Source organism: Callorhinus ursinus, unplaced genomic scaffold, assembly GCF_003265705.2.
Source record: "Callorhinus ursinus isolate GAN/ISIS: 27379988/994484 unplaced genomic scaffold, GSC_fseal_2.0 scaffold101, whole genome shotgun sequence".
Lineage (NCBI taxonomy): Eukaryota > Metazoa > Chordata > Mammalia > Carnivora > Otariidae > Callorhinus > Callorhinus ursinus.
In genome coordinates, this window is record NW_027397163.1 from 276,538 (window position 1) to 394,037 (window position 117,500).

A 117,500-nucleotide genomic window follows, 5' to 3' on the forward strand; every position below is an offset into this window, starting at 1 on the left:
CCGCCGCCGCCGCCGCCGCCGCCGCCACCGCCGGCCCCCGCCAGCCCCGCGGCCACGCTGCCCTTAGACGGGTCGCGGCTGAGCGTGTACATGGAGATGTCCGTGGAGGCGAAGCCCGGGCCCCCGGCGCCGCCGGGAGACGCGTCCCGCGACGGCGACGGCTCGCTGGAGCGGGAGCTAGAGCGGGAGCGGCGGCGGTAGCGGAAGCGGTAACTGGGCAGACGGAGGATGGCCGAGGGGCCGCTCCCGCCACTGCCGCCCGCGCCCCCGCCGGCCTTGAGCAGGTCCGAGCGAGACTGGCAGTGCGCCTCGCGGCTGCGCTCGATGTAGATGTTGACGGCCAGCACGCCGATCACCTCGGCCAGGATGAACGACAGCCCGCCGAAGTAGAAGGACCAGCCATACGAGTAGTGGTTCTTCTTCTCCTCGTCCCGCTTCGGGCCCGGCTCGCCCGCGTTGGCCGAGATGTACACGATCACGCCGATGATGTTGCTCAGGCCTGGGCGGGGGACGGTCAGACGGGAGCCTGGAGGCCACCCCCGGCCCCGCCCCCGCCCCACCCCGCTGTCCCGCCGGGACCGTCAGAGCCCAGTCCCAGATGCTCTAGCTCCTCCGGAGCGGGGGCCCAGGCCCCGCCCCGCGCTGGTCTAAGCTCCATCCCCGGATGGCCTAGGCCCCGCCCCAAACGATCTCTGTCCCATCCCAGGTGTTTAAGCTCCTCCCGAACCGACCTAGGCCACGCCCCACACTGGTCTAAGCTCCACCCCGGGTGGCCTAGGCCCCGCCCCAAAGCTCTAAACTCCTCGAGCTGGCCTAGGCCCCGCCCCGCGCTGGTCTAAGCTCCACCCCCGGGTGGTCTAGGCACCGTCCCAAACGATCCTGTCCGGTTCCAGGTGGTCCAAACTTCCGAGCTGGCCCAGGCCCCGCCCCACGCCGGTCTAATCTCCACTCCTAAGTGGTATAAGCCCCGCCCCAAATGATCCCTGTCCCCTCTCAGGTCCTCTAAACTCCTCCCCAGCTGGCCCAGGCCCCGCACCGCCCTGGTCTAGGCTCCACCCCTGGGTGGTCTAGGCCCTGCCCCAAATGCTCCATGTCCCGGCCTGGATGGTCCCTGTCCCACCTCAAGCGGTCTAAACGCCTTCCGAGCTGGCCCAGGCCCCACCCCTTGCTGGTCTAAGCTCCACCCACGGGTGGAGGGCCCTAGGCCCCGCCCCCAAGTGCTCCGTGAACCGCCCCGAGTGGTCCTTGTCCCGTCCCAGGTGGGGCCCTGCCCCCAAGAAAGCCTAGTCTGGATCACGCTCCAGTGGTCCAGGCCCTGGCTGGCCCAGACCTAGTCACAGACGGTCTAAATTCCTTCCCAGTTGATCTAGGCCCCACCCCTAGAGGGTCGAAGCCCCACTCCCAGCGAGCTCCGGCCCCACCTCCACTAGTCTGGTCTAAACCTGGCCTCAGTTGGTCCAGGCCCTGTTTGGTCTGGTCTAAACCCTGCCCGTGATGACGTAATCCCGGCCTGGGTTTCCGGGCCCTACCCTGACTAGTCTAACTCAATCCTTAACGTTATAAACCTGGGTTTTCTCCTGAGTCCTACACTCGTTTAAACTGTTAATATGGTAATTCCGCTCTGATTCTCTAGGCTCGGTCCCTTGTAGATCTAAACTCTTCCTTTCAGGATATCAATCCAGACTGGTTATCTAGTCTAGGCCCTCCCCCCGCTGGTCTAAAATTCGCTCTTACTGGATCAAGTCACCCTTCTACCCCAAGCCCCGCTTCCAACCCATCAAACCCTGCCCCCTGCGGGTCTAGACGCGGCTTCTCCACCTGTCACCCCCTCTTTCAGTCCTCTGGCTTAAAAGCAGATCTTGACCCATCCCCAAAGCACCCCCTGCTCTTTATGCTAAATCCTCCCCCTTCCCTGGATTCTGCCCCCTGGAATTTCCCAGCACTACTCATTTCACGTAGAAAAGCAGGGAAGCACCTGAGGGGGGGAGCGGAGAGTGGGGGAAACCTCACTCGAAGTTGGTGTAGATGGTTTCCCAGGACCAGCCTCTTCCTGGATCTACCGGGGTTCACGAGGCCCCGCCCCTTAAAACACGTTCCTCCCCTCCATCTGCCGCTCAGCCATCGGGAAGCCAGCCCCACCCCTCTAGTTTCAAGACCCCGATTGTCTCAAGGCCCCACCCCTCCCCCAAGCCCCGCCCCTTCCGCCTGCAGAACTGCGGGCTTTGGAACGTAAGCTCCCCGCATCCCTGATTACGCGCCAGACACCTGTCAGGGCTGGGCTTGTTCCCCCCAAAGACGGCGCGAAGGCGACACCTACCTTGCCCAGCGGGTGGCGATGGAGCTTAGAAAGAGCCTAGGAAGGCTCCAGGGCCCAGCAGGCGCGTGGGGCAGGGTGGCTTTGCAAACGCGCAGGCACATACACACACACGCCCACTCCCATACACACACATAACACACACAAGCGCCCGCGCAGGTGGCCGCCCCAGCCGGCCGCCCCCTCCCTCTGCCTCTCACCTGCTGCCACGAACAGGATCCCTGCGCCCAGAATGATGTTCCTCTTGGACTTATAGACCCGGGAGGCCGCCACGCACACGCCCCCGAGCAGCAGTAGGATGGCGCTGAGGATGGGGAAGATGCTGGAGGCCCGGACGACTCCTGCGAGGGAGAGGAGAGGAGGGGAGAAGGGGTGGGAGCCTGGGCGTCAGGTGCGGCCCTTTGCGCCCCTCGCGCGCTGCGCTTCCTGCCCGCTTTCGTCTCCGCTCCTCTCGCTAGAAACCTCCAAGTCTCCCTCTCTGCCTGTGTTCTGGTCATTTCATTTTTTCTTTCATTCCCTCTCCTCTTTAAAATGTCTCTATTTTTCGGTCTGATCTCCTCTCCCGCCTTTTTTCTTCCTCCTTTTCGTTCTCCCTCGGCCTATTTTTCTTTCTCCTGGCACATTTTTTTTTTCCTTTTTACTTCTCAAAATCACTCTCCCTCTCTGTTTTTCTCCGAACTTCTCTGTGGACCCTCCCTCTTTTTCCTTCTCCTTTGCACATTTCTTCCCTTTCTCTAGATCTGTCAAATCTCTTAATATCTTACCCACCCCCTTTCTGCCTGACTTCATCTATCTCTCTGGGTTCCCCGCCCTTCCTCCCTCTGTGCCCCACCCCCTATCCTTCTGCCTGGCTCCGTCTATTGCTCTGGGCTTCGCTTGTGTGTGTGTGTGTGTCTGTCTGTCTGTCTATCCTTCTCCAGCTGCAGTCCTTTCCACCCACCCTCCAGGCCCCAGCAAACGGATTTCGCGATTTCTGAGCCCCGCTGAGGCCGCAGCCAATCACAATTCAGGATTTGCCGCGTTCTCGGAGTAGCTACAGATCGCAGCACCGGCTTCCTCAGCCAGCTCGCGAGAGTGGCCCGTGCGCGCTGCAGGTCGCCGCAGTGGCCAATCCCAGCCCAGAAACCGACAACCAGTCACGGAGCAGTGTCGCCGCGAGCCCGGGCGGCAAGGCGGCCAATCACTTCCCGGGATCCCCCCCCCACCCCCTCAGCCCGCCCCAAGGTGAGAGGAGGGGGCGGGAGAGGGATCACTAAACCAATTGGGATCCAGAGGATCTCGACATCTGGATTTGGATTGGCCGGCAAGTTCATCCCAGCGTGTCGATCTAAGTGCCGCTCCCCAGCGCCCCCCTCCGCGCTCCGGCCCCCCGGCCCAGGCCCGGCAGTCCCTCCCACTCTGACTCAGACCCCCACGTACGGAGCAGATACTCCGCGCTGTCATGATCGTAGTCCGTGTCCTCCGGGAAATGGTTGATCTTCACGCAGACTCCTCTTTTCAACCCTGGAGGGGGATGGGGGGGTGATGGTGGGGGGGTGGAGCTTTAAGAGTTGGGAGAACCCCCGGTGAGAGAAGACCCCCCCCCTCCTTCCCCAAACCCCTCCTCTCTCTGGGCCTATTGGGAGACAGGAAATCCTGGCTCCTGAGCCTATCAGCATCTGGGACAAACTCTAAACTTCGGCCTCGGTTTTCCCAGCAGTTAAAGAAAGAAAGAAAAAAGGAAAGGGGGGGTGGGGGGGGACACCCATGCAACACTCACTAAAAGGCCGCAAAGACCTTTGCCCTGTAACCCGGGCTAGGACACTCAACCCCTCCGGCCTTCCGCTTTCCCCCCCGCTATGAGAAAGAAGGCACTGGCTTCGGCAACGTCAAGGCGCTCGGCAACTCTGCACTTGTCGCCGGGTCTGAAAATGCGTGGGAAAACGAAGGCGCGGGCAGAAGGCGAGGACTACATTTCCCATGAGGCCCTATGAAGTCTTGAGTCCAGCGGTGAGTGCGCAGCCCCACTGGACCATGGGAGTTGTAGTCTCTTCAGTTCTGCCTATAGGGCGAGGGCTTCCCAGTCTCTTACCTGGAATCCTCTGGAGGGAGATGGAGTGGCTGGAGCAAGTAGAGGCATGTGAGGAAGTATGCCTCTAGGCGTCATGCAGTCTCACCCCCTTCTTCCATCCCAGAATCCTCATCCTCACACCCTTTGTGGACCCATCTTCTCAACTTTGGGGACAGTTCCTATTCTACTACCTCTATCACCTAACTGGAGATTGATATGTAAATAAATATAAATACAGATACATTTAGTTTCCTCGATTCTCCAGGCTCCTTCCAACCTGCAGGCCTTTGCCCATGCTGTGGATTCCGTTCACATTCTTCACTGATGAAAAACTTAGCCTGCAAGGGGCAGCTCACAGGGTACCTGCTTGAGGAAGCTTGCCCTGTGTACGCGCGCGCGGGCACGCACACGCACACGCCTCCCACCAAAGTTGGGTCAGTTTCCCCCTCTAGGGTGGAATAGTTCCCTGCGGTACACCCCCCCCCCTTTTTTTTTTAGGCATGCATAGGGTTGCTTTATGAGCTTCTTCTTCCTCAGTAAGCTGGGAGTTCCTGCAGGGGGAAGACAGGGAGTCTGATTCTTCTGTGTGTCCCTAGCATCGCCTGGCACAAAGGAGGCCTCAACACATGGGTGTTGAATGAATGAATGAGATTATGAATGAATATAGGCATAGCAGAAGGGGAGATTGGAGGCAGAAGATGACAGGGAAAATAATGGGGATAAAGGAAAGGACTGGGAAGAAGGAATATGAGGCAGTGAGTAATTCCACTAACAGCTAACATTCGCTAAGTGCTTCCTAGGTGGATGAACTCATCTGGAGGTCCCAAGAGCCCCATGAAATAGATAATGTTATTGGTGTTGCGCAGTGGCCAGACGTTGGGAATTGGACTCACACTGCTCGATAATGAAACCCAACTCCATCATGCCCTGATTCCGGGACCTTGTTGGTGTTACTTAGGCCCATTTGCTTCAGTCCTTTCACCTATAAAAGGGGATAACAGGACCTACGTCGGGGGATTGTTGTGAGGATTGAATCCAGGTAAAGAGATTTAGCACTTTGCCTAGAACATAATTAAGTGCTCAGTTGATATCAGTCCATCTACCCATTGTCCAGATGAGGAAGCAGAGCCACAGAAAGGATTAATCAATTCACAGCTGATAGGTGGTGGAAGCAGAATTAAAACACAGCAGTTTGCCCTACTGGCATATAAGGTTACGGGCTGTTCAGTTCACCACTAATCTTCCAAGCATCTAGAACAATGCCTAGCACCTAGTGCTTAATAAATATTTTTTTAAAGATTTTATTTATTTATTTATTTGAGAGAGAGAAGAGGGTCAGAGGGAGAAGCAGACCCCCCGCCGAGCAGGGAGCCCGATGCGGGACTCGATCCCGGGACTCCAGGATCATGACCTGAGCCGAAGGCAGTCGCTCAACCAACTGAGCCACCCAGGCGCCCCCTTAATAAATATTTTTATGAGAGTACGATTGAATGGGCCAAGGACATGAAAAGGTGCTCGACATCACTAATCATTAGGGAAATGCAAATCAAAACCACAATGAGATACCACCTCATACCCACCAGGATGGCTACTATTTTAAAAAAGCAAAACAGGGACACCTGGGTGGCTCAGTCAGTTAAGCGTCTGCCTTTGGCTCAGGTCATGATCCCAGGGTCCTGGGATCGAGTCCCGAATCGGGTTCCCAGCTGAGCGGGGAGTCTGCTTCTCCCTCTCCCTCTGCCTGCCACTCTGCCTACTTGTGCTCTGTCAGATAAATAAATAAAATCTTAAAAAAAAAAAAAAAAGCAAAACAGAAAATAACAAACACTGATGAGGATGTGGAGAAATTGGAACCCTTGTGCACTGTTGGTGGGGATGGAAAATGGTGCCAGCTGCTACCATTTTAAAAATTAACTAATTAAAAAAATTTTAATTAAAAACAGCGTTACTATATGCCCCGCAATTCCACTTCTGGGTATATACTCAAGAGAATTCAAAGCAGGGTCTCTAAGAAACATGTGTACACTCATTTTCATAGCAACATTATTCACAACATCCAAAAACAACCCAAGTGTCCACTGGTGAATGAACGGATAACAGAATGTGGTCTATACATACAATGGAGTATTATTCAGCCTTAAAAAGTAAGGGAATTCTGACCATGTGCTGCAACACGGATGAACTTTGAAGACATCATGCTTGAGTGAAGTAAGCCAGTCACAAAAATACAAATATTATATGATTCCACTTATATGGGGTGTCTAGAGGAGTCAAATTCATAGACAGAGGGTAGAATGGTGCATGCCAGGGGCTGGCGGAAGGGCATGGGGAGTTTTTGTTTAATGGGGACAGTTTCATTTTGCAAGATGAGAAGAGTTCTGGAGAACGGCAGAATTGCGAGTGTACTTAACACTACCATATTGTACCCCTAAAAATGGTTAAGATGATAAATTTAATGTTATGTTTTGTTATATTTTACCACAATTTTTTTTAAAATGAATGAATGATTAATTATACACCTCTCAAGTGCAAACTCTTATCCATCAGCACATCCATCATGGTGTGGTCGGTAAGACTGTGGGTTCAAGTTTTCTCCTTTCTTGAATGGGGTCACAGTACGTCTCTCAAAACAGTTATCATAATTAAACGAGGTTGAGCATGTAAAGCGCACGGCACACAGACCCCCTCAACAGATTAGCGATGACAGCAGTAATGATAACCAGTATGTACTGAGGGCTAACCACACACTGAGCACCTCTCCGAGCATTTGTCCGGTATTAATGCACTCAGTAATTATGACAAACCCTAGGGATACTGGACAATAATGACGTCCCTGCTTTATAGATGAGAAAGCTGAGCATAGACTGAAAGAAGCTGCTTAGTCCCATGTAGATGTTAATTTGGAGGGGGGGGCGCGGAGGAGATTAACCACAGCTGGGCTTCAGAGAGTGAGTATATTTAAGAGAGTGGAGCATGTTCTCTGGACTCACGTGCCAGGATGGCCACTTCCCACCTGTGTGGCTTTTGGGACTTGAATGCTCTTGAGTCTCAGCTTCCTCATTTGGGAAATGAGGACAATGACATGACCTCATAGGGTTTGATAAGAGTTCAGTGAAACACAGAGTCAAGGGCAGAATACAGGGGCTATGCAACAGGCTTCTGCATATGATCTGACCTGACTGGGCTGAGCCAGGAGCTTTTTATGTGCAGGGATGGCAGTAATGTGTCCCTGGGTCTCCCCCGAGCTTGCCCAGCACAGACCGGGGTAGGCAGGAGTGAGGGGGTGGGGGTACTGCAGTGAGGGTGAATGGGGAAGTGGGTTCCAGCCCGCTCTGCCCCTCACATGTTGGGTGACCGTGTGGCTGACTCACTTCCCTTGCTGGCCATCAGCTTCCTCCTCGTACCACTGCCCCTGACACAATTGGGAGGATTTGGTGAGATAATAAGACATGCAAAGTGCTGAGCACAGGGGCTTTAGATAACCAGCTTGAATAAATGGAGCTGTGGGTCCAGGGTCTTGATTCCTGAGGAGGGGGCTACACCCACATGGATGCCACCAGCCCCAGGTGGCTCTTGGGCACTTGAAACGTGGCAATTGAGATGAGGTGTGAGCATAAAATACGCACCAAGTTTCAGTCTTAGTATGAAAAAAATGCATAATATTCCATCAATAATTTTTATATTACATATTAAAATGATAATATTTGGCTATGCTTGGTTAAATAAAAGATATTATTAGCCTTTATATTGATTTATTATAGTGTATAAATTCTATTTATTAAATTATATTCATTGAAACTTCTCCTTTTTCCTTATTTGAATGTAGCTACTGGAAAAATTTAAATCCTATATGCAGCTTGTGTGATGTTTCTATTGAGCAGTGCTGGGTAAGAGGCTGGGATTTCTGGGCTATCAAGGAAGATGGGGCTCAGGGCCGTCACCTGAATTCTGAATAATTAGAAGAACAGCAACAACAAAATATGAACGACATAATCTAGCCCTTACTCTGTGCCTGCTAGCCTTTGAAATGCCTTACAATTGCAGCTCATCGAACCCCTCCACAATCCCTGTGGGTCAGGGGCTATTGCAATTCCCACTCCTCGGAGGATGGAAATGAGGCACACAGAGTCTCAATGTGTGGTCCGAGGTCACCCTGCTGTGCTCGGCAGAGAGGAGGTAAACCCAGTCCCAGTCTTGTCCCAAAGTCTGTGTCTCAGCCACTCCATCTACTGCATCTGCCGGGGAGACTCACAGGGACATGGGGACGGAACCTGAAAATCCACAGGGATCCAGTGCCTTCAGGAGGCAATGGTCCAGGGGGCTCAGTGTCTACATTCCTGGGTCCCACATGGGCTGGAAGCTGGTGGATGCATTGCTTTGTTCTCCTAGGAAATAAAACAGACCTGGATTCAAATCCAGACTCGACTACCTCTTAGTCATGTGACCTTGGGAGAGTCGCTTCACTTTCTCTGAGCCTTCGCTTCTATTTCTAGAAGGTGGAGATAACAGGGGTCCCTATCGCACAGGGCTATTGTGAGCATCCTGTGGCACAAACACACCTTCATTTACACTCTCCTTGCAACATTTCCTTTGGCTTCTGGGATACCCACTTACCTCATTTTCCCTAAATCTCCGTGGCTCCTGCTTTCTGAGCTCCTTTTGCTGGCTTCTCTCATCTCTTTTTTCATAGTGGACTAGCTCAGGCTGCAGCCCTTCATCTAATTGTTTGGTATGTTTCTCTCTTCGCATTCTCTAGGTGACCTCATCCAACCATATGCAATGACCCCCCCCCATTTATATCTCCAGCCCAGACTGTCCCCTGAACTCTGGCCTCATACATCATATCGCTCACAGCTTAGATCGGGGGGTCAGCAAACTACAACCCGTGGGCCAAACCCAGCCTGCCAAATCCAGCGAAGAATGGATTTTACATTTCCTAAGTGACTGAAAAAAAAAAAAATCAAAGGAGAGTGTTTTGTGGCACGTGAGAAAGATACGAAATTCAGATGTCGGTGTCCACATAGGAGTGTAACTGGAACACGGCCACGTTCCTTCACTCACGTGTTGTCTTTGGTTGTTTTCAGGAGTGGCTGTGACAGGGACAGGTCCACAGAGCCTAAAATATTGACTGTATGGCATTTTGCCATGCCCCCCCCCCTTGTCCTAGGTGGTATCCCTAATAGGCATCCCAAATGTAACAAGTCCAAAATGGAGCTCCTGATATCTCTGCTCACAATAAATTAGATCAGAGACAATAAAATAAATGAAATGAAACGCCCGCTGTACCATCCTCCAGGGGCCCCCTGCCTGCACCCCCCCCCCCACCCCCTCCATGCTCAGGCGCTCAGGCCACAGCCCTGGGAGCAGTGACTCTCACCGGGGGCGAATTTATTCCCAGACCAGAGACAGTTGACAGTTTTGGTTGTCACGACGTGGGGACTGCTCCTGGCACGGAGGAGAGAAGGTGGACGCCAGGATGCTGTCGAGCCCCCCTGCAATGCGCAGGACGGCCCCCACAGCTCAGAACCATCCAGGCCAAAGTGTCAACAGTGCTGAGGTTGAGAGATGCTGTTTTAGAGACACCCCGACCTCTCTCTCTCTCTGTCTCTCTCTCTCTCTCTCTCTCACCTCCCACAGCCACCCGGCCGGCAATGCCACAACCCCCACCGCCACTCTAGCTTTGGGACACGCTCTGAATTCAGATCACGTCTCCAACTCCACCCGCCCCCAGCCCAGACAAGCCTCGCCAGCCCTCCCTCCTGCCCGCCCCTTCAGTCTCTCCCCAGCGGGCCAGAGCGCTCCTGCTCCGGTCTGCAATGTAAGCCAGCTCAGGAACTCTGGACGGGAAAGGCGAGTCATATTCCAGCACCTAGAACATGTGAAATCGGGGCCTGTTCTCTCTTGGATGGCATCTCCCACCACGTCCCCTCACTCACTCTGCCGGGGTCCAGGCACACAGGCTCCCACCTCAGGGCCTTCGCTGTGGCTCTCTCCCCCAGAGAGCCGTGTGGCTCCATCTCTCACTTCCTTCAGACCTCCACTCCGAGGTCACCTGCTCAGCGAAGCCCATCCTTGTCTCCTCGCCTGCAACTTCACACGTGTGTCCTAACACATTCCCTCCTCTCCTCCGCGCTCCTCAGCACTTAGTGCCAGCGAACACCGTAAAGGTTTTGTTTACTTATCTTTCTTATTATTTGTCTCTCCCTCTTGAATAGAACACATACAAAAACAGGGATCTTCTGTTTTTCGCTGCCATAGCCCCGCGATCAAGAACAGTGCCTGGCGCATAGTATAAACCCAATAAATATTGGTCGGATGGATGGGCGGATGGATGGGTGGATGGATGGATGGATGGAGGGAGGGATGGAGGGAGGGAGGGAGGGAGGGAGGGAGGGAGGGAGGGATGGAGGGAGGGATGGCATTCTTATTATATGCTGTACTCTGTCCTAGGGGTTCAGGAGGCAAGACCCCACACGCGGCTGGTACCTGGTTCTTGGTCAGGCCAGTGAAAGGACATGGACTCGAATGTCCACGGGAGGAAGGAAGTACCATAATGAGAGAGTGGACAGGTGTGAGGCGATAGGGAGCAGAGGCGACTGTGGGGACCCACAGGCCGCATGCCTGATCTGAAGGAGCAGCTGCTGCTTGGATGGGCCGATCGTGGCCACTGCAGAATGAGGCCCTGCGTTGTCAGATCTTCCACTAGTTCAAAAGAAGCCGGAAATCAGATTTTCAATGTGAAGTCTCCCTATTTTTAAATGTTGGCAACTGATTCGGATTTGGGTTTCAGTTTTAAACACTTGGCACACCAGACAAAGCATATCTGCACATCCCATCCTTCAGACCTGAGTTCTCTTGGCTCTGCCCCAATCACAGCTGGGCGACCTTGGGCAAGTGGCTTAACCTCTCTGAGCCCTGACAGGAGGGTGCACCTGCCTCACAGGATTAAATGAGACCATTGCACTCCTTGCTCACCATGAGTGCTCAGCAAAAGAGAGGAGGAAAGCATGGGAAAAGAGAGCGATAGGAAGTGGAGGGATCTTGGTCTTTTTGACGCTGGAGGCGAGGTTTGGGACTGTGCAGTGGCAGATGAGAGCTGTGAGGCTCAGGGAGGTGGAGAGAGAGCATTCACACGGGGACAGGCGCGTGTGGTGGTGGGCCTGGGACCCAGGCGTCCTGCCTCCCGCCCCGGCGGCGGCCCAGGGCTGTGCAAAGACACAGCAAAGCTGAGTGGGAGGGAGGAAGAGCTGGGGAGGGAGAGAGCGGCAGTGGGCTGGTGAGTGGAGGTTGAGGTGGAGGGCCCCGGCTAGGAGAAGGGCTGCAAGAGGGAGAGCAAGACCCAAGGACAGAGCAGAGACAGAGACTGGAAGAGCCGGTGGCCTTAGAGCCCAGAAGTGAGGTATTCAAGGAGGAGGAAGAGGTGAAGGAGATGTGAGTGGAGGGGAAATGAAGCAGAGGAGGCCTAGGGCCGGGATGGGAGGCTGAAGGCGATCCTAACGGGGAGAGCCAAGCATGACTGGAGTCTACAGGAGGGAAGAGAGGAGAGGGTCGTGAGCTCTGCCCAGAGGGGGGCCATGACCATGACGTCTGAGGGAGAAACAGCAGGAGAGGAGGAAGAAGGGGCAGGGGGAACGGTGGGGCCTGGGGTAGGGTGTCTGTGCAGAGAAGCTGAGCGGGGGCCTGGAGGAGCACAGACAGCCCCGGAGAGGAAGGGAGGGTCCAGGGGCAAAGGCGAGAGGGAAGAAGACTGAAGGCGGAGGGCGCCGTGGAGGGAGGAGGCAGAGGGGCCGATGGCAGCGGGCAGGAGGCGCCCAGGAGGCAGGACCAGGCGCCAGGGCCAGAGGGGAGGGGAGGGTGTGCGGGGCGGGGGGAGGGGGGATGCGGGAGGGGGCCGGCGTCCCAGGAGAGGTGACGCGGCGGGGGAGGGCGGGCAGCAGTGGGAAGCGGCCGGCGGAGAGGGGCCTGGAGTCTGGAGGGGAGGAGGGGCGCGAGGCAGGGGCCCCCCGCACCCTACCTTCCAGGCAGCAGATCCTCCAGAGCCCCGAGTGGGTGAGGCCGCCGGGGTCCTTCTTCTCAGAGGAGCCGCTGCCCCCGCGGTGGGGCGGCGCGTCGTCGCTGGCCGTGAGGTTGGTGGTGTTGCAGATGAAGGCGCGCGTGTACAGCCAGTAGTCGGTGCTGATGGCGATGGTCATGAGGCCGAAGGCAGCGAAGGCGCCCACCGTGGTCAGCAGCACCTGCACCCCCTTCTCGCACCAAAGGCCCCTCTCTTCGTTCCAGCGCTTCAGCGACTCCAGTTTGACCACGGGCAGCCGGGGGGCCGTGGGCCACCACCGGGGCAGCGGGGGCGGGGCCGTGCCGGCGGCTGGGGGGGCGCACAGCGCAGGCAGAATCGGGGGCCCGGGGCCGGCCGGGCTGGGCGGGGGCGGCGAGGAGGAGGCGCGGCCCCGGAGGGGGTCAGAGGGCGGCCATGGTCGCCGGCTGGTGGGGGGGGCGGGGAGCACAAAACGGATTAGGCCAGAAGGACAGAGCCGCCCCCACCCCACAAAGAACCCCCACTACTTCCTAGGTTGAAGAAACTCCTTCCACTCGGGTTCTCCCTGCCTCCCTTTCTCTGAAAAAGTCTCCCTCGGCCCAGGGCGGTCTTCCCACTAAATCCCACTGGGAAAAATCCCCCCCCCCCGGTCCCTGCCACAGTAGACACTCCTCCTGCGCCTTCCCGCTCCGCCCCCCGGTCCTCCAGTCTCCCCCACCGCGAAAGCCACCCCCCCACTCTGGCCCCAGGGCTTCCTCCTCCCAAGGAACCTACAAGATCCCCATCACCATTCTTATCTCTCAGTTCTGTGCCTCCCCCGCGTCCCCTGCAAGTTTCACCTCCTCACCTACTATGTCCTGTACTCAAGAAACATAAATTTCTCAATCTCTCCTCAGCTAACAAAAATCTTCCCAAGGAATCCTGACTGTTTGCACAACTAAGAAGAACCACATGGTCACCACCACCACCACCCCCATCCCCCTACAGTCCCTTCTGGGTAGGAACCCCCTTCCCCACTCAGACCCCTATGTCTCTGGACCAAGGTCCTGAACCTCAAACGCACTGTGAAATCACCAAAGGACCTTAGAGATCAGGATACCTGGTCTTTAGGATACCCACCTGAGCCCCACCTGAGCCCCACCTGAGCCCCACCTGAGCCCCATCAGAGAAATCCTGATTTCATTGATCTGGGCTGTAGCCCCAGAGCATCTAGGTTTTTGGAAGTTCCCCGGGGGATTCTAATGGGCAACCAACACGTCGGACCCTCTGGTTTAGAAGAATGCCCCCATCTCCCTCATGCTCACTCTACAGCACCCACTGTCTCCCTTGGACCAACCCCAATCCCCTACTACATCTTGGACTCAAGCAAAATCCCCCACCCTCTGCTTTGCTTAAAAAAGTCTTCCAAATCTGGCCCCCACTGTCTCTACAACTTAGGCAAACTCATCATAGCCATCACTTTCTCCTCCTCCATTAAGAAAAATTTCCTCCATGAGCTCCACGGAGGAGCTACTCACAGGAATCCCTTCCCCCAGACCCACATTTCCTCTCCATTCAGAAATCTCCCGATGTTTGATCCAAACTCCCACTGCAGTCCAGGGAGAACCCCCCACTCTGCCCAGCATCTCTCCCACCCCGTTCCTCTGCCCTTCCATCATCTCCCACTGCCTCCAAATCCCCTGACGGGAGCCCTGGTTCCCTGTTATCTTCATCACACTGATGAACCCCCCAACTCCAGATCTCCCCAGCTCACTTGGACCTCCCACTCTCTTCAACTTACAAGAACCCCCCCTCCCCCATAACCTGACTTCTCTTACACCACCAAGAACCCCCTTCCTCCACCAACATCTCCTCTACTCAGGAAAACTCCCTTCAGGAGCCCCCACCAACTTCCTTTCTTGGGAACCCCCCAGCTCCCCTTACTCTTTCACCTGTGCAGGAACATGCTCTGCAGCCCTTCTTACTTCTAAATGTAAATGGAGCCCCCCCCATGGACAGTGCCCCTCAGAAAAATTTCATCCACGAGGCTACAAACTCTCTTTTAGTTGGGAATAATTTCCCACTCAGCAACCCCCTGCCCCCGCCCCCAGTCTGCTCATTTCCCTCTTCCTCAGCATGCCCACCACCACACCCCCAGCCCTTCCTTCTCCACCCCAACCCTCCTTCCAGGCACAGGACCCCTACCTGCTTCCACCACTCACTGTTTCCTAGACTTCTTTCCCAAACCCCCTGTTAAGGTTCAGAGCCTGGAAGCCAACAGGATACCCACCCCCCCCCCCCCCCCCCCCCCACCCCCGTCCTGGTACCAGGGTGACCTTGGCCTTTTCCACCCCCATCAGCTGGCCCTGCCTGGGTCTGCTCCTAGGAGGGGCTGCTGAGAAAGGTTGTCTATGGGGGGTGTCTCCATGGCAACTGGGCCTAGTGCCCCACACATGTGTTCCCTCCCCCACCTCCACTAGCCTGCCCACACGCAGCCCCTACCCATCCCCATTCATCAGCCCACTGGACACTGATATCCCCCAGCCCCTGTCCTCAGTTCTGGCCCCTTCCTCTTTCCTCTCCAGACAAACGCCGAGTTTCCTCATCTCCTGGCTTCTTCTCCCCCATCTGTACCCCTCACCACCAGCACCACCACCTCCACTGTCCTAGCAAATCTCTGCTTCCACCCCGGGGTGAGCCCATGACCCCGAGGTGTACCCCTCCCCCTGCTGGGCCCCCACAACCAAAAATAAGCAGGGGATGGAAACGGGGTAAGTGAGGGAAATTCTCCATCAAAAAAAGATTTGAAGATCTTTTCATTTTGTCAATTTGAGGGGCAATCTGTTTGGTTTTAGGGACTCTTTCCTTTAGTCCATCTGTCAGCGGCAGCAAAAGAGGAGGGAGCAGGGGACCCCCAATCCTAAAGCTTCCGGATACGAGAGGGGTCACCAGCCCTTCTCCCTCTGAAGGGGCTGGCTTCTTCCTCCAGGATTAGGGGGGTCACAGAACCTTCCTTCTACACCCACCCACCTCCGATTAATAAAAAGATCTGTCTCACCTCTGTTAACGATAGGTCAACTCTCCGATGCACTGGGGAGGGGACGATGAGCCCCCCTGTCTGCACCCCCCCAGAAAAACCCTTGTGGCTCCCAGTTCTCACTGCTCCCCCTCCCCCAGCAGCGAGGGACCCAGGCGTCCGACCTGGTTGGGGGGTGGAGATGAGGAGGCGTATGGGGAATGAGGGTGTTGAGGTGGGAGGGGAGGCTGAGGGGCAGCTCTGAGCCCGGGCCCCAAGGGAGTGGGGGTCGGAGTGAAAAAAAAAAAAAGGTGAGGAGACAATTTGGTTCTCGTGTCGCTGGGTAAAGTGCGGAGCTGGAGGACGAGAGAGAGAGGGAGGAGGGAGGGAGGGGGAGGGGAGCCGCTGAGGATGGGGGAGCCACGGAGAGGAGGTGGGGGAGGGAAAGGATTGGGGGGCAGGGTCTGGGTGGCAGAAGGAGGCTGAGGAAAAAGAGAGAGAGAGGGACCCAGAGAGGGAGGGAGAGAGACAGAGAGAGACAAGGAGAAGCGGAAAAAGAGGAACCCAGAGACTGTGAAACAGAAATGGGGGAGGGAGAAATTTGGGGGAGGCAGCGGCTGGTAGCAGAAGGAAGTTGGAGAGACACACACACAGAGAAATACCCAGAGAGAGAAGGGGACGGAGACAGAGACACAAAGAGAGAAACCAAGAGACTGGGGGACAGACGGGGGATGGGGTAAAAGGGAGAGGATGGGGGGTCAGAATGGGATAACAGAAGGGAAGAAGAGACAGGGACAGAGTCATCCAGAGAGGGGGAGGAGAGACAGATGGGGAGAGACAGGCAGAGACGGAGGGCTGGGAGAGAAAGGGAGAAAGGGAGAGAGAAATGGGGGGTGGGGGGCAAGGTCTTAATGGAGAGAAGGATGCTTTAGAGAGGGAGAGAAAGATGGAGAGAGAGGGAACGGACGAGAGAGTAAATAATAAGAGAAATTTAGGGGAGAAGGCTCTGAGTGGCAGAAGGTGGCTGGACACGGAAAAGCAGGTGCAGAAGGAGAGAGAGAGACCCAGAGAGAGAGAGAGGTGGAGAGCGCTTGGCTGGGAGAGACCCCGGGACGAGACACAGAGAGACACTGAGGAGGCATCAGAAGGAAGCTGGAGGAAAGCAGGAGAGGGGCCAGGCTCCGATGGATGAAGGAGGTCAGAGATCGAGGGCACCCGCGCCCCCTCCCCCACCACATCCCTCACCCCTGATCCCTACCCCCATCCCCATTTCAAAGCCACCACCCCACCCCCCACTAGCCTCCATCTCTCCACAGCATCGCCTGCCGCCGCCGCCGCCTCTTCTTGTCGTCATAGCAACAGGATCCAGGCGCCCAGCCAAGGCTGGCTGCAGCGCCGGAAACGAGGGGAGGGCCTTTCCAAAAGGACCCCAGGAGCTGTCCCCTTCCCCCAAATCCAAGGGACAGCTCCACCTCCCCAGGCCTTCCAACCCACCCCACCCCCCCCCACAGCTGCCAAGGGCAAAGAGCCCCTGAGAATGAAATTCTCTTCTATTCAAGATACAAGGGTAGTAAGCCCTTAGTTTCACTGACATTTCATCTCCCCACCCCCCCACCCTACCCGTCACTTGCTCCAGGAGTTAGATCCACCACCCCCCGCCCCAAGACGGGAATGGGAGTGAGGGGGCAAACAGGAAGTGAGAAACTCGGGTGGAAATCGGTCTTGAACTCTGCCTGGGGCTGGGCGGGACAGCTCTGCAAGTTTGAAGAATGATTGTTGGAGTTCCAGAACTAGCCAGTGGGCAGGGGGTGGGACAACTCGAGGCAGAAAATCAGAGAGTCAGAAAGTTTGGTCTTGGATTCAAATCTCAGAGATGCCTGTAGCCAGTGTGTGACCTTGGACAAAACACTTCCTCCTTTCTAGACTCAGTTATAATGGAAACAAAAACTGCCTCCAATGTATGGGGAACGTGGATGAGAAAAGGTCTTTGCACACCGCTTTAGACAGGCAGTTATTTCAAGACTCTGTCCTCTGGCAAACGCTATCCAAAACCCAAAAGCTAGCCATGACCATAGACTTGGGCTAGGGAGTTTGCATGCTTCGATGTCTCGTGGAATTCTTACAGAATCCTTGCGACGTGGGCACTGACGTTCCCACATTACAGATGAGCAAACTGAGGCTCGGACATGTATCGCAATGTACCTAATAAAGGCATAGTTGGAATAAAAGGCAGAGTTGGAGGTGAAGCAGCCTCTTTGTGGGGCTTGACAGGGGCGGACAGCAATAGGGGAACTTCAAAGCCACTTAACATGCCAATTTGGGGTCAGCTCCTCCCTTCTGGGGACTGGCAGAGACAGAAAACCTGTATTCCCCACACATCCAATCCCCTCCCCCTGGAGGAGCCATATCCTTCTGTACCCAGCATCTCTCATTTCCACTTGGAGTTTCTAGAGGTCAGTTTACTTAATTCTCACCATGGCCACGGGGGAAAGGAGTTTAGAAAAGCATTCTGACACCCCTTGTTTGGAAGCAAAGAAACACCAGCCTCAAGGGAAGGGGCCTGAAATTCATTCATCTGAGAACTATTTATCCCGGCTCTGCTCTTTTGCCAGGGAGAGGGACGCAGCTGTGAACAGTAATGGTCACCGATATAAAATGAGCGCCGAACGTTACAGACTCGAAGTCATTTACAGGCGTTGCCTCGGTCTTCGGCTTCTGTTATTAGCCCCCATTTCAAAGATGTGGAGACTGAGACCGGGAGAGGTAAGCCCATTACCAAGGTAGGAAGTGGTTGCAATCAGAGCCGAGGCTTCAGTTCCCAGAGCCTGTGCTGTCTTCTAAACTGCCTCGGCTAAAAATAAACAACAAAAACAGAAACTTTCAAAGGGTGAAAACAACTATGAAGCTAATAAAACAAGCAAGGGTTTCTAAACTCCTCAAGGGGCAGTTCTCTGTGGCGGGGACCACCCTGCGCCAGATGCCAGTAGCAAGGGGTTATAATGAGAAAGAATTTGGTCTGTCCCACCTCAAATCCTGTTCCTTTTTGGAAAAGCCTCTTAACGTTTTTAGCTGTTTCTTCTCTTACTTGCCTTTCCATCTGTAAATAATAATTATCTTCTGGATGTGTCAGCCTTATACATTATAGGTTCTTTTTCTCTGATAGATAAGGTTTTAACTCCTGTTGACCTCACTTTTCCCCTCCCTTCCTCCCCGTGTAAATAGTTTTAGTTCTTCTGTTGGTTCATTTTGTGGCAGGAAGCGATAGACTTTACATCGTGATTGCTTGTTTCAGAGGGCGTATATCTGGTTTCTTTTTAGCAGCTTTATTGAGATAGAATCCACATACCAATACAATTCACCCATGGAAAGTGTACCACTCAATGGCTTTTAGCTATAATCACAGAACAGGGCAACCATCGAGTTTAGATCCATTTCAGAGCATTCTTGTTAGCCTGCAGAGATACCACCCACCCTTTAGCCAGCCATCATCCCCCACCACCCCCCACACTCTGCCCTAGCCCCAGACAATCACTAATCTACTTTCTGTCTGTGTAGATTTGCCTATCCTGGACATTTCATATGAATGGAGTCATACAATATGTTCATTTGCGTCTAGCTTCTTTCTACTGAGCATAATGTTTTCCAGGTTCATCCATGTTGTGATATGTGTCATTATTTCACTTCTTTTTACTGATGAATATCATTCCATTGTATGGATATATTACATGTTCCTTATCCATTGGATATTCGGGTCATTTCCCCATTTTGGCTATTGTACATAATACTGCCATGAACATCTGTGTTCAAGTTTTTGCGTTGGGCACATGTTTGGGTTTTTTTAAAAAAAGATTTTATTTTATTTTTTTAAAGGATTTATTTTTATTTTTTATTTTTTACAATTTTATTTATTTATTTATTTATTTATTTATTATTTATTTTTTATTATTTATTTATTAGAGAGAGCATGGGGGGGTGCAGAGGGAGAGGGAGAAGCAAATTCCTTCCCACTGAGCAGGGAGTCTGAGGAGGGGCTGGATCCCAGGACCCTGGGACCATAACCTGAGCCAAAGGCAGACGACACTTAACTGACTGAGCCACCCAGGCGGCCCCAAAGATTTTATTTTTTTAAAAGTAATCTCTACACCCAACATGGGGCTCAAACTCGCAACCCTGAGATCAAGAGTTGCATGCTCCACCAACTGAACCAGCCAGGCAACACAGACATAAGTTTTCACATCTCTTGGGCATATACCTAGGAGTGGCATTTCTGGATCCTATGTTTATCCCTTTGAGAACTGAGATAGCATCTCTGAACTTTGTGTTGTAGGGTAGAAATGTTAGACCCACTGATCAACCCTTCAGTTCATGGAAGGACCCTTCAGGAGGGGTGTCAAAGAATGTTCCGGTTATGGCCCCTTTCAGATCTCATTCCTATATTCGCTCATGAATTCATGTCACATTATCCAAGGTCTCAGGGCGCTTGGGTGGCTCAGTCATTGAGCATCTGCCTTGGGCTCAGGTCATGATCCCAGAGTCCTGGGATCGAGCCTTACATCGGGCTCCCTGCTCGGCCGGAGGCCTGCTTCTCCCTCTCCCACTCCCCCTGCTTGTGTTCCCTCTCTCGCTGTCTCTCTCTGTGGGATAAATAAATAAAATCTTAAAAAAAAAAAAAAAAACATTATCCAAGGTCTCCCATGGGTTTGACCCAGAGATCTAGAGGCTGTAGAATCAGAGATAAGTCTGCTAAGCCCCTAGGCTCGAGAAGGTCCTCTGCCCTTACTTCCCCTGATCCCATGTGGTCTGCAGAACTCTAAAATGACCCCCCATATTCTCCCCCCAGCATACACACCCTTTAGAATTGCCTCCCCTTGAGTATGGGCAAGCTTGTGAATAGGGTCAAGTGTCATTCCCATGATTAGATTACACGATATGGCAAGGTGAAGGGATTTTGCACATGTAATTAAGGTCTCTAATCAACTGACTTATAGTTAATCCTGGGTGGGCCTACCGTAGTCAGGTAATCTCTTCATAAAGGGTCCAGAAGTGGCAGAGATTCAGAGCAAGCAATTCTCCTGCTGTCCTAGGTCAGAGAGGGCCACGTGGTGAAGACCCGAGGATGGCATCCACTAGCAAGAACACAGGAACAACCTCAGCTGTACGATCACACGGAAATGATCGCTATCTCCTGAGGGAGCTTGGGAATGGACCTCTCCCTAATCGAACTTCCAGATGAGGATGCGGCCAGCCGGCATCTTGATTGCAGCCTTGGGAAGCCCCGAGTGGAGGACCCCGTGCACTGTACTGGCGTCCTGAGCCATTGAAAGTGTGAGATAATAAATACATGCTGCTTTTAAACCATTTGTGGTCCTTTGTTACACGGCAGCCGATCACTAATAGACCCTGTAAATCACACAGGGACAGCTCAGCCAGTGGTACATTAATGCCACCTCTCCCCCACTCCCACAACCAGTCAGTCAGTCCCCATGTGCGGGCCCCTCTCCCTCCTGGATCCCTTTCATACCCACCCCCTTCTCTCTGTCCTGCACTTGTCTGGACTGTCCCACCAGCTGATGGATGCCACCGGTCTCCCTCCAGCCCGATTTTCACAGCCCCTAAAGACTCTCTAACGCTCAGAGCGGACCCTTTCCCTCCTCTGCTCAAGATTCTCTTATGGCTCCCTATTGCCCTCAGGAGAAAATACAAGCTCTTGATCGATGTCCTTTGCCAAGAGCACCAGTCTTGTCTTATGCCATCCCCGCAGCTGCCTCCTGCAGACTGGGGTGGTTTTCCCCACTCTGCTCAGCTCCTTCACACTTCTGAGGTTCCTGAGTGTGGCTCCCTCACCTGGAACCCCTTCCACCTCGTCCATCTCTTGGAATCTTCTTCCATCTCCCACATGAAGACTCAACTGAAATGCTCCCTCCTCTGGGAAGCCTTCCCTGACCTCCCCAGGCTGCATCAGAGGATATAGCTGCAAGCTGCATCCCCCAAGCCCCGTCGTGCCCCCACTGGGGCAGGGTGACTACCCTGCACTGTGGTTGGCATGTCAACCTGTCCCCCGCAGCAGAGTGGGGGCTGGTTCACTTCGTTATCCCCATAGTACCCAGTTTTGGTTAATAGGAAGCCTCGATCTGCAGGTGCCGAGTGGACGGACAGAGAGATGGATGGAGGAAGGAGTGAAAGACTCGGAGAACAAGTGGGTACATATTCTAGGGTCCTCGGGCAGCCAATTACAACCTCCCATCCCTGTCCAACCCCTCTCCCGCCTCATATCCTGCGTGTGCGTTCTCCCTCCCAGGTGCTTGAGTGTGTCTCGTCAACAACAGCTGGGGCCTTTGTGTTTTCTCAAGAGGAACAGAGTGGTGGTGGCGTGTTTTCCCGCTGCACCAGGAAGAGAAGATCAGCGTTTCTAAAATGTCCTCATTCAGGGTGAAGTGGAAATATTCCAGCGCTGAGGAATCAGGTGGCCTGAGTTCCAGTCCTTGCTTTTCCTTGCCTCCCTAAGGGACCCCAGAACCAAACACTTGTGCTCTGGGCACTTTGTTCTTCTGTCTGTAGAGGGGATGAGGAGGGGGTGTGGGTAGTGATCTTGCTGCAGACGGGATGTCCTGGGACGATGATTCAAAGTTACACATCCAAGGAATTGTGGCAGGGTTTGGGGGGTGTCTGTGAAGCTCTGGAAATTGCCTATGAAATTTTGTGAATATGGGTACTCTTTTCTGGAGGTCTATAGCTTTTATTCGGTTCTTGGAGGGACCCCTGATACCCTATGAGTTAAGATTCACTGCCTATTGACAGATTTAACCAAATCCCATTTGTGTCAGTAAAAACTTAAAAAAAAAAAAAAAAGCAAGGGAGAGTACGTGAATTCAAAGACATTGTTTAAGGCAGGTTTCCTCAACCTGAGCACCAGTCACATCTTGGACCAGATCATTCTTTGTGGTGGGTGTCATCCTGTGCATCAGAGAGCATTCGGTAACCTCCCTGGCTTCCACTCACCAGAGGACAACAGCAGCCCCTCCCAAACTGTGACACCCAAAAATGTCCCCCCCGGGGCATAATCAAAAATGATAACAATCGTTCCGTCTGGGAAATGAGGCTGGGGTTGGGATCAGTGAGAAGATGAAAGGCACTTTTTTCTTTTGGTCCTTCTCTGCTGCTTACATTTGAAATTCATGACTAGGCATTAAACTTATAATAACAATGAGTTTATTGCTAAAATAAGTTACCTCCATTCAAGGGACACACACAGCTGTTGAATAAAATGAGGTGAATCTCTACATCTGACATGCTTCTGCCTCCATAACAAACAACAGCAATGCTTAACACGTTTGGTCTCAGGACTCCTCTACACGCTTAAAAATTACAGGGGACCCCAAAAGCATTTGTTTCTGCGTGTTATGTCTATTGATATGTAACATATTCAAAATTCAAACAGAGGAGACTTAGTCTGTACTAAACTCAGGAAAATAATAAACTCATTGAATGTTTACATAGACAACTTATTTTGGTGAAAAATAAATGCATTTTCCCAAACACACACAAAAATGTAGTGGTGTTGGCCAATATTTTTGAGAATCCATTCAATGTTTGTGCTACTAGAAGAAAGCAGCGTTCTCATATCTGCTTCTGCATTCAATCTCTTGTGGTACCACCCATCATGAAGCCACAAAAAGACTCTAGACCCTATACACTCATGAGAGACTAAAAGTGAAAAAGGCAAACCATATCTTAGTATTCTTGTAAAGGTGGTTTTGACCTCATGGACCCCGTCAACAGGTTTCAGGGATGCCCCAGGGTCCCTGGGCCACACTTTGAGAGCCACTAACATGTGTATGTAGTATTATTCTGTAAATTAACTGACTGGGTAACACGGTGTAAGAATGATGATAGATGGGGGATGCCTGGGTGGCTCAGTCGGTTAAGCGGCTGCCTTCGGCCTGGGTCATGATCCCAGGGTCCTGCGATCGAGTCTCACATCGGCTTCCTAGCTCAGCAGGGAGCCTGCTTCTCCCTCTCTCTCCCTCTGCTTGTGCTCTCTCTGTCAAATAAATAAAATCTTTAAAAAAAAAAAAAAAGAATGATGATAGATGGGGCACCTGGCTGGCTCTGTTGGTAGAGCATGCAACTCTTAATCTCAGGGTCTTGAGTTCAAGCCGGAGACTTCTTAAATCAAAGAAAACGATGATAAATAGATGGAACTATGTGGCTTCAGCATACTCAGAGGTGTACAGCTTAGTGGTTAAGTGTGGTCGGTTCAGGAGACCCCCAGGATTCAAATCTTAGCTTGACCACTTACTAGCTGTGTGACCAGGAAAAGGTTGATTTATCTCTCTGCACCTCCAGGACCTCATTTATAAAAATGGAATGAATAGAAAAGCACCAGTTTCCCTGGGTTATTGAATGCAAAGTGGCTGGCACATAGGAAGCCGTCGATAAATTATGCAAGTAATTTATGCAAACTGTCGTTATTAAGCATCCTTGAAAAAAAACAATAAGGTAGTGTTATATAACAGATACTAGATATTCTCCATAATACATTGCCATGTGAAATTGGGAGGTGCAGAACTATGTGTATATGATGATAAATGCTGTGTCCAATATACATGTATGAGCTACATATTCACCTGTGTGTGGATTTAAACACACATGTATATACTTCAATATGCAACTAGATTCTTGAAATTGTACATGGTATGATGAAAATACCTCAGGGTGTGGGGGACTTCTGGATGTCAAAAGTTCAGAAGGACTGACTTTTCACAGCATTTTTTTAAAGATAAACAAATTTTTAATCTTTAAGATCCCATTCCATTTTCAAAATGTAAAAAACAGAACAACAACCAAAAAAAAAACCCCACAAAAACTTGGTTGGTTCTTTTTTTAAAAATAACATAAGCTTTAGGACATTAGGTTGTTAAGTTCTGGACAAAATGAGCAAATGTCCAGCAAACGTCCAGCACTTGCACCAAAACTGCCCTTTCTGCAGGCAAGACAGACAGCACCAGTCAGCCCAATCAACGGGGACATTCCCACGGAGCAGATAGATACTCAAAATCCCTCTCCACACCATGCTCCAGGAAGCCAGTAGGAATCGATTCGTCTTGACAAAGGAGCTGAAACATCTTTGCCATCCCAGATCTCAAGCATGACCTCCAGAAATTCCTGAAACCATTGGAAATGACTCAGAATATTTCCCTCAGGGAGTCTGATCCTGCTGAATCTTATTCTTCCCTGCTAACCTGCCCCCATCACTCTCCCTGTTCCAGAGGGATTTGGAGTCCTTCTAGCTCACCCCCCCCCTTTTTACAGAAAAAAGAAACTGAAGCCCCAGAGATTAAAAGACTTCTCAAGGTCACAGGATGAGTTTGCATCAAAGTCATGGGTGAAATAGAGTGGCTTGAGAGAGGAGGTTCTGGGACCAGGCAGGCCTGGGTGGAAATTCTCCTCTGCATCTTACCAGCTGGGTGATCTTATCTTCCCAAGTGCTAGTTTCTTCATCTACAAAATGGGGCTGTGTGCAATGCCTAGTTCCAGGAGGTTTGGGAGAATCCAACGAGCTAACACATGGAAAGTGCTCAGCGCAGTGTCTGACACCTAATGATAGCTTGGAGAGTGTGGTCGTGATGGTGGGAGCTGTCCTGACCACCTCCAAGAATCTAAGTCCCAACAAGGCGAAGAGCCAAAGGGCTAGCACTGCTTCCTTCTCAACACACTTCAAGAAGAAGCTTATTAAACATTCAGGCTGTTTTCAATCCCTCTGTGGAGTAGGTGAGATCACAGATCTTAGGGCCCACTTGGAAGCCTCTGATAGGGGGCTGCTGGGAACATCTCATCAGATCACCTTCGGCAGGAAAGTGTGCATCTCATAGTAGGTGTTCAATCAACGCAGCAGTGATGGCTCAATAGAGCAACATTAGGAGAATCCACTGCTCCCCAGTGAGCAGGGAAGGAAGCTGAAATCTTGGCACCCGATGAACTTACTTTCAGCTCTACCTCTGCCACTTTGTACCTAGGTGACCCTGGGTGAGTCATTTCACTTCCATGGCCCTATCTGCAAAATGACTTCAGTAAATTCAACATGTAGGCTTGGGGAGAGAACCCAATGAAGCAATAAATGTAGAAGGAAGGCAAGCAATAGTAACAGTACTCTAAGTGGTCATGGTAACACCAGGAGTTAGTTTTTATTGATCCTGATGGGTGTCACTTGCTGTCCTACATGCTTTACACGGACTGAATTATCAAGTGCTGCTGTTAATAATTAAGATGATTAAGCAACTTAACAAAGACCAATCTAACCTTGTTTCTGCAGGACTCGAGGCCCCCACCCTGGGGGCAGAGACCAGGACCCAGACCCTCTATCCAATACCCTCCCCCTTGGCAGGCGGAGACGTGTTTGAAATAAAGTTTATTGAAGTTTCTGTCGGTATTTACATATGATACACGGCAAATATCAGAGCCAGGCCCCCCACCCCCCTCCCCCCAAGCCCCCCCTCCCCCCAGCCTCGTTAAAAATCACTGCGTAAAGACAGGTTAACTGCTGCGGTCCCCCCTCCCCCCTCCCACCTAAGATGCAAACTAAAAGCCCCCGTCCCTCCCCTGCCCCCCTCCCCCCACCCCGGGGGCCTTTCTGGTTCCGTGTACAACACTGTGCTACCTCGCCCCCGCTCCCCTAATAAGGGGGGAGGGCGAGTTTCTGGTGACCTTGCCCCCAGATCTGTCCAAGGGGGCGGACGGACCCTTGAAAGAGGCCAGAGTTGGGGGTCTGAGATGGGAAGGGGGACTTCGATGAGGGGGAGTGCCAGAAAATGGAAGACTTGGAGGTTTGGGGGGTTTCGACCCCCGCTACTGCCTCTCCCTCCCCCGACGGGGCCTCGAGGGGGAAGAGGCGGGCACAGGTGTGGAAATGGCACGGAGGAATTCCCTCCACCCTAGGGTCTCCATCGCTGTCGTGTGGCGTGCGGGGCTAGATGCACCTAGGGGCGTTGGGTGAGCGGGGAGAAAGGAGGGAGACAGAGCTGGAGGAGGAGTTAGAAGAGGAAGAAAAAGAGGCCAAGGGCCGCTGGGAAAGCAAGGAGATCCTTCCGACGGCGCCCCCTAAAAGGCAGGTGACCTTCAGGAGGCCGAGAAGAGCCCAGCGGGTGAGGAAGAATGGGGCCTCCCAGGGGAGCAGAGAACTGGGTGGGGGGGACACCAGGTAAAGCAAGCCCCGGCCTCCCGCTCCACACCCCACCCCGCAGCTGCGGGCGCAGCAGGAACACCGGCCGCTGCACCCGCGGACCCGGAAGGTCCGGAGATGAGATCGTGCGGGGGAAAGACAGAAGTCGGGGCCGAGGGGACAGGAGGATGGTTGGCATTCCGGGCGGCTGCCGAACCTACTCTCCAGCCCGGCGCCCCTGCGGCGAGGCAGCACGCTGTGGGTCTCCGGCTGGGTGCGCGCCTGCCCCGCGGGCCCCAGGCGCGCACTGCGCGCAGCAGGGAAACCGCGGCCCGGAAACTGGAGGGGAGAGGCGGGGCCAGAGGAAAGGGGCGGGCCCCGGGGGAAGGGGAGGGTCCGTCTGCGAGTGGATCGGACCGAGGAGGTCGAGAGGCCCAGAAGGGGGAGGAGCCCTTGGAAAGTAGGAGGGGCTAGGACGGCGGGGCGGGGCCACCGGGAAGAGGGCGGGGCTAAAGCGTGCGCAGCATCCTCCCGGAGGGATCGAGAAGTCCCGAGGGAGGGAGCGGAGCTGTGGGGCCCGGAGACCCCAGAGAAGGAGGAGGAGGAGGAGGAGGAGCAAGAGAAGGAGGAGGAGGGAGCGCCGAGGGGCGGGCCTCAGCAGGGCGAGGTGGAGATGTGCAGGTGGTCCGGGTACTTGATGGCGGGAGGGTAGTTCTGCGTCATCTGGATGGAGACGTCGCTGGAGATGTCGGAGGGGCTGCGGCCGCGGCGCCACGCCTCGGGCTGCAGAAACTGGCCCGAGTAGTCGGAGCAGTCGCTGAGACGCGGGCGGTAGAAGGCCGGGTGCGGACGGTACATCTCCTCCTCTGCGTAGCGCTTGGTGAACAAGTACACGGACATCACGCCAGCCCCCTGTGGCAACGCATGGTCAGGGTCCCAGAGGCTGGCCCCGAGGGCCCAAGGACCCCAAGACTCCAGACCCCCCCAGCCCCTCCTCCCTCAGACCCAGAAGTCCAGGCCCGCAGCCCTCTCCTCTTTCAGACCTAGGAGTCAGGGACCCCAGCCCCCTCCTCCCTCACACCCAGGAGTCCAGACCCGCAGCCCCTCCTCCCTCAGACCCAGGAGTCCAGGTCCCCAGCCCCCCCTCCTCCCTCAGACCCAGGAGTCCAGTCCCCCTCCCCCCCCCCCCCCCCGGACCCCCATAAGTTGGGAGCTGTTAGACCCCTCCTCCAGGACCCTGGGGTTAGGCCCTCAGCCACCACCTCCCTTTTAAATCCAGAGTCTACACCCCCAGTTTCCTCTTCGTCCTGGACCCAGGAATGAGGCCCCCCCAGACCCCTCTCCATTCACGTCTGGGCCCCACAGACATCACCTCTTTGAGTAGGAAGGAGGAAGCAGCGAAGGCAAAAGACCACCCGTAGCGATAGTGGAAATACTGCTCAGAGCTGCTGGGCCTGTTCATGACCTCGTCATTGATGCTGGAAATGTAGAGAACCAAGCCCACCACCAAGGAGAGGCCTGGGGAGCAGAGGGTGCCCTTGGTCCGTTAGCAGTGGACCCCTCTCTCCGGCCCCTCCCCCATCTCACTGCCATCCCCTCCCCCTTTCCTCCCTGCTCTGTCTTGAACTAAATTCCATTTTTTGAAGCCCCTTGTGTGCTGGGCCTTGGCTGGCTGCAGGGGTCCCAGAGATGAATGAACTTCCTCTTTTCCCCTCCCCTAATCTCCCTTCCAGGAGTTCACAGTGCAATTGGGGAAGGCAAATATGGACGTTGGTGGATAGTCACATACACGGTGACATGCGCAGTAAGGGAGGTAGTAGCAAGAGTTCTGTGGGTCCAGAAGAGGCACCAACCCACCTAGGTGAGGGGCAGGGACCGGGGGAGGGGCAGGGGAAGTCAAGGAAAGCTTCCTGGAAGAAGGGCCTTTGTCCAAGTCCTAAAGGATGAGGCTGGGGGAGAGGAGTACACAGTTACAACACTCCAGGCAGAGGGAACAGCGTGGCCAAAGGAGAGGGAGCACCGAACCGATCCATCCATATAGCCAAAACATGGGCCACAGCCACAAAATATGACGCCAGAGAAAGGGGCAGAGACACGGCCATGATGGGCCTCAAATGCCAAGCTGAGGAGCTTGGCATCAATGCCAAGGGCATTAGGGAGCCCTGGAAGGTCTGGAGCAGAGGAAGGACAGGGTCAGATAGGAGTGTCATTAGAACCCTTGCGGGACGGTTGGTTCTGGGAAGAGACTGGAGGGAGAGACTATTTGCGATGTCCCAGGGGGAAGAGGGCGAGGCCTGAGTTGAGACTGTGTGAATCATAGCAACAAAGCAATAATATTAATAAAACAATAGCAACTGCTTATACAGGTCTTGCCCTGTGCCAGGCACTGTTCTCAGTGCTGTATATGTATTAACTTATTGAACCCTACCAGCGGTCCTTCCACAGAGGTACCACCTTTATCACCACTGACAGTTGAGGGAATAGAGGCACATGGAGAAGGTGGGGGGGAGGTGTCTGGTTTGAGACATCTTAAGAGTCAGATATCATGTCCTCAAGCTGAACGTCTTTTAAAGAGCAGCCATGCCAAGTGTGGCTTACGGAGGTTATGGGGTCCCTGCCCTAAATCAATCCAAGTCATCCCTACCAGCATCTTCTCCCAGATAAACATTTGTGTGCCCACCACACCCAAAATAAATCTAAATTCCTTCCATTGCCTACAACAGGGTTCAGCCAACAGCAGCCCATGAGCTTCATCCAGCCCACCTCCTGTTTTTGTAGGGCTTACTAGCTAAGAATGGCTTTTACACGATCAAATTGTTGAAAAAAAATCGAAAGAAGAATGATATTTTGTGGCATGTAAAAAAGTATATGAATTTCATTTGGCAGTTCCTCAAAGTGTTAAAGATAGAATTACCACATGACCCAGCGATTCCACTGCTAGGTATCTCTACCCAAGAGAATAGGAAACATATGTTCACACAAAAACTTTGCATGAATGTTTGTAGCAGCATTCTTCATAATAGCCGAAAAGTGGAAACAACCCAAGTGTCTATCAACTAAATGGATAAACAAAATGTGGTATAGCTGTATAAAGGAATATTATTCAGCCAAAAAAAGGAATGAAATACTGATTTATACTGCCACATGGATGAACTTGGAAAATAAGCAAAAGAAAGAAGGCAGATACATACTGTATGATTCCATTTATATGCCATGTCGAAAATAGGCAAATCCATAGAGAGAGAAAGTGGATTAGTGGTTGCCAAGGAGCGGGGTGGAGGGGAGATTCCCACTGGCTGTCGTTAAAGGGTATGAGCTTTCTTGCTGGGATGATGAAAATGGTGCAAAACCAGGTAATGGGGATGGTCGCACAACCTTGCAAATATACTCAAACCACCGAATTATGTGAACTTTATGTTTTGTGAATTGTAATATCTCAGTTTAAAAAGTATACGGATTCCGCATGTCAGGGTCTATAAATAAAATGTTACTGGCTCCCAGCCACAACCCTTTGCTTCCGTGTAGCCTCCGCCTGCAGTGGCAAGGTAAAACAGTCGTGGCAGAAACTGTACAGCCAGGAAAACTGAAAATGTTCATTATCAGGCCTTTTACAGAAAAACTTTCCTGACCCTGGACTGCAATGCCTATGCGGTCTGTGCCCCACCGGCCTCATCCCTGGACAGTTTCTCCTTGTTCCCTCTACTTAGATCACATGACTTCCTCATGCTTCCTTGAACACATCAAGCTGATTTCTGCCTCAGGCCTTTGCTCTTGCTCTTCCCCCCAGCTGTATTGCTCTTCCTCCAGCTTTTTCCATGTCTTTCTTTCACTTCATTTACATCTCTCCTCCCTTGTCACTTCTTTAGAAAGGCCTTCTTTGAGCTCTTTGTTTAAAAAGAAAAACGTGGGGGCACCTGGGTGGCTCAGTCGGTTAAACGGCTGACTCTTGATTTTGGCTCAGGTCATGATCTCAGGGTCCTGGGATCGAGCCCTGTGTAGGGCTCCATGCTCAGCAGGGAGTCTGCTTGAGGATTCTCTCTCTCTCCCTCCACGTGCTCCCTCCACAACCCACCCCCCCCACTCTCTCTCTCTCTCTCAAATAAACAAATACATCTTTTAAAAAAATGCTCCTTTACTCAGAATAAGAAAAATGTTGATGGCAACTGTGAAGAGATGTCATTTCTCATCCATCAGGTCATCAAAAGTTAAAAAGCTTCACAACATACTCTTTTGGTGAGGCCGGAGAAACAGAAGCTCTCACATGCTGCTGGTGGGAATGCAAAATGGCCCAGCCCCAGTGGAGGGGAATCTGGCCATAACTAGCAAAACCACACGTGTATCTGCCCTTTAACTCCACAATCTCACTCGAAGAATTTACCCTGCAGCTATCTGTGCAACCATACAAAAGCACACAGAGGCATGCTAATTCACCTCATTAGCCGTAACTGCAAAATCCTAGAAACGACCTACATGCATTTACACAGAGGATTAGTGGGATAAACTGTAGAACATCACGGAGTAGAGGACTGTGCCATTGTGAAGTGAAAATGAGGAAGGTCTCTGTGACCTGGAGTGGAGTTCAATGATAGACCCAGACGCTTTCACTCAGTTAAAAAAAAAAAAAAGTAATGCACAAAACAGTATCCAGGATGCTAGCTTTTAAGCAAAAATAAATAAATAAAATACATATGTGCGTCTGCTGATTTTTGCAAAAAGAGACACAGTAAGGAAAACCAACAAATGAGGTTGATCACCTACAGGAGGAAAGTGAGAACAGGAAGTCAGTGGCCATCCTCTGAGCATGTATTTTTGCATGATTTGGACCCTTGGAAGAATGTCAATATTTTATATATTCGAAAGCTAAAATCAACAAGGATGGGGGAAGAAACCTAAAGTTGAATACAAACAAAAATAAATGAAGCTATGGGGCGCCTGGGTGGCTCAGTCGTTAAGCGTCTGCCTTCGGCTCAGGTCATGGTCCCGGGGTCCTGGGATCGAGTCCCTCATCGGGCTCCTCATCGGGCTCCCTGCTTCACAGGAAGCCTGCTTCTCCCTCTCCCACTCCCCCTGCTTGTGTTCCCTCTCTCGCTGTCTCTCTCTCTGTCAAATAAATAAATAAAATCTTTTAAAAAAATAAATGAAGCTAACTTTATATCAAATGAATGATACAACCACAGGAGGTGGTAAAAGTAGTATTCTAAGTAACTTTCAAATACAGTACTTTGATTATATATTTCATTCTAAAGACAAAAGATCTGCAAAGAAATCTTGAACCTTAGTACATTTCTGGGGAAATGGTTTAGAGGTAGCAGCTCTTAAGCAGTGTGGGGCTGAGCAAATTTGCAAATATACTGATGTTTAGGGAGCTGGATTCTGGTGCCGAAAAAAGGAAGACACAGATCAGAATGGGGTAAGATGAAGAAGACCCCAGGTGTTAGTAAAAACCTCCTGTTTTACAAGCATATAATTCCCCAATTTGTGTCCTGAAACATCCTAGAGACAGAGTAGCAAAGAGCCCACCTAGCACCGAACTTTTGATCTCTAATATCATCCCCCACTAAATAAGAAGCTAGGGCTTCCAGAAGAAATAGCTCATTTGAAGCCTGGGGGAGAGGCAGTAAAAGTGCACTTGTGCCACAAAGGAAGGAAAAACTCAAAAAATGAGACGGACACGGCAGAAGAGGATGCAGGGACTGGCTTGAAGGGGGTTCCTGACAGTCCAACTAGGGACAATTTGAACATCAAAATGAATAATAGAAGTAATGGCATATATTGGGGCACCTGGGTGGCTCAGTCAGGTAGGTGGCTGACTCTTGATTTCAGCTCAGGTCATGATCTTGGGGTCATGGGATTGAACCCCCCGGGGTGGGCTCCATGCTCAGTGGGGAGTCTGCTTCTCTCCTTCTCCCTCTGCCCGTCCCACCCAGTGGGGATGCTCACATGTGCATCACACTCTCTCTAAAATAAATCAATAGGGCACCTGGGTGGTTGTTAAACATCTGCCTTCAGCTCAGGTCATGTTCCCAGGGCCCTGGGATCGAGTCCCGCATCGGGCTCCCAGCTCAGCAGGGAGTCTGCTTCTCCCTCTACCTCTCCCCCCTGCTTGTGATCTCTCTGTCTCTCACTCTCTTTCTCAAATAAATAAATAAAATCTTTTTTAGAAAAATTTAAATAAATAAATCTTAAAAACAACAACAAAAAAAAGAGGGGCACCTGGGTGGCTCAGTTGGTTAGGTGGCTGCCTTCAGTTCAGGTCATCAAGTCCCACATCAGGCTCCTTGCTCAGCAGGGAGCTGCTTCTCCCTCTCCCTCTGCTCCTTCCCCCCCACCGGCAAATAAATAAATAAAATATTTTTAAAAAATGGCATATAACTTGCTGAATTTTTAAAAATGTGAACCCATACTGATATATTTTTTAAAAAATAAACAAATAATAAAAGAAAAGAGAAAATTATTTTTTTCGGTGGTATACCTATAGATGGAACAGCAGATTTAGAAAACCCCATTTTGCAACCCTATGAGTAATATTAGGATTTTGGCCAGCATCATCAGTGGCCATTAAATCACTGCACAACAGAATCTCCCCCTGGAATATCTATTAATTTATAAACAGGATTTTTAAAAACTTCCTTCATCATAAAGGAACCCAATATACCATCTGAAGCAAGTGACTAAAACTAACATTAACAATAACGGGGCAGACGGACACCATTACCTCCTGATGTGAGCCTGCCACTACTCCATTTACGTAGGGTTCCTGCTGAAAATGTGTAACCTGAATCCACTCCTAAGAAAACCGCGGGCATTCTACTAGATGCCTGGCTGCTCTCTTCAAAAAAAGTCAACATGAAAGATATTTCTTTTTTTAAAAAGTCACAGGCCCTATATAAAAGATAAAAGGCAAAAAGGAGACAGGACAAAGACATACGAAGCATGATCCTAGATTGGATACTGAATGGGGGTAAAATGACGATAAAAGACAGTCCTGGGACAATCAGTGAAATTTGAAGATGGACTGACTGTGCTTTAGCTATAATACTGTATAAATGTTAAACTTCCTGAATTTGATTATTGTACTGTGTTTAGAAAAGGGAATGCACTTGTTTTTAGGTGATACTTGCTGAAATATTTAGGGGTGAGGTGTTTGCAACTTATGTTCGAGTGGTTCATATATTTATATTTATAAACATCTCAGATACAATATATATACACACACAGAGAGAGAGAAAGCAAATGTGGCAAAACGTTAAAATTCGGTCCAGATGAAGGGTATGTGAGAGTTCACTGTTATTTTTGCAACTTTTCTGTAGGTTTATATTCTTTTCCCCAAATTTCAATAAAATAGGGGAGGGTTTTACCTCCCCAAGTTACCAAAGTATTACCCTGCAAATTGCTTATTAATTGGAAAGAGGAAAATGTACCATTTCAATGAACAGCCCTGATGATCACCGCCTGTATCAAGGGTTCAAACTTTGTTCCCCGCCCGGCGCGAACAACCAACAACCGGACAGTATTCGCCACCTGAAGGGCTGGGGTATAAAGAACAGGCACCAGCTCTGCATCTGCTTGCCAAACCTGTTTAACCCGAATCTAATAAAACCTCTAGTCTAGACAGAACTTCCGGGTTACAGAGAACATGAGGAAATAGGAGCAAATCATCAAATGATGGCATGGGAAAACAGTCAAACCAACCTAGGATGTGGGGCATTCTACACGACACCCTGGCCTCCAGTCTTCAAAAGGACAGTGATATGGGCCAAGCTGGTAACACCCGAACCAGTGATCATCCTTATCATCTCAAGAAGAGAGCCAACCAGGCGATCTTATGTCTCTGGATGCAATGTGGTAGGATGTAAACAGCACCCCCTATCTATGAAGTATTTTTTGCCAAAAAAACAAAAAACAAAAAAAACCCAAAACCAAAAAAAAAAAACCCACAAAAACCCACAAGTCTGGGTCAGATAAACAACAGTTTTATAGGAAAACACCGGGATGAATGAGCACATTAAACCACAACAGGAGAGAGAACACAGTGGGAAAACTCAGGGGTGTAGGCATTCTACAAGACAAATGACCAGATTTCTTCAACAAATAAATGGCAAGGAAGAAATAGGAGAGAGACTATTATAGATTAAAAGAGGCTTCTGAGATCTATCAGCTAAATGCACAAGTGGAATTTGAATCCTGATTTGCAACAAACTAACTGTAAAAAAAGCATTTATTTATGAGACAGGCGGGGAAGTTGAACACTGACTAGATATTAAATGATATTAAGTAGCTATTCTCAATTGGGCACAATGGCTAGGTTAAATAACAAAGTACTTATTTCTCAGGGATATACTGAAATATTTGTGCATAAAATGATTTAATGGCTGAGTCTGCCTTAAAATAATGTACTGAAGTGCAGAAGGGAGATACGGCAGTGCGACTAAAAAAAGATTCGCCATATGTTGATAACTACTGAAACTGAGGGAAGGATACATGGGATTTCATTTATTTATACTATTCCTTCTATATTTTTGTAATGAAATTCATTTTAGAAGTCAGTGTTGTAAAAAAAAAATAGTGGGGGAACTAGTCTGGAGTAAAAGAGACATGAACTAAATGCTGTGTGTGAACCAAGACTGAATCCCAGTTTTTTGGGGGGGAAGCTATAAAAGGCATTCTTGAAACAATGGGACAGTCTACAAATGGAATAAATTATGCTATGGAATTACTGTAAAATCTCTTGGTAAGAGAAGAATGTCCTTCCTCTTCAGAGATGCATACTACAGTGTTTGCAGATGAAATATCATGATGCCTGTGACTTATTGTGAAATGGTAAAGACCCAAAAAAGTATGTGCGGAGAGAGAGAGAGAAAGAGAGAGGGAAAGAGGATATGGCAAAAACATCAGCAAAATGCAGGATTTAGGTGGAGGAAGGTATTCCAGTGCTCATTGCACTATTCTATCAATTTTTAAGTTTTCATGAAAAAATTGGAGTGATTGAGATAAAATAATGCCCCCCCATCACTCTCCCCACCAGGATACTTGGAACGAACCTACCTCGTTCCCTCTTGCACCCCTACCACCTAGCACAAGATCCAGAACATAATAAACACCAGTTGAATGGGTAAGTGTACTTGGCAAGCAACTGGAGCTTCTAGAAAAGCTCATTAGTTGCTTCCCCTTTTTGAACCCATGATAAATCCCACCATTCCTCCATTTCGTCTAAGAATCAACTTTCCCTTGCTCTGAACTTCTGTAGCACTTTCAATTTCTAGTATTCCATAATTTTGATATTCAAGAAGAGAGGGCCCACAAAGTGTCACATGGTGGAAAAGCATCCGAGATAGGTCTAGAAAGATGAGCAGGTTTAAAGAAAAGAGATAGCAGAGGAATCACACAATCCACACTCACTCAGGTACCCTAGTCCAATGCAGGGGAATCCTCTTGATTTTACTCTCTTTCTTTCATCCAGCAAAGATGCTTGGTCATCAGGTCAAGTCCATTTTACTCCCTGCATCTCTCATAAATCAAAACCCCTTCTTGCAAACCACAAGTCCTCTGACCCAGTTAAGGCTTATTTTCTATGCTTTTACTCTTACCCCTAAATCCTTATCCCCCTGCTTTAGATCCTGGTTCTTTCTAAAATCCACGTAAACTCTATTCCTCTCTCATCAAAATTCTTCCTTTGGGGGCGCCTGGGTGGCTCAGTCAGTTCAGCATCTGCCTTCAACTCAGGTCATGATCCCAGGATCCTGGGATTGAGCCCTACATCGGGCTCCCTGCTTGGCGGGGAGTCTGCTTCTCCCTCTCCCACTCTCCCTGCTTGTGTTCCCTCTCTTGATGTCTCTATCTCTATCAAATAAATAAATAAAATCTTAAAAAAAAAAAAAAAGGATTTCTTCCTTGGCTCCCTACTGTCCAGAGGAGAAGGTTTTCATTCTTCAGTCTGACATTCCAGACTCTGTGATCTGATTCCTGCTAACCACCCAAACACACCTTAAGTTCCATGTTTCACATTATAGTTCTAAGTAACAAACATTCTCTGTAAGGTGAGTCAGGAGCAAGTGTTGATAAGGAAATAAATATTTCCAAAGAGAAAGAATCGTTTGCAGTTCTTTTTTGCTTTTGTGTGTGTGTGTGTGTGTGTGTGTGTGTGTTTAGTAATTGAAAATCACGTGAAAACAATTGCAAAAGGTAAGTTATTCTTGCCATTCTTTCTACTTCCTGGACATTTTATAATGACTCTGGTCCTCCAAAAATAATCTTCTTTCGCCAGTTTTCTCCTTTCCTCTTTTTCTCCCGCCTTTCCCCCTTCCTTTCTCTGTAATCCAACTCCCACTCCCTCTTCCCTCTCACCCCACCTGTGTTTCAGGATTGTGCAGTAGGCAAGAATCACCTACATCCTAGGCTGAATAGAAACAACCCAGCCTTAGAACAATAGGGCTTCAGGACCATGGAGAGCTGCACATGAGTCTACCTGTCTTTATGCTTTCTAGGGCATTAACAGGTGCTGTGACTTCAACCTCCATACAAGGCACTATTCTTTCTTCACTTGAAAAATTCTCCCTCACCCTTTCAGCTTCATCTACTCAGATGTCACCTCCTCCTGGAAGCCCTCCCAGGTCATTCCCCCCCCTCCCCACCACCCTACTGTGCCAAGTTAATGCATCCTCCCCTTTCCCAGAATGCCCTAAGTTGTCCTTATCATTCCTCTCTTATACAAATACTTCAATGTGTACTTTGTACCAGCAACTCATCTAGGCTCTGTGGACACAAATGAGAGCATGCTTGTAAAGGTCCGTGTATTTAGGAGTTTACATTCTAGTAGGAGATGGAAAACGCGTAAGATGAAAATAGCTATGAATCAAATATAAAGCATGCAAAGTGATGGTATAGTCGGGGCACGGCAACATTACATACTATTGTCAGAGAAAGAAAGTCTGAAGAGAGAAAGTTCGAGCTCTTTGAGTATCAGGAGGAAGAAACTTCCAAGCATGGAGGGTTGATGAATGTAAAGTCCTCATGTGGGGCTGAGATGAGCATTTTCAAGGAATAGAATAGGCCAGTGTGGCTGAGGTTGTAAGCAATGGAGAGAGTGTTAGTGGGTTAGGAAATGAGGTCAGAGATCTGAGCATTAGCTAAATCCTGGAAAACCTTATAAGCTAGCACGGAGAGTTTGGATGTACTCTACGTGCAATGGGAATCCATTGAGCATGGAAGAGATCGAAGCAGGTGTGTACTTTTGACTGATGGGTAATTGGGGCTGTTTCATATTTGACTGAATGTGAGCTCTCACCTAGGATTCAGCCACATCTTCAGTGCTCAGTGCAGGGCTTGGCAATATAGGGTGTCTGCAAATGCTTGATGAGCAAATGAATGAGCAGATGCATAGAACATGTTGAGGGTCAGGGGTTAGTATGGGCTTTACATGGGAAGCATGCTTCTTATGACCTGGAAAAAGAGAGTCAATGTCATTCCAGCTTCCTCCCTGCTTCTCTCACCAACCATATCCAGCCAGTCATCTGGTTCCATTGATTCTTCTGTCGATATCCTTCTCTGTCAAAGCCATGCACTTGCCTTTATCTTTCCAACCCCAGCCCCAGCTCAAGCCCCAGCTGCTCTTGCCCAGAGCACCGCATAAGCTTCTTCCTTGGTTTGCCCATTTCCTGTTTCTTTCCTGCTAGTCCATCCCTGAAGGATGCTTAACAGCCAGGTGACCCTGTCCCTCCTCTGCCCCAACCCTCCCACTGCTTTCTCCAGAACTGAATGCCAATGCCACTACTCAACAGCCCTTAGGCAACTCCTGTCTCTCTCTCTAAGTCTTGGGAACATGAACTAGTTGGACTAGATTATCCTATTCCCAGATCTAAGATACTGGTACTGTCATCCTTCCCTCTCCTTTTAAATCTCCTTCATTTTTATGATTTTTTTTAAGTAGGCCCCACGCCCAGCATGGAGCCCAACGTGGGGCTTGAACTCATGACCCTGAGATCATGACCTGAGCTGAGATCAAGAGTTGGATGCTCAACCGACTGAGCCACCCAGTGCCCCCATCTTTATGTTTTTTTAAAACTTTTTATTTATCCTATTTTTTTAAGCAATCTCTATGCCCAATGTGGGGCTCAAACTCATGACCCCGAGATCAAGAGTTGCATGCTCTACTGATTGAGCCAACCAGGTGCCCCATTTTTTGGTGATTTTTCATTATGGTGGGGCAGTATAATGTCACGGTGAAGGCCTGGTGGGAATCCTGCTTCTGCTATGGAGCAACTTAACCTCTAGCTGCTTCTGTTTCCTCAGCTAGAGAATGACAATAACAATGACATCTGCCCTAGTAGGTAAAGAAAAAGAAATACCTTAATTTACGTAAAGCACTTAGAACTTCCCCCAACCATGTCTCTTGATTATTTTGGTTGCTGCCATCACCACTACTATGGATGTACAGTACATGTGTACGTGTCTACCAGGCACTGGGTCGGCCCTTCACATCTATGATGGACACCAGGGGTCAGCAACCTACCAAGTGTCCCAGCACCTGGTTTTGCATGGTTTTAAAGCTAAGCGTGGTTTTTACATCTGTAAAAGGTGAGGGGGTTGGGGTGGGGGACAAAATGAAAGAAGAAGAATATTTCATGGCTCATGAAAATTACATGGAATTCAAATTTCAGGGCCCATAGGTAGGATCACTGGCACACAGCCATGCCCATCGCCTCACCTCTGCTTCCTTTGGTATCACAATCCTATGGCTCAGAAAGCCTGAAACATTTACTATTTGGCCCTACACAGGTTTGCCAACCCTTGACCAGGATTTGTCCTCTCGACAACTCCTTTCCCCCTTCCTTTCTCTGTCATCCAACTCCCACTCCCTCTCCCCTTTCACCCCACCTCTGTTTCAGGATTGTGCAGTAGGCAAAAATCACCTACATTCCAGGCTGAATAGAAACAACCCGGCCTTAGAACAATAGGGTTTTGGGACCATGGAGAGCCCATGCAGTTCAGGCGAAGAATTTGCACCCAGGTCTTTCTAGGTTCACAGCAGCATGAACTGTCAGGCACCTCACCCCACAAACCTTGAAAGCGCATGACAGACTCCTTGAAGTGGGGTGCACAGGCCATAGTCTATGACATGAACTCGAGGAAGGGCTTCAGGAAGTGGGGTTCAGTCTCCCCAAATTTCTCTACATCAGAGGCCTGACCTCCAGCCCTCACAGCAACATTGATCCTCAGCCTGACCATGGGAAGTCAGGTCCTGGGACATCGCAGGAGCATGAGTGTGGGTTTTGGGATGAGAACACCCTCTGGGCCAACTGCCCTCTACCACTGAGCTATGTTGCCCCTTCTGTGAACAGCAAAAATGGGATCTTCCTTCTAGTGTTTTGGGTGGATTGAATTAGAGTCTCCATGCTTCCTACCCTTGTCCCCCTTTCTCTCTCTCTAGGCCACTATTTTTCCATATGAAAAATGATAAGACCGGGGCGCCTGAGTGGCTCAGTTGGTTAAGTGGCTGCCTTCAGCTCAGGTCATGATCCCAGGGTCCTGGGATCGAGTCCCATGTCGGGCTCCCTGTTCAGCGAGGAGCCTGCTTCTCCCTCTCCCTCTGTCTCCCAGCTTGTGCTCTCACTCTCTCCCTGTCAAATAAATAAATAAAATTAAAAAAAAATAAAAATGATAAGACCATTCTTCTCTGACACTCCAGGATGGTGATATTGTACGGGTCTTATTTTAGCTCCGTGTCCAGCTCCACACGCTGCGATTCAAGTTAACAGGGAGGTTGCACCCTGGTTTCTCTGGGGATAGTCAAAGATCCATCTTCAACTCTTTGCGGAGCCAACTCTAAAGAGGGATCCGGGTGTAGGCCCCAGGGGACAGAATGCAAATGAGCCATAAGCGGGGTTTGTTCATAAAATATCAACTGAATGAAAAGGACCCGAACGGAGTTTAATGAAATGATGCTGAATTAATTCGAACGGAGTCAGAATGGACTGGGGTGAATTGGACCAGACGGATGAGTTAAATGTGTTAGGGCCGGGTTGACCTGGCCTGACCTGAGCCGAGAGGGACTGAATTGGACCAGACAGTGCTGACACTGGAGGTGGGTGACACCTGAGAAAGAACTCTGCTCTGGAGCTCAGAACACTTGGTCCCCCGGCTCCAACTCAGGCTGGTGTCTTGGGCAACTCCCTGCACAACTGTGGACCTCCGTGCCCCCATTTTATCAAGTGAGTGCTAATAATAACTCTGCGGCAGAGACGTTATGGGAAGGGTGTGCGATCGCTCATGCACAAGAGCTTCGTATTTCAAAAGAAAAAAATAAAAAACAAAGACAAATACTGCAATGTGGCTAATGACATGCAAGGTGACATATTCAGAGTGAAGTGTATGGACACTTACAGCTCCCACTGAACTGCATAAAGAGATAATAATAAGGTGGACTGATGGATGGGCAGGAATATAGACAGATGGACAGATACAGGACAAAGCCATCTAGTAATAGGGTAATGGTTGACTCTAAGTGGTGGGTACATGGATGCTCACTCCAAAATTCTTTCCACTTTTCTGTTTGAAAATGTTTCAAATAAAATGTTGCACAGGAAATAAAAAGCCCTGAAATATGTGAACTGCTAAAATATCAGGATGGGTGAAAAAATTCAGCCTCTGGAGGTGAACGGCAAGTGTCTGAGTCCCAGCTCTGTTTCTCCCTGGTTGTGCGGACCTGAGCAATGACTTCAGCTCCCTGAGCGTCTGTTTCTGTATCTGTACAATGGGACTATTAATAGCATTTCCCTCACAGGGTTGTGGGAAGTATCAGAACAGAGCCAAGCACCTAATCAGCACCTAATAAACACTCCCTATGATTGGGTCCTCCCGACAAGCTGTGAAATGGGTGCTTGCTATCTCCATTTCACAGAAAAGGAAAATGGGGCTCAGAGAGGTTGGGCAACCCCTCCAGGATCACACAGCAAGGAAGCGGCTTTCTTAGTGGAGGAGGGACCGCAGATTCCTGGAACGGAAAACAGTCCCCAGGCCCTGAGTCTTTCCGTTGGGCTCACCCGAGAGAATGAAGAAGATGCCAGAAACGAAAGCCAGAATGGTCCTCTGTGGGCGGATGTGGCCGATGTTGCTGATGACGAAGGCCGTGAACACTAGGAAGAGACTGACCATGGGGAACGGGGTGGCCGTGCGCACCGTCTCTGAGGGAAAGGTAAAGGCAGAGACAAGGGGTGAGGGGGACTCTGGGGGGGGTGACACCTCCCCATTCCCCTGGCCTCTCCTCCTGCACCGGCCCCGCCCCTTTATGTAGCTCCTCCCCTTCCGATACGTCCATTGCTAGCCCCACCCCTTCACCTAGGCCACACCCCTTGAGTCTGACCCCACCCCGTTCCAGTGGACTCCACCCACTGCCCAGGCCATGCCCCATCAACCTGGCTCCTCCTCTTCACCCAACCACTGCCTGCTTTCAAGCCCCCACTCCACCTCCACCCCACCCCTTTCCTGGTGCTGCCCTTTCTCCCAGGACTCGCCGCCCTTTGTCTAGGCCCCCTGCTTCCCCCTCACTCAGAATATTCTCCGTGTTCTCCGTCACCAAGTTGATCTCCGGTTCAAGGAAATACTCCGAGGCCACACAGCGACCCTTCTCCCGGCCTGGGGATAAGATATGAAGGCAAAGCTGGATGAGGGGCTCCTGAGCTCTGGAGAGGCAGTGAGGGGCAGGTGACACAGTGGGAGACCCTGGGATGGGTATGTGAGGCTGAATCCAGGGGTTACTGTCTATATTATTCTTAGGGGGTCAAGAAGGGGATGCACAGGAGGTCTGGGAGTTCCTCTTCCGAGCTTCCCTCCGTGGATGGAGGACAGGGCTGGAACCCTGGGTCCCAAAGGGGTGGGGGGGGGGCGCGTGGGCGAGGACTCCTTAATCCCTGAAGAGGATGGGGGGGGGATTCCAAGGAGGAAGGTCTCTGTGGTCGGCTGGGGGCGGGGAGCGCTGGATTTTTTTTTCTGCCCGTTCAACACTGGAATTGTGCAGGAGACAAGCTCTGATGCTAGACTCTTGCTTCTAAGAGTGGACTCTCCAGGGATTAGGGACTTGGCATGGGGGCTCTTAGATCCAGGAAATGAAGGGCTAGAAATCGGGTCTCCAGGAAGAAATTTGTCTCTCCAGGAGAGAAACAGGATCCGTTTCTGGATTTCTGGAACCCAAGGGATGGAACGGTGGATAAGGACCCTCAGGTCCCAGGCAAGGCAGAGACAGTTGAATGGAGGACACGTGGCGTCTGTACCTGCGAAGAAGCAGACTCGCCAGAGGCCGGCATGCAGTGCCATCTTGACCTCCGTGGTCTGGTTCTGCGGCAGCACCGTTCCCTCCTCCATGTACAGCCAGTAATCAGTGCTGACCGCGATGCCCACGAGTAGCAGGCCACATGCACCAAACACGCTGCTCAGCAGGGTCAGGGCGCGGCTGCTGCAGTGACTCATCCTCAGCGGCGGGGGGCGCCCTGCGGGGCCTGAGACACGGGAAGCTGCTGCCTTGGAGAGCCCTGAGGGGACTAACTAGAGTCCCCAACCCCATGCAGCCACCTGGGAAGCCACCCGGGACACCGATCCCAAGCCAGAGACACCATTTCTTAGACTGAAACTTCTCAAATCTGACCTCTGTGCCCTAACCCATGACCCCATTTCTGCATTTGAACCAGTGACATCAACTGTTGACCCTCAACCCCAGGACTGGACTTCCCAAACCTGACACTTGTGTTCTGGCTCTGGATCCTGATGAGAGACCCACCACACGAGATCCCTGACCCCAGGATAAGATTTCCAACCATAACCTTCAGCCCAGATCCAGAGATTGAACCTTAGCTCCAACCATGTGCCTGGACTTGGGTCCCAAATATCATAACACTGACTAGAAACTCAACATCCATATTCTCGATGCCAGAACCAGGCCCTCCAACCCTAACCTTATGCCCTGACCAGAGACCTTAACCCTAGACAGCAGCCCTCACCAGAATCCTTAACCTTGAGCCTGGACTCAGAAACTATTACATGGATCAGACATTTCAACACTAGAACCAGGGGCACCTGGGTGGCTCAGTCGTTAAGCGTCTGCCTTCGGCTCAGGTCATGATCCCAGGGTCCTGGGATCAAGCCCCTCATCGGGCTCCCTGCTCAGCAGGAAGCCTGCTTCTCTCTCTCCCACTCCCCCTGCTTGTGTTCCTTCTCTCGCTGTCTCTCTGTCAAAAAATAAAAATAAAATCTTTAAAAACAAAACAAAACAAAACACTAGAACCAGGCATATTCCCCCAATCCTGACTCCTGGCACCCTGACCCCTTTCTTTTGGACCTTGCTAAATAATTACCAGAAATCCCCCAATCCCCTAACTAAGGATCCTACTAACCAAGGACCCACTAATCAAGACCTGAGCAGAGGTCTAAACTTAAGTTTAAACCCCTGGACTCTTATCTTGACCTTTAATACCCAATTCTAACACCAGGACCAGGACCCATGACCTTCTAACTTTGATCCTGTGCCATGACCTCAATTTGGTACCCCAGTCTGAGTTCACGGCTCATGACTCAGATCTCAGGTTCCAGAACCCTAATTCCCCCCATCCCAGATCCGGGCAGCCCCCTGAACCTAGGATGCTGGGACTCCATCTCAGACTGCTGGATCCCAGAACACTGGGATCCCGAGACCTGGAGCCTGGATTTTGGCTAGAGACTCCAGAATGTCAAAACCATGATCTGGGACCCCCTTCCCCTCCAACTCAGAACCCTAACCTGAGTACCCTAGACCATCCTTGAACCTAGGGATCACCGTTCTGAACACTAAAATTCCAAATCAGGAAGCCCAGGATCCCTATCCCTCTCATGGGCCATCACAAGATCCCCAAATTCCCTACCAGAGATTCTGGACTCCAACTTCCACACTAGGACTCCCAATTACAGACCCTCTTCAACATCTAGCCTGGAACTCTGACCCCTCTAACACCAGGCCCTCAAAACAAGAGATCACCAGTTCATAGCTGTGGCCTTCCAGATTCCAGTCAGAGATCTAGAGATTCTAACTAGGGAGTTCCTAATCTCTTATCTACCACCCTTGCCCCCCCCCCCCCCCCCCCTTAACTTTTCCCTAAACTACACAATCCCATGATCTGGGGGACTCAACTTGGGATCCCCATCCTTCCTCAGCCAAAAACCTCTACATCCCTGAATATCAGCGAAATACCAGCGATCCCCATCATCTTTTTTAACTATGAAGGTTAAGACTCCTAAATACTCCCCAACAATGCAGCCAAGACTTGAGACCCGGCTTTCTCTAATAGGAATTCTTGGAGCCTTGAAACTCTGCCCCATGCCAGTAACGATCTTGGAGTCAGACAACTTTCATCAGCCGCCCCCCCCCCACACACACACACATCTCAGCATCCAGAGCCCCCATCCCACCAGGCCCCACCCCCAGCCTCTTGGAGGAGTCAGGGATCCGAGTCTGGCAGAGCTCTGACCAGCGTTTCCTCCCATCCCCCGTCCCAAGCCTTGACCGCCAGCAGCCGGCTCCTGTTCCAGCCCGCTCAGCTCGGAAACAAGCACCAAAAACCCGGTCACCCTGATTGCCTGAGCCCCAGGTAGCTGACCTCAGCTCCCCCCACACCCCCACCAAGGCTCCTAGGGCTCCCAGCTGGGACCTTGCCCATTGACACCTTTCTCACTTCCCCTTTGAAACCCCCTCCTTTGCTCCGATTCCGCCTCACTCCAAATGGCCCGCCCAGATCCCCTCATTCTCCTCCGGCCCTTCCTCCTTTGGGACCCTCTCCCAGGCCTGGAGCCACCTTCTTTTCCTTCTTTATCTATAGCAGTCTCTCCCGGATTCAGGCATTCGGATCCCAGGGGCCCCGTTCTCCAAGCCCCAAGTCCAAACTCCGTCTCCCTCCAGTCTCTTCGGGAACGTATTCCCCGTTTCTGGGGACCCCTCCTCAGACACATCCTGCTCCTACCGGGCCCGGGCCCCCCCCCTTCCTCCAGGACCGCCTCCCTCAAGGACCTGGCCTGCACCCTCCTCAGGGCTCACGGTCTCTAAGACTCGGACATTAAGAGTATAGTTGCCCCACTCCAGGACCCTAGGACCCCGTCCTCCCGGATTCCCTAGGCCCAGTGTCCCCCCACCCCTCGTTGCCTCCAGAACTCGGGCGTCCTGACCGCCAGAATCCCACACCCCGGGGCCACTCAGGCCCCTTTTAGGCCCAACCCCCGGCTCCCAGCCACCTCGAGGGGAGCCCCCACGCCTTCCAGGACCCTCCCCTCGCGCTCACCTCGCTCAGGGCTGGGCGCACGCTCCGGGCCGCGGGCCCCGCAGCCGCATGACCGGCCCCGCGGCTTCCCCCGGCCGCCGCCGCCGCCACCGGGGTCGCCGGTGCCCGCGCCCCCCGCCCCCGCCCCGGAGCCCGGCGTCCCGGCCCCCTCCCGGCCTCCCACCCCCCACCCCCCGCGCCCGCGGCCTCACTCGGCGGACGGCGCCGGGAGCTGGGACCGGCGGCCGCTCATTGGCTACTGCGGAGGAGGGGAGGGGCGGGGAGGGAGGGAGGGAGGGAGGGGGAGGCTGCAGGGAGGGAGGGAGATGGGCCTTGAGAATGGGGGAGGCAGGGAGGGAAGGAGAATAGAAACAGAGGCAGAGAGCCCGAGAGGGGCAGGGGCACACAGAGAGGCAGAGAGGCAGAGCCGAGGATCTAGAGCCCCGCCGAGACCTCGAGGCTGAGAAATTCTGAGACTCGCAGGTCTGGAGACTGGGGGAAACACAGAGGTGGCCTAAAAGAGACAGAGAGAGAGAAAAGGAGAGGCAGAGATCAGGTCTAAGACCCCCGCTGCCCTCGGGCTCAGAGATTCTGGGGCTCTGGAAGTGGACAGGTCAGAGAGACAGAGAGACAGGGAGAGACGCTCACGGGCCCTGGGCTGAGAGAGGCTGAGACCCAGACACCTTGAGCTAGGGAAAGAGACAGAGAGAGAGACAGAGGGAGAGAGAGACCCTGAGAAGGAGAGAGAGCAGGGGCAATCCTGGGGCTCCCCTGATAAGGACTGGGGCTCTGGCCAGGCCTGGGGCGGAGCCTGGGGTCTGGGCGGCTGGAAGAGGCGGGAGGGGGCGTCCCGGGCCGGGGTCCCCAAAGCAGCAGGCGGGCGCAGAGCGGAGCCGGGTCCTGCAGCCGCCGCGGAGCCGGGAGCCGGGCCAGCCCCCCCCCCACCCGCCGTGATGTCAGCGGGGCCACTCTTAAAGGGGCAGGCCGCCCGCCGAGGGTCGGAGCTGGGGCTGGGGGCCGCGGGCAGAGCATGGGGGTACCACCCCGGTGCTGAGCGAGCCAAGGGGAGCCCCAGCATCCAACTGGACGGAGTCCCGGAAACCCAAGGGCCTGCAGAGACGAAGAGACGCCGGGGCTCCCCGAGGGAGCCTGCGAAGCTTTGGGGCTCAGTCCTCTCCAAACACACAGACATAGGCACACCATTCAACTGGCCTGCCCGGGTCCGGGACTACATTTTCCATCAGCCCTGGCGGTGAGGGGCCGCACTTGGGGGGAAGGGTCCGCCGCGGTGTCTGCTGGGAACTGTAGTCTGTTGGGACTGTTTTTTTCCACCCCCCGCCCCCCTCCCCCGCAAGTGGGTCAAGGCAAAGAGGCCCGGAGGGCGCGTCGGCCTGTCTTCTGCCTCGCTGGCTAACTCTTAAGCTCACGGGCTCTGCTTGTTTGGTTTCTCTGTCGTGGGGTCTCCCAGGGATCACGTCTCCAGGTCTCTCCGTAGGAGGTTTGCCTTTCATCTCCCCTCTCAGGACTGCCCCCACCCCTGCCCCAGTCTCTGGGTCTCAGTGTGGGTCTGTGAGCTTGTGTATGGCTCTGGGTGAGTCGGTGCACGCCTGGGTCTCTGCGCCGGGGGGCGGGGGGGGCGGTTCTCTACCTGACACTCCCAGCGGTCTGCGTGTCCATCTCTACCTCCTTGTGCACGTGCCCACTTCGCTCCTCTCCGCGGCACTCGTGCCCCCCCCCCCCACGCCCGGGCTCTGCTCTTTCCCTCTGGCGCTGGGGGTACCTTCTCCCCACTTTGTGGGTCTCTGTGCTTTCCCTCTCTCTCTGCCGCCCTGCCCCCAGCCTCTGTGTGTGTTTCCGTGTACAGTCACTGTCCCACCTCCACACCCCCTTCGTTCTGCAAGCTTAGAAGAAAACATCCAAACACTTCAGCATCAGCATCCCAAATTTATTCTCCAGCAGCTGTGGCCGGGTGGGAGAGCCAAAGAGAAGAGTGGGCGCGGGGAGGAGGAGAGAATCCCGGAGGGTGGCAGGCACGGGGTACGGGGGGGGGGGCGGGGACAGGAGGGAGGAAGGGTTCCGAGCAGGACTGGAGCCATGCACCTGGCAGGCGAGCAGTGATGGGTTTAGGGTGGGGGCGTCTAGAACAAAAGCTGATTGAGAACAGCTGGGGTAAGAATCCTTCATACATCCCAGGAATCCCTAGAGTGTAGAAGAGGAGCGCTGGAGCATGGGGGCACAGCCTCCCACTTACTCCAGAATGGAGTGGAGATGGGGGGGTCGGAGGTGGGGGTTTGCTCTGGAATCCAAGTCTGGAACAGCCCACCCCATGAGACTATTTCCCAGAAAGGAAAAAAAAAAAAAAAAAAGGAGAGGCACAGAGTCTACCAAAATGGAGTCTAGAACCCCATGGAATTGGGACAGTGGTAGTGGTTCTGGAACCTGGTAGAGCAGAGTCCAGGACAGAGGTGGGGGAGAATCCAGGGCTCAGCACAGCAGAATCTAGAACGCGGTAAGGCTCTAGAGACTGTATGGAGTTTAGAATGCCAGGAACGCTGGGGAGGGGCATCTAGCGCCCACAGGGCAGAGGCTAGAATGCTGGGGAGCAAGAACTGAATCGGAGAGGGGGTGAAGAGGGGGCCAAGGCTGGCGCGGGGAGGGAGCAATGGGGACACCTAGTGGCGGCAGAAGAGATTACATGACTGGCACAGGCGGTGGGCTGATGGGGCTGCGGGCGTCCGGGTGCACGAAATCCGGGTTCACGTAGGTGAAGCCTTGGAAATCGGCCTGGTCGATGCTGGCCAACACTAGGCGGTCTGGCGGGGTCAGTGCTGGCGCCGCCCGCGTGAAGAATTTGTCGAAGTTCTCGCCGCTGCGTCCACACTGTGGGAAGCACGGGGGAAGGAAAGATGAAGTTCTCTTGGCTCCTTGGGTGTCCCTCTGTGTCCCCTCTGTGCATCTCTTGTCTCCTTTGGAATGTCTGCACATCCTTCATGGCCTCTGCATCTCCCGTTAGGGCGTCTCCACAGAGGGAGCCCCACCCCACCTCCACATACAGGAACTGGAGCTCCTGGGTACCCCCACCCCGAGGGACCAAGGTTTGTTCCCGAAACGTGGCTGACCGGACGGGGTCTGAACGGAGGGGCGATCTCCAGTCGCTCCAAGCGCTCCCAGTCCATCCAGCGGAAAAAGCCATGAGCACGGATGGCGGGCTCCCCGTCTGGCCCTGAGCCCAGGCGCTTCGCCGGATGCTTAGTTAGGAACTGTGGAAAACACAGAGACAGACAGACAGACAGAGTCCCGGACAGGGAGGCACAGAGAACGAGCAAGAGAGAAAGACAAAAACGGAGGAACAGAGACACAGCGTAGAGACCCAGAGAGAGGAGAATAGCAAGGAGGAACAGGGATGGGGGAGGCGGAGGGAAAGAGGAATGGGGGAGAGTAAGTGAGAACGGGGTAGACGGACTCCAAACCCAGAGACCGGGGCCAGACAGAGAAAGAGAGAGAAATCAGGGCATCAGGGTGCGAGGGGCAAGAAACCCAGAAAGAGGAAGGGGACCAGCGAAGAATCCCCAAAAGGGATGGAGGAGGAGGAGGGGAGGAGAGGAAAAGGGAAGGAGGGAGGGAGGGACAGGGAGAGAGAAAGCAGTTGGAGACCCAGAGCAAAGAGAGAACAGAGACCCCGAGAGAGGGCGGGATGGACACCGAGGGGAAGGGCAGAGACCCAGAATATGTGTGTACGGGGGTTGGGGGCAAGAGGGGAACAGACACCCAGAGAGAGGGGGACAAAGATGCAAGAGGTGGACAGAGATCCCCAGGGACACAGAGAAAAGGTGGAGACACAGGAAGCCCCATCGAATGTAGATGGAGGCCGAGGTGGGAGACAGAAGCCAGAGAGTGACAGTCAGAGAGAATGGAGACAGGAGCCAGGAGCAGAAGGGCGCTAATGCTTGTTGAAAAGCTGCCACGGGCTGGACTCTTTCTCTTGCACTAACTCCATGACCCCAGTAGAGGAGGGCAGGCTCCCGGAGTTTTGGTGGCTTGCCCAAGATCCCACAGGAAGAGAAGTGGCAGGAGTTAGGTTCACCTGACCCACCCGGTTCTGGAGAGGCAGACCCCGGCCTTCCAGCACTCCCTGCAGGGAGCTGGGGAGTGGGTGCAGCAGAGGGGAAGGAGACAGAGGCCATCCTTGGACTGGAGAGGACAGCAGGGCAGTCGATTAGTGTTCTAATGACATCTCTGTATTATACAAACTTTTCCAGCAGATGGAAGGGAAGTAACTTGAGGGGCGGGAGCCTTTTTCTAATGTGCACAGAGCCACTGCATGGGAAGCCCAGGATGGTGGTGGTAGGGCACAGGGGTTGTCCGGAGACTCTGGGGGTCAGGGGGCTCTCACCCCCTTGCAGATCGCCACGGCTTCCCGGGAAAGCGACTTGGGGTAAGTGACAGTTTGTTCCATGATGGCCTGAAACAGCTCTTCCTCATCCTCCCCGTCAAAAGGGGGCTGAGGAAATAGAGGGATAGAGTCAGAGACTTGACAAACTGCCTCTCCCCCACCTTCCACACCCTCATCATCCACCCAGTACACAAACACCCCGCTCCAACATCCTAGGAAAAAATTGGACCAAGCCACCAAAGCTTTCTCTCTCTCTCCCTCTCAGACTCTCTGCTTTCCTATCTCAGATGCACCAGCTCTCTGCACCTCCTTGCTGTTCTGTCTTTCTCTGCCATGCAAATCAGCGGGGCATTAATTAGACAATATGTCACTTAAATAGAAGAGAGACAAAAAAATGCAGGAAAAACTGTAAAAGCATTCTCTTGGTTAGATGAGTGGCTTCCAGTCTTCTGGGATTAGGAAAAGCAATACCAAGGCAAGGATTCTTTTCTTTCTTTCCCTTCTTCTTCTTTTTTTTCTTTTCTTTTTCCTTTTTCTTTTTTTTTTTTTTTTTTTTTTTGAGAGCATGCAGGAGTGGGGGGAGGGGGTGAGTGAGGAGCAGAGAGAGAAAGAATCCCAAGCAGACTCCACACCCAGCGAGAAGCCCAACACAGGGCTTGATCTCGGGACCCTGAGATCATGACTTGAGCCAAAATCAAGAGTCAGATGCTTAACTGACTGAGCCACTCAGGGGCCTCCCAAGGTAAAGATTCTTTTTTTTTTTTTAAGATTTATTGATTATTTATTTTGAGAGAGTGAGAATGAGAGATAAAGAGCATGAGAGGGAAGAGGGTCAGAGGGAGAAGCAGACTCCCTGCCGAGCCGGGAGCCCGATGCGGGGCTCGATCCCAGGACCCCGGGATCATGACCTGAGCCGAAGGCAGTCGCTTAACCAACTGAGCCACCCAGGCGCCCCGGTAAAGATTCTTAATGTGGGGTCTAGGAAGTCTGTTTATACAACTGAGAGGGTCCATGAGCTTGAACAGGGGAAAAAGTACATCTTTATTTTTAAAAATCTCTAACTGAAATTTAGCATTCCCTTATAAATGTAGGCAAAAACCACAATAGTAGTACTTGGGACTTCATCACCACCAGAAATCACAGGTATTTTCTTAGCACATTAGATTTGCAGATAATCTCAAAATATTAGTCATCTCAACTTCAAGATTACTAGTAGACCTTCTTGTTTATTCCCCACCATTGTGAGACATTACCATTCAATTCATTAATAGGAAATCACATATATGTCCACATCGCAGTGTTCAATATTTACCTAATTGTATACCTTTAAATTAAATTTATTTAGTTGGCAGAACTAAGTTAAACTAAAATTTTTTAAGTTTTGATAGCCATTTACATACGATTGATTTCCTTTGTAATCCTATTATTTTATTTCAGGCATTTAAACACATTGTTCTGAGAAGGGGTCCTTGGCACCAAAAAAAATTTTAAGAGCCTCTCGCCTGTGGGAAAATAATGCTTCAGGACCAAGGACAGCACTATCCAGGCAGGACATTCCCAACTGCTTAGCACCCCTCCTTAGATGGCAGACTTCCCTTCCTAACCAGCTCCTTTGAGAGGGGCCATGTAACAGATGCTATCCCACACCGTGTTGCCTTTAGCCAGGCCAGCCTCTCCCAGCTTCCCTTACCTGTCCTGCCAGCATCTCATACAGCAGAACCCCAAAGGACCACCAATCCACAGACTTCCCATAGGGCTGGTAGGCAATGATCTGGTGAGGAAGGATGGAAGTCAAGGAATCCTGTTTTGTGCTTTAAGCAGCCTAAGACCCCTTCTGGCCTCACCCCCCCGGGAACCCTACCCACTTGAAGTGCTTTCAACACAAACTCTTCCCACTCGGAACACTTCGGCCAGAGCTCCATCTTTTTGGACAATTCAGAAACAGAATTTACCTACTTAGAACATTCCTTTGGTCCCAAAAATAAAGACCACCTAAGGACCAAGTCAAAAGTTCCACTCAGCTAGAATATTTAGGTAATTGGACCTTCTCCTTAAGGGGAGGGTAAAATAAGGGCTAAATTTCAGAGACCAGAGAGTCTTACATCTGGGTGCATTTAAGATTCATCTAGCGGGCTGTTCCTAGCCCCAAGAATTCCAGCCTCAATAGGTCAGAGTCAACAATATGTGTGTTTCTCAAAATCTCCACAGGTGATTCTGACTCCCAGCCATGTTTTGAAACCATGGACATTGATTACACGATGCAAGGACATTAGCATTGAACCACCCTGGAAGATTAAGAAAGGCACCACTAACACCACCTCCCCCCTCAACTGAGACCCTCTCTCTACTTACGTACGGTCAGATCATTAGCTCCACCCCCTTAACAAAGCCAGAGTATACTCCCCCCACCTTAAAATATTCAGGAGAGAGCCTCCACATGCCCAGTGTTCGGGCGGGGCGGCCCCACCCACTCAGAGTACACTCGGAGGTGTCTCTACCTTCTAGAATAGTCCTGCAACGGGTCCTGCTCTCTGAGAATTCTTAGGAGCCGAGCGGGTCGCGGGTCCCGCTCTTTTAGAACACTCACCCACCTGTCCGCACAATTTGCCAGCTTAGAGACCCAGCTCCGCCCACTCGGAAGGCGGGGCGCACAGGCCTCTCTGCGCTGCTTGCTGTTGGACCACCCCCGACTCATGTAAAGACCCCAGGGTCAGGACCCCCACATTCGGAATGTTAGACAACCAGCCACACACCCGCCCTGCGAAGTTGCAGGGCACCAAGAGCAGCAGAGGGAGGGTTACCTCGGGGGCTATGTAGTCTGGGGTCCCGCAGAAGGTGCGGGTCGTGGTCCCAGGGAAGACGTTCTCCTTACACATGCCGAAGTCAGTGATTTTGATGTGTCCTTCGGCATCCAGCATCACGTTGTCTAGTTTCAGGTCCCTGGTGGGTGGGAGGCAGGATGGATAGGAGTTGAGGGACGGGGGGAGTTCCACAGGCTGGAGCAGCAAGGTTTTGGTTTCTGTTTGTTTGTTTTGTGTTACAGTAAGCTCTACGCCCAACATGGGACTTGAACTCATGACCCCAAGATCACCAGTCGCTCGCTCTACGCAGTGGGCCAGCCAGGTGCCCCTGCAGCCGCGAGTTTGATCGCTTTCCCTCTAGGGGCCTGATGGCCTCCAGTGAAAGGCCCAGACCACTCACCGGTAGATGATGCCCTGATTGTGAAGGAAGAAGAGGCCGATGGCGATTTCCGCTGCGTAGAACCTGGAGAAGGGGGCGGGGAGTCAGAGGTCACAGACTGGGGCCCCCCTCCCCCCACCCCTCCTCTCTTGGGCGAGACTCACGCTGCATGGGGCTCCTTAAACTTGCCCAACTGCTGAATGTGGTACATCAAGTCGCCCCCGGTGACATACTCCATCACAAAATACAGGCGATCCTGGCGGGGGGGCGGGCGGGGGGGGGCCTTAGATGAGGGGACACGCTGACCAGAGGGTAGGACGCGTCCATTCCCGCCCCCTCCAGACAAACTTGGAAGGCTCCGGATCCACCCAATCAGCAACCCAGAGCATCTGGTAGGTCCCGAGGACTCTAAGCCAGCCCCACAGAACCTCCACCCGCCCTATCCCCTGCTACTCCGAACTGGTCCTGCCCTCCGCGAACGGAAGACTGAGGCCTCCACACTCCCTGGAAATCCCAGGGCCACCGCCACCTCTGCCCGCACCTCCTCACGCAAACGCAACCCTGACCACCTGTTAGGAACCAGAGGCGTTTCGGGCCTCACTTGCAATGGACAATAGTGTTTCTTTAAATCCAGGAAGCTGACTACGTTTATCCAGAGCTCTGTGAAGGAGTCATGCCCTCTCCAACCTCGGGCGGTTCTCACTCCTTGTCCCGGCCCACGAAGTGCGGGACACGCCCCCCGAGTCTGACGAGACCTTCTCTCAGAATCCGAGGGTGACGACGTAGTTACTTGGAGCCCAGCTGTTGGCAGGCCACTCAGAAGCCATTCTCCCTCCCGCACTCCCTTTCCTCAAACCTCCTTGGCTCAGAACACCCCCCACTCAAGACCCCGCTGGCTCAGGCCACGCCCAACAGGCTCCCACCCCTCTGGCCACGCCCAGTCAGCGTGCAGGAGGTTCTTTTGCCTCGCCAGGATCTTGGAATCCCGGAGCGGATGTCTGACCTGAGCCAGCCTATGCACCTCCCCTTCCTTACCGGGGTCTGGAAGGTGGAGTGCAGCTGGGTGAGAAAGTGGGGCCGTCCCCCCGGGCCTCGGCCCCCCAGGGCCAGCACTCGCTTCTCCACCAGGGTGCAGTCCACGTCATCATCCTGAACAATCACGTCTTTCTTCAGGATCTTGATGGCGTAGAGCTCATCAGAGCCCCTGCGCTCAGCCAGCATCACCTAGGGACAGAGCCCCAAAAGGCCCAGTCCATCTTGGGAACAAACGCAGAGATGCGGGTCCCTGCCCCGCCCTTTCAGGGACACAGAGAAAGGGAATCCCAGGTCCTCCCTCCCTCTCTCTCTCTCTCTCTCTCTCTCTCTCAGGGGACCAGGTGCCCTGGTTTTGCTGAGCACTCCCTCAGGGAAAGCATCCAAGTCTCTATGCCTGTCCTCTCAGGGGCACTCAGGGGTCCCATCGAGCCCTTTTTGGGGACTCAGTTGCCTAGGGTCCCTCCCTAAAGACCAGGAATCTGATCTCCCCGCCCCAGACATCCTCCCCTTCCCCCCCAGGACCCCAGGAATCCAACCTTCCCAAAACTGCCTTTTCCTAGAACCATGAGGAAGCTGAAGTCAGAGATGTGCAGACGTCCAGGGCTCGTCCCAAAGAAACAGCGCTTGGAGTCGGTGGGACTGGGGGATGGGGAAGGGATGGGAGAGGAAGACGGGCCCATCCGCACCCGCTGTGAGAAAGGGGAGAGATGCGGAGGTAGTCAGACCCCGGACGGGTATAAGGCGACGCCCCGGGGAGAGGCAGCATCCAAGAATGAAAGGGATGGGGAGAGGCAGAGAAAAAGAAAGTTGTCTCTGCCCGCCTCCCCACCCCGTTGGCTTACGAACTTGCACTGGTTTTCCACAGCCTGCAGGGTTGGCCATTGAACTAACACTCAGACTTTACTACATGCCATTAGATAACCTGTTATCGCCCCCCCCCCCATTTTATTTTTTATTTTTAGGTAATCTCTACACCCAACTTGGGGCTCAAACTCACAACCCCAAGATCAAGAGTCTCATGCTCCACTGACTGAGCCCACCAGGTACCCCCAACCCCACCCCCGTCTTAGAGAAGAGGAAATTGGCACAGAGACATTAAATAACTTGCCCAATGTCACACAGCAGATTAAAAAGCAGAGCCAGAAATCAAAATTCATCGAAGCCAGAAACGGTGTCTCACCCTCCTTTTTGTGTCTTCAGCATCGTCCAGCACTGAGGGTGCTGAATGCGTGAAGGTCTCTCGGGACCTGAGTGCTGAGCGCATTTCTTATTGCTCAACCTTCAGAGTACCCCGGAGTCGGAACACATACATGACCACTGCTTCCTGCTCCTCCCACCGGAGTCCGCACGGAGCCTCCTCTCCCCCTCGCCCTCTGCCTCTGGCTCTATTCGCCACACAGAGCTTGTGTCCTGATCAGACCTAAACCACCCCAGGCCACCTTGGATGCTCCCACCCCTCCACCCCATCTCACCCAGTTTAAAAGCTAAAATCCTGGGGCGCCCGGGGGGCTCAGTCGTTAGGCATCTGCCTTTGGCTCAGGTCATGGTCCCAGGGAGCCTGCTTCTCTCTCTCCCACTCCCCCTGTTCATGTTCCTGCTCTTGCTATCTCTGTCAAATAAATATATAAAATCTTTAAAAAGCTAAAATCCTTCCGGTGAGTGACAAGTCCCACCCCTTCCCTCTGATTTAATGTCCTACTTTTTCCCACCCTCTCCCCCGCTTCAGCCCCACTGTCCTCCTTGCTGTGCTACAGACACTCCCAGCCTGCTCCCACCACAGGGCCTTTGCACCTGCTCTTCCCTCTGCCTGGAAGGTTTTCCATCCTTCAGCTTGGAAATCTGGTCTCTCTCTCCTGTGCCTGGAGAATCCCGCACTCCCTCCTGGGCTCACCACCCCGCTCAGAAGCTTTCTCTGGCTCTCCCAGGCTGTGCAGCTGCTTCCGGCACTCCCCAGTGCCTGAGGCTACTACCTCCATTATCAAACATATCCCTTCTGGGTGGCTGTCTCTATCTGTACCTTTCTCCTACTTTGAAATTGGAGCTCCCCAGGGAATGGACTGATTCTACTCCCAGAACAGGGTGTGACTTACGTGACACCTCAGGAAATAGGTGTTGAGTGAGTGAGAAAAGGAATGGAGGACGGAAGGCCACCGTGATAAACAGAAAAACTCAAGGATCCGTTCAGGTGTCACCTCCTCAGGGAAGTCCCTCCCTGGCCACTCCCTACCCCACCCCAGCCCCACCCCAGGCTGGCTGAGCGCGCCTCCTCTGGGCTTCTCGGTCCCCTGGGCTACCCCTGAGGTAGTACAAGCAGGGCCAGGTTCCCCTCCGGGCTGCTAGGTTTACTCAGCAAGCACAAGACCGGCCGCCAAATCTGTGCTCAGCCCATGGGCGTGGAAATGAAAGCAGGTATCAGGGGAGGGAGACGTGGGGGGAGACATGCAGACCACAGGAATGAAACTGTCTCCATTCCAGGCCTGAGCTCTACTCACCTCATACAGTTCCAGGGGGTAGTTACAGGCCTGGGGGAGAAGAAAGCCAGAGTCAGAGCACCCAGGGAGGTAGGACGTTGCCCTAGAGCATAGGGTGGCGACTCCAAACCCCCAAGCCATGGTAATGGATAGGAACTCTTAATTCCCATCACACCCTGGGGCAGGAGTCCCCTAGAAAGGCAGGGACGGAGCCCCGGGGTCTTCTGGGAATTGTAGTCCCAGGACGCGTGGGCAACCAGCCGCTCTGAACTGTGGGTGGCAGGGCTGGACTCCCCCCTGGGGGAAGCCGGGCCGAGTACCTCAAACTTCTGGAGGAGGCTGCAGTTGTCAGCATCAGCCACCGGCACATTGTAATATTCGCCCTCCTCCTGGTTCAGTAACTTGTACCTGACATACAGACGGAGACCAGAGCCGGGCAGGAGGCGGGGTCGGGGTGGGGGTCGGGGGTGGGGGGGATGCAGCCGAGGGAGAGGCAGAGGGATCAGAGCGGGGAAAGAGACACAGAAAGAAAGACACAGAGATGGAGAGAGAGAGTGAGATAAGGAGGGGCGGGGAGGGGGGGGAGGGTCAGGGGAGGAGGGAGAGAGAAGCGCAGGGAGGCAGGATGCTGGTGGTCCGGAGGCGAGAGACCACGCCCCTGCCCCGTCCTCACCAGCCGTCCACCGGCGCCTTGAGCAGCTCCGAGACACCGAAGGACATGGCACCCATGAAATCGTTGCGGGAAGTCCGGTCCCAGTCCCACACCTCCACGCTGAGCCGGCGCTCCACGTCCCCAGGCTTCAGGTTGCTGCGGGAAGGGCGGGGCGGAGTGAGGGTCCAGCTCCCCGCTCCCCGAACTCCCCCACCCTTGGTGCTGGAGGAGGACGCAAGCCCTTCTGGGGTGCTCTGGGGTCTGTTCCTACCCCCTAGAGTGTCCTGTCATCTCTGAGCCTCCCAAAGGGGGTCTTCCCCAATATCGGGACCTTGAGTGCATCTAGGCCGCGCTCAGTCTCTCTCCCTTCCTCGCACATCCTTGGCCCCTTCCCATCCCTGCGTCCCCGTCCTTTCCCTCCAGATCTCTCTCCGATCTGAGTCTCCGTGCCCCCTCCTCCCTCTGGGTCTCTGTCCTTCTGTCTTTCTGTTAACTGGCTTCTCTTTCTCTTCCTGCCACCCACCCACCACCCCTCTGCTTACACCCCACCTCCCTGCATTCTGTCTATGTGTCTCTTTGGGTTTGTGTCTCTTCTTCTGAACACCCTCCATCTCTGTCTCACTCCAAAGTAGTGGGCTTTGATGGAGATTAAATGCACAGATCTCTCTCTCTCTCTCTCTCTCTCTCTCTCTCTCTCTCTCTCTCGGCTTCTGTAACTCCATCCCTCTCCCTCAGTCACTCCATTCCCTCTCCCACCGCCTTTCTCTGCCCTTTTCTTGGGTTCCTTCTATCCTAACACCTCCCACCATCTGCTCTCTGGGGTCTTGTGGGCCACCAAGACCCTCAGATCATTCTCTGTCAGCCATCACAGCGTCCCCTGCACCCGAGGCTCACAACACAAAGGTCTCGTTCCACACAGGGTTTAGTGTGGCTTTCACCGTCCGGGTCTTCTGTTTTGTCAAGTTCCGAGGGTCTGGGATAAGCTTCAGCTTCACATAGGGATCCGACAGACCATTGGGATCCATTGGGATGAGGTTACGGGCCTCGCCAACTGAAAGGAGAAGTGAAGGAGGGTAGACTGGGTTAGAGATCCAGAAAGAGGCCCCTAAGTCTCTCCCAGTCGACAATCAAAAATCCAAACTCCCAGCCTTTCTGACGACCCAGGTGTCTTTGGTCTCTTACCTCGTCAGTACGCAGAAGACAGGGCCTAAAGCCCTTTTCCCAGCCAGGGACCCAGAAATCAGACCCAGAGCCCCCTCCTCCCTGAGGACCCCGGAGGGAGGACCCTGGCCACATCACCACTAGTAATCCCAGGCCTCCCTCCGAATCAGGTTTTCTCTCCTCCCTCCCTCTCAAGGACCTTGATTTAGAATGGCCATTAAGAGGTGCCGAAATGGGGGGCGCCTGGGTGGCTCAGTCGCTAAGCATCTGCCTTTGGCTCAGGTCAGGATCCCGGAGTCATGGGATTGAGCCCCGCATCGGTTCCCTGCTCCACGGGGAGCCTGCTCCTCCCTCTCCTACTCCCCCTGCTTGTGTTCCCTCTCTCGCTGTATCTCTCTCTGTCAAATAAATAAATAAAATCTTAAAAAAAAAAAGAGGTGCTGAAAGGGGGCCCTTGGGTGGCCCGGCATCGGCCTCCCTGCTCAGCAGGAAGTCTGCTTCTCTCTCTCTGCCCTTCTCCCTGCTTGTGTGTTCTCTTTCTCGCTCTCTCTCAAATAAATAGATATATGTTTTTAAAGATTTTATTTATTTTTTTGAGAGAGAGTGAGAGGGAAAGGGAGAAGAAGACTCCTCGCTGAGCAGGGAGCCCAATGCGAGGCTCCATCCCAGGACCCTGGGATCATGACCTGAGCCGAAGGCAGACGCTTAGCCGACTGAGCCACACAGGCGCCCCAGTAGATAAAATCTTTAAAAAAAAGAAAAAAGGCGCTGAAAGTTGCAAGAGTCAAGGCTGGGGACTCTGAGGCACGGTGGAAGGGGCGTGGCTGGGCGGTGCTCAGCCGTTGCAGGTGGGGTCAGGAGGGTGGGCGTGACCCGCAGGGGGCGTGGCCTTCCCTGTAGGGGTGGGTGGGCCGCGCAGGTGAATACCTTGGGCCCTTCCCCCTGGGGTAAAAGGGCGGGACCAGACACAGGAGCCCGGCTTCACCTGTGACGTGTATCTCATCTGCAGTCGGAGCTCGGATTTCCAGCTGCAGGCGCCCACGGCGCTCCGTGTGGTCCACCCCGCACAGGGAGGGCACGCTGCGCACACAGCGTCGGTGCACGTTCATCTCGCAGCCTAGGGGGCACAGAACGGGAGGTAGCGTGTCCGGCCGCCCCCCCCACTCCAGACGCCATCCTCCAGCACTACCCGGAACCCAGACACTGCACTTTGAAAGGGGCCCCGGAGCGCCAGGTTCTGGCAGGAGCCGCGAGGGTAGACTCACAGGAGCATTTCATGCCCTGGTGCACCAGCCCGTAGAGAAGGGAGCCACAGTGGTCGCAAAAGGTGGGGCTGCTATAGCTGTGCAGACGGAACTTGTGCTTGTTTCGGGGGTCCTGGAGGCAGAGAGGAGACATCAGAGGGGGCCAGGAGGGGGCGTGCCCTAGACCCCTGGGAGAGAAGCGCTTTGAACTCTGCCTCCTCTCCCTTGCTCTCCCAGTCTTCTACTGCTCCGCCTCACTCATTCGCTCTACAATATTTATTGAGTGCCTACTGTGTGCCGGGCACTGTTCTTGGTGCCGGGACCAGCCGTGAACAAGTAAAAACTCCTGTCCCCATGGAGTTTCCTTTCTAGTGGAGGGAGACAGAAAATAAACACAGTGAATAAGTAAAATAGAATGATAGATGGTAGCAGGTGCTTTGGGGAAAAATGAAGCAAGAAAGGGGATTGCCAGGGGTGGGGACTGAAATTTGCAGAAAGTGATCAGGGAAGGCTTCATTAACAAGGTGGCATTGGGGCAGAACCCGCAGGAGGTGGGGGCTCCTAAGGTTCCAAGCCCCTAGGCTCCCCCACCTCCCGAAAGCTGTTCTCTGAGGACTTGTGGGCCACAGTGAACTCCAGATGTTTCACTGTCAGCCTCTATCAATGTCTGCCCACTGATGATCTGCCTTCTCTGAGCCCCTTGTGAGATGGAGAATATGACCTTTCAGTTATAGGGACCTCTCAGTTAATGAAAGACCAAGTGTAGGGGCGCCTGGCTGGCTCAGTCGATGGAGTGTGGGACTCTTGATCTTGGGGGTGTGAGTTCAAGTCCCATATTAGGTGTAGAGATGAAACAAAGAATGGAAAGAAAGGAAAGAAAGAGAAAAAAAGAAAGAGAAAGGGAAGAGAGGGAGGGAGGGAGGGAGGGAGGATGGAAGGAAGGAAGGAAGGAAGGAAGGAAGGAAGGAAGGAAGGGAGGGAGGGAGGAAGGAAGGAAGGAAGGAAGGAAGGAAGGAAGGAAGGAAGGAAGGAAGGAAGGAAGGAAGGAAGGAATGTAAACTGCATAACAGGGCCTGGCATGCTAAATGTGCTCAGTACTGTTATTTGTGCTGCCGTGGTTACTATTCATGATTTTATTGCAGTCTCCACATAGCCCTGGGTTTAAATAAGAGCTGGGCCATTTACCAGCTGTGTCATTTGGGGGCAAGATAGTGCCCAATTTTGAGCCTCAGTGTCCTCTTCTGCCCAGTGGAAATCAACAGTCTGTATCTTGAAGCAATGCTCAATGTTCAGAGTCCAATTAAGCATGAATTTAGGACACCGGTAAAGCATTCCTTCCTCACCCCTGGCAATGTCTGAGTGTTAAATAATTTGGTATTTGCCTTTTTCTAGGAATGCATTGCGAGAGTTATCACTAGGGTGAAAATTCAGGATATTCTTGGGCTTTTATTTATTTTTGCAGTTTAGCGGGGATTCTATTTTGAATGACACTGGGCGGGGGGCGGGGGAGTAGGGTGTGATGATCTGTTTCAACGCTCTGGGCCTCTAACGATCTTCAGCTGACCCTAACTCAAAGGGTGCCTGCCGCTCTAAGTGATATACTATGTAAAAGTTCTCAGCAGGATGCCTGACTCACAGGCTCCATCGCTCCCCGGAGAGAAGCTGTTCTTATTCTCAAGGTGAAATCACCATTACAAAGGAGACAGAGCTGCAGCTCCAGTTAGATTAGCGTCCACATTTTGACTCTGGCCACTACCCAGCTAGTGGCTTCCCCCCACGCCACGCTTTGCGGAGACTCAGACCCTTCCTTCCTATAAAATGGGGCCGCGAGGCCTCCCTGAAAGGGGTCTAATGGAAATCATGCTTGCCAAGCCCTCCCCATTTCTTTAGTTCCTGATCCATATGACTGACAACAAGATCAAAAGCATTAAGAAGGAAAAAAAAAGTCAGAATGAGGTAGAGGAAGACCCCTCCTCTGTTTTTTCATCAGTAACAGCAACAATTGTACAAGGATAATAAGCAATACATTGTCTCTCGCCATGTACCAGGTACCATCCCAAGCATGGTACTTGACTTGGGATGTCCTCAAAACTTGACTCATTTAGTCCTCAAAACAATCCTTAAGGTAGGCGTGGTCATCATCCCCGTTTTGCAGATGAGGAGATCAAGAGGTGCAGAGAAGTAAATTAAAAACTTTTGGAAGGTCACAGAACCTCTGTGTGGTGGAACTGGGATTCAAGCCCAGGTGTTCGGCTCAGGAGCCTCTGCTCAGATGGGGACAGGAACAACACTCATGTTGTGCAGACTCACTCCTGTACTGTCTGCAAGATACCTGCTGAGTGCATGCAATGAGCACTGGATAAATCAGAAGTATTGTTGGTGGTGCAGGTGGGCAGGTGAGGTGTCTAATCATGGACATATATGGGTGCTAGTAGACAGTGGTGCTCAATATATGTCCTATGAAATCACATCCTTTATGTAAATTTCAATTTCCTTCACCTAACCAGCTGGTAAAATGTCCCATGGACTTCTGGAGATCTCTCTTGTCCCTTTCTCTCTGTCTCAGGTTCTCATTCTGTCCCTTTCTTCATCTGCTAATCATAAAGCTGGCTTCAACCCTATGTCAAAACCTGGGCTAGACCCTCAAGCCACCTGGCTTCATTGAGCTATCAAAACAAGCCGGGGGGGTGCCTGGGTGGCTCAGTCCTTAAGCATCTGCCTTCGGCTCAGGTCATGATCCCGGGCTCCCTGCTCCGCGGGAAGCCTGCTTCTCCCTCTCCCACTCTCCCTGCTTAAGTTCCCTCTCTCGCTGTGTCTCTCTCTGTCAAATAAATAAATAAAATCTTAAAAAAAAAAACCAAGCTGGGGGAGGTCGAGATTTATGCTGTCCCACCCAGTAGCCACTAACCACACGTGGCTATTTAAATTTAAATCAGTTCGAATTAAATGGAATTTAGATTTCCATTCCTCAGTCACGGTAGCCCCTCTCAAGTGCGCCTCTAGCTAGCTAGGTGTGGCTGGTGGCTGCCACAGTGGACAGCACACGTAGAGGGGAAATGGAGCCTTGGAGAGAAGAGCCCCAAGGCCAGAAAGAAAGTGAAGGAGGGATCAGGAACGGGCCACAGGGTCGACGGTTCTTGTAAGTCGACTGACATCCCCCCTGATGTGAAGCGGAGGGAGGGAGAGAGAGGTTGTGCGGGTCTCTGTGTGTGCGCATGAGGGATCTGTATACGCACGTGCAGCTGTGTGAGTGTGCCCGCGAGCGCATGTGCGTGTGCACTGAAGGGTCTCCCTGGACCTCTCTCTCGGCGTCTCAGAAATCATTCTCTATATCTTCCATTTTCTATTCTAGCTTGTCTCTCTGGGTCTCTGCAGCCCTGTTTCTCTGAGTTTCTTGTCTCTGTCTGTCTCTCTCGGTCCCTGTGGCTCACCTTTTCCTCCCTCCTGGGTTGCTGTCTCTGTTCCATTCCTCTCTCTTTCTCTGTCTGGGTCTCTATCTTTTTCTGCATTTCTGAGATTCTCTGTCTTATCACAGTGCCTGCATCAATAGTTGTTTCTCTCTCTGTCCCTCAACTCCGTTTTTTTTTTTTTAAATCTCTTGACCCCTGGATGACAGCCCACCCCCTCCAATGCTCTCTTTGGTCCCCCACCTGTGTCCCCAGCCTGTCTCAGCCCCCTCTCATTTCCCCTTTCCAGGCCAAGGGCAGGGAATCTGGGCCAGACTAGCTCCCCCTATCTCTCCAGCCCCCCTCCCCTCCCAGCCTTAAAAATAGCAGGAGAAATTGGGACGGACGCCGAGGGGGTGAGGGCGGGGGCGCGGCCCAAAGAGAAGGAATCAGGTGTCCGGGCACTCACATCCGTCTGGGGGCCCTTCCCGGCGCCTGGACACTCGAAGGTCACAAATTCGTGGCATCGTCGATGAACCACAAAGCTGCAGACTGAAGGTGAGAATCATAGAGACATAGAGACAGAGAGAGAGCCCAGTGGATAGAAAATCAGAAAGAGAGAGACCCCTACAGAAAGAAAACCAGAGGGAGGGGGACCCCAAAATCAAGAGAGTTTAATAGACAATCAAAGGAGAGACCCCCCAACATGGAGTGGGGGAGGGAAACCAGGAGACAGAAATTCGGGAGATAAACCCAAAGACAGACAGAAACAGAGACACAGAGCATCAGAGAGCAGAGAGACCCCCGTGCCTACACACAGCCAAAGGGAGACACAGAGACAGACAGAGAAAGACAGAGACACAGGGACGCAGAGAGAAAACAGGATCCCATCGACAGACACAAGCCCACCGAGGCAAGAAAGAAAGGAAAGAGGCAGGCTGAGGAGGAGAGCAAACAGAGAAATGCCCTCCGACAGAAGAGAGAGAGCAGTGACTTGGGCAGAAGTGAGTCTGGGGGCTGCTGCAGGCCTCCCCCTCCCTGACTCACTCTGTTCTCAGCAGTAGCAGCTGGTGCTTTAGGACTCGCCCCCCTCTCCCGCCCCCCATTACTGCCAGCCCCCCCCCGCCCCCCCCCCCCCCCTGGTGACCCCACCCGGCCTGCCCCTGCCTAGGACTGTTGGTGTTGTCATGGCGACAGCAGCTTGAGGGGGGGGCTCTGACTTCGCATCTCCAGCCCCTCCCTTTCAGCTCCCCTTTTCCAAATCTCTCTGTTCCCATGGCAACAGATTCTCCAAATATCTGTCCCCACCTGGAGCTGGCCGAGGGAGGGGCCCCCAGCACCACCTCCGCGGTGGCCCCGCCATCAGAGCTCCCTCCCCACCACAGGCTGTGTCTCTGCCACACCCCCCGCCCCGGGCTCCCCCGCGCCTCTCTGGGGACCGAAGAACACGTGTGTCAAGCCTCCTGGGCTGTGGGGCCCCAGCCTCCACCCTCCTGAGGGTCCCAGGAGTCTGGGTCCCCAGCTCTTACCTTGACATTGCAGGCCCTGTTTTCCAATCCCCCTGCAAGATCAAGGATCAGAGGTCAGTGCAGAAAAGGGTACCCGGTCTCCCACCTCTTCCAGCCTTTACTGCACCTTGCTCCCCCCATGAGCAGGACCCCAGCTGCCTCTTGTTCTAGAACCCAAACATTCTAGTCCTCAGCCCTTCTTCTCTCAGACCCAGGAGCCCAGGCCTCCAGCCCCTCCTCCCTCAGACCCAGGAGTCCAGGCCCCCAGCGCCTCCTCTCAGACCCAGGAATCCGGGACCCGAGGCCCTGCTCCCTCAGACTCAGGGATCCGGGTCCCCAGCCCCTTCCTACCCTAGGACCAGGAGCCAGGGCTGCAGCCCTCTCCTTCCCCAACCCTCAGGGTCTGGGGTGACGGGAGTCTCCATCCCTCGTTCCCTCCCTCCTCAAGCCCGCAGCCCCTTCCCTCACCAGATGAAGTCGGTGCAGTGGCTGCAGAAGGTTGGCTGCTTGAAGAAGCGGGCGGTGAACTTGTGGCTCTTGACTTCGTGGACCACCTTCTGCCTCAGAGCCCCCTTTCTGCAAAACAGGGGCCGGGGTCCCCCCTCTGAATCGCCTCCGCCGGGGCCCAGGCCTGCCATGGCCCCAGGAACGTAGCAGGGACCAGGATCCTGCCTTTCTGGGGAAACAGGTGGAAGGGCGAGGAGCCGGAGACTCGGGAGAGCACTGAGCCACGGGGAGATTGCGAGGAGGGAAGGAGAGGGGCGAGGCACCTCCAGGCGCGGAGCGCAGGGCAAGGAGCGGCACCCCGGGGCGCGCCGGCTCCGCCAGGGGGAGCGGGCGGGCAGGGCGGAGAGCCGAGGGCAGGGGCGCCGAGGAGCCGGAGGCAAGGGCGGCGGCGGCGGCGGCGGGAGCTCCAGCTCAGGCACCTGCTGAAATGTGGGAGCCCCGGCTGGGGGGAGGCGTTGCCATGACGACCGAGGGGCGGGGTTTCAGTTTAAAGGCGTCCCCCCTCCCTGAGACTGGGGACAAATGCCCTCCCCACACACACACACACACACACACACACACACACGTGCGCACACCCACTCCGGGGGCTGGCTGGAGGGAGGGGGCATCCTCTGAGCGGTGCCCTGCCCCCACCTCCTTCTGTCACCCGGACCCGGGCTTCCTCCCCACTAGGTGCCTCGGTGGGTCCCGTGAGCCCGCTGAGACTCCACTCGGATCCCTGGGTTTCTGACTGTGTCACTCTGCTTCATTACACAAACTTTGTATTCAGTGCTGGGGACCCGGTGGTGAACGGGGAGGCCCGCTGTCTCTCTCTGCTGCTCTTCAAGTCTTGATTTCTCTCTGGGCCTGGGTGAACGTGTATGTCTGTGTCTCCCTCTGGGATTGTCTCTTGCTCTCAGTCTCTGTCCCTGCCCAGTGTTCCTGGCTCCCTGTCTCTGTCCCTGCCCAGTGTTCCTGGCTCCCTGTCTCTGTGTCTCTGTCCCTGTCCTTGCCTCTATTTCTCTGGGGTTTTTTTTGCTGTGTCTCCGTCTATGCCTGTGGCCAAGCTGTGACCCTCTCTGGGTCTTGGTGTCCCTCTTTCTGTGGTGTCCGTCTCATCAGTGTTCCTTGGCCTCTTGCCGGAGGTCCCATACATTCCTGTTTCTGTCTCCCTGACTCTCTCCCTCTTCTTGCCTCTATTTGTCTCTGTGGCTCGCTCTCGGTCGCTCTCCATCGGGCTGTGACTCCGGGCCTCCGTGTCTTTCTCTTTGAGGGTCAGCCTCTGTCTCCCGCACCCCTCAGCCCTCCTTCTCCCCGTGCCTCTGTCTACGAACCTCCCTGTGCTCGCCTCTTCCTCCTCCTCTGTGCCCGGCCCTCTCTCTGACCCACTCCCTGGCTCTGCCAGCGTCTCCCTCGGTCGCTGGGGGTCTCTCTGAATGTTTGAGCTCATGTGTCTCTCACCCCCACCCGACCCCCATCTTTATCCCTTTCTCACCCTTCTGGCTAGGAACCTCTCTCTCCGTGCCTGGGGGTCTCCCCGTCCCTCCACGTCCCTCTCTGGCCCTGGAAAACCCTGTGCATCCCCGTGCCTCCGAACGTCGGCCCTGCCGGGCTCCGGCCTCCGCTCTGTCGCTCCGCCCGCGTCCCCAGCCCTCTCCAGGAGCGCCCCGGCCCTCCCCCAACTCCCGAGCGCGTCGGGTTCCCGGCTCCCTGAGACCCTCTCTGTTGCCAAGGGCAACCACGGCCCGCCCCGCGCTGCGGAGTGCGGTGCATCCTGGGATTTGGAGTCTGAGCCTGAGGACTACCTGTTGTGGCGACGCGGCCGAGAACTTCCTCTCCCGGCGTGCCCCGCGAGACGGAGGCGGGGCGCGGCGGCGCCTGGGGACCCGGCCCACCGCACCTTCTTCGGAAATTTGGGGGGTCCGGGGTCGGCTTCTTGAAGCCGAAGGGGAGGTGAGGGAAATCCGACTCTTCTTCAAACCCCTCAGAAGTGGGGTGCCCTTGCCTACCAGCCACCTCCAGGCGTCCGGCCTGCCCAAGGGCAAGGATATGGGGTCGGGGTGGCCCTGGAAACTGACCTAGGGAATCCCGCCTTGCTTTGCTTGGCTGCTTTTGCCGCGTCACCAACACATCACCCCCGAATACTGGAGCTGTTCTCCCTGGTCCCTTCCAGAGGGGTTCAAGCGGGGGTGGGGGGCGAGACGCCCTTGGAGGAGGCAGGCATTGGTGTGGGTCGGAATTCCGGGGTGGGCACTGCAGATATCAAAAGGAGGCTTCTCCTGGAAAAGGAATGTATCTATTCCCGTTAGCCCTTCCTTCTCTTCCGGGGGGGGGGTCCTCCCTCCCTTCCTCCCTCCCTTCCTCCCTCCCTCGACATATCGCTTGCCATTGCTTTTGCTGGTGTTAAGTGCAGAAAATGGGTTGCATGATCCTGGGATTTTTGCGGGTTTATGTATTTGTGATTCTCCTCAGGCAACAGGACCTTCTCTGGGACATAGATTCATGGTAGGAGTAATTCGTTTGCTCTTTATCAAGGTCTTCTATGGACAGGTTGTGTCAGGGAGCTTGGAACTGAGGGTAAGATGGAGCTGAGGGTGGGAATGTCGGCAGCGTCAGATCCTGAAGGCCCAGACGGAGGAGCTTTAGGATCACCTGCAGGCAGATATGGACTTGAGCAGGGGAGGGCAGTGTCAGGGGTTAGAAGCATCCCCCTGCGGCCAGGGTGGGCAAGAGGTGGGCTAGTCAAGGAGGAGGCTGGGGTACTAACTCAAGACAAACAAAATGATACCTGAGCTGGGTCAGGAGCCGGGTCAGGAGCCTGGACAGACAGTGTCTGGTGAGCGACTGACAGAGCCAATGGGAAGAACCAGAGCCTGGGTTCGCAGGCTCAGGAGCCTATTACTGAGATGGGGAACCCGAGGAGTTGATTTCGGGAAGAAATGTTGCACTCAGATGGGGACACTATATTTCTGAAATGCTCATTGGATTCCAAGGAGGGACAAATGTTATCCATTTCAATCCTAACTAGTTATCCTGGCTTGAGAGAGTAAATTTGGGAGATCCAAAGGCCAAAGTTGTCTTGGCCCCAGGCCCCCTCTTCCACCAGACCCAAGAATCTGGACCTTGCCCCCTCTCCTGGAGCCCTCCTCCTCAGCAATAAAGCAAGCACAGTTTTTCTTTTACCTTTATATTGATGTAAAAAAAAAAAAAAAAAAAGAACATCATGGATGTGGGAGTGAGGAAACGGACAAGTCTTCCCTCTGTGGTTGACAGCGGGAGCGGGGACTGATGGGAATCAGAAGCTCCAGGGAATTAAAAAAAAATAAAATATATATTTATACATTTATATATATGACGTTACGCGTGTGAGTCCCAGAGAAGCAGGAAGCAGCTACAGAAAGCAACTAGCATGCAGAAACACACGTGTGTGTGTGTTTGTGTGTGTGTGTACCACACTCAAGCAATGCAATTCAATTCCTCTGACTATGGCAACAGCAATCCCCACCTACCCAACCCAACCACCCCTAAGAAAAAGATGTTGAAAAGAAACTTCCCTTTTAGAAGAGGGCCACCCAGTACATTTTGCCCTCGTGGCCAGGAAAAGGAAAAAACAAAAACAAAAACAACCAAACAAACCCAGGCTCACATTGTGTTTAAGGCCGGCAATGGCCAACCTCTTCTCCCAGCAAAGGCAGTCCATGCTGTTTTTAACACTGAGGCGTGAGGGCCACATCCCTGTCCCCTATAAATACTTCAGACAGTTGTCCTTAAGACCGTGCAGTTCTTCGCTAGCTCCTTTTTCAATAACCCAGACAGCCCTTGGGATGGAAAGCATTCACCCTTTACTTCCTTTAAGATGACCTCCAGGCAGTGGAATTTTAGTAAGCATGGCAAAAATTCTGGTTAGTAAGCCTGGCAGAAGTTCTGGAGCCAGTATCAGGTGAGGCTGGGGGCCAGGCAGAGCCCAGGGACCCAGGGCCTGTGCTTTAAGCCTCATGCCCACTGGAGATCACTGGCCTCCAGAGATTAAAGGGGACATGTACTGTACACCCCCCTCCACTGGGAGAAAGGGAGCCCCATCCCTAGGCACCCACCCCCACCCCCACAAACACACATGTACACACCAACTAAGGCACAGCCAGGGCGGGCAGGCATGCTTTGGCAACGAGGCCCCTCGGGAGGCCCAGGGCACGAACAGCTGCAAAGAGCGGGGTGGGATGGGGAGCTCAGCACCTTTGGAGGTGGGGGGGCAGTGGAGTGGTGGCCGAGAAGAAGGAAGTCTCAGAGCTCCCAAGGAAATCGGAAGAAAGAAACTGGGACAGCAGTGGCCACAATACAGGCAGATGAGAAAACAAACAAGAGGACCAGAATGGAGCTGAGAAACAAATAGGTAGGAAAGAAGAGCTGAAAACAGAAAGAGGCAAGCAGGCAAACCAGGATGTGGGCAACCCAAGAAGCAGGAAGGAAAGGCGAGAGCTACAGGAGAGAGGTGGCAGGAGCTAAGGGAACAGAGACGAGCGGGATGAATCGGGAAGGAAATGAGAAAGGTCGGCGAGAGGGAGCCAGAAGAGGCAAGTAGGACTTGGGAAAGAAACCTCTGCGGGCAAGAGGGAATTGAGAGCTCCCGTCGTCACTGTCGTCGGAGCCTCAGACCCTAACGAAAACCAGGCGGGCTGAGTACACCAGGTCGGCCAAGTAAGCCAGCAGGTTGATGGCCGTCAAGATGGCCACGGCCAGTCGGCGGTCCCAATTGCACACGTAGTAGGTGTGCCGGCTGCTGCAGCCCACATCCCATGACCGACGGGGCTGGCCACCGTGCTTCTCGCTGAACTGGTAGAGCGGCCAGAGAACAATAGCGGTGGCGTACAGAAGGACAGAGAGCAGGGCCAGGCCTGACAGGAAACTGGGGAAGGAGATGGGCAGCATGTTGGTGCAGTCGCCCAGGTTCAGCAGGATGGCCACGGCCGCCAGGATGAAGCAGATGGAGTACACGGCCACACACCACTCCAGGGCCGGCTGGTGCTGGTACAGGGAGGGGTTGCTGATGAAGGCGAAGATGATGCAGGCCACAAAGGTCTCCAGCACCTTGAGCAGGCCGGGCACGGTGGCCATGTAGCCGGTGATCTCCCCGGGGCGGGCCCGGGTCCAGGCCACTTCGGTGGCATAAGCCACACAAGCGATGCAAGAGAAGGCGGTGGCGGCAATGGCGTGGTCCCGGGAGCGGCCATGCGACAGGAACTGGACGTAGGTGGTGGGGTAGATAATGGAGGCCGACAAGCAGAAGAGGGCGGCGTAGCACGCGTAAGTGATGGGGAAGTTTCTCCAGGACAGGGGGAAGCGGGACTGGAGACCGCATAACTCGACAATGAGGATGATGAGGGTCACAGAGAAGCAGAAGCACCAAGTGAACATGGACCAGTCACCCATGGCCCCGGTCCAAGCACCCACACTGGCCACCAGGGAGAAGGCCACACAGGTGGACAGCAGCTGCAGCAGGCGGAGGAGGCCCAGGGGCTGGGTCAGTGCCCGAGGGGACCCCACGATGGTTGGGGAGCCCAGGCCTGAGGATGACGACGTGGTGGTTGTGATGGTCGTGCGGGTCACCGTCACCGGCATGGCTGGGAAGAAGGGAAAGGAAGTGTCGTCTTACGACGGTTCCGAACGTGGCAATCAGCCCTTCCTCCCCTGGGAACAAAGTAACCTGGACTCTAGCTGGGGGTGGAAACCCAGGGTGCAGGCTTTTCAGTTTTCAAAGTGGGACAGTTGCAGGCCTATGGGGATGAGTTGGTCACCGAGGTCCTAGGCCCCTCCTCCCTCTAGACTCGGTTTTCTACCTCTCGTGTCAGAACCCAAGAGTCTAGGCCGTCTCTCTCCTTTCCTCTCTCTGCAACCCGACAACTGCAAAACCATCTATCTTTCTTCCCACCCTGGGCACTCAAAGCTGCCCTCATTCCCCTAGGGGACTCAGCTATCCAGCCACTCAGGACTCTGCTCTAAAACCTCCTGGACCATGGTCAGAACGAGAGGCCCCGCTTCCTGAGCTCTACCTGCTCCCTCTGGCTACCCAGGGCTCTGCACCCCTGCTCCTGCACCCACCTGCATTTCCAGCCTCCAGACATTCAAGAGTCCCACCTCCAAGTGGGAACGTTCTCAGGGACCCACATGTGATCAGAGCTTCCAACCAACCTCCCAGCCTGTCTCTGGAACTGGGTCTGAACTCTCGGGAACACGCCCTCTCATGCCCACCCCCCACCTCAGAGATCAAGGGTCTGTGCCCTCCGTCTAATTCCCACCTGGGATTTCGTTCTGGACTACTGCCCCCAAGGACACTGAGCTTCCTCCTGCCTATGCCCCTCCCCCACATGGAGCCTAACCTCCAAATTCCCCAGCTTCCAAGAAACTCAGTGCTCCAGATTCTTGACTGTCCAGTGCCCCAGCCCCTTCCACTTAAATCTCCAGGCCTCTCACACTGGATTACATAGCTTCAGACCTCAGGACTCTGGGCCCTCAGCCTTGAGTTCACCAGACACCTGTAGTCCAGGAAATCAGCTTCTTTCTTTTGTCCCTCCAGAACCTGCAACTTCTACCTCCTTGTCCTAAAGACCCTCAGGGATAGAGGGCCCAGCCTCTTGGGGACCAGGTGTCCAAATCCTCCCTCAGGCCCTAGGACATCTAATCTCTCAACTGCCACCCCTAAAAGGTTCTGAAGGTCTCTCTTAGCCACAGGGAAAGAAACTTCCTCCTTCCAGGATCAGGCACAGGAGGGCCTAGAGGACAGCAGAACAGGTTCTAACCTTGCCCAGCTCTCCCTGCAAGAGGCCCTGAGGACCCAAGAGCCCAGTTCCTGGACACACTTCTTTCCCAGGTACACAGGTCCAAGTCCCCAGATGTTCCTCCCTCTGACACAAAAGTCTAGGTGGGAAGCTCCCTCCTCCCTCAGACCCAGGAGTCCGGGCCCCCAGCCCCTCTTCCCACAGACACGGAGTTCAGGCTCACTCACCAGCGGTCTTTTCCGAGAACCCCGACCGAGAAAGATCCGGCTCTGGGAGGTGGATTAAGTCCGACACCTGGAAAAGGCTAGTCAGAACACAGGAGGGAGGGAGAGAGAGTCAGCGTCCAAACTCAGCCCCGGCTCCGCCCTGCCGGGACCCAGGCGACCAGCCCGCCCGCCGCGGGGGCTCGCCCAGAACTCGCGGCCAGGCTCTGCAGCCCGGGCGCCCTCCCAGCGGGGGCGGGATTTGGCCGGGAGCCGGAGAGGTCCCGGAGGTGACCCCAGGGAAGCCCCACCCCTTCTTCCTCCCCAGTTCCCAAACGGCGGGGGCAGGAATGGAGGGAACCCGGTAAAAGTGCACGCCCCGCGGCCGGCGTGGGTGTGAGTGATCTTAACCCTGCCCAAGCCCAAGAAAGCCGCGGGGCCGGCGGGCGGGGGGGCCCTGGGCGGTGGCTGCGGGGGCGGAAGGCCAGGCCGGGCGCAGCGTCTCCGGGCCTTATAAGGGCTTCAAGTCATCCCAGCCATCTGGAATGTGGCGGGGACCGGGGGCGGGGGGGTGGGGCGGTGCTGGGACCTCCGCCCCGCGCCGGCCTCCGGGAGGGCCCGCCCCACTCGTGGATTTCGGGGTAGGAGGGTCCACCTAGGACGAAAGGTCTGAAGCCTGGATTTCTGGGTCCTTCTGGGTCCCTAGAGCAGGGATGGGAGCCTGGACCCCAAGAGAGTCTCTGGGAGACGAGTGGCTGGGAAACCCGACCCCTGGGTTTGCACAGCGGAACCCCCCCACCCTCCTGAAGCCGGAAACTGCGATGTTGGAATCCAGTCCAGAGATTAGTAGCCACACCTCCCACCACCCCTCGGAAGTCAGGTCCCTGGGTGAAGGCTGGGCCTCCCGGGCCACCTGGAGGTGCTACGCGGGACTCGGCCGCCTCCTCCCCCACACGCCCTTTGAAAACCCGTTAAGAGGAAGTCAGGACCGGCCTACACTCTGGCGTTCTAGAAAGCGGGTACAGCTGGGTCCCAAGCAGGGAAGGAGGAAAAGCGCGAGCCACAACTCCAGAAGTGCCCCAAGGAAGGAGGTGGGTAGCGCAGGGACCACCCGGAGGGGAGGGGTCCATCTCCTAACGCCCGGCTTCCAGCCACCACCTGAGGTCAGAACTCAGGAATGCACCGCCAAAGACAGCCGGAGAGAGAGGAAACACTAATTCGGCTTCTCCGCGCTGCTTAAGGGCTCCCCCGGCCACGCCCATCCCCTCTCGCCACCTCCACGCCAAACACCACACCCCATCACTCAGACTGAGAATCGCGTCCCTAAACCCCAGCCTCCATTCTCAGCAACCCAAGGACGCCGGCCTCAGCCTTGGCTTCTCTCCGCCCAGGACACCAGCCTCCCAGTCCTCGCTTTTTGGCCTTTGGGGCCCAAAGTTCGAATTCTGTCCCCAGAATGGAGGGGTGGGGAGCGGGGAAGGCCACTCTCTTTCCCAAACCCAAACTCCCAACTCTTAGCTCCTCCCCTCCTGAAGACCTTCTTCTACTAGGTATCAGCCCCCTTCAACCAGAGCACATAGGGGTCCCCATCCCTCTCAAACCCAGGAGCCCAGACACCCATGTCCCTCCTCTCTCAGACCCAGGAATCCGGGCCCCCAGCCCCTCCTCCCTCAGACCCAGGACTCAGAGCCCCAGCCCCTCCTCCCTCAGACCCAGGAGTCCAGGCCCCCAGCCCCTCCGCCCTCAGACCCAGGACTCAGAGCCCCAGCCCCTCCGCCCTCAGACCCAGGAGTCCAGGCCCCCAGCCCCTCCTCCCTCAGACCCGGGAGTCCAGACCCCCAGCCCCTCCTCCCTCAGACGCAGGATTCAGGACCCCCGTTCCCCTCCTCTTTCAGATGGATGACCTGTATGAGTGCAGGTCTCAAGCCCTGTCCTCTCCAGAACCCGATCCTGCTCCATGCCCTAGTCTTTCTAGAGAGTCAGACATTCCGGACCCCAACCCTTTCCACCCTGTGCACCCGGGAATCCTGACCGCAGCTTCCGCGCCGGGGGGGGGGGTCCCCGCAGCCTCACCTCTCCCGCAGTGGCGGCTGCTGCCGAGCAGAGGCGGCAGCTGCAGACTGTAAGGGTTTGCTTACTGGGTGGGGTTAGCGGGCTGGGGCGGGGGCGGGGCCGGGGGCGGGGCCGGGGACCCGGCAGGAGCGCGGGTTTCGGGCTGAGAAAGGGACTCCCCGAGCTGGGGTATCCCAGCCCCACCCCTGAGGCGGGGCCAAGAAAAGACCACGCCCCTCCCCGGGTACAATGGACCGAGCCTCCCCGGCCAAGCCAGTGGTGGGGGTGGAGGGCTGAGGTCACTGTTGCCGTGGTGACAAAACAGGAAGACACAACAGCTGGCGGTGTGGGGGCTCTTGGGGGCTGCCCTCCCCGACTCGGCCCTAGCGCAGTCTCCAGGCGCGGCTCGGGAAGGCCGTTGCCATGGCAACCCCTCTGTTTAGCGTCTGTTTAGGTCGAGCCCCCAGCCCAGGTCCCCCACCCCAGTCTCACCTCACTCAACCCTCTCTCTCCATTCCGGCCCCCTCCCCTCCCCGTCTGCCTCAGCCCCGCTCTTCCAGGACGGATGAAATCTTGGACATCTGGGTGGCAGCCGGTTGGGAGACTAGGCCTCTCAGTTTAATGGGGTCTGTGGGCTAGGGTCTCTGTCTCCTGGGTCTCTGAAAAGGCGAAATAGTTGAGGCTGCTGATCTCTAGGCTTTAACGGGTTTCTGGGCTGAGGTCCCCGACTCCTGGGTCCCCAAATCCTCATTTATACTGGGACTCGCGGTGTTAGGGATTGGTGGGCGGGACTCCTGGGTCCCAGATGTCACAGTCGATGGGGGCAGGGGAAGGGCTGTTGTTGATAGCAAAACGCCTGGATCTAGGGCGGTGGGAGTCGGAGGCATGGACTCCCAGGTTCCAAATGACGCCTAGGCTGGAGGCCCAGATTCTTGGCGCAAAAAGCAATCAAAGCTCAGACTCCTGGGTTTTCATCCGTTCAGATGTGGTTGCAAGCCGAGCCTCCTAGGTCTGGAACGGAGAGATATTTTTGGCCTGCATTCCTGGTTCCCGGATTGAGGGAGGGGCTCAGGAGCTCGATGAGGACGGGGCTGGGGGGCAGGGGGCTTCAGATTCCTGGTTTCTGCAATATGGGAGGGGCCCGAGTCGCTGGTCTGCCCGAGGCCCACAACAGGGAGGGGCTGCGGGGTCCTTTCTTAGGGCGACTCTGGGGCCCTGAAACTGAGGGACGGAGTCCAGAAGCAAGCTGAAGCTGAAGGTCGGGATGCCTGCCCGGGGTAGGGGCGGGGACCGGGACGCCTGGGTCCCTCCCTGCTGGCCCTGCTCACTCACCGCGCTCTGCAGTCGTCCCTGGCGCGGCCTCGCTCGCGGCTGCCTCTGGGCGGGGCCTGGTGGCGGCTGCGGATGCTCCACGACGCTGAGCTAACGGGGCGCTGCTGGGTGCCTTCCAGGAGGACAACTAAGGAGGCTTTGAGACCCAGCCCTAGGGTGGAAGGCGCGCGAGTCGCGGCGGGGTGGGGTGGTCGGAAGGGGTCCGGGAGCCTGTCTAGCAGGCTGCGTGCCTACGGAGGTGGGAGGGGCTGGGGGGCCTAGAAGCGCTGAGCTCGGCTGTGTGGGGGGGTGGCATGGGGGGGAGGGATGAGGAACGTGCCTGCCCACTTTTGTGCCCCCTCAAAGGGGATAGGCACAGACCCTCTCTGTCATTCTGTGCTCTGCATAGGGGAGGGGGTCTCCATGAGCCAGGCATCCCGGCCCTACCTAAGGAGTCAGGACACGGTGCGAGTTGGAGGTTCTCCAGCGTGGTCCCCGGCGTTCCACTCAGACACCTCCTTGGCCCCCAGTGCAGAGGCATCTCTCTCCCGCTTCCTGCCCCAGTCAGCCACCCTCTTTGACCCACTAGAGGCACTCCTGAGATACCCTAAATAGTCCGGGGGTAGCCTCCACCCACACAATTTACTATGTTGTGCTCTCTGGTGGAAGTGTTTTTCTTTAGGCGTGAAAACCCCAAAACAGCAGAGTTCAGGGTAGCAGGAAGAGGAAGCAAACATTGAAAGAATGAGTCACCGGGTGTGATCTTGAGAAGTGATACCTTAGGGTTCCTGGGTATGTATAATCTGGCACCATGCATGTGCCCCTGGTTCGGAGTGTTTGCCCATCCCGTAGGACAGCCCCCAGCACCAAGGATGTTGTGTCCAACCTGGCACTGTAATGCACTCTCCAAACAGGCTATACCTCTGTTTTATGAAGCTCGCTGCTTTGGGGTGATGGGGTACATGGGCCTGCCCACCCACTGCCTAATAAATGGAATTCCTTGATCAGAAGCAATATTGTGTGGGTCAACATGATGGTGAATGGGGCCATTCAGTGGGTACACAGATGCTGCTGTTAGCGGGAGTGGGTAAGGAAAGGAAAGCAAATAACAACCCAGATTTAATTATTCCAGGGAGGAAAAAGTCACTGCTCAATTCATGATGGTGGGAGCCCAACATAATTCTCAGGTGACCAGGTGTTTGGCTGGTGTCCCTAGGAAACCTAGCACGCTGTGGGCTCAGCACTGCTCAAGAAAGCACTTTACTTAGTATTGCTGACTTATTACAAAGGATGGAACTCCAGAACAGCCAAATAGAAGAGACACATAGGGCAAAGTATGGAAGGAGAGATGCGGAGCGTCCATGTAGAAATACCACCTCCCAGCACCCTGATGCATTTACCAACCTGAAGGTCTCTGAGCCCTGTTGTTTAGGAATTTTATGGAAGTTCCATTACATGGGATGGTTGATTAAATCACTGGCGATCCATGATCAAGCTCAATCTCCTCCAGGGAGGTCAGGGGGTAGGGCTGAAAATTCCAACCTCCCAATCACAGGATTGGTTTCTCTGGCAGTCAGCCCCCTCCTGAGGCACCTAGGGGCTCCCCGTGACTCATCTCATTAGCATAAACTCAGGTAGGATTGAAAGGGGCTTATATTGAATAAAAGAGTCTCCTCTCACCCCAACCACTCAGGAATTACACGGGTTTTACGGAGCTCTGTTCTATCAGTATCACGTGGATCTTTCCATACGTACTCCAGGTCCATCTGAAACTTGCATTCATTCATCAACAAATATTTATGAGTGCCTCCAATGTGAGCACAAAGCAGGCTAAGGAATATCTCCTCTCATGGAGATTTTATCTCATTTGTTAGTGGCAAAGGGCTCGAGATGTAATAACTTCATCTGCATGGGATATTCCCACTGTCCTCAGACTACCTGATTCTCAGGTAACTTCCTTGAGGCGACAGGCTCCCCGATTTTCATGGTGTTTATCTCCCACGCTCTGGCATGTGTGTGTCTTAATAAGACATACAGTATATCTATCTGCTCCTTCCTGCTTTTCAGGTCTTATCTTTTCAGGTGTTAGCAGCATTATGTCATAGATGCAGTTCAAGTATCTTAAAGAATGGTCGGAGAGTTAGTGTAACCCCAGGGGAAGGTAAGACAATACTGCTGTTTATCTGTGTTAGTGTCCTAGGGCTGCAGTAACAATCATCACAATCCTGGTGATTCAGAACACAGAAATTTATTCTCTTGCAATCCTGGAGGGCAGAAATCTGAAATCGAATTATCAGCAGGGCCGCACTCACTCTGAAGGCTCTAAGGAAGAATGGGTTCCTTGCTTCTTCCAGTTTCTTGTAACTGTGGGTTCCTTGTCTTGTGGCCTCATCACTCCAGTGTCTACCCCCTGTTGTTATGCACCTTCTCTTCTGCTCTTCAGTCTGTCTCAAATATTCCCACTCCCCCCCCCCTTATTAGGATATTAGGACATTTACCATTGGATTTAGGGAATACCTGGATAACCCAGGATGATCTCCTGTCCGCAAGATCCCTAAGTTCATCATCACATCAGCAAAGACCCTTTTCCTAAATAAGACGGCATTTATAGGTTCCAGAGATTTGGATGTGGACATATCTCTGGGGCTACTATTTAGCTACTACACCATCCCTAATGAAAGCAAACTGCATCTAGTTCCTCTGTCTATTGTGATAGAGATAAATGGATTGGCCATTCTAGATGCCAAGGGCTGGGTTGATTTCGTCCAGCAGGGAGATCGCACCTGAAATAGTAGCTGCAATTGGAGTTACCCTGCCGCTGTCCGGTATACCCAGCTGTGAACCTCATGGAAGGGGGGGGAAGAACGAGGGGCATTACGGTCTTGTGTGTCCAGATCTCAGCTTTCCCCAGAGAGGTTGGGTTTCTTGAGATGATGGAAACCCATGACTCCGGCACCACACAGGAGGGAGACTCCTAGATGCTGGCTCTCTCAGTCATCACCACCCTGCTCCGGCTCCTCCCTGCTCAAGTCCAACCCTTGCTTTAAGTCCTTTGGAAGTATTCCACAATCAGAAAATCAAATTCCCCTATCAAAGCAACTTCAGCCTCTCCTTCTTCTCCTCCTTTTTTTTTTTTTTTTTTAAAGTAGGCTCTACACTCAACATGGGGCTTGAACTCACAAACTTGAGATCGAGAATCACAGGCTGTACCCGCTGAGGCAGTCAGGCACCCCAAAGCAACTTCTTTAAGTATTCTTCTCTTGCCTTCAGTGAAACAAATACACCCCTGGAGCACCTGAGTGGCTCAGTTAAGCTTCTGCCTTCAGCTCAGGTCATGATCCCGGGGGCCCGGGATGGAGTCCCACATCGGGCTCCCTGCTCAGTGGGGAGTCTGCTTCTCCCTCTCCTTCTGCCCTTCTTCCTGCCCCCTTCCCCGTGCTCGCTCTCTCTCTCTCTCTCAAATAAATAAAATAAATAAAATCTTAAAAAAAGAGGGAGAAACAAATTACGCCCCCCGCCAGCCTGTTCTCTGGCCATACCACCTTTTTGTCATCTACTGACCTCCCGGTCACTTGCCCTCATTTTCCACATGATTTCCGGACATTCTCTAAAGAGCTTCCCAATTGATGTGCCATGAGCAGGTCATAGGTGGGCTGGCGGACATTGATTTCCTCGGCCCTCAGAGTGGCCTGGTTGCCTCTGTCTATAGCAGGCTTATCTGTTTACCTCAATGAGCTGTAAAAATATCATCGTGTTTCTATTTTCCACATGATGGGAAGGCCTTTGGGAGGCACCTAGAGGAGACGCAGCATTAATGGTGCTCTCCACTCCATCATCTGCTTAGTTTTCCACGCCCCTTTGACCCCAACCACTCCTCCTTCCACCCTGCTTTCTCAGCAGCCCCCACCATGACCTTTTCTTTTCTTTTTTTTCTCCATGACCTTTTCTTAACTTGATAGGAACCCACATCTGCCCACCCTCTCTTTCCTTTGGGTATGATTCCAGGGTCCATCATTTCAATAATACTCTTGCCATGTTAGGCATCTAACACTCCTTTGCCCTTCTGTCTTTGTTTTGTTTTGTTAAGATTTATTTATTTATTGGGCGCCTGGGTGGCTCAGTTGGTTAAGCGACTGCCTTCGGCTCAGGCCATGATCCTGGAGTCCCGGGATCGAGTCCCGCATCGGGCTCCCTGCTCGGCGAGGAGCCTGCTTCTCCCTCTGACCCTCCCCCCTCTCATGTGCTCTCTCTCTCTCATTCTCGCTCTCTGAAATAAATAAATCTTTAAAAAAAAAAGATTGATTGATTGATTTTAGAAAGGCGGGGAGGGGCAGAGGCAGAGGGAGAGGGAGAATATCTCAAGGAGACAGCCCGCTGAGTTCAGAGCCCCACATGGGGCTCAGTCTCACGACCCTGAGATCATGACCTGAGCTGAAACCAAGAGTTGGATGCTGAACCACTGAGCCACCCAGGCAGCCCTGTCCTTCTGTATCTGTAAGGCCCCAGTCTTGGAGAGCTAGCCCAGCAAGCAGGTTTCTTTTGGGTTTTCCGAGCTTATCCCTAAACAACTGAACGTTACTGAAGAAAGTCACCTTACAGTGCTGAATGTTTCCACCGTGAATACTTGGTGGCCAAACCCTCCGTGAGCTCTCGACATTGCCCACAGTCCCACTGCTATCGCCTGGTCAACTCATCTCGTTTCCATGGTGACAAGTGCACTATTTTTACCGTCTTCAATCTCAGACGCCCGTTCTGCCTCCAGCCCTCTCCCCCTCCCATTCTCGGCCTGTGACCTGCCTCCTTTATTTGAGAGATGATAGAAAACATCATCTGGGAGGTCCCCCAGTCTCCCAAAACCACAGACCTGACTCTGTTTCCAGGACCACTTTCCTCTAACAAGTACAGAGTTGTTCTTTTTACCTCATGCCAATCCTTCTTAGCTTTGTGGTTTTTAAATACATCCGTCTCCTCATACCCTTGATATTGCTATTACTGTTTCCTCTTTTTGGATAGTTAGTATCTCCCACTCAAAGAATCTTTCACTGACTTTTCAAGAAATGATAGTTATATTTAGTTGTGGTAAAAGGGCACGTAACATAAAATTTACCTTTTAGATCATCTTTAAGTGTACAGTTCAGTGACATTAGGTATAGCCATGCTGCGACCATGTGAAGACAAAGAAAAGATGGCAGTCTACCAGCCAAGGAGAAGAGCTTCAGAAAAAAACCAACCGCACACTGATCTGGGGTTTCTAACTTGCACAACTGTGAGAAAATGAATTTCTGTTTATTTCTGTAAATTCTGTAAATTTCTATATCACCCAGTCCATGGTACTTTCTTATGGACCCTCCCCCCGCTCCCCCCCCCCCACCAAACTAATATGGATAACTGATGATGTTGGTGTCTCCTTCCAACTGAAACACTGTCCTCTAGGACTACACGGCACATCATTCTCCTGGTTTTCCTTTTGCTTCTTTGGGCCCCTTCTCTGACTCCTTTGTAAGCTCATGCTCCTTTGAATACTAGAGTTCCTCAAAACTCTTCCTGAGCCCCTGCTCTTCTCATGACCCACTCTTGCTAGGGGATCCCATACACACCAGACTTCAGGTGGCACCAATGGGTAAACAACCCATGTACTAGTGAAGATGCTAGTTCAGCAAAGGCAAAATATCAGTGGCTGAAACAAGGGCTGACCAATAAAAACAATAATGTGAGCCATGTGTGCAATTTTAAATTTTCTAGTAGCCACATTAAAATGAAACAGAAGGAAAGGGTTAATTTTAACATTATTTAATCCAATACATCAAAAATTTCAACATATGACACTAGCCACATTTCCAATGTTCAATAGGCCCATGTGGCCAATGGCTGCCGTATTGAACAATGCAGACCTAGGCAAGATAATGATATATTTCTCTCTCTTCTAGCAGTCCACGAGTTAGCAATCCAAGGTTGATATGATACCTCCACTGTCTCAAGGAACCATTCTCCCTTGTTGCTTCAACAAGGGCTTCTGTCTGGGATCCAGCATGTGATCCAGATCATACCACTATGTTGGCATTGCCTCCAGCAGGAAGAGAGGAATGGGGAGAGGTTGGCATTCTTCCTTCTTTTCGAGGGTGTAATCCTGAAATTGCACACATCCCATTGCCCAGAACTTAGCTGCATGACCACACAGAGCTGTAAGGGAGACTGGGGGAATCTGGTCTCTGCAACCCAGATCTCTGCACTCCAGATGTGTGTTTCCAGGTGCCCCCTGTGCCTCCACTTGGATGACACAAAAGTCCAAACTCAACATATCTACAATGAACAGAAGACCTTTCCTCCAAAACCTTGTCGTTCCCAGTGCAGCACACAGCACACACCACCAGTGAGTATCGCCAGCCCTCATCTAGTTGCAGAAGCCAGAATGCTAAGTCATCACTGATCATCTCAGCCCCTACATCCAGGACACCCCCAAGTCCTGTCATGTTTGCTTCCTGTATTTCCTCTCAGATTCACCAACTTCTGTACATCTCTGTACTAGTCACATATTGCTGGATAATAAATTTCTCCAGAACTCAATGTGTTTTTTTTAAGGTTTTTTTTTTTTTTTTTTTTTTGAGAGAGAGAGAGCGGGGGAGGAGCAGAGGGAGAGGACAGAGAGAGAATCTTAAACAGACTCCATGTCCAGCATGGAGCCCCACTCGGAGCTCCATCCCAGGACCCTGAGATCATGACCTAAGCTGAAACCAAGATTCAGGCGCTTCACCAACTAAGGCACCCAGGCCCATCAAAACTCAGTGTTTTAAAGGAAGGAAATTCAGACACCTGCTACAACACAGATGAGCCTGGAGAACATTACACGACGTGAAATAAGCCGAACACAAAAGGACAAATACTGTGTGATTCCACTTATGTGAGACATCTCTAGTAGTCAGATGTATGGATACAGAAAGTGGAATAGTAATTACCAGGGGCTAGAGGCAGGGAGGGATGAGATTGAGTGTTTAAGGGATACAGAGTTTCAGTTTGGGATGTTAAAAAGTTCTGGAAATGGGTAGTGGTGAAGGTTGCACAACCATGAGAATGCAGGGGCCCTTGGCTGGCTCAGCTGGAAGAGTGTGCGACTCTTGATCTCAGGGTCATGAGGTTGAGCCCCACGTGGGTGTAGAAATTACTTAAATAAACTTAAAAAAAAAAAGACTTACTTATGAAGGCCAAATACTTGAGTGAGTGTTGTGTCAGCACACAGCTAGATGAATAACACAATGGAACAGACTGGAGCTTTCAGAATAGAACAGAAGAAAGTGGAAAAAAGGAAGCACTCTGAACCCCCCCCTCCACTTTTTTTAAGGAATGTTTGACTATTGCAGTGTGATTTGTAAGAAATCTATATTTAGTCCCTCCGATGACCAAATATATATTTCTCCTATCATCCACAGTTCCTGGATCACAAATCCTGAAACGCTTGGGATTTCCTGTGATAAGAATGATAAATTATCTTTTGTTAATTAAAAGGAGATTTGGGGACCCCACCCAAGGGTGGGGGCTGGTGGCCAGGAGGACCAACCACATGATTAGAGGGTTGGAACTTTCACTCCCCGTGACCTCTGGGGAGGGGAGAGGCTGCAGGTGGAATCAGCCAGTGGCCAATGAATCAGTCAATCATGCCTATGTAATGAAGCCTCCAAGAACCCTGAGAGGACTGGGTGGATTCAGAGAGAGCTTCTGGGTTGGGGAGCATGGGGGTTCCTGAGAGAGTGGTGATCCAGAGATCAGCACGGAAGCCCCACGCCCCTTCCCCACACCTGGCCCTATACATCTCTTCCATCTAGCTAAAGGATAAATATCCTTTATCATATCCTTTGAACCTAAGTGTTCCCTGAGGACTGGGAGCTGCTCTAGCAATTTAAAAGAACCTAAGGGGGGCACCTGGGTGGCTCAGTTGGTTAAGCATCCGCTTTTGGCTCAGGTCATGATCCCGGGGTCCTGGGATCCAGCCCCCCATCGGGCTCCTTGCTCAGCCTGCCGCTCTGCCTACTTGTGCTCTCTTTCTCTCTGTGTCAAATAAACAAATAAAATCTTATAAAAAATTAAAAGAACCTAAGGAGGAGGTTGTTGGAACCTCCAATCCATAGCCGTTGGCCAGAAGCACAGACAATGGGTTGGGGTGTTGCAGCGGGCATCTGTTGTGGGGGTGGGGGCAGTCTCTGTAGAACTGAGCCTTTAACTTGGGGGATCTGGTGCTATCTCTGGATAGATAATGTCAGAATTGATTTGAATTCTTGAACACTAGCTGGTGTCCAAGAATTTGTTGTGGGGTGGGGGGAACCCCTCCCATGTTGGAATGGGTCCGGGAACCCTAAAAGAGTTGGTGTCAATAGAAGTATGGTAAATAGAAGTATCCAAGTATTATTAGAATGGATTTTTGCAAGGTCCACACTTGCTGGACTGGACTGGACTACAGGAATCCTCAAGAGTGAATCAGTCCTTAATGTTCTCACGATGACCGGGAACCCACCCCTTCAGAAATACCTCTCCAGAGTTCTCAGTATCTCTAGTTCTTAGACCATCTAGCGCCAAAGCCTATGAATGAATTTCTGCTTTCTTCAAGAGCAGCATTGTCCAATAGAAATATAATGCGAGCCACAAATGTAAACATTTCTAGTAGCTACATTTTAAAAAAAGTAAAAAGAGACAGGTAAGTTAACTTTAATAACATATTATATATAACCCAAATTATTGATGAGATGTTTTATACCTTTTTTTTTTTTTTAGTAATCTCTATACCCAATATGGGGCTCAAACTCACAACCCCGAGATCAAGAGTCCCACATTTTACCGACTGAGCCAGCTGGGTGCTCCTACATCATTTTTTTAAAAGATTTTTTATTTATTTATTTGAGAGAGAGAGAATGAGAGACAGAGAGCACGAGAGGGAAGAGGGTCAGAGGGAGAAGCAGACTCCCCGCTGAGCGGGGAGCCCGATGCGGGACTCGATCCCGGGACTCCAGAATCATGACCTGAGCCGAAGGCAGTCGCTAAACCAACTGAGCCACCCAGGCGCCCTCCTACATCATTTTTTTTTTTTAAAGATTTCTCCATAAGACCTAGCTGTTGGCCATAGTGATGATGCTGGCCTGTACTCTCTTCAAAATTCAGGGACTATTTTGCATTTTTTAAAAAGATTTTTTATTTATTTGAGAGAGAGAGCACCAGCCAGGGGGAGGAGCAAAGGGAGAGGGAGAAGCAAACTACCTGCTGAGCAAGGAGCCCAGTGCAGACTGATCCCAGGAACCAGGGATGATAACCTGAGCCGAAGGCAGATACTTAACTGACTGAGCCACCCAGGCGCCCCGCTATTTTGCATTTAGAGCACATCTCAATCTGGACGCTAAGTTTTCAAGGGAAAACGCTTCATCTGTAGGTAGAATTCATAAAATAGCTGAAAAAGTAAATCCCTACGCCCAAGTTGTCCAAACATACTTAGGAGTTATCTAACCGAATCAAGTATCAGCTTTTATTTTATTTTTTATTTTTAAGCTTAAATTTTTAAATTTATTTATTTGACAGAGAGACACAGCGAGAGTGGGAACACAAGCAGGGGGAGTGGGAGAGGGAGAAGCAGGCTTCCCGCCGAGCAGGGATCCCGATGCGGGTCTCGATCCCAGGACCCTGGGATCCTGACCTGAGCTGAAGGCAGACGCTTAAGGACTCAGCCACCCAGGTGCCCCAAGTATCAGCTTTTAGATTAAACATCAGTAAAATGTTAAACCCAGTTCTTTAGTCCCACTGGCCACAGCTCAAGACACTCACTGTGGCTATCATATTGGATAGCCCATCCTTAAAGCGTTACTTCCTCAGGCTCAGAGTGGAACTCTCCATGTTTTTGAAGTGTGCCAGCCTAAACCAGCAAACAGATTCCAGCAGTATTTAATTTTTTTAAAGATTTTATTTATTTATTTGAGAGAGCGAGAATGAGAGAGAGTGTGTGTACATGGGGGGGGAGGGTCAGAGGGAGAAGCAGACTCCCCGCTGAGCAGGGAGCCTGATGTGGGACTCAATCCCGGGACTCCAGGATCATGACCTGAGCCGAAGGCAGTCGCTTAACCAACTGAGCCACCCAGGCGCCCTCCAGCAGTATTTAAAAAATCATAATAATAATATAATTGTGACGAAGTGGAGTTTACTCTGGAAATGCAATAGAGAATGGCTAAACGTGGAAATGGCTCATATTCAGAAACAATTAATGAGATCTATCACATTCGCAGAGGCAGGTAGGAAGAAAAGCCTATGACGATCCCATCTATACGAAGAGTATTTGGCAAAATTGAATCTCTATTAGTGCTTAAAAAACAACAACACTGAATAAATAGGAACTTATAGTTGCCAAAGCTGTTAGACATCTGTGGTTCTCCAAGGTTGCTGTTCTGGGAGGGACTTCCCTGGTCCCTGGTATCAGGGCAGGTGTCTAGGGCCCCTACTTCTCAGAATGCTTTTTGCAGGACGTCAGCATATATAAACGCTATAGAGAATGCCAGATATTTTGGGGGCTTCCCGGTATCTAGACTCCCCCACCTTCTTACTTTGGAGGTAGTTCCTCGCTGTGGGTACTACGGTGGGGTGTCTGATTTTTTAGGAAGCCTAGAGGAGCCAGACTTGCCTTCCTCCTATCCCTGGGAGGTAGAGGTAATTGAAAGCTTTCTCCTGGGACTCTGATTAGGCAGGAAAGAGACTAGGACGTGAGGACATTCAGAGTGCAGGCGGAAGAGGGAAGGCTTCATTCATTGGTCAGGCGAGGAGAGGAGGGGTTGTCCAGTGGAGACGGTGGGCGGTGGCCACGCCGTGGCAGCTTCCCCAGCTGCCTGTGGTTTCACATGACTTTAGGGACACTCTGCTGGTCTGTTCTTGGCTTCCCACCAAATTCCCAAGCTTGATTGTCTAGCCTTCCCATGCATAATGTGATTTACTCAGGGTCCCTCCCATAAATGCCTTCCCTGCTTCTTAGACCCAGAAGCAATGTCATTTGCAAACCAGGACCTCAGTAGGGAGGAGCCCTCGATGCCAATGCCACCCTGCAGGAGACCCTCAGTAATTACTCTTCGAGGGATCTGAAAGGAGATGTCATGGCCATGAGACGATTTTCATTTTCCCCCATAACGCAGATTGGATTAACAGATGGTGACTTTCATCCTCCTTAAGTAAAACAGACTGGAGTCTTCTGTTTTGAAGATGTAGGCTGCATTTGTGGGGTGGGGGGGGGGAGGAGGAGGTGAGGAAGGAAATCTAGTTGATTTGTAAAACTCCCCAGCTAAATGTTCTTATCGGATGGGAAACAAATCAAGTCCCCAGCTATAGGGGACTGGATAAGCGAAGGGAGGTACCTCCAGATAATGCAACAATGTGCATATCTTAAAAAAAAAAAAAAAGGAATTAGAAGAGCTCTGTTTACCTAAATGGAAAATTTTCCAGGGTATGGACTTAATGAAGAAGGCAAGATGCAGAACGGTACAAGAGGATTTAACCTTTTGTGTGAGAATATTTAAAATTAGAATAGGTCTATTTGCTGATTTTTTTTAAAGATTGTATTTATTTATTTGATTAAAGAGAGAGAGCACAAGCAGAGGTTGCTGCAGAGGGAGAGGGAGAAGCAGGCTCCCCACTGAGCAGGGAGCCCGATGGAGGGCTCAATCCCAGGACCTCGGGATCATGACCTGAGCCGAAGACAGACTCTTCACCGACTGAGCCACCCAGGCGCCCCTATTTGCTGATATTTGTCCCTAAAAGCCATGGCTTGCAAGGGCGGGCAGAAAATGCAATGTGGGGTAGAATGGGGTGGAAATTGGACTTCTTCGTGTGTATGGATACATTGTAAAATTTAAACATATTAACCGATTATTTCCAATTATATCTAAGTGTAGATTATAGGACTCAATGCACGTGAAATGCTTAAAGGATGGCTCCATATCGGCAGACGCTAATAATGGTACAATACCTAACATATCCTAATATTGTATAAAATATGCTGTGGAAAGTTCTGGAAAGATACAAAAGAAACCGGGTCTGGCCAGAGGGACAGGAGAACGGGGCAAGTGGCAGGCGGGCACGGGCAAGAGACTTATTTTTCACTACCCACCCCTTTTCTGTATTTTCTGAATCCTCTGCCGGGGTAAATATATTACCAAGTCAAAAACGTGTAAGTACGCATGCATGCATTTTAACGGGCTATTTTTAATCTGCCAGGCAAGGAGCCTTATGATGATAAATGAATACAGATGCCTTTTCCTTATTAAGCTCCCTTTCTCTGATTAAAATAGTGGGGATCAAACACGCACAATTGGAAGGCTTGGAGGCCCAGGCTGATTTATCCCGGTGTCCGTGATCTGCAGGCGTGAGATGCATGCCATACTTGCTGTGGGGTCCCAGGGCTCTGTGAGCCAGGCTGTGGCCCTCAAGGCTGGGGTCACCCCCACCATGATGGCCACCTGGTCCCCTTAACTTCTGCATGCCTTCGGGGGACCTAGCGTGGGGCCCGGAGTCAATAAAAATTACTCATCTCCGGTCACCTAGGGCTGAACCTTGGCTTCCACCATTTGTGAGGTCTCTCTTTCTAAATCTGTAGTGAAAAGGCGCAGTTCAGGGAAAACTCACAAAAACAATTCCAGATGGCCCAGCCCTGCGGGCGCATCCGTGCTAGGCCGCCCTCTAGGGGACTGTGAGGGTGGAATGCATTCATCCTGGATTTGGAAGAGGTGCCTTTTCCTTCTCGATTGTTCCAAGGGAAGGCAACACCCTGAGGAGAACAGGGCACAGGAGAACAAGACATAAGGTAGTCACTGCTCCCTGCACACCGTCGTGGGAGAGACGGTGAAGATGCAAACACAGACACAGTTTGTGTCTGAGAAGTGACATAAAGTATGTGCAGGATATCGGGGGTCTGAGAGTGGTCAGAGAAGGGCCTCGGGAGGGTGTGACACGTGAGCTCAGTGCTGGAGGATGAGGAGAAGCTGCCTCCCAAAGGGACCGAGGAAGGTGGCACATTCCAGAGCAGGTGCAGGTGCCCTGAGGGAGAGAGAAGAGCAGGAAGGTGACGTGGCTGAGTCCAGAGCCACAGAGGAGCTGGTGGGAGGGACGCCGCTAATTTGCTTTTCTCACAAAGACAGATGCACAGGTGGATGAAACAGATACACACATAGAAAGTCACTTGGGGGCGCCTGAGTGGCTCGGTTGGTTAAGCATCTGCCTCTGGCTCAGGTCATGATCCCAGGGTCCCGGGATCGAGTCCCGCATCAGGCTCCCTGCTCAGCGGAGAGCCTGCTTCTCCCTCTGTCTGCTGCTCCCCCTGCTTGTGCTCGCTCTCTGACAAATGAATAAAATCTTAAGAAAGAACGAAAGAAAGAAAGAACGAACGAACGAAAGAAAGTCACATGACTTACGAACAAACATACACCACATTGTAGTGGAGAAAGGAGGGGCTTTTTTTTTTTTTTTTTTTAGTCTTGCTGAGCCAATGCCCCTGAGGGAGTTCAGACCAAGTCTCCCCAAAAAGGTCCCACTTTGGCATGTGGACTCTTTGGGGCTGAAGGCAATCGAGACACTGCAGGCTCAAGAGAAGCTTTTGCCCCTCCCTTCACTACCTAGAAGACTCTAAATTGGGGGTCTTTCCAGAATTAGAGCTATTACCAAAGATAAGTTTTATCTGAGTGCCCATCTGTACGGCGGGGCAAACATCTAGTTACCAAACGTGTGTTCTTACTGCCCTGCTCCCCTTTGAGGCCCCAGCCCCCAGCCCACTCCTTAGCTCAGCAGGGCACGGATACCTACCTCATCCTGCCTCTCTGTCTTAGAACCTCTCGTGTATGTGGGGACCCTGAATGTGCAAAATTCAATTTGATTTTCCCCTGTGACTCTGTCTCGTGTCAGTTTAATTCTTCGACCAGCCAGAAAAACCTCGGAAGGGTAGAGAATTTACCCCAAACAAACCCCACCCATACCATACCCTCGGAAAAAAAAGTTAGCTCTGAGCTAACTGTGAAAAATAAAACAGGGGCGCCTGGGTGTCTCAGCTGGTAGGCCTCTGCCTTCAGCTCAGGTCATGATCCCGGGGTCCTGGGATCGAGCCCCGCATCGGGCTCCCTACTTGGTGGGAAGCCTGCTTCTCCCTCTCCCTCTCCCCCCTGCTTGTGTTCCTGCTCTCGCTATCACTCTGTCTGTCAAATAAATAAATAAAATCTTTTTAAAAAAACAGTTTAAGTTGAGCTATCTTAAAACAGAACTTTTGTTGCTATAGATTAAATGTCTGTACTCCTCAACCTCCCCCCCCCCACCCATGCACTGAAATCCCCAATGTGATGGTTTGGGGAGCTTTAGATCATGAGGGTGGAGCCCTCCTGAATGGGACTGACGCCCTTATAAAGGAGACCCCAGGGATCCCCTTGCCCCTTCCTTCATGTGAGGATACAGGGAAAAGACAGACAGCCCTCTCCAAGCCAGGAGGCGAGCCCTCACCGGATGCAGAATCGGCCGGCACCTTGACCTCGGGCTTCTCGCTTCCAAAAGTGTGACAAGTAAGTTTGGACTGCTTGTAAGCCACCCGGCCCAAGGTATTTTGTTAGAGGGGCCTGAGTGGACTAAGGCACCCGCTCATCAAAAGCTACCTTTGAGGGACGCCTGGGTGGCTCAGACGGTTAATTATCTTCAGCTCAGGTCATGATCCCAGGGTCCTGGGACCGAGTCCCGTATCAGGCTCCCTGATCAGGGAGTACTGGGGAGTCTGCTTCTCCCTCTACCCCTCTCCCCTGCTCATGATCTTTCTCTCTCTCTAAAATAAGCAAAATCTTTAAAAAAAAAAAAAAAAGCTACCTTTGATAAGGATCTGGCCCCCAGATTATCTGTATCCCACAACCCCATATCGCCCTTCCACACTCAAGTGGTTTTCAGGTATGTCCGTGTGCCGGGCACCTTTGGAGTCAGGAACCACAAAACTCTAATGAGTCATCGGAGGAGAATTTAACAATTTGCAAATGTGTGGTGGTGTTAAAATGGAGACAGCAAGCCCAAAATGGAGTCACTTGTACTAAAACCCCACATCAGTAAACCAAGACTTAACACCTAACCTAAATGCAATTCCAGCCCCCAAGAAGGTGACTTTTAATCAGTCAACTTGGAATTATTTGGTAGGCACCGGTGTGGATGGGATGGGCCCCTCAGTTTCCCTCAGGAGGGTGACCTTGCCTAAAATAATGCATTCTTTGCTAATAATTTACTTTTTTCTGCCTTTAAAAACCCATCCTTTTCTGGGACGCCTGGGTGGCTCAGTCACTTAAGCATCTGCTTTCAGCTTGGGCATTGACCCCAGTCAGGGTCCTGGGATGCAGCCTTGTATTGGGCTCCCTACGCGGTGGGGAGCTTGCTTCTCCCTCTCCCCTCTGCTGCTCCCCCTGCTTGTGCTCTCTCTCTCTCTCTCTGTCTCTGTCAAATAAATAAATAAAATCTTTAAAAAAATAAATTTACTCAGCTGAACTTTTGTTTCTATTTTTTAAATTCTTTTTCAAGTAATCTCTATATCCAACATGGGGTTTGAACTCATGACCCTGAGATCAAGAGACATGTTCTACCAACTGAACCAGCCAGGTGACCCTACTCAGCTGAGCGACTGTTATTTAACTGGATAGAGCATAGGAAAATCTCCAGGATCTATTTTCTAGTAAGATAAGCAAGGACAGACTAGGATTACATCATCATTTGTGTGAGGAAAGGTTTAAAATGGGAATATATTTTCCTATCTTCTGGGTTTTGCATAAATACTGGAGGGTTGCATAAGAAACTCATCAACATGGTGGCCTGTAAGGGAAGGACACCTGGCAAGTGTTTAGGTTATGACAGCATGGGTAAAACCTTTTGATGTGTACCTTTTTGCATTATTGGGGTTTCTTAAACCCATAAGTGTGTTTCCCATTTAACAGTTAGGTATTAATTATGAAGCTCAAACCAAGGAGAGCATTTAGGACAGTGCCTCCAACTTGTGACATCTTGTCACTTGCTAACCACTAAATACATTCTTGTATATGCAGTGAATTTCTGGAGAAGATAATGAAGTGGTAAGGGGTGGGGGGTTGAGAAACTGGAAAACGGGGGTGGGTGGGGGACTTATTCAACCTAAAAAATTTTATTTTTATTGAGCTATAACTGACATATAACATTGTGTAAGTTTAAGGTTTATACCATGTTGATTTGATTGACTGATTTTTGGTTTTGTTTTAAGTAGGCTCCCCACCCAGTATGGAGTCCAACACAAGCTTGAACTCAACGACCCAGGATCAAGGCGTAAGGGGAGATCAAAAGTCTGATGCTTAACCAACTGAGCCACCCAGGCACCCCAATACATTTATATATTGCAATATTATCACCTGATTTATTTATATATTACAATATTATCACCTGATTTGATACATTCATATGTTGCAATATTGTTACTGATTTGATACATTTATATATTGCAATATTATCACCTGATTTGATACATTTATGTATTGCAATAGCATTGGCTAACATCTCCATCATGTCATAACACTTAACCATTTCACTATAGTGAGAATAATTAAGATCTAGTCTTTTAGCAACTCTGAAGTTTATAATACAGCATTATGAATTATAATCACAATGCTGTGGGTTACATCTCCAAGATTTATTTATCTACTAGTTGCAAGTTTGTACCCTTTGACCACATCTCCCCACTTTTTCCACCCCCTGGTAACCGCCATTCTACTCTGAGTTTCTAGGAGGTCACCTTTTTAATTTTTATTTATTTATTTTTTAAAAGATTTTACTTGTTTATTCATAAGAGACAGAGAGGGAGGCAGAGGGAGAAGCAGGCTCCCCACTGAGCAGGGAGCCCGATGCGGACTCAATCCCAGGACCCTGGGATCGTGACCTGAGCTGAAGGCACACGTTTAACCATCTGAGCCATCCAGGCGCCCAGAAGTCAGCTTTTTTAGATTCCACACGTAAGTGATATCATATGGCATTTGTCTTTTCTCTGGCTTATCTCGGTTTGCATAATGCCCTACAGGTCCATGCATGTTGTTGCAATCCTCCGTTCTTACAGGTTGACCATGTACAAAAGTACTTTATACTTTGCAGTTTACCATGTAAACGATTACTGAGTCAAAGCTGGGCACGGTATAGAATCTGGCTAACAGGGAGCCTTATGCTGGAAAAGGAATGCTTCTGGAAAGAGCCTGCAGTGGGCTTGCCCCAGGGGAGAAGACACCTGGCTTATGGCAAAGGTAAAGATAGTGATAAATAGTAGCAGCTGATATGTCCCCAAACAGGCAGCTGGAAGCAAGGCCAGAATTTGACCCCCCAAGGGTTCATGATCTCCAGACTGGGGCTCTGCCCCAGCATCTGTTGCTGGGACCCTGTGTTCTGAGTCAGGCTGTGGTCGCCTCAGCCGACTGGGAGCGGTTCCAGGGCTGGTACAGGGTCCGAGGAGGTTTCCAGAACCACGCCTCATTTGCCAGATAAACTTAGGCCTGGAGAATGAGAGACCAGGCGGGCCCTGGGGCTCTCTCCCCTCCTTAGGTCTCCTGCTATATTGTCAGACACGAGTCTGGGGTGGGGCATTTCAGGAAAGCGACTGGATGAATCTGGGTCCCGCGAGGGCTCCTGCATGCTGAGATCTTGCTCTAAGAACTGTGATGAGAAAGTGCATTTACCCTAGATATTGATGAAGATGACAAAAGTTCTTTTATTCTTTCCTTCAGCAAGAATCGGTTGGCTGCGTAGAACAGGGCAGATGGCCATGGATGAGACAGACGTGGCCCATCCAGGGCACACATGATCTGAGGAGAGAGGCAGACAATACAGACGGCAGAGACATGGATCGGATCCTTTCAAACATGAAAGATGCAACGTGAGGATGCACAAGGGTCCTGACCTGGTGGGAAAGATCACTCGGAGCTGGTGACATCCAAGCCAGAACTGAGGGATTAGGAGACGCCAGCCACGTAGAGAGTGGAGGAGAAGGAGTCTGGACATTTCGAGCATAGGGAGGAATCAGCTTCAGGACCCCGCATAAAAGGGGTGCAGTCGCAGTGTACGGAAAAAGAGCTTTTAGGCTAATGCGGTGTGGGACAGAGATGGCCAACCGGGAGGCAGGAAATGAAGCGGCTGAGGTGAACGGGAGCCGGATTGTGGAAGGTGTTTCAGGACATGATAATGACTCTGGCTTTTGTTCAAAGTGGAAAAGGAAGCAATTAGAGTCTTTTAAAACTGCAAACGACATAATCTGATTTCTGTGCTTTAAACCATCTTGCTAGGCAGAGAAAAGCCAGCAAAGTGGCTGGAGTAGAGACAAGAAGTGAAGTGAGTGAGGAGGCCAGAGCAGGCAGGGGCCCCGGGGGAAGACGCCGGGTGGCTGCAGGGGAGTGGGGGTCAGTATACTGACCGGGGCGACACCCACCCAGCGGTATTGACAGAGAGCACTGTCCCCGTTACAGGCCCTGCAGGTGAGGCCATGAGGTCCTCATGGGGTCGGACAATATGGAGAAACAGAAAACAGCAAATGATAGGAGTGACCAGGTGTGGCTCCAGGGTAGGTGATCGGAGAAGGCCTCTCTGCCTGGGGCCTGAATGCCTTAGAGCAGAGCATTCCTGGGAATGGGAAGAGCAAGTTGAAGTGTGTGTGAGGGTGGGGGGGAGGGGGTGGGGGGGGGTGCGTTTGCTCGGTCTAAAATGAGTCAAATGGGGGTGCCTGCCTGGCTCAGCAGGTGAAGCATGCAACTCTCGATCCTCGGAGTTGTGAGTTCGAGCCCCACGTCGGGTGTAGAGACCACTTAAAAAAATAAACCTTTAAAAGATAATCATAAAATAGGGGCGCCTGGGTGGCTCAACCGGTTAAGCACCTGCCTTCAGCTCAGGTCATGATACCAGGGTCCTGGGATCGAGCCCCGCATCGGGCTCCCTGCTCGGCGGGGGAGTCTGCTTCTCCCTCTGCCCTTCCCCCTGCTCATGCTGTCTCTGTCTCAAACAAATAAATAAAATCTTTAAAAAAATAAAATAAAATGAGTAAAATGAATGGTGTTGTAAGAGGAGAGTAGGGTCTGAGAACAAGCAGAGTTTGAGGGAGATATAGCTGAAAGGTCCTCAGGGAGTTCATGGGGGGCGGTCTACAGGGAGAGACACACACACACTGAAGGACAGGTATAGTCTTACTAGAGGGGACAAGTAGTGGGCTTATAGATTCACTCTGTAAGGACACATCCATCCAGAGTTTGTGGGTGAGATAATCTGAGGGATCCCCTAGCTCCAGGTGATGCTGACTCAGTGTTTTCATGACCAAGAGGCATCCATTCAGGACAAGGTAGCCCAGTCACCCAGCCAGCTCTATAGGGCCACGTCGTTGGGAGAGGGTGTCCGTGCCAAGATGCATGGACCTCCACTGTTCATCTGGCCATTTCTCAGGGGCCGAGCTTGCCACAAGCAACCTTGGTGGGTGAGGGGCTGTCTCCTTCCAGGACAAAGAGTAGAGGCTTGTTCTACCAGAGGTGGGCCCCCAAACCCCCGAGCTAGTGTTCTTCAGCTGCCCCCTCTGCTTGCCCAGACGGGACATGGGGGACCCGGAACAACATGGCACAAACGTGTAGCTCCTACTGTTGCGGTGCTGTGAGCATAAACCCTTTGTGTTTTGTTTTGTTTTGTTTTTAAGATTTATTTATTTATTTGACAGAGAGAGACACAGCGAGAGAGGGAACACAAGCAGGGGGAGTGGGAGAGGGAGAAGCAGGCTTCCCGCCGAGCAGGGAGCCCCATGCGGGGCCCGACTCCAGGACCCTGGGACCATGACCTGAGCCGAAGGCAAATGCTTAACGACTGAGCCACACAGGCGCCCCGAGAATAAACCCTTTGCGACTCAGGAGTGCAAGTCTTCTGCCAGCATCCATGAAACAGGGACATGACAACTCATGAGTCTGTAAGAATTATAAAATGCCAGACCTTGACATGCATGTCCTTGAGGAGTGAACTGCCAATTCCCTCCAGTCTCCAAGGCTCACCAGGGGAGGTGGGCTCCGATGGGACTGTGGTCTTCCTTCCCATTCAGAGTTAGGAACTCAGTCTCTCAAAAGATTTGGAAGAATGCCTGGAACATAGTAAAAAATGTTAAGAGAAAGGAGCTATTCTTGGGAGTTATTAAATGGTTGTTCTGGAGGTAATGCAGATATACACTGTAAGAGGAAGCAGGGCTCATCTGAGGATATTCTGGGAAGCAAATGAATGCATCCAAGGGATCTGGGCTACAGTTTTATGGGAAGGAGATGAATGCACTTGGGAGTCTGGTCTCCCCCACTTGGAAGAGTTGCTCCTCCAGTGGTCATAGCTGATAGGATGATGACAAGCATGGTTATCTGTGCTTTTATATATTTATTAAATTATGTGTGTATTTATATGTATATAACATATATAAAATTATGGAGGCTGACATGTCCCAAGATCTGCGTCCAGCAAACTAGAGACCCAGGAGAGCCGGTGGTGCAGTTCTGGTCTGAAGGCTGACAGGCTCGAGACCCAGAAAGAGCCAAAGGCAGGAAACAAAAATGAATTTCCCAGCCCAAAGGCAGTGAGGCAGAAAGAATTTTTTGTTCTATTCAAGTCTTCAACTGATTAGAGGAGGCCCACCCACATTACGAAGGGCCATCTGCTTAACTCAGTGTGCTGATTCCAAGGTTAATCTCCTCCAGGAACACCCTCACAGACATGCCTGGAATAATGCTTGACCAAATATCTGTGTACCTCGTGGTCCAGTCAGGCTGACAGGTAAAATTAATATTAACCTACAAGACTTTATCCGGGACTTCAGAGGAGGTGGCTCTGCTTCTGAGCTATCCTTGACACGTCTTTGGAAGTGTGCAGGGAGAGACTGAAGAGCATCATGGTTAGGAGCAAGAGTTTTGGTCCAATCCTGGCTCCACCATTTAAAGGTGAAATGCCTGTTGTATACTTTCTTACAAAGATGGCTGCAGACCATCCCTCCCGAATCTGTGGAATCATATTGCTTGTCCCACTGAGAGTTGGAGTTTGTTGACCTCCATGTGGTCCGATGACTTGCCTGGGCCAACAGAACATGCTGGGAGTAGCACTGTGTCACTCCTCAGCCTCGGCAGTACCAGACGTTGCAGCTTCTGACTGCATTGGGTTGGAAGCCAGCCACTAGATATGAAGCCTGGGCTAGACTCTGATGAGTGTACTGGAGAAAGACCCCCATGCTCCCATCATTCCCACCAAGGCTCCAGGCATTTGAGGGATGCCATCTTGGATTTTCCAGCTCAGCTCAGCCACCCACTGAACGCAGCTTCATGAGTCCCTCTAGTCGGCACCGCACGGAGCCGAAGAACCACCCGGCCGAGAGCCCAGCCAACCCCGGCAACCGTGGGAAGTAAGAAATTATTATTGTTTTAAGCTCTTCCAATTTTGAGAACTCTGTTGCATAGCAACAGATGACTAGCAGATTACTTCAACTCTCTGTAATAACACATACCTCAGATTAAATTATTTAATGCGTGGAAAGGATTTGGATCAACTCCTAACACAGTCAGTGCTCAATAACTGTTACCCTATTATGGTTACTCAAGCTTGATGAATAGGAGACATGCCAGGCAAGGACAGTCTCTATCAGAAGTGTGTTTCTGGCTGTCCCCTCGGGGCCTATTAATTCTGTGCAAATAAGAAATACGGATGATAAGCCCTATCCTTTATCAAAATTATCGTGGAAACCAGAGGCCCTGAGTTGCAACATGCAGTTACTGAGGAAAACCATCAATTTAAAAAAAAATTTTTTTAAAGATTTTAGTTTTTTATTTGAGAGAGAGCGCGCACACAAGCGGGGGCGGGGCGCTGGTTAGGAGCAGAGGGAGAAGGAGAAGCAGGTGCCCCGCTGAGCAGAGAGCCCAACATGGGGCTCGATCCCAGGACCCCGGGATCATGACCTGAGCTGAAGGCAGTCGCTCAACCAACTGAGCCACCCAGGAGCCGCCCCCCACCCTTCTTTTTAGATTTTACTTTTTTTTTTTTAAGATTTTATTTATTTATTTGATAGAGAGACAGAGCGAGAGAGGGAACACAAGCAGGGGGAGTGGGAGAGGGAGAAGCCGACTCCCTGCTGAGCAGGGAGCCCGATGTGGGGCTCGATCCCAGGACCCCGGAATCATGACCTGAGCCGAAGGCAGACGCCCAACCAACTGAGCCACCCAGGCACCCCTAAGATTTTACTTTTTTATGTAATCTCTACTCCCAACGTGGGGCTCACACTCACGACCCTGAGATCAAGAGTCGCATGCTCCTCTGACTGAGTCAGCCAGGCGCCCTCAGACAATCTTTAAGAAGTGGTTGACAGGAGTGAGCCCACATGGCTGGGTTAGTCATTAACCTTTGTGTAAATGGCTCAGAAAAAAGTGAACAAACATTGACATACCAAATGTCTTAAAATTAGAGTCCAAATTATATTTATCCCATAGCTCGCCATCATAAAATACTTGAATAACATTCATAGATTTTTTAAAAAAATAGTCCCGAGGATCATCACCTCAAAACCTCAAAACTGTGACTGTTAGTAATGGACAGTTACATTTGCTGAAATGTTTGTTGTGAAATAGTCTGCCGACCTGAAGCTGTGAACCAAGTTTACAAAAGGAAAGGGAGCTTGCTTAACAAACTTGTGATAATTGCAGATGCCGGCTACACTTGGAGTGAGCATAGCGTAATGTATACACTTCTGGAATCACTTTGTTGTACACTTGAAACTACAGTAACATTGTATAACTGTTCTTCCATTTAGGGGCGCCTGGGTGGCAAGTCACTTGAGCATCTGACTCTTGATTTCCGCTCAGGTCACGATCTCAGGGTCATGAGATCAGGCCCCACGTGGGCTCTGCGCTCAGCATGGAGTCGGCTTGAGAGTCTCTCTCTCTCTCTCCTCTGCCCCTCCCCAACCCCACCCTCGCTCTCTTAAAAAAAAAAGCCAAAATAAAAAGTATATTTCAATTTTTTAAAAAATGAAGAAAAAAACATAAAAACTTGTGATAATTAACCACTGGCTGTGACTTTGCTGATACAATTTTAAGTATCTCAACCCATATAGAATATTGGGGAGGAAGAATTCTCCTCTACCCTTCAAAGGCTGGTCCAAGAATTAAACCGGCATGAGATAGATTAGCATGAAAAATCAAATTTACTTTCATACGTATGAGGTTCCAAGACAGAGAGGCAGGATGAGGTAGGTATCCGTGCCCTGCTGAGCTAAGGAGTGGGCTGGGGGCTGGAGCCTCAAAGGGGAGCAGGGCAGTAAGAACACACGTTTGGTAAGTAGATGTTTGCCCCGCCGTACAGATGGGGCACTCAGATAAAACTTATCTCTGATAATAACCTTTATCTGGGGGAAGATTCCAGTGTAGATTCTTCTAGGTAGTTACGGGAAGGGCTAAAGCTTCTCTTGAGCCTGCAGGGTCTCGATTGCCTTCCGCTCAGAATAATCCACATGCCAAAGTAGCACCTTTTTGGGGAGACCTGTTCTGAATCCCCCCAAGAAGATTGCAGACAGGGGTTTCTGGCTGGTTCACTAGAGATCTCAAGGTCATGAGTTTGAGCCCCACATTGAGCATAGAAATTACTTTTAAAAAAGCTAACAGGGGCGCCTGGGTGGCTCAGTTGGTTGGGCGACTGCCTCTGGCTCAGGTCATGATCCTGGAGTCCTCGGGATCGAGTCCGGCATCAGGCTCCCTGCTCGGCGGGGAGTCTGCTTCTCCCTCTGACCCTCCCCCCCTCATGCTCTCTCTCTCTCTCATTCTCTCTCTCAAATAAATAAATAAAATCTTAAAAAAAATAAAAAAATTTAAAAAGCTAACAAACTTAAACTAGCCTTGGGGTGCCTGGCTGGCTCAGTCGGAAGAGCATCACACGACTCTTGATCTCTCTGGGTCGTGATTTCAAGCTCCACATTGGGTGTAGAGATGACTTAAATAAATAAAACTTAAAAAAAAAAAGATTGCAGGGGCGCCTGGGTGGATCAGTCGTTAAGCGTCTGCCTTCGGCTCAGGTCATGATCCCAGGGTCCTGGGATCCAGCCCCGCATCGGGCTCCCTGCTCCGCGGGAAGCCTGCTTCTCCCTCTCCCACTCCCCCTGCTTGTGTTCCCTCTCTCGCTGTGTCTCTCTCTCTCTAATAAATAAAATCTTAAAATAAATAAATAAATAGATAGATAGATAAACAAATAGGGGCACCTGGGTGTCTCAGTTGGTTGGGCATCTGCCTTTGGCTCAGGTCATGATCCCAGGATCCTGGGATCAGGTCCCACATCAGGCTCCTTGCTCAGTGGGGAGCCCACTTCTCCCTCTGTCTGCCCCTCCCCCTGCTTGTGCTCCTGCACACGCGCTCTCTCTCTCTCTCTCAGATAAATAAAATCTTTAAAAATGATAATGAATAAACAAACAAATAAATAAAATGGAGGTTTTACATATGATTTCACTCATAAATGAGCAAAGGGAAAAAAAGAGAGAGACAAACCAAGAAACAGACTCTTAACTGTAGAGAACACACTGCCGGTCACCAGAGGGGAGGTGGGGGGAAACCAGGTGGTACAGATGAAGGAGTGCACTTGTTGTGATGAGCCCCAGGTGTTGTATGGAAGTGTCGAATCACTATATTGTACACCTGAAACTAATATAACACTGTTGACTAACTGGGATTTAAAGAAAAACTTAAAAAAAAATAGAGGTTTTATTGTTTTTCAGGTATGGTGAAGCCAACAGATCAGGACGATTGTCTGCCATTGAAAACGTAGTTTAGGGGCATCTGGGTGGATCAGTCAGCTAAGCGTCTGCCTTCGGCTCAGGTCATGATCTCAGGTCCTGGGATCGAGCCCAGTGTCACTGGGCTCCCTGCTCAGCAGGGAGTCGGCTTCTCCCTCTACCCCTCCCCTCTGCTTGTGATCTCTCTCATGCTCTCTCTCTCTCAAATAAATAAATACAATTAATTTAAAAAAAGAAAGAAACCCTAGTTTATAACTGGTCTTTGTCTGGGTTCTTGACTCAGCTTCTAAAACTGTTGTAATTTCCTGAGTGATAGGGGAGGATAGGAGCATCTTTTTGTTCTAATATTTGGTCTTTGTGGGCAGTTCCTGGCACTTGGCTCCCAACAGCCTTGGACTCTCCAGAGTGGTGTCTTTTGTACGCTAAGGAGCTAACTGGTGGCCCCTACATGGCTTCAGCATGGCGACCGGCTGCCACCAAGACCCAGGCGTGGTTAAAGGACTGGAGCCTTCAGCCCCTGCCCCGGGCTGGAGGTCGAGTCCATCACCGATGGCAGGGGGCATGAAGCCCTGTGTCTGCCCCACCCCCCCAACACCTTGCTCTCTGCATCTCTCGCTCTCTCTTTTTATGGAGGTGTTAGAGTCTGGGCACATGGGTCCTTCTAGGAGGTTGTATTTTATATTTTTTTTTAAAGATTTTATTTATTTGAGAGAGAGAGAATGACAGATAGAAAGCACGAGAGGGAAGAGGGTCAGAGGGGAAGCAGACTCCCCGCTGAGCAGGAAGCCCGATGTGGGACTCGATCCCGGGACTCCAGGATCATGACCTGAGCCGAAGGCAGTCGCTTAACCAACTGAGCCACCCAGGCACCCTATTTTATATTTTTTTAAGTAAACTCTATGCCCAATGTGGGGCTTGAACTCACCACCTTGAGATCAAGAGTTGCACGCTCTACCGACTGAGCCCGCCAGGTGCCCCCGTGCATCTCTCCTGTTTGGCTATTCCTGAGTTGTATCTTTGATAATAAACTAGTTATCTGCAAAGCACTCTCCTGAGTCCTGCGAGCCATTCCAGCAAATTGTCAAACCCGAGGAGGTGGTTGCAGGAACCCCTGGTTTATAGCCATTTGGTCAGAAGTACAGGTGGCGAATTGGGACTTGGGGCTGGCATCTGAAGGTGGGGGGGGCAGTCTGGTGGGACAGAGCCTTAACTCACAGGGTCTGATGCTGTCTCCAGGTACATAGGTTCAGAAGGGACCTGAATCACTGGACACTTGGCATCTGGAAAGTTAGACAACTGGTTGTGGTGTGAGAATCCTCCCCACGTTTGCTGTCAGAACTGCCCATAGTAAAAACAGCACAGGTACATTCCCAGATCCCAGGAGGAGGGGGCATGCCACACCAAGGGGAAACACCAGGGTCAGACAGGAGGCAGAAGGAGGGGGAAATGTGGCCAAGAGCCTGACCATGGGTTACTGTGGGAAGGCACAGGGGAGGCAGGGTGAACAGATTTAGGATGGGCTCTTGGCCATTAGGGGATGTCCCTGGTTGTCTGGCCCCTGGGAGAAGAGGGGCCATGAAGGTGGGCTTCTGCACAGGAAAGGCACATGCAAAGGCCAGTTTGCTGTTTCTAGGAATTAGCTGGACCTGAAAAGGGCAGTCCCTCCAGAGTCAGGCAGACCCCAACATGTCAAAGCATCGCAGAATAAAAGATGATTAATACACCCCTCCCTCCAAGGACTTCAATGTCTTGAGACAGTTGGGGGGGTCTCAGTGAGGGGGGAGGGAGCTACCGGCATGCAGGAGGTAGAGGGCAGACCTGCGAGCAGCCCCCACCCCCGCCACAACCCGCCACAGAATGACTCAGCTCCAGATTCCAGTTATGCTGAGCTTGAGAAACCTTGCTTGAGAACAAACCCAAAGAGCTTATTTTTTCCACAGCTGATTCACAAATTCAGGAGACTTTTCCCAAGACCTCCCGTGTTCTGGGCCTTGTGCTGGAGCATGATGGCAGAACTATCCAGGTCCTGCCTTGGGGAGCCCTGTAATCTGCGGGCGCTGGCTGGTCCAGACCCGGGAGGTCTGAGAGCCCCTTGACAACAGCCCTAGAAAGAGTGGAACGAAGCGAGGGTTCTCTGTGCCAACTGTTTATATTCCTCTTCCTGAGCCTTTGATTTGATGAGAAACATGAGTAATTGTTTTGTTCTGCCGAGCAAAGTGGCATCTGCTTCATACTTGCCTGCTCCTTCTTGCATCTCCTGAGCTTGCCGTGCATCCTTGGGATGCACTCCGACACGCACCTGTGACCGGCTCTGTGTCTGTTGCGTGTGTGAGTACCCCGTGAGTGAGTGAGTGAGTGAGTGAGTGAGTGAATGCATGCCCGAGAATCTTGAGTATGTCCCCAAGGAATAATGAATACATGCAGGGAGAGGCAAGAATGATTTGGTTTTGCATCTCCCTCATTCCTTCCTTAACAACAAACACTGCAGAGGAAAATAACCTACAGACAACATCTGCAGGAAAACTAGGTGGGCAAGTGTCCCGATGAACCCTGAAATGCAAGCAGAGGGGCTGAGCCAAATGCAGACGTCTTTTTCGAAATCACAGCCTCACAGAGAGATGATAGCACTCAGGAAATCTCAGGAGGCACCCAAAGAGGCTCTGACGGGGGTCAGGGGAGGACTAGAAATGTTTAAGAAGATATCTTACATGTAAATTTTTTTAAAAAGTCAAAAAAAAAAAAAAGAAAAGGAAGATATTTTAAAAATGACAGCTGAACTGTAATAGGAATGAACAGACCCACAGAACACATGGTAGGTGAAATTGAGGATGGAAAGAAGAAGAAAAAAAAAAACAGATATAAATGAGGAGGCTACAAACCATTCCCCAGAAAGTGAGAGGAAAGAGGAGAGATGAGGAAATAGCTAAAGAAGAAAAAACAAAGCAAGGGAGGGAAACAATGAGTAAAGTCAGAATCTAAAAAAAAATTCCTGAAACTCAAGATTTGGGCCTCCAAACTGAAGGGCCCAGGATGTAACTAGAAAAGCCAACCAAGGGGCGCCTGGGCGGCTCAGTTGGTTGATCCCGGGGTCCGGGGATGGATGGAGCCCCGCATTGGGCTCCCTGCTCAGCAGGGAGACTGCTTCTCCCTCTCCCTGTGCCCCTTCCCCTGCTCGTGCTCTCTGTCTCAAGTAAATCAGTAAAATACTAAAATTAAAAAAAAAAAGCCAACCAAAACCAGTCAACATGAGGCATTCTAGAAAAACTACTAGTTGGCTTTTTTTTTTTTAAAGAGGAAAATAATTATTTAGAAATCTGAGCAATCGATCAAGTTGACTTAGAAGGGAAAGAAAATTAGATCATCAAAAGTTTCGACCACAGCGCTGTGTTCCAGGAGAGAGTGGTTTGGTAGGCATAGGATACTCAGCAGCGTATTAAAACAAAGGAACAAAAATACATCTTGGCTGATTGGGGGAAGCAAGGATGACCCAGATTAGGAAATCAGTAATTTATCATAACTGAGATAAGTAGAAAAAAAAGCCTATGATCATCCCCAGACACGCTAAAGGGGCATTTGACAAAATGTACTATCTATTCTTGTTGGCACACAATGTATTAGAATGTGACAGTTCTTTAAAACATTAGATAGCTTAGCCTAAAATTCAGGATCTCGGTAAATAAATATTCGGGTAAATAATACAGCAGGAGCTAAAGCTAAGTCAGGCACAAGATGAGAACCCCACTGCCTGGGGACAGCATGTTTTCCATTGTGTGCGGGTGAGCAGGACTTCCTACCTGCCTATCAGCATTTGGGAAAATCTATTGATTTTTCGGGTCTGCCTGCAGGTTTTCCCCCCGCTTAGTGCAACCACGAGTGAAAGGAATCCAGTTGCAAATGACCCAGCACGACCATTTGCCCCCCATTCTGTGCCCGCCTGCAGTGCTCAGGAACTCGGCCAGGGCGAGCCCCGACCGATGGGGGCGGGGCTGGGGGTCAGGGTGACAGTTGGCCCCCCATGTTATCTCGCTCCCTTGAGGGGTTCTAACAGCACAGACCGCGGCTACTTTCCTCCTGACTCCAGATGAGCTTATCTGTTATCTGGGGAAAACCATCTAGGGGGACGCAACCTCTTCCTTCTGCCCTGACCACCTCCTGGGTGCGCAGTCTCCGGAGGGCACTGTGGGCTGCTTGGCGCTGCCACGGACTAAGGGACAAAGTGACCCTTGCCCAGCTGGTGCTCTCTTCCTCTCGCTCCCTGGCTCCTTCCCTCCTTGGAGCCGGCTCCCTCCCAATCGCCTTCTCTCCCTTCCTCTTTAAAGGAGCCAATGGCTTGGGCACCTGGGTGGCTCAGGTGGTTAAGCGACCGCCTTTGGCTCAGGTCATGATCCTGGAGTCCCGGGATCGAGTCCCGCATCGGGCTCCCTGCTCGGCAGGGGGTCGTCTTTTCCCTCTCGTGCTCTCTATCTCTTATGCTCTCTCTCTCAAATAAATAAATAAAATCTTAAAAAAAAAAAAAAAGAAGTTAATGGCGTGCCCTGCCTTTAAATCACCACGTTATCCGGTGGCATTGAAAAATACCTGTTTCCTTACTCAGAGCTGAATCCTCTGAGTAAAGGTGTCTCACCCGCTGCCCAGGATCCCACCCTCAGTTTTGCCCAAGAGAACAATGGCAGGCTTTCACTGGCATTCCTCAGTGTTTTATCCTGTTACAGGAACTTTGCCTACCTTGCTCCTTGGCAACTAGCCTCGTTGCTCACAGATGATTTCCAGGAGCTGCGACTCGGGTTACTCAGCCGTGAGTCATTTGCAAGTTGACGGGGCCAGCTCACCTGGCTTCCGCTCCCACCGCGACACCGGCCGGGTTAGCACCTGCTGTGTCGGAGCGCCCTCTGCTGGTTGCTCTGTGGCTCTGCTGGCCGCGCGGGCCCTCTGCAGCCCCGGGCGGGCGCGCGGCGGAGGTTAGAGGTCAGCCTGCAAAACCCAGCCAAGGGCCCGCCCGCCACCCCTCCGTGCCCCCCAACCCCCGCCTCCTTGGCCCCTAGAGGCATAATCCCGAATTTGGAGGCCACTGTCCTCGGGAGCTCGGCGGCTTTTGTTTTCGATTTTCTTTTTTAAAATTTATTTATTTTTTAATTTTTTTATATTTTATATTTTTAATTTTTATTTTATTATTTTTCGCCCTGATTGACTGCTGGGCAATTCGACTTAAGATAATATCCTGTATGGGGTGCCTGGCAGGCTCAGGGCATGGGGCTCTTGATCTCAGGGTTGTGAGCTCGAGCCCCATGTTGGGTCTAGAGATGGCTTAAGTAAATAAATAAACATACAAATATATATAACATTGTTTATGATTTTCTGCGACCATTAACTATGTGACTTGCACCCCACTGTGCTCAGCTGTAAAGGATGACTCCCACCTGCCCTGCGTTGTGTCCATTAACTTTCTTTTTTTTTTTTTCATTAACTTTCTAGAGTGTGTGCAGATGTGTGGGGCCGGCACTGGTCCGAGTAGGTTTTCATACTAACTTTGACCAGTAGAATTGCTCCTAAAACTAGCCGGATGGAAGAGTTAATTCTGCGGAGATCATATCTCCGCTCGGCAATAAAACCAGGGCACTTTTTATTGGAGGCCCGAATCGAGAACACGCTACATTTTGTTTGGATAAGATGACTCAATGCTTTTTTTCTTTAATTTTTGTATTGTTATGTTAATCACCACACATTACATCGTTAGTTTTTGATGTAGTGTTCCGTGATTCATTGCTTGCGTATAACACCCAGTGCTCCATGCAGTACGTGCCCTCCTTAATACCCATCACCAGGCTAACCCATCCCCCCATCCCCTCCCCTCCAGAACCCTCAGTTTGTTTTTCAGAGTCCATCGTCTCTCATGGTTCCTCTCCCCCTCCTACTTACTCCCCTTCATTCTTCCCCTCCTGCTATCTTCTTCTTTTTTTTTTCTTAACATATATCGCATTATTTGTTTCAGAAGTACAGATCTGAGATTCATCAGTCTTGCACAATTCACAGCGCTCACCGTAGCACATACCTTCCCCAATGTCTATCACCCAGCCACCCCATCCCTCCCATCCCCCGCCACTCAGCAACACTCAGTTCGTTTCCTGAGATTAAGAATTCCTCATATCAGTGAGGTCATAGGATACATGTCTTTCTCTGATTGACTTATTTCACTCAGCATAACACCCTCCAGTTCCATCCACGTCGTTGCAAATGGCAAGATCTCATTCCTTTGACGGCTGCATAATATTAAGGTCTGGAATATGCTTTTATAGAATCAATTGATTTTTTTTCCTGTCTGTTGGCTCCACAGATGGACCTTTGGTTTTTTGTTGCTAAGCCACTTTGAGGGAGTTAGAGTGTGGGCCCTCTCTTGTTATAAATCATTATATCACAGACCCTCGTTCACTGCTTCCCAAGACACTGGGTCATGATAACATTCACTTACCTACACGTCCTCACCCAGCTAAGAAGGGCCATATCAGCAGTTGGGTCCTCCGAGCACCCCAGCAACAAACATACCTTCCTTTCAAGGCTTCTCATCAAATCCCCGTGTGATGCAGGGTATCCGTTCATTTTAACCAAGGCTAATTCAGATTTTTAAAAAAGATTTTATTTATTTATTAGAGAGAGAAAGACAGCAGGAGCCTGGGGGAGGGGCAAAGGGAGAGGGAGAAACAGACTCCCTGCTGAGCGGGGGGCTCTATCCCAGGACCCTGAGATCATGACCTGAGCCGAAGGGAGACACTTAACTGACTGAGCCGCCCAGGCACCCCAAGCCTAATTCATATTTTTAAGGCTTAGAGGATGATCTTTTCTGAAATGTGAAATCATAGTGTCCATACGAATGTAAAAAGGAAATCTGTCAAAGATTTTATTTACTTTATTAATGAGGGAAATAGTAAGATGTTATCAGTTCCGAGTGTTTTTTTATAAACAACATATATATGCATATATGTGTGTGTGTGTGTGAATACATATCCCAGATTTTTTATTTATTTTCTTACTATTATTATTGGTGCAAAAAAAGTGGTTTTATTAAAGCACGGGGACATGACCCATGGACACAAAGTGCTGTCTTCCCAGATATCTTATAAGATGACACCCCAGCCAGCCCACCCTGTGGAGGCAGGCCTGGATATCGTCTGTGTATAATGAATGAAGTCCATATGAACCTGCATATGATGAATGGAATATACAATGAATATCTAATGAGTGAAGATGCAGGCCAAGACCGAGAGCCAGCTCAAATGCAGGCGGCCATCTCCCCAGCAACAAACCTACCCATCCGTCTCTGCTCCCTGTGCAGCTGGGCTCCCCCCAGGCTGGCCAGCCAACCCCAGGCCCCTGCAGCTGGAGCCCTTCCTGGTGGCCATGGCCAGCCTATCCTACAGTGGCATCCTCAGCACTGTCCGGCACCTGCCTTCCTCAGGGGCTCCTCCTGCATCCTGGTGGCCTCCCTCAGCTACGGGAGCTGCCTCATCACGTCCCTGAGCCCCATGCCGACCTCAACAACGGGGCGGCTTTCTCCAGTACCACAGTGTCCCCACTGTGAGCCCCTCCATCTGCTGCCTTAGCAAATGAGCTGGTGCAGGGATTTGCTGATCACGGGAAGAAGGTTTTCTTCTAAGAAGCTCAGGGCATAAGCTTTGCAGATGACTGCTTGTTACTTGCTTTTTGTTTGTGTGTGTGTGTGTGTGTGTGTGTGTGTGTGTGTGTGGTTTTTTTTTTTTTTCCAATGAAGGCAATCTTCCCCCCACCCCCGACTTGAATAGGGAGGAAAAAAATCGCTAGTTTAAGAGCTGACTGTGGTTATAGTTATTCATTACAGGAGAATGGAAGATGGGAAAAAAAATTGCTTTTTTGCTTCAGAAAACATAACCTTCTGGCATAATGCTGGAGGCTGTTAGTCACTCTACCTCCCCAGTCTCTACTTTAGCAAAAGAACACTTAGAATTTTATCTGGGCGGGCGCCTGGGGGGCTCAGTTGGTTAAGTGACTGCCTTCGGCTCAGGTCATGATCCTGGAGTCCCGGGATCGAGTCCCACGTCAGGCTCCCTGCTCAGCGGGGAGTCTGCTTCTCCCTCTGACCCTCTTCCCTCTCGTGCTCTCTATCTCTCATTCTCTCTCTCAAATGAAGAATCTTTAAAAAAAAAAAAAGAATTTTATCTGGGCACCTGATGGCCCATTAGAGGCATTTGCCATTCCCCCCTTGCGGCTACCTTGGTCATGTGACTGTTTGGGGGAATTGGGGGTAGAAGGGCGATGATCTGTGTAATGTATGGACTGTGGTTTCCTAAGAAAATTGCTTGCTCTCCATTTTTTTTTTCTTCCGTCCGCCTGCCAGCTGGGGTCTGGTGAGAGCCGCAGTGACTGCCTTAGGCTGGGGTGGTAAGGCAATCGCGGAGCAGTGTGGAGGCTTCCAGCAGCCTGGTCCCCGATGAGTCTGGAACAGAGCCACCTGCTGGCCTTGTACCAAGCACAGACTTCTCTTGGGGAAGGAAGACAGGCTGTCCTAGCTAGCCGTGTGGATTCTGGGATTCTGCGTTACATCAGCTTGGCAAGCTTTTCCCTACTCATTCGGCTCCCAAAGCTGATTCCCAGAGCAGAGTCCGGAGTGGGCAAGTCCAGATGAAGGGACAGAATGGAGAGGGTGGAATCCTGGAACTCGGGGAGAGTGGGTGGGAGGGGTCCACTTCCACTCCCAGAGCTTGATCCCCAGCTCAGGCCTCACCCCACTTCTCCTGGAACCACCTGACTTAGCCGGCCGATGGATGGGCTCCTGGTAGTCGTAGACTAACTGGGCGAAGGCAATATGGAATTCTACACCATGCTCACTTCTGCAAAGTGTCCCCCTCCTGCATTTGCGAAGAGAGCTTGTAACGGAGAGGCGTGACCTGGTTGGAGGCGTTAGGAACAGAACAGATTATCTCCCAGTGCCTCGCGCTACTGAGTTTTAATATCCTCAGCAAGTGGCCTACTCAGCCTGGTTGGTCAGGGCAGAGTCAGTGGGATCCTGGAGGGGGGGAGGGCTCCGGAAGACTGTCCCTGAGCCCCGTGGGGGAGGGGCCCACCAGGCTGGGCACTTCCTCCAGGGTCTGCGGTCGGAGCTGGTGAGGACACAGCTATGCAGGAAGTTTCACAACCCCGTGCACAGGCCCCCGGTGAATCAGTGACTGCGACCACTGGACAGAGAGGCCCTGGGCAGTGGGGACTGGTGAACTCGGCAGCTTTGGGGTGCTAAATGATGGCCTGCAGGTGACTTCGCTTCTTTAGGCCCCAGTGGACCCCAAATTGGAGGAGTCGCCTGGTAGGTCAGTAAGTGTCCTTCCAGAGGCTAAGGCATGTAAAAGCTGGACCTCAGAGCCAGGCAGATGTGAATTTGGAAGTCATGTCCCCTCATTGCCTCGCTCTGCCAAACAGGCACACTCTCTGGGGCTCCCCCTGGGCCTTGGTTTCCCCATCTGTAGGCTGGAAGGATGACTTCCATCTTATGGCCAGCTGCCTATGAGCTGGTGATGGTGGTGATGACAGCAGTGGTGAGTGCCCGAAGGGTGATACTCGATGTCCTCTCTACGTGACAGCAGGGTGAAGGTTAACCACCCGCCGTGGCCTCCCACAGGGCAGCCTCTGGTCTCATCCAGTGCCACCTACGGACTCGGTGTGCTGTCACATGTAGATCGTGCTGCTGATGGGAGTGGAGGCTCAGAGAGCTTTCATCATTCACCATAGAGCAAAGCAATTAAAATCCCCGCGAGTCACCTCCATAAACCCACCAGAGTTCCCTCCAGGCACCTGACACCTATTTCTTTTCCCTCTGGCTTTCCCCACCTGGCTTCTAAAATTCCTTTTTACCCTGGATGATTTAGCACTGTCTGCAAACACTCACGCCTCGCACTTCAAAATCTGTGCAGTGAACAGGTCTCATACCTAAGCGACTTCTCAAAATGTTCCCTTGACAGAAACGGATCTCTTCTAGGATGGGGACAAGGGAATTCTGTTGCTAGAAAAAGTATAATTTCTCTGTGCCTTTACGGTATTAACATAAATATGTGCTTCTTGGCAGAATTACTTGGGGAATTTTTTTGAAAACATGTATTTGATGGCTTCACATCCCACCCCTCAGGCCCCCCAACAAAGATGCTGACTCAGGAGGGCTAAGAAGGGGCCAATTTAATATATATATTATGTTCATATATTTATAAATTATGATTTATATATATTTATAATTTCATATATAAGTATAAAATATTTACACTGTGTATGTATATTTGAAAACTTTATATGTGTATATGCACATATATATACAGATACACATATATTATTATATATAATTTTTAAAAATTTCCCTGGGGGCGCCTGGGGGAGCTGAGTGGAGTGTTGGACTCTTGATTTCAGTTGAGGTCATGATTTCAGGGTCCTGGGATCGAGCCCCGCATTGGGCTCCCTGCCCTGCGGAAAGCCGGCTTCTCCCTCTCCCACTCCCCCTGCTTGTGTTCCCTGTCTCGCTGTGTGTCTCTCTGTCAAATAAATAAATTAAATCTAAAAAAAAAAAAAAAGAATCAGTCACAGCAAAAAGAAACACCTGACTTTTATAGACGACCTGTCATGTAGTTCATTAGATCTTCACACCAATACTATGAAGGACATGGTGTTATCATGCTCATTTTTTTAGGGAGGAAACTGAAACTTGCAGAAGGGAGTGGTTTGCCCAAGGTCCCAGAGCTAGCACAAGGCAGAGCCGAAATTCACACTCAGCCTGTCTGACTCCAGGACCGTGGTCTTTCCACTGCATCACACCATCGCAGGCTTGAACTTTCGTGACAAGAATTTTAGAGTTTGTCGGGCGCCTGGGTGGCTCAGTTGGTTAAGCGACTGCCTTCGGCTCAGGTCATGATCCTGGAGTCCTGGGATCGAGTCCCACATCGGGCTCCCTGCTCAGCAGGGGGTCTGCTTCTCCCTCTGACCCTCTTCCCTCTCGTGCTCTCTGTCTCTCATTCTCTCTCTCACAAATAAATAAATAAAATCTTTAAAAAAAAAAAAAGAATTTTAGAGTTTGTCATCATGACCACCTTGACGCTAGATTCAGAAATTGAGGACTGGGTCAGTCTTGAGTCCGGAAACATGGTAGGAGCAAATGGACTGAGGTGGAAGAGCATAGCAAGAATTCTTTTTAACTGTTGAACTCTACACCAGGTGCCACGTGCCCGGTTCTGACCAGTGAAATGTAAGTCAAAGTGTGCTGTCTTCTGAGCAGGAGTTTGCTCTTCCTGATAAAATGATAGCACCCTTTCCTACTGACGTCTGCCCTGATCAGGGTTGGGATGCTGGAAGCTGTGGTGGCCGTCTTAGGATGAGGCGTCAAGCATGACGATGGAGGTAGATGTCAGGGATGGAGAGGAATACACAGTGGAAAGAGCTGGGGTCCCTGAGAGTGCCGGTGAGCAACTGAGCAGCTAACCTTCAGCTTTGTTATAGGGGAAAAATAAAACTTACTTAAATCACAGTGGAATTGACAGGTAAAGACCGAATCTAAGTTGTAAAAATCATCATAAATTATGGTGCACCCAATGAAACAAATCATGAAATACGCTATTTTTGTCATATTTAAAAGCAATCCCTGTCTGGAGAGTGGATGATATTCTTTTTTTTTTTTTTTTTAAAGATTTTATTTATTTGAGAGAGAGAGAATGAGAGATAGAGAGCACGAGAAGAAAGAGGGTCAGAGGGAGAAGCAGACTCCCCGCTGAGCAGGGAGCCCGATGTGGGACTCGATCCCGGGACTCCAGGATCATGACCTGAGCCGAAGGCAGTCACTTAACCAACTGAGCCACCCAGGCGCCCGAGTGGATGATATTCTTAACCTTAATGTTGGTTTCCTTGACCTTGATGATCTAAGAAACTTCTCTTGAACCTCTGCCAATTACACTGCTCTCTAGCAAAGTGTCTACAAACGGTGGAAGGGTTATAATGTTCTAGAGCTTCCTTTGCCTACTGGGGGGTATTATTTCACACATGCGTTCTCTGATTCCCCAAAAACGAGACTCAAGGGGAATCCACTCACACAAAACATTCCTGAGAACAGCAGACTTTACTGAAGATTTCGTGGAGGGGCAGAGGAGGGATTTATATCACTGAAATGACAGAGATATTTTAATGACAGTTTGCAGAACATCCATCACTGTTAAAAGTGTTTGCAAGAGGACCAGGGGGGATGGGGTAACTGGGTGATGATGGGTTTCAAGGAGGGCACCTGTGGTGATGAGCACTGGGTGTTATATGCAACTAATGAATCATTGAACACTACATCAATAACTAATGATGTCCTATATGCTGGCTAACTGAACATAATAAATAAATGAATAAACAAATAAATCAATAATAATAAAATAAAACATAAAGTGTTTGCAGGGGCTCTCATGGGTACCTCAACTTGTTCTAGCCTCGCCTTCCGTCTTTCATTCCCCTTCTCACCATCGTATGGACACCTGCTCACCATCTGGATCCCACTCCTCTCGTTACAGAAGTGTCTCCCAACCCCCCAACCCCCCAACCCCCCAACCCCCCAACCCACCTCCCCCTAAGTTTCAGGCCACGTGGAGCACAGCCTTTGGCACCAGGCTTTGGCTGACCAATCAGAAGCAGCTGGGCATGTGACTGAATCTGGCCAATGAGAGCTGTGGGAAAGCAGGGCTCCCCTTCCGGGACTCAGCGGGCAGAACCTTACCTGGCAGGTGTTGCTCAGTGAGCTGACATGGGATGCGGAGATCTGTAGGCAACGAAACAAATGCAGAAGAAAGCAGAGCAAAGAGGTTCCCCGTGGCTAAGTTGTCTCCCTAGGTCAGCTGTGCCCCTAGCAAGGACTGACCCTGGACTTAACTTTTTTTTTTTTTTTAAGATTTTATTTATTTATTTGACAGAGAGAGACACAGTGAAAGAGGGAACACAAGCAGGGGGAGTGGGAGAGGGAGAAGCAGGCTTCCCGCTGAGCAGGGAGCCCGACGCGGGGCTCGGTCCCAGGACCCCGGGATCATGACCTGAGCCGAAGGCAGACACTCAACCTTGAACAGGAGCACACAGTTGGGTGCTTAATGATTTTTTAACCAATGTCACCCAGATAGTATCTGGGGCATCTTTGGCTTCTAAAACTCTCAACTCCATGGCTTTGGAGAATCCAAAGTGAACCCATATTTTTTTCTCATTTATGTAAATGCTTTTTATTTATTTCCTCATGTTTGTTCTATGCCAAGGGCTTCTGAAGACATTTTTACGGAGGTTTAATCTTGACAGAAGTCTGGCTCCTTGCTAATGTGGACTTGGTCCAACGGTGCTGACATCAACTGAGAGCTTGTTAGAAATGCAAAATCTAGGGGCGCCTGGGTGGCTCAGTCATTAAGCTCAGGTCATGATCTCAGGGTCCCAGGATTGAGCCCCGCATCGGGCTCCTTACTAAGTGGGGACCCTGCTTCTCCCTCTCCCTCTGCCCCTCCTCCCTGCTCCTGCTCTCTCTCTCTCTCAAATAAATAACTAAAATCTTTTAAAAAAAGAAAGAAATGCAGAGTCTCAGACCCACTAAATCAGAATCCTTATTTTAATAAGATCCCCAGGTGATTCATGTACAATGGAAGTTTGAGAAGCACTGGGCTCATGATTTTGAGATTGTACCCAGCCATGATCACTAATCCCAATCCCACTCTTTTTTTTTTCTTTTCTTTTTTTACTTACTTGAGAGAGAGAATGAAAGAGAGAGAGAGGGAGCATGAGAGGGGGGAGGGTCAGAGGGAGAAGCAGACTCCCCGCTGAGCAGGGAGCCCGATGTGGGACTCGATCCCGGGACTCCGAAGGCAGTCGCTTAACCAACTGAGCCACCCAGGTGCCTCCCAATCCCCCTCTTTAAATAACCTCCTCCGCAGCTATATTCTTTGTGTATTCTGAGTGCTGCTGTATTCTGAGTCCAGAAAGCATTTACTGGCTCTCATAGTCCCTCCCCTCCCCTTTGAGCAGATCTGTCCCATCCCTGCCTCTAACAGCAATGCAGCTGGAGGGGTAGACTCACGGAGGCCACAGTAGTTAGTGAAAGTAGGAAAATAGAAGTAGGTCACATTTGAGGGTCAGATCCCAATACTTCACCTCTGAGATTCCCATTTTACGTAAGTTATGTAAAGACTTGTCCTGCCTCCTATTTCTTCATTCCTTGGCTGAGCCTTCAGAGGTTTGGAGTGAAGGTAAGGTGACTCTTCCAGGGGCACACGGCTAGTAAGGTGGTGGGGTACAGGGTGGGGGAGAGAGACACTTGGGGGGATCTCCACGTTGCACTGCTGTCCCCAGAAAGTCAGCAGGAACTCCCCCAAATGCTGTCTTCACCTTGTTGGCATGCACAGAAGCACTCGCCGACTCCCTGATACCTATGGGAGCCACTCACATTTATGAGTCCTGGTGGAAAAACATTCCTAATCCCCTGTCTCCTGTTTCAGGTCGATCATTTTGTCTTCTTAATCAATCCAGACCAATAATAAAAATATAAAAATCCCTTCACAACTTTCCACCAGAGTTCCCCACCCCCATCAACACAGGATGATCTAGCCGGCACTGCCCATAGGCTGGACATAGCTTTAAGGTCTCATTTTCATTCCAAGTAGTTTAACAAAATACATATATTTTTTCTTCAAATACTGTGCCCTCCCTTAGGTGATGTCTCCACCTTGGGTCACATAAAATGTTATGTGTACGTGTGATTCATTCATTATATATCTCATCAAATACAATGGGGGCATTTCCAGCATTTCCAGTGCTGGTCTAGTTGTGGGGAAGACAATGGTGATCAGAACTGTTGGGGCTGAACTGGACCGCCTTCCCAGGGCAACTGATACCTTAACTCCCAACACTGTTCATTGGTTTTACCTGTTTTTGAATTTCATACAAATGTAATTATATAGAACACACTTTTTAATATCTGCCTTCTCTTGTTTAACATTATGCCCATAGGATCCATCCATATTATTTCTTGTAGTTGTAGCTTGTTTCTCCTTATTGTTTAAGGCACTGAGATTAGGATCCCTAGTTTCAGCCCAAGGCATCCTAAGTGAAACAGTGCTGCTTTGACCGCCCTCCCAAAATCATTAAATCCCTATGCCAGTCAGTCTTGGCTGAGGTACGCCGCAGTAAGGAATGAGCCCTCCCTCTTCGTGACCTACAGCAACATGTTTCCTTACAAGTTCACTGTGAGTCTGCTAGCCCTGGCTACATCTACATTCTTTTCATTTCTGGTCCAATGCAGACAAAAGAGTCTGTATCAGTTTTTTATGCTGCTATAACAAATCCCCACTATACACATTGACTATTTTACAGTTTTGGAGGTCAGAAATTTGAAAGGTGGCTAAAATCAGGGTGTCAGCAGGCTGTTCCTTTGGAGGTTCCAGGTGAGAATCCATTTCTTGCCTTTTCCAGCCAGATATCAATCATAGCACTGCTTCCTCTGCTTCCATCTCTCTTGCCTCTGACTCTGATCCTCTTTGGGATGACACCAAGCCCACCGGGACAATCCATGGCAATGTCCCTGTCTCAAGAGCCTTCGTCACGTCTGCAAAGCCTCTTCTGCTACCTAAGGTAGCATTTCAGAGGTTCGGGGATTGGGACGCAGACATCTTTGGGAGACCATTATCCTACCACACAGTGGTAGGTATATGACAGTCTTGGGGCCAAGAAAAGAGAAAACAGCAGGCCCCTGCAAGTTAAGGTTCTTCATGCTTCTACCTGGAAGGGAGGTTTGCTCACATTTGCCCACATTTCACATCCCTCTGGCTCAGGGGCCATCTGCCATTGCAGGTTCCCTGTCCAAGTCCCATACCAGCAGAGAGGATCCCGTGAGGAGGGGCGGTAGCTAGTTTGATAATAATCCAAAGGACCACAGGCACGCCAGCGCCAAGAGAAACAGCCGGAAGGATCAAGGAAGGAGTAGGGCTCTTGGCCAAGGGATGCGGGAAGAGGGAGCAGAAGTGAAAGTCTTTCTCACGGTGGAATGGCTCCTGGGATTTCCTAATCTGACCAAGTTCCTCTTCTTGGAAGGGAACAGTGCGGCGTGGGGCAGGGCAGGCGTCCCCTGTGGGTGGGGGGTGGGGGGACTCTATTTCAACACTAGGACTTTGCTTTCTCGCTCCTGCAGCCTGGCCTGAGGAGCCGCAGACGGTGGGCGAGCTGGCATCCCTCACCCTGGGCTCCGGCTTCTGCCCTTCGCGGGGCACGACGCCGCCATGCCCAGAGCCACGATCAGCGACGGCCTCTGTCGCCTCTCGGCCTACCTGGAAGAACTGGAGGCCGTGGAGCTGAAGAAATTCAAGCTGTACCTGGGCACGGAGGTGGAGGCGGGCAGGATCCCCTGGGGGCGGCTGGAGCCAGCCGGGCCGCTTGACACCGCACAGTTGCTGATGGCGCACTGCGGGCCGGACGCTGCCTGGCCGCTGGCGCTGGGCCTCTTCCAGCGCATCAACCGGCGGGACCTGTGGGAGAGAGGACAGAGAGAGGACCCGGTGAGGGGTAAGGAGGCCGCAGGTCCCGCCGGGGGCCCTTCCGCTAGCGACAGTCGCCGCGCGCACAAGACCCGGCTCTTGCTTCTGCCCTTGGCCTTGCTCGCGCTGCGTTCTGCCCGCGACGCCCTCGCTCTGCCCGGAAAACGCCTGCTTCACCATCAGAACCCTGGAGGCACTACCTCGTGCGCGAGTTCTTTCCTCCCGCTCCGGGGCCTGCCCCTGGCCCTCAACCACCCCAGCTGGCTTCTGCAGCGCCCCGATTTCTCTCACGGTATCTCCTGTCCTATGAGATAATCACGGTGCTGCTAACACCCACTCCCTCCCATAACACGGCATCCACGGTGCACAGGACGCGCTCCGTGCTTTCCAAGGTGTACAAGGACGCGCTCCGTGCTTTCCACGGCGCGCAAGGATGCACTCTGTGCTTTCAGTGCTGTGTGAGAGGTATTGTTAGGATCACCCCTGTTATAGAAGTAAGGAAACCGAGGCTCAGAAAAACA

At 51.7% G+C, this 117,500-nt stretch overlaps 5 protein-coding genes and 1 long non-coding RNA gene across 8 annotated transcripts in view; 2 read left to right on the forward strand and 4 right to left on the reverse strand.

Moving 5' to 3' along the window:
* The window catches only part of CACNG8 (calcium voltage-gated channel auxiliary subunit gamma 8), an 18,434-nt gene extending 5,596 nt beyond the window's left edge, over nt 1-12,838 (reverse strand). The window contains exons 1-4 of the mRNA XM_073889050.1: nt 12,379-12,838; nt 3,734-3,817; nt 2,515-2,655; nt 1-499 (exon numbers count right to left, since the gene is read on the reverse strand). Of these exons, the coding sequence (XP_073745151.1) occupies nt 1-499; nt 2,515-2,655; nt 3,734-3,817; nt 12,379-12,556 (902 nt within the window). The 5' untranslated portion in view covers nt 12,557-12,838. The remainder of the gene's footprint in view (nt 500-2,514; nt 2,656-3,733; nt 3,818-12,378) is intronic.
* Nucleotides 12,839-16,137: 3,299 nt separating this feature from the next.
* LOC141371793 (uncharacterized) lies at nt 16,138-20,734 on the forward strand. Its single transcript, XR_012377028.1, has 3 exons — nt 16,138-16,588; nt 18,004-18,154; nt 20,476-20,734. It is a non-coding gene; the product is annotated as an uncharacterized lncRNA (long non-coding RNA).
* A 6,336-nt stretch (nt 20,735-27,070) lies between these two features.
* CACNG7 (calcium voltage-gated channel auxiliary subunit gamma 7) lies at nt 27,071-45,960 on the reverse strand. Its single transcript, XM_025849040.2, has 6 exons — nt 45,842-45,960; nt 42,815-43,039; nt 42,093-42,179; nt 41,588-41,728; nt 27,922-28,067; nt 27,071-27,461 (listed from the first exon to the last, which is right to left on the reverse strand). The coding sequence occupies exons 2-6, from the start codon at nt 43,008-43,010 to the stop codon at nt 27,204-27,206; spliced, it is 828 nt and encodes a 275-aa protein (XP_025704825.1). The 5' UTR covers nt 43,011-43,039; nt 45,842-45,960; the 3' UTR covers nt 27,071-27,203.
* A 1,784-nt stretch (nt 45,961-47,744) lies between these two features.
* Nucleotides 47,745-66,918, reverse strand: PRKCG (protein kinase C gamma). Its single transcript, XM_025848711.2, has 19 exons — nt 66,832-66,918; nt 65,319-65,779; nt 64,872-64,903; nt 63,812-63,894; nt 59,978-60,089; nt 59,698-59,829; nt 58,446-58,602; nt 57,573-57,707; nt 57,220-57,307; nt 56,921-56,950; nt 54,965-55,117; nt 54,429-54,617; nt 53,558-53,649; nt 53,415-53,477; nt 53,015-53,153; nt 51,904-51,984; nt 50,214-50,321; nt 48,940-49,080; nt 47,745-48,700 (listed from the first exon to the last, which is right to left on the reverse strand). The coding sequence occupies exons 2-19, from the start codon at nt 65,486-65,488 to the stop codon at nt 48,512-48,514; spliced, it is 2,094 nt and encodes a 697-aa protein (XP_025704496.1). The 5' UTR covers nt 65,489-65,779; nt 66,832-66,918; the 3' UTR covers nt 47,745-48,511.
* A 1,589-nt stretch (nt 66,919-68,507) lies between these two features.
* Nucleotides 68,508-75,803, reverse strand: MYADM (myeloid associated differentiation marker). Of its 2 annotated transcripts, none has more exons than XM_025848712.2 (3): nt 75,697-75,803; nt 72,337-72,413; nt 68,508-70,954 (listed from the first exon to the last, which is right to left on the reverse strand). In XM_025848712.2, the coding sequence occupies exon 3, from the start codon at nt 70,950-70,952 to the stop codon at nt 69,984-69,986; it is 969 nt and encodes a 322-aa protein (XP_025704497.2). In that variant the 5' UTR covers nt 70,953-70,954; nt 72,337-72,413; nt 75,697-75,803; the 3' UTR covers nt 68,508-69,983. The 2 variants fall into 2 exon arrangements, with proteins under 2 accessions (XP_025704497.2, XP_025704499.1); XM_025848714.2 differs by lacking the exon at nt 75,697-75,803 and adding an exon at nt 74,386-74,512.
* Nucleotides 75,804-116,604: 40,801 nt separating this feature from the next.
* The window catches only part of NLRP12 (NLR family pyrin domain containing 12), a 28,798-nt gene continuing 27,902 nt past the window's right edge, over nt 116,605-117,500 (forward strand). For both annotated transcript variants that reach the window (XM_025849415.2, XM_025849416.2), the window contains exon 1: nt 116,605-117,007. In XM_025849415.2, coding sequence (XP_025705200.2) covers nt 116,725-117,007 — 283 coding nt within the window. In that variant the 5' untranslated portion in view covers nt 116,605-116,724. The remainder of the gene's footprint in view (nt 117,008-117,500) is intronic.

Bases quoted from the DNA above. Each gene is read 5' to 3' on its own strand.
- PRKCG (XM_025848711.2), bottom strand. From the start codon at position 65,488: ATGGCAGGCCTGGGCCCCGGCGGAGGCGATTCAGAGGGGGGACCCCGG. The intron at 57,708-58,445 runs GTGAGCCTCGGG...CCCTTCCCGCAG, and splicing joins TGGAACGAGACCTTTGTGTT to CAACCTGAAGCCTGGGGACG. The intron at 53,650-54,428 runs GTAAGGAAGGGG...CCCCCCCGCCAG, and splicing joins ACTCCACCTTCCAGACCCCG to GATCGCCTGTATTTTGTGAT.
- CACNG7 (XM_025849040.2), bottom strand. From the start codon at position 43,010: ATGAGTCACTGCAGCAGCCGCGCCCTGACCCTGCTGAGCAGCGTGTTT. The intron at 41,729-42,092 runs GTGAGGGGGAAG...CCTTTCCCTCAG, and splicing joins GAACACGGAGAATATTCTGA to AGACGGTGCGCACGGCCACC. The intron at 27,462-27,921 runs GTGATGTCTGTG...GCGTTGCCACAG, and splicing joins CCTCCTTCCTACTCAAAGAG to GGGGCTGGCGTGATGTCCGT.
- MYADM (XM_025848712.2), bottom strand. From the start codon at position 70,952: ATGCCGGTGACGGTGACCCGCACGACCATCACAACCACCACGTCGTCA.